This window comes from Theropithecus gelada, chromosome 1 (genome assembly GCF_003255815.1).
Source record: "Theropithecus gelada isolate Dixy chromosome 1, Tgel_1.0, whole genome shotgun sequence".
In the NCBI taxonomy this organism is placed as follows: domain Eukaryota; kingdom Metazoa; phylum Chordata; class Mammalia; order Primates; family Cercopithecidae; genus Theropithecus; species Theropithecus gelada.
Genome location: NC_037668.1, coordinates 26,583,800 through 26,718,910, shown reverse-complemented (window position 1 = coordinate 26,718,910; position 135,111 = coordinate 26,583,800). Strand labels below are relative to the sequence as shown.

The 135,111-nt window shown below is 49.1% G+C and overlaps 12 protein-coding genes across 38 annotated transcripts in view; 6 read left to right on the top strand and 6 right to left on the bottom strand.

Annotated features, from left to right (window-relative positions):
- NDUFS2 (NADH:ubiquinone oxidoreductase core subunit S2) overlaps window positions 1-11,682 on the bottom strand; it is a 19,725-nt gene extending 8,043 nt beyond the window's left edge. The window contains exons 1-5 of one of the 3 annotated variants that reach the window (XM_025392884.1): window positions 11,575-11,682; window positions 10,699-10,849; window positions 4,537-4,870; window positions 3,468-3,574; window positions 406-596 (exon numbers count right to left, since the gene is read on the bottom strand). In XM_025392884.1, the coding sequence (XP_025248669.1) occupies window positions 406-596; window positions 3,468-3,574; window positions 4,537-4,631 (393 nt within the window). In that variant the 5' untranslated portion in view covers window positions 4,632-4,870; window positions 10,699-10,849; window positions 11,575-11,682. Of the gene's footprint in view, window positions 1-405; window positions 597-3,463; window positions 3,575-4,536; window positions 5,338-7,489; window positions 7,699-10,698; window positions 10,850-11,574 lie in introns of those variants that run through there. The other 2 variants (XM_025392878.1, XM_025392892.1) reach the window with 2 other exon arrangements.
- On the top strand, window positions 7,939-17,295 carry ADAMTS4 (ADAM metallopeptidase with thrombospondin type 1 motif 4). Its single transcript, XM_025392870.1, has 9 exons — window positions 7,939-9,016; window positions 10,144-10,467; window positions 10,721-10,853; window positions 11,385-11,555; window positions 12,802-13,088; window positions 13,197-13,383; window positions 13,631-13,806; window positions 14,780-14,955; window positions 15,455-17,295. Exons 1-9 carry the CDS (start codon window positions 8,384-8,386, stop codon window positions 15,879-15,881), a joined length of 2,514 nt encoding a protein of 837 aa, XP_025248655.1. The 5' UTR covers window positions 7,939-8,383; the 3' UTR covers window positions 15,882-17,295.
- Window positions 17,296-29,745: 12,450 nt separating this feature from the next.
- B4GALT3 (beta-1,4-galactosyltransferase 3) lies at window positions 29,746-36,745 on the top strand. 3 transcript variants are annotated; one of them, XM_025381290.1, is made up of 8 exons: window positions 29,746-30,291; window positions 31,202-31,276; window positions 31,622-31,909; window positions 32,488-32,723; window positions 33,650-33,840; window positions 33,972-34,094; window positions 35,725-35,829; window positions 35,967-36,745. In XM_025381290.1, exons 3-8 carry the CDS (start codon window positions 31,657-31,659, stop codon window positions 36,238-36,240), a joined length of 1,182 nt encoding a protein of 393 aa, XP_025237075.1. In that variant the 5' UTR covers window positions 29,746-30,291; window positions 31,202-31,276; window positions 31,622-31,656; the 3' UTR covers window positions 36,241-36,745. The 3 variants fall into 3 exon arrangements, with proteins under 3 accessions (XP_025237075.1, XP_025237073.1, XP_025237074.1); XM_025381288.1 differs by having other exon boundaries at window positions 31,131-31,276; window positions 31,643-31,909; XM_025381289.1 differs by having other exon boundaries at window positions 31,131-31,276.
- A 90-nt stretch (window positions 36,746-36,835) lies between these two features.
- Window positions 36,836-41,659, bottom strand: PPOX (protoporphyrinogen oxidase). 5 transcript variants are annotated; one of them, XM_025381284.1, is made up of 13 exons: window positions 41,428-41,659; window positions 41,117-41,211; window positions 40,815-40,949; window positions 40,561-40,676; window positions 39,926-40,058; window positions 39,474-39,618; window positions 38,865-39,055; window positions 38,328-38,388; window positions 38,024-38,142; window positions 37,535-37,645; window positions 37,286-37,435; window positions 37,106-37,148; window positions 36,836-37,021 (listed from the first exon to the last, which is right to left on the bottom strand). In XM_025381284.1, the coding sequence occupies exons 2-13, from the start codon at window positions 41,201-41,203 to the stop codon at window positions 36,879-36,881; spliced, it is 1,434 nt and encodes a 477-aa protein (XP_025237069.1). In that variant the 5' UTR covers window positions 41,204-41,211; window positions 41,428-41,659; the 3' UTR covers window positions 36,836-36,878. The 5 variants fall into 5 exon arrangements, with proteins under 5 accessions (XP_025237069.1, XP_025237071.1, XP_025237070.1 ...); XM_025381286.1 differs by having other exon boundaries at window positions 36,837-37,021; window positions 40,561-40,708; window positions 41,373-41,659; XM_025381285.1 differs by having other exon boundaries at window positions 36,837-37,021; window positions 39,474-39,637; window positions 41,373-41,659.
- Window positions 41,660-42,303: 644 nt separating this feature from the next.
- Window positions 42,304-48,851, bottom strand: USP21 (ubiquitin specific peptidase 21). The gene is made up of 13 exons (XM_025361642.1): window positions 48,577-48,851; window positions 47,106-47,726; window positions 46,252-46,311; window positions 45,959-46,079; window positions 45,623-45,734; window positions 45,275-45,430; window positions 44,418-44,482; window positions 44,057-44,160; window positions 43,788-43,874; window positions 43,427-43,498; window positions 43,087-43,201; window positions 42,886-43,000; window positions 42,304-42,673 (listed from the first exon to the last, which is right to left on the bottom strand). Exons 1-13 carry the CDS (start codon window positions 48,643-48,645, stop codon window positions 42,583-42,585), a joined length of 1,788 nt encoding a protein of 595 aa, XP_025217427.1. The 5' UTR covers window positions 48,646-48,851; the 3' UTR covers window positions 42,304-42,582.
- A 118-nt stretch (window positions 48,852-48,969) lies between these two features.
- Window positions 48,970-69,600, bottom strand: UFC1 (ubiquitin-fold modifier conjugating enzyme 1). 2 transcript variants are annotated; one of them, XM_025359394.1, is made up of 7 exons: window positions 69,534-69,600; window positions 54,207-54,401; window positions 51,270-51,337; window positions 50,970-51,033; window positions 50,641-50,717; window positions 50,125-50,215; window positions 48,970-49,924 (listed from the first exon to the last, which is right to left on the bottom strand). In XM_025359394.1, exons 2-7 carry the CDS (start codon window positions 54,327-54,329, stop codon window positions 49,844-49,846), a joined length of 504 nt encoding a protein of 167 aa, XP_025215179.1. In that variant the 5' UTR covers window positions 54,330-54,401; window positions 69,534-69,600; the 3' UTR covers window positions 48,970-49,843. The 2 variants fall into 2 exon arrangements, with proteins under 2 accessions (XP_025215179.1, XP_025215092.1); XM_025359307.1 differs by lacking the exon at window positions 69,534-69,600 and having other exon boundaries at window positions 54,207-54,644.
- On the top strand, window positions 69,444-81,072 carry DEDD (death effector domain containing). 7 transcript variants are annotated; one of them, XM_025359083.1, is made up of 7 exons: window positions 69,444-69,772; window positions 71,469-71,501; window positions 78,157-78,343; window positions 78,473-78,545; window positions 78,737-78,844; window positions 79,166-79,312; window positions 79,870-81,072. In XM_025359083.1, the coding sequence occupies exons 3-7, from the start codon at window positions 78,221-78,223 to the stop codon at window positions 80,244-80,246; spliced, it is 828 nt and encodes a 275-aa protein (XP_025214868.1). In that variant the 5' UTR covers window positions 69,444-69,772; window positions 71,469-71,501; window positions 78,157-78,220; the 3' UTR covers window positions 80,247-81,072. The 7 variants fall into 7 exon arrangements, with proteins under 7 accessions (XP_025214868.1, XP_025214612.1, XP_025214778.1 ...); XM_025359173.1 differs by lacking the exon at window positions 69,444-69,772 and adding an exon at window positions 69,873-69,932; XM_025358827.1 differs by having other exon boundaries at window positions 78,157-78,545.
- On the bottom strand, window positions 77,215-84,330 carry NIT1 (nitrilase 1). Of its 5 annotated transcripts, none has more exons than XM_025358606.1 (7): window positions 84,230-84,330; window positions 83,525-83,620; window positions 83,016-83,270; window positions 82,792-82,895; window positions 82,449-82,582; window positions 82,169-82,294; window positions 77,215-78,542 (listed from the first exon to the last, which is right to left on the bottom strand). In XM_025358606.1, coding segments are annotated over exons 1-7 (732 nt in total). In that variant the 5' UTR covers window positions 84,232-84,330; the 3' UTR covers window positions 77,215-78,527. The 5 variants fall into 5 exon arrangements, with proteins under 5 accessions (XP_025214391.1, XP_025214268.1, XP_025214357.1 ...); XM_025358483.1 differs by lacking the exon at window positions 77,215-78,542 and adding an exon at window positions 81,209-81,901; XM_025358572.1 differs by lacking the exon at window positions 77,215-78,542 and adding an exon at window positions 81,209-81,901 and having other exon boundaries at window positions 84,183-84,290.
- A 7-nt stretch (window positions 84,331-84,337) lies between these two features.
- Window positions 84,338-101,696, top strand: PFDN2 (prefoldin subunit 2). The gene is made up of 4 exons (XM_025359527.1): window positions 84,338-84,456; window positions 99,875-99,963; window positions 100,078-100,201; window positions 101,398-101,696. Exons 1-4 carry the CDS (start codon window positions 84,382-84,384, stop codon window positions 101,572-101,574), a joined length of 465 nt encoding a protein of 154 aa, XP_025215312.1. The 5' UTR covers window positions 84,338-84,381; the 3' UTR covers window positions 101,575-101,696.
- Window positions 101,697-101,905: 209 nt separating this feature from the next.
- On the bottom strand, window positions 101,906-103,886 carry KLHDC9 (kelch domain containing 9). 4 transcript variants are annotated; one of them, XR_003120940.1, is made up of 5 exons: window positions 103,843-103,886; window positions 103,185-103,581; window positions 102,751-102,910; window positions 102,460-102,677; window positions 101,906-102,196 (listed from the first exon to the last, which is right to left on the bottom strand). XR_003120940.1 is itself a non-coding variant. In XM_025395397.1 (4 exons), exons 1-3 carry the CDS (start codon window positions 103,709-103,711, stop codon window positions 102,498-102,500), a joined length of 867 nt encoding a protein of 288 aa, XP_025251182.1. In that variant the 5' UTR covers window positions 103,712-103,859; the 3' UTR covers window positions 101,906-102,196; window positions 102,460-102,497. The 4 variants fall into 4 exon arrangements, 2 of the variants coding, with proteins under 2 accessions (XP_025251182.1, XP_025251174.1); XR_003120941.1 differs by having other exon boundaries at window positions 102,460-102,658; XM_025395397.1 differs by having other exon boundaries at window positions 103,185-103,859.
- A 7,682-nt stretch (window positions 103,887-111,568) lies between these two features.
- NECTIN4 (nectin cell adhesion molecule 4) lies at window positions 111,569-131,432 on the top strand. Of its 2 annotated transcripts, XM_025393716.1 has the most exons (10): window positions 111,569-112,169; window positions 112,680-112,836; window positions 122,176-122,535; window positions 124,727-125,017; window positions 125,993-126,113; window positions 127,677-127,825; window positions 128,062-128,218; window positions 128,640-128,715; window positions 129,134-129,208; window positions 129,548-131,432. In XM_025393716.1, exons 2-10 carry the CDS (start codon window positions 112,758-112,760, stop codon window positions 129,770-129,772), a joined length of 1,533 nt encoding a protein of 510 aa, XP_025249501.1. In that variant the 5' UTR covers window positions 111,569-112,169; window positions 112,680-112,757; the 3' UTR covers window positions 129,773-131,432. The 2 variants fall into 2 exon arrangements, with proteins under 2 accessions (XP_025249501.1, XP_025249510.1); XM_025393725.1 differs by lacking the exons at window positions 111,569-112,169; window positions 129,134-129,208 and having other exon boundaries at window positions 112,467-112,836.
- A 1,014-nt stretch (window positions 131,433-132,446) lies between these two features.
- ARHGAP30 (Rho GTPase activating protein 30) overlaps window positions 132,447-135,111 on the top strand; it is a 22,620-nt gene continuing 19,955 nt past the window's right edge. For 2 of the 4 annotated variants that reach the window (XM_025364841.1, XM_025364834.1), the window contains exon 1: window positions 132,447-132,896. In XM_025364841.1, the coding sequence (XP_025220626.1) occupies window positions 132,800-132,896 (97 nt within the window). In that variant the 5' untranslated portion in view covers window positions 132,447-132,799. The remainder of the gene's footprint in view (window positions 132,897-135,111) is intronic. The other 2 variants (XM_025364840.1, XM_025364837.1) reach the window with 2 other exon arrangements.

Genomic DNA, 135,111 nt, shown 5'->3' with positions numbered 1-135,111 from the left:
ACAAACGTAGACAGCTGGAAGATACAAGAATCAGCTGTTAATCTTAGCGAGTTAATGTCTCTCTTCTCTTTCCCTGCCCCTAGGGACACTGGCTTTGACGCACTAGTCTAACGTAAGAGCAGGGAAACTGAGGCACTCAAGTAATGGCAAAGGGGCCAGCCAAAAAGTCAGCCAGAGAAAAGCTGAGTGTAGCTCCAGCTTCAAAGCACTGCTACTGAATAAACCAATTCTGATGACTCAAGCATCCCCTGCCACTTCCCTCCAGCCACCCAACCAAGAGTAACCTGAACGGGTTACTCCTCTCAACACCCTCTTCCCCTCAGGTTTTAAGGGGAGCAAACTGGCAAAGCCCCAGGCTAAAGCAGCCCCAGATCCCACCAAAAGGCCCCTGTTCGCCCCCCACACCTGAAGATAGGTCTTGTATTCAATGAGCTTCTCAGTGCCGCGGTGCAGGAGCCCAATGTGAGGATCACACTTCCGCACCATCTCCCCACTCAATTCCATCACTAGTCGCAGGACACCATGCGCTGCTGGGTGTTGGGGCCCAAAGTTCAGGGTCATGTTCTTCACCATTGTATCTTTTGGAGGGTCCACATCTGAGAAGTAGGAAATAGTTCAGAGCCAAATGGTTATTCCCTTGGGATCCCCCAAAAGACAGCAGGGAGTTAGCCTCTTCCTATAGATCTTCTAACTCACCATTGCATACTTTGTTAATTTCCTAATCTCCACTATAACCAGAAGAAGACCGTTAGATGGGAAAAAGGAAGATCTAAACTTTCTGATGACAGACATCATGAATCTCACTCACTCTGTGTGTCCTAGAATACCTTTTTTTTATGGTTCATAGTTGGTGTGCATAGAATATCTTTTTAATAATAGATAACACTTATATAGCTTTATTATGTGTCAGGCACTACCTTAGACACTTTAATTGATTTAATTCCTACAACAACTGTTATGAGTAATAGGTACTATCATTATCTCCATTTTATTGGATAAACTGAGGCCATGGAGCTTAAATGACTTTTCCAGGATCACAAAACTAGTAAGTGGCAGAACCAGGATTTTAACCCAACCTGTTTAGCTCCAGGATCCAAACATCTTAACGACTATGATATACTGCCCTCCAAACGTATCCAATGAATGGCCAACCAGTCAGGAAATGTATACCTAATGCTTACTCCCACTAAACAAACTTTTACCCTCAAGAAGCTTACTTTTTTTTTTTTTTTTGAGACAGAGTCTCACGCTGCGCCCAGACTGGAGTGCAGTGGCACCATCTTGGCTTACTGCAAACTCCGCCTGCCAGATTCAAGCAATTTTTCTGCTTCAGCCTCCAGAGTAGCTGGGACCACAGGCGCACACCACCATGCCCACCTAATCTGAAGCTTACATTTTAATTTGGGAAAGAAGTACATGTGAAAAACTACGAACAGAGGTCAAATTTATAAGTAACCAAGAAAGTGCCTTAGCCATTAAGGTTTTTAAAAAAGGAAAGAACACTGGGAAGATTTCATGTAGGTAGGATCTGAGCTTAAATATAGGAAATGATTTAGATAGCTAGAAGGGAGAAGAGGCATTCCAGGCTATGAAATCAACATGGGCCAAATCTTAGGAACAAGGAAGTAAACATCCATGGAACCCTTATTGAGACTTTCCAAGAGAGGGATGATAAGTATTGGGACAAATTAGGGGGCAGTGATTCAATTATCTGTACATATCATTAATAACAATGAACACTTATAGGGGACTTACATGTGCCAGGCACATGTTATCTCATTTAATCCTTAAAATAATGCTATAAATAGGTGCTTTATTCACTGGTAAATTGAGAGTTGAGATTTGAAACCAGAGCCCACCTTATCCACCAAAATTCTTCATCATGGGCTTTGGAGTCTGACAGACCCAAAGAGTACAAATCTGCCTGTGTGCCCTTAACTTTTTTTTTTTTTTGCAGACAGTCTTGCTCTGTCACCCAGGCTGGAGTGCAATGGCACGATCTCGGCTCACTGCAACCTCCACCTCCCAGGTTCAAGTGATTCTCCTGCCTCAGCCTCCTGAGTAGCTAGGATTACAGGTGCATGCCACCACGCCCAGCTAATTTCTGTATTTTTAGTAGAGGCATGGTTTCACCATGCTGGCCAGGCTGGTCTTGAACTCCTGACCTCAGGTGATCCGCCCACCTCAGCCTCCCAAAGTGCTAAGATCACAGGTGTGAGCTACCGCGCCCGGCCTTTAATCAAGTTTTAATCTCCCTAGACCATACTTTCCTCACAACTGGGGTAATACTTTCATAGAGCTGTTGTAAAGATTAAACAAAATAATGCATACGAAAATGTTTGGCAAATGGTAAGCACTCAGCTATTGTTACTGTAAGTTTGTAGAAAGTAACTGCAAGTGTCTGAAGGTTTTTGAGCAAGAGTATGAATAACATGGTAAAATAATGTTTGGGGAAGATGAAGGTGATGACATTGTATAGGATATATAGAAAGGGGACAAAATCAGTGCAAAAACTCAGTAAATAGACTCCTAAAATAATCAGGGTCTAATACAAGATAACTCTGAATAAGAATGATGGCAACGAAAATTAAGGAGAGATTAACAGATATGAGACATTATGAAAGAATCTACATGGTTTGGTAACTTACTGGACATAGACATGGAGGGCCAGATAAAACAGCCGAAGATGACTAAAAAGTTTCAATCCTGAGGGATTAGGGGAATGAGGGTCCCAATGATCAAAATCAAAAGTCAAGAGGAAGAGCTAGTTTTGATACAAAAAAAATGGTTTGTATTCACATAGGTTTCATTTGGGTACCAACGGGAAAACCACCACCTTGTCTGGAGAGGGAGATAATGTAGTGAACCTTATGTGTATTGAACATGGGAAAAGCTGGCATTAAGATTTACATTGATAAGGACTTTTGGGTATTTACTGGGACCCATTCTTTATTTTCTTCTGCAACATCCTTCCTTTCCTTCTCTACTTCACAAATACCTGTTATTATCACTATTATGTCTCTTGAATTTCATCGTGAAAGAAACAAACAGGATAGGGGCTAAAACTTGCCTAAGACAGAGAGTTCAAGAGCACTTAGAAATCAGCTGGAGGCCAGGCATGGTGGCTCAAGCCTGTATCTCAGCACTTTGGGAGGCTGAGTTGGGAGGATTACCTGAGGCCAGGAGTTTGAAACCAGCCTGGTCAACACAGCAAGACCCTGTCTCTACAAAAGGAAAACTTTCAAAATTAGCCAGTTGTGGTGGCACAGGCCTGTTGCTGCGGCTTTCTGGGGAGGCTGAGACAGAAGGTTGCCTTGAGCCCAGAAGTTCAAGACTACAGTGAGCCACTTTCCCACCACTGCACTCCAGCCAGGGAGACAGAGGGAGACCCTGTCTCACAAAAAGAAAAGGAAATCAGCTGGGGTCAGGGATGGGTGTGGGTTGGGATAGCAACTCTGATCACTCACCATTCCAAGGTGGAGGCTTCCAGTGGGCTGTTTCTTTGCTTGGGTACATAACAGCTCCCCCAAACTGCTGTGCCCATTCCACATCTGGCTGCCACTGCCGAACACCTCTGGGGAGTTAAAGACAAATCCTAGACAAAGGGCCTGAACAGTGTATGGTTCCTGTGTTCCCATTTACTCTCAAGGGGACCCAGGAAGGATGTCCTGTTTTGTTTTTGTTTTTGTTTTGAGACGGAGTTTCGCTCTTGTTGCCCAGACTGGAGTGCAATGGCGCGATTTCGGCTCACTGAAACCTCCGCCTCCCGAGTTCAAGCGATTCTCCTGCCTCAGGAGGCGATTCTCCTGCCTCAGCCTCCCAAGTAGCTGAGATTACAGGCATGTGCCACCAAGCCGGGCTAATTTTGTATTTTTAGTAGAGGTGGGGTTTCTCCATGTTGGTCAGGATGGTCTCGAACTCCCGACCTCAGATGATCTGCCCGCCTAGGCCTCCCAAAGTGCTGGGATTACTGGCCTGAGCCACCGCGCCCGGCCAGTGTCCTGGATTTTTTTAATGCCAAGTCACTGATCTGAAGTTCATGTAGCTTCGGCAAAATAAGCTGGAACTCTAAAGGTTCAATTCCTACTAACAAATTATTCCTGGAATAACTTCACCCATCACCCCTGGGCATGCAAGGTTGGAATCCTAGCTTCTTTATATTTTCATCGTATTGATATCATCAACCAGGTGAACATGAACGTGAGAAAAGTGTTTATTCAAGGTCAACGACAGAGACAGCGAGCATTCTGGCTCTTTGGTTGAGTTTTACTCAGGTACAGGAGAGGTGCATTCAAATTACGGAAGCTAAAAAGCAGAGTCTCCCACTCCGCTGATTTCACCTCTGGACTGAACGAACTCTAGACCCTCTCCCCTCCCTCGCCAGAGTGGGCGCCACCGCATCTTGTAGCCCAAGAAATCAGAGATGGACAATGGGGTCACAGTCTTGGGTTATTCTTTTCTGGGGGAGTAAAGCGTCCCCAACCTGAGAAACCCTAGCCTTGGAGAACGTGTGTCGAGGGCTGCCCTCGATCTCACCTGCTGGGCTGAATCGGCAGTCGGACTCCAGCCCCAGGCCGCAGGACCTGGGCCGCGACGCCCCGGAGGCCGCACAGAGCCCTCAGCGCCGCCATCTTACTCCGGCTGCAGACTGCGGGAAGGTGAACCGGGCGGAAGTGACTCCAGCGCGCCTCCTTGTTGGCTTCTCACCTATTCGCACAGTGAAGCCGCCCTTTTGGAAGCTGGCAGGGTCGTTTACCGTCGACCTGACAACATCCGGGTCCTGTGACTCGGCTTCACTTGCGTTTAGATAACGGTGACAGCCATCATCTTTACTGAGGGCGGTTCCTCCCACAGCTCCTGGCTGGCTTTTCTAGGAGCGAGCAAGGGAAAATTGCCGTTCCTGCGAGGGGCAAATACTTCGTGCTCTCTCGCCGAACCCGCTTGCGCATCTCGGAAACGTGCGGCGCTTCTTTCCCTACTCCCTTCCGCGTTGGCCGCCCTCCCGCTTTAGTCCTGCTCTCGGATTGTATCTGAGCCCTGCCCTTATAGGGTAGCCCCAGGCTTTGCCAATTACCTTCCCGTCACTGAATCCAAAAGATCGGAGTCGGGAAAGCCAGCTAATTTCCAGATGTCCTAAATTGAGATTGGAGAAAGGAGCCTAAGTGGGGCTGGGCGGGTCTGAGAGCTCCCGCCAAACCAAAACAAAAAAGAATAGGATTGCCAAGGCCACCGGCATTGGTGGTGCGGAGGGGAGTATCGGGGTGTGTAGGAGCCACCTCATCCCACATGGGGGAATGGAGTCCTCTGGGTGACCCTGACATCCGCCAGGCTTCCCGAACCTACAGAATCATAGACCCAGGAAGCGCCCTTAGAGATGCCTCACACCCCACTTCCGTCCTGCGTCAGCCACTTTTCCCTAACGTCTTTCTGACCCTGCAATAGCCCTCCTGGGTAATGGCCAACAGCATGGAAATGTAGTAGCACCAGGAGTGTGATCCCAGTTCTGTATGGACAAAGACTTTTCCAGCCTTAGAGGCTAGTTCCTGTTTTTTCCCTCTGCCTCTAAGCCCAACTCCAGCTGGGCCACCCACCCGTAAAGTCTGTACAACTCTCCAACTCTGAGCCTGGAAAGACGCCTTCCCCAGATATCCCCTAGACAGGATCCCTGGGACACAGCCCACCAGCAGCGCAGCAGGGTGAGGCAGACAGACCAGGAAGCAGAGACGGAGGAATTCTTCACTGCAGAGAAAGAGGGGAAAGCCAGACTTCTGGCCTGGGAATTGACCTAATGGGAACTGTACCAAAGGGTGGGGCCAGATCCTTGGCTGTGGGAACTGACCAGGACCTGGGCTAGACAAGGGAGCTGCCACAGAGCCAGGGCAGAGGTTTGGTCCCTCTGCTCTCCTCATTCCTTGCTCTTTCCCTGGGTCTTCTTTCTGTCTATTGTTGAAACACAGCAAATGTGGCCATGGTGGTGGGGGATGGGAAGGATTGCATTTATTTGCCTTGATCCAGCCTGGGAGAAGTCAGGATAGACTCTGGGTTGCTTGGCCCTGGGGGCAGCTTGAGCTGGGACTGGCGTGGGGGCTCCTGAGGGGCTGCCTAGGACACTGCAGCTTTTGTGCCTTCTCCCGGCTGCCAACACCCCCCCACACACTGCTGCAGCCACTCTAAAGCCCTTTGTCTTTCACTGCTTAGTCACCCCCTTTGTCCTCATCTCAAATAGGGGAGTGGAAAGGGGCAGTAGAGTTCTCTGGTGATAGCTCCTCTTGCCCCTGCCCCTTCTGGTCTCCCATCCCTTGTCTGACTCCTCTAGTCCCAGCCCCCTTGGCTTAGAACCAGGGTCAGGCAAGTGGTGGGTCAAGAGGTGGGTCTGGCAGTCACAAGGGGGTGGGTGATCCAGGAAGTGACAGGCACCAGGGCAGGTATTACCGACCTGAGCAGGAAGGGAGGGGGAAAGGAAGTATTCTGACGGATATGATATGCGGGGGACAGGAGGTGACAAAGCAGAGTTAATAGGGGAATAGAGGCAGTAGGAGGTGGTCCACTTCTGGGAAAGGAAAGGGACTGCTGACTGCACTCTCCTTCCTGGGGATTTCCTGGGGAAACAAGCAGCCAGAGGATGGGGTGAGCAGAAATTGCCCCTACTTCTGAACCCTTCCTTGCCTTGAGAGTTCACACCCAAGACCTCTTTTGCGAGTTCCCTCCTATCCAAAGTCAAAGGAATAATTTGCTTCCTTCCCTAACACCACCTCTTCCTCCCCAGCCACTCTCCCACCCCAGGCAATGGATTTCTCCCAGTACCCTAATTTCCCTATAAGCACAATGCTGCCTCCACCCTCTCCCTGCCACAGGGAGAATTAAAAAGAAAAGATTACTAGATATTCCAGGAACCAATGGGTTCTCAGAGCAAGGTGGGGTGGGTGGTGGGAGCCAGGTGGGGATTCCCCCAGACTGATACTGGATGAATCTGGGTTCCTGAGAGCAAGTCTTGCCTATGCTGGGGGCTGGCTGACTTGAGGCTGGGGGAGGGTTTAGGGCAGTTGGGAGTGGGTAGGAGAAGGGCCAAAAGCCTGGGGGAAGCTACTGGGAGCTGGGCCAGGGAAATGGGGAGTCAGGAAGTGGGGAGGGGGAACCCTGGGGGGAAACGGAGGCGGAATGGATGTTCTGGGCTTTGGAGGGGGTGGGTAGTGGTAACTCAGGAAGGGGGATCCTGAGGGAGAGAAGGGACGTTGGGAAAGAGGAGGTGCCACCCTCGATCAGCCTATAAAAGGAAAAGTCGTTAACCCCTCCTGCCTTGTCATCTGCCGCCTCCAGTACGTTCATTCCAAGCAGGATCATCCTACCTTTGGGCAGTCAACTCCCTGATCACTGTCTCCTTGCCTCCCCCATTGCTCTGCCTCTTTTACTCTTCCCAGTTGCTCAGTTCTATCCTGAGCCATGTCAAGTTACCTCCTTTCTTTGTTCTTCCCTCTTGATGTCTCCTTACCTGTTCCCTACCCTCTTTTCTCAGGCAGTTCACTCAGTCCCCGCAGCCCTGGAAACCCGCCACTAGGGCCAAAGGGCAGCATGAGGGAGCCTTGAGAAAAGAGAGGCCATGCTAGGTTAGACTATAAGAGCAGAAATTCTCCCAGGACCGTGATCCTATCTGTGCATGCTGGCCAGGCCCTTTCCCTCACTCTCTGCCTCTCCTGGGGCTCTGTCCCACCAAAAAGGGAAAGAGACAGCTGAGGGCTGATTGTGGAGTTTGGGAAAAGGCTATGTCATCAGCTGGCCCAGTGCCTATTATCCATTCGACTGCTAGAGATTCCCCTCCCCTGGGCAAGTCCCATTTTTTTGGGAAGCGATGATACACCCATCTGAGTCCCACCGACAGAGCTCAGCTGAGTGGCTTAGAGATCAGCCAATCAATCGCAGAGGCTCACCATGCTTAAAAGAGCTGGCGCGGAGAGAGGCTGGGGAGAACCCACAGGGAGACCCACAGACACATAGGCACGAGAGAGACAGAGGAGGAAAGAGAGACAAAGGCACAGCGGAAGAAGGCAGAGACAGGGCAGGCACAGAAGCGGCCCAGACAGAGTCCTCCTACAGAGGGAGAGGCCAGAGAAGCTGCAGAAGACACAGGCAGGGAAAGACAAAGATTCAGGAAAGGAGGGCTCAGGAGGAGAGTTTGGAGAAGCCAGACCCCTGGGCGCCTCTCCCAAGCCCAAGGACTAAGTTTTCTCCATTTCCTTTAAAGGTCCCCAGCCCTTCTGAAAACTGCCTCTGACCTTGGCAGGAGTCCAAGCCCCCAGGCTAACAGAGAGGAGCTTTCCAAAGCTAGGGTGTGGAGGACTTGGTGCCCCAGACGGCCTCAGTCCTTCCCAGCGCCAGTACCAGTGCCATGTCCCAGACAGGCGCGCATCCCGGGAGGGGCTTGGCAGGGCGCTGGCTGTGGGGAGCCCAACCCTGCCTCCTGCTCCCCATTGTGCCGCTCTCCTGGCTGGTGTGGCTGCTTCTGCTACTGCTGGCCTCTCTCCTGCCCTCGGCCTGGCTGGCCAGCCCCCTCCCCCGGGAGGAGGAGATCGTGTTTCCAGAGAAGCTCAACGGCAGCGTCCTGCCTGGCTCGGGCGCCCCTGCCAGGCTGTTGTGCCGCTTGCAGGCCTTTGGGGAGACGCTGCTACTAGAGCTGGAGCAGGACTCCGGCGTGCAGGTCGAGGGGCTGACAGTGCAGTACGTGGGCCAGGCGCCTGAGCTGCTGGGTGGAGCAGAGCCTGGCACCTACCTGACTGGCACCATCAATGGAGATCCGGAGTCGGTGGCATCTCTGCACTGGGATGGGGGAGCCCTGTTAGGGGTGTTACAGTATCGGGGGGCTGAACTCCACCTCCAGCCCCTGGAGGGAGGCACCCCTAACTCCGCTGGGGGACCTGGGGCTCACATCCTACGCCGGAAGAGTCCTGCCAGCGGCCAAGGTCCCATGTGCAACGTCAAGGCTCCTCCTGGAAGCCCCAGCCCCAGACCCCGAAGAGCCAAGGTAGGCAGCCCTGGAGTCTGTGTCCTGCGGTGTCCTCCCGCCATGTCTGTCCTACTGACCCCTATTCACCCTCTCTCCACCCACTTCCACTTCTGGCCATTCTGCTTCCCTCCCTTCTGCCTGCCTTTCCTCTTTCCATGAGCCTCCTTTCTTGGTAAGGCTCAGGCCTCTCCCCTTCACCCTTCTCCTAGCCAGACCCACTGAGGGTTCTCAGAGGTGGGTCAGAGACTCTGGGCTGGGAATAACTGCTCCCCCTCCCCACCCCACCCCTTCCTGGCCATGGCATCTCCTACTGGCACAGTCCCCAGCAGTAAAGGTCTCCTAACAGCCCCTTGGCCTTGGCTCTTTTCTCTGCCCCAAATTTGATTTTCATCCCTCACCCCCAGCTAAAGGAGTGAGATTTGAGGCCCTAGGGCTTGGTGTCTGGCTTCTGATGCTGCCTTTAAAATCACTGTGGCAAACTGCAAACTAGGGCAGGAGTGGCGAGAGAGGGAGGGTATCCCATACCTCCTTCTGGTCAATCCCCTTCCCACACTGTGGCCGGACTGCGAGGCTGCCTGAAGCTCCATCCTTTCCTCCCTCCCACTCCTGGTCTCCCGCTTCTTCCCTTCCCTCCTCCCTCCTCCCTCTCTAGCTTTAATCCAGACCAGACGCTCCCTCCACACCCGCCACGCTGAGCTCTGGCCCTGGCCCTAGCTGCTGACTGAATCGTTCCTCCAACCACACAGGGCAGACACGTTGCAGCCCAGCCCTCTAGCCCTGGTCCCATAGGTCCCAGCCACACTCAGGCCTGGAGAACCCCAAAGTGCCTCTTGACGGCAGTCCAGGCGGCTCTCACCTCTGGGGCTCCCGCAGCCCTGGGATGTGGCGTCCCCTTCTCCTCCCCTTCTTAGAACCAGCTGCTGACTCCTCAGAGTTACCACAAAAGCCCTGGGATTTGGTGTTGGGGGAAGGGCCCAACCAAGACCCGCCAGGAGTCAGGAATCCCGGGGTGGGGGGCGGGGAGGGGGGGGGCGGGCAGCTGACTATGCTGAGTTCAAGACCCAGGAAGTGAGGGATTGCAGAATCGGCCAACCCATGGGTCTGAGAGGCTATTTCAGGTTCTTCCTCTCCCTTTTTCTCTCCAGCGCTTTGCTTCACTGAGTAGATTCGTGGAGACGCTGGTGGTAGCAGACGACAAGATGGCCGCATTCCACGGTGCGGGGCTAAAGCGCTACCTGCTAACAGTGATGGCAGCAGCGGCCAAGGCCTTCAAGCACCCAAGCATCCGCAATCCTGTCAGCTTGGTGGTGACTCGGCTAGTGATCCTGGGGTCAGGCGAAGAGGGGCCCCAAGTGGGGCCCAGTGCTGCCCAGACCCTGCGCAGCTTCTGTGCCTGGCAGCGGGGCCTCAACACCCCTGAGGACTCGGACCCTGACCACTTTGACACAGCCATTCTGTTTACCCGTCAGGTGAGGCCCCAGTCAGCACCGCAGGCCATGCACTGCACAATATTAAGAAGCACCACTACATAGACTATGATGCAAATGATATTCCTGGAGTTGTGTGACATGGTGCCTTGCCCCAGCCACACTGCCATGTGTGGCTGCCTAGGCCCTGACAGTGCTGGGTCCTCAGTGCCCAGGTCCCTAGGAATCTAGATCTCAACCCAATGGACCCAGGTGTCTTGGCTGTCTATGCACCTTCTATGATCCCTCTCCACAGGACCTGTGTGGAGTCTCCACTTGTGACACACTGGGTATGGCTGATGTGGGCACCGTGTGTGACCCGGCTCGGAGCTGTGCTATCGTGGAGGATGATGGGCTCCAGTCGGCCTTCACTGCAGCTCATGAACTGGGTAAAGTGGGGGTGGATGAGAAAGGTATTAGGGAGGAGAAGGTGGGGGAGGGGGTACTAAGTTCACCACAGTGTTAATGGGGGCCCCAAGGTATTCTTCCCCTAGGCCTAGGTATAGGGCTATTACTGCTCTCTGCTCCAGGTGTAGACATACATTTACATTTTTCTATTAAATTAGTTGGTAGAAACTACTGTGATCTCTCTCTCTCTCTCTCTTTCTCTGTGTGTGTGTGTGTGTGTGTGTATTTGGAGGGGAAGTCAGAGAGGGAATGGGTGGGGTCACAGTTGGGAGTGTTGGCTATAAGGAAAAATGGATAGGGAGGGGCCCGGAGTATATTTTGGGGAAGAGGAGACAGAGAAAGAGATGGGGCTACATACTGGGAGCCCTGAGAGTACCAGAAAGAAAGGGACTGGGGGCAGGGTGAGTGGGGAATGGATCTGATCATCCACAGCTGCAGCCAGATTTATGATGGAGTCCCTCAGGGCATGAGGAAGGGACCCTCAGATCCTATCAGGGCCTCTGCTCCCACAGGTCATGTCTTCAACATGCTCCATGACAATTCCAAGCCATGCATCAGTTTGAATGGGCCTTTGAGCACCTCTCGCCATGTCATGGCCCCTGTGATGGCTCATGTGGATCCTGAGGAGCCCTGGTCCCCCTGCAGTGCCCGCTTCATCACTGACTTCCTGGACAATGGCTATGGTAAGCAGATGGCACTTACCTTTCCCTGGGTAGGACTCAATTCCTGTCCTCCAGGGCACTCTCACTTCTGCTGCATCCTGCATGGGCCAAATTGCCTCCCCCAAGTGTGCTTCCTCTGCAGTGTGGGAAGGGGTGAGAAATGCTGCTGTCTTTGTGTAGTTCTCACTTCCTCCCAGAATAAATAGCATAGCTAGAGGAGGTGAATTTTGGCTCAGTAGAATTAGAACGGACCTTCTGAGGGCCAGAACTGTCCACCACTGGAATGGGCTGGCTGTGAAGGATGTGATTACCTTGTCACGCAGTGAGGTATGCAAGAATAGCAGGATGACTGCCACTAGGCAGAGATGTTGATGAGAAGCAAACTCAAGTATTCTATAGTTGGTTAGAATAGGCAGAACTGAGTTCCTATCATTATTCCATTTTGTTTGTTTGTTTGTTTTTAAAATAGAGATGAGGTCTCACTGTGTTGCCTGGGCTGGTCTCGAACTCTTAGGCTCAAGCAATCCTCCCACCTCAGCCTTCCAAAGTGCTGCGATTACAGGCATTGAGCAACCATGCCTGGCCTCTTATTCTGTTCTTTAAGCAGGTGTAGATGTGTGACTGTAAGTTACTTCACCTCTCTGTGTTTGTAGTTGATATGTCAGATAAGTATAATAGTGGTACCTATCTCATAGGTATTTGCCATGGTTAAATACATGCTGGTCAAGCATTTAGCCAATGTTCATCACATAATAAGCATCCAATAAATTATAGTTGCCCATTAAAGCCTCTTACAGGGCTAGGCACGGTGGCTTACACCTGTAATCCCAATGCTTTGGGAGGCTGAGGTGGGAGGATTGCTTGAGACCAGGAGTTTGAGATTAGCCTAGACAACATAGCAAGACCTTATGGCAACAAAAAATTCCAAAAAATTAGCTGGACATGGCACATGCCTGTAATCCCAGCTACTTAGGAGCCCAAGGCAGGAAGTTTGCTTGAGCCCAGAAGTTTGAGGCTGTAGTGAGCCATGATCATGCCACTGTACTGCAGCCTGAGTGACAGAGCAAGACTCTGTCTCTGAAAAAAAAAAAAAAAAAGTAAGTAATTAAAATATTAATTATAAATTTAAAAAATTTTTAATTCTCTTATAGTCCTAGGATTGTTTTTATAGGCTCCATCAGGCCCCAGGGAACCTAAGCTTTCTGCTGGCAATCCTGAATGCTCCCCTCAGCCCGTTGCTGACTTTGTGCCCCAACCCCCTTCTCAGGGCACTGTCTCTTAGATAAACCAGAGGCTCCATTGCATCTGCCCGTGACTTTCCCTGGCAAGGACTATGATGCTGACCGCCAGTGCCAGCTGACCTTCGGGCCCGACTCACGCCATTGTCCACAGCTGCCACCGCCCTGTGCTGCCCTCTGGTGCTCTGGCCACCTCAATGGCCATGCCATGTGCCAGACCAAACACTCGCCCTGGGCTGATGGCACACCCTGCGGGCCCGCACAAGCCTGCATGGGTGGTCGCTGCCTCCACATGGACCAGCTCCAGGACTTCAATGTGAGATCCTAGGGCAGGGGTGGGGTAAAGGGCCCCGGGGTGTGGGGACCAGCCCTAAGCCTGGGAGAGAGTTCACTTATGCCCCACTTCCATTCTGTGCCTTTGCAGACTCCACAGGCTGGTGGCTGGGGTCCCTGGGGACCATGGGGTGACTGCTCTCGGACCTGTGGGGGTGGTGTCCAGTTCTCCTCCCGAGACTGCACTAGGCCTGTCCCCCGGAATGGTGGCAAGTACTGTGAGGGCCGCCGCACCCGCTTCCGCTCCTGCAACATTGAGGACTGCCCAACTGGCTCAGGTGAGGAGTAGCAGGGATGGGAGCCCTTGGGAGGGGACAGTAGAGCAGGAAGGACTGTCCCTTGAGTGCAAGACAAAGGGAGTGTTGATTCCCCTGCTGTTGTGGGGAGTGCCTTTAACCTCTGGGAATTGTCCTTGGCCGTCTGTGGGGAAGAGCAGAGCTGTGCTGTCTAGAGCTCTCAGGGGCTGGGTGGAGGGGTGTGGGGTGATGTGAGGAAGGAGGGGCTCTGACTGTTTTACCCCTCCAGCCCTGACCTTCCGCGAGGAACAGTGTGCTGCCTACAACCACCGCACCGACCTCTTCAAGAGCTTCCCAGGGCCCATGGACTGGGTTCCTCGCTACACAGGCGTGGCCCCCCAAGACCAGTGCAAACTCACCTGCCAGGCCCGGGCACTGGGCTACTACTACGTGCTGGAGCCACGGGTGAGGGTCAGGACACCCCCAGGCCCTGTCTATGGTCACACCCCCGCCCCGTGCTCCATCTGCTTTCTGATGACAAAGATCCCCCAAAGTAACCCTGTTCCCACAGCCATGCCAGCCCAGTCCAGGATTCCACTCAGACTTATCTGTACATAGGTATCAGGGAAACAAGCCCCAGACTCCAGATACTTGGCCAGTAGGTCCCTCTAGCCTATCCTATTTCCTGTGGTTTCTTTTCCTCTGACTCCCCATCTTCTAGTGCTGCATTTGGTGAGAATGGAATGTGTGGCCTTTGGGGCAAGTCCTTGACCCCTCTTCCATGGGCTTCTCTGTCAAATTATAGTGTTGGCCTCATTCAGCTCCTGGACAGCCAGCCCTCAATGGACAGGCCTTCTGGAGATGACTGAAGTCCCTACACTCCGACTCTGTGATAGGGTGGTGGGTTGAAGGCTGCACAAAGAAAAACAAGCCCTAGGAGCGTTTTGCTCCCTTCGCCCCAACCTGAGAATTTCTACAGGCTGGTTGCCCTCTAGCGTCCATTTAGGGACAGTGCCATGAAGGTTTAGGGCTTGGTGCTAGGACCAGACAGACCTGCACTTCCCATCTTGGCTCCTCTGCTTGCCATTTGTGTGGCCTTTGGACAGGTTCCTTAACCTTTCTAAACCTCAACATTCCATCCCTAAAAACCTCAAATAGTGGTGGTGAGATTTACGTTTGTGTTTGTAAAACACTTAGCATGCTATGTGATTCATACTTAGTGCTCTGAAAATGCTGGCTAGATGTTATATGTGATAATAATTATTATTGTTATGATTATCACCCACATGGTGCCTGGCACTCACCCATCTACATCCCCTACTTCATCCAACTTTTCCGACATCCCTTCCCTGATGGGACATGGGTCTTGTTTGACTTACCAACCAACCCCTCTTGACTTAGGAGGAACCTTCGGCATTGTTCTTTCTCTTCTCCTCAGGTGGTAGATGGGACCCCCTGTTCCCCGGACAGCTCCTCGGTCTGTGTCCAGGGCCGCTGCATCCATGCTGGCTGTGACCGCATCATTGGCTCCAAGAAGAAGTTTGACAAGTGCATGGTGTGCGGAGGGGACGGTTCTGGCTGCAGCAAGCAGTCAGGCTCTTTCAAAAAATTCAGGTTCTTTCACTGTCATTCCTCCCTCTACCTTCCTGGACATTCTGGGTCCTGGGGATGCAGAGGGGAACTCAGCACTGTTTCTACTCTCAAAGAGCTCACAGTCTAGCGGGAGATAGATGAGTAGGCAGCTACAGTGCAGTGTCCCATGTGTTCATCCGAGGTCGGAACAGGGTGTTGTGAGTGCCCTTGTGGACATCAGGGAAGGCTTCCTTGGAGGTGACCTCTGAGCTGAGTCTCAGAAGGAGGGTAGGAATTAGACAGGTACCAAGGAAGTGGGACTTGGAAGGGCACCTCAATAAGGGGGCAGTGGGTGTAAAGGTCCAGAGATAAGAGGCAAAAGGGCACATGTGCATGTAGCTCTGATCCAGACTGAACAGCTCATATAGGATAGGGGTGACAACCATCTACACATGTACACACATGCAGTCACATAAACACAGCTCAGAAAGCTGAGGGGATTCCGGTGATCCTGAGCTCTCCATCTACTCCTTCCACACAGGTACGGATACAACAGTGTGGTCACTATCCCCGCAGGGGCCACCCACATTCTTGTCCGGCAGCAGGGAAACCCTGGCCACCGGAGCATCTACTTGGCCCTGAAGCTGCCAGATGGCTCCTATGCCCTCAATGGTGAATACACACTGATGCCCTCCCCCACAGATGTGGTACTACCTGGGGCAGTCAGCTTGCGCTACAGCGGAGCCACTGCAGCCTCAGAGACACTGTCAGGCCATGGGCCACTGGCCCAGCCTTTGACACTGCAAGTCCTAGTGGCTGGCAACCCCCAGGATGCACGCCTCCGATACAGCTTCTTTGTGCCACGGCCAACCCCTTCAACACCACGCCCCACTCCCCAGGACTGGCTGCACCGAAGAGCACAGATTCTGGAGATCCTTCGGCGGCGCCCCTGGGCGGGCAGGAAATAACCTCACTATCCCGGCTGCCCTTTCTGGGCACCGGGGCCTCGGACTTAGCTGGGAGAAAGAGAGAGCTTCTGTTGCTGCCTCATGCTAAGACTCAGTGGGGAGGGGCTGCGGGTGTGAGACCTGCCCCTCCTCTCACCCTAATGTGCAGGCTGGCCCTGCCCTGGTTTCCTGCCCTGGGAGGCAGTGACGGGTTAGTGGATGGAAGGGGCTGATAGACAGCCCTCCATCTAAACTGCCCCCCCTGCCCTGCGGGTCACAGGAGGGAGGGGGAAGGCAGGGTGGGCCTGGGCCCCAGTTGTATTTATTTAGTATTTATTCACTTTTATTTAGCACCAGGGAAGGGAACAAGGACTAGGGTCCAGGGGAACCTGACCCCTGACCCCTCATAGCCCTCACCCTGGGGCTAGGAAATCCAGGGTGGTGATGATAGGTATAAGTGGCGTGTGTGTGTGTGTGTGTGTGTGTGAAAATGTGTGTGTGCTTATGTATGAGGTACAACCTGTTCTGCTTTCCTCTTCCTGAATTTTATTTTTTGGGAAAAGAAAAGGATAGTAGGGTGGGCCTTCAGGGAGTGAGGGATTATCTTTTTTTTTTTTTTTTTCTTTCTTTCTTTCTTTTTTTTTTTTTGAGACAGAATCTCCCTCTGTTGCCCAGGCTGGAGTGCAATGGCACAGTCTCGGCTCACTGCATCCTCCGCCTCCCAGGTTCAAGTGATTCTCATGCCTCAGCCTCCTGGGATTACAGGCTTCCGCCACTACGCCCTGGCTAATTTTTTTTTTTTTTTTTTAAGACAGAGTCTCGCTGTTGTCACCAGGGCTGGAGTGCAATGGCGTGATTTCAGCCCACTGCAACCTCCGCCACCCAGGTTCCAGCAATTCTCCTGCCTCAGCCTCCCAAGTAGCTGAGATTACAGTCACCCACCACCATGCTCGGCTAATTTTTGTATTTTTAGTAGAGACGGGGTTTCACCATGTTAGCCAGCCTGGTCTCGAACTCCTGACCTCAGTTGATCCACCTGCCTTCGTCTCCCAAAGTGCTGGGATTACAGGTGTGAGCCACTGTGCCCGGCCATGCCCAGCTAATTTTTGTATTTTTAGTAGAGACAGGGTTTCGCCATGTGGCCAGGCTGCTCTTGAACTCCTGACCTCAGCTAATCCACCTGCCTCGGCCTCCCAAAGTGCTGGGATTACAGGCGTGAGTCACCACACCCGGTACATATTTTTAAAATCTAAATTGAATTCTGCTATTTATATGATCCTTTTGGAGTCAGACAGATGTGGTTGCATCCTAACTCCATGTCTCTGAGCATTAGATTTCTCATTTGCCAATAATAAGACCTCCCTTAGAAGTTTGTTGTGAGGATTAAATAATGTAAATAAAGAACTAGCATAATGCTCAGCATCTAGTAAGTGCTTAACAAATGGCAGCGCTGTTACTTACTATTATCAAACATCTGTCCACATCCACTCTCTATATGCACTTGAAGGTGGCAAAGATCCACATCCATGGTGCCTGCCTTTATCCTCAGGGTCTGTTCCTTTGGTTGGCAGACCCCTATCCTGGGTTCTGAGGGACCAACAGAGAAAGGAAAATTTCATCCCTCACCTCTGGAGGTTCCCAATCACAGGAAGGAGACATAGTAAACACATGGCTACGAATACAATTGACAAGAACATGAAGGTGCAGGATAACAAGAACAGATAACAAGAACAACTGCATCAACACAAATGAGTACTTAGTAATAAGGGTGATAGTTGAGGGGTCTGGGTTTCACAACAGTAGAAAGAGCACTGGAGTGGGAGCCAGCGGGTCTGGATTCGATTTGGGGCTCGGCATCTTATTAGCTGAGTGGTGTTGGGTAAGTCACTGCTGCTAAGCCTTAGATTGCTCATATGGGACTAATAGTATCTACTCCCACGGAGTTGTTCTGGGAACAAATGCTAGAATATTTTCAAAATAGTAAAGGTTATAGCCATGGCCACGTGAGAGGTTACCCCTGTGACTACCTGAAGATGGAATGGGGTCTCCAGAATCTGCCAGTATAAACTCAGCAGAATGCCTAGAAGATGTGAGATTATAATAAAATTTCATAAAACAAAAACAGCCGGGCATGGTGGCTCACACGTGTAATCCCAGCACTTGGGGAGGCCGAGGTGGGCAGATCACAAGGTCAGGAGATCGAGACCATCCTGGCTAACGTGGTAAAACCCCGTGTCTACTAAAAATACAAAAAGAATTAGCTGGGCGTGGTGACGAGTGCCTGTAGTCCCAGGTACTCGGGAGACTGAGGCAGGAGAATGGTGTGAACCTGGGAGGCGGAGCTTGCAGTGAGCCGAGATCGCACCACTGCACTCTAGCCTGGGCAACAGAGCGAGACTCCGTCTCAAAACAAAAACAAAAACAAAAAACAGGACGTGGTTTGGCAGGAAATAGGCAAGAAGGCAAGAAGAATAACCTGGAAAAGGATCTGAGGTGAGGGAGCCAGGTGCCCCAAAATGGCAGAATACCTGATGCCCGAGGAGAGGGAGGGACTAAATTTTCCCTCTGGGCAAGGTGCATTTGCTTGAGAATTTGGGGCTGGATGAGATGGCTGACGCCTGTAATCCCAGTACTTTGACAGGAGGATTTCTTGAGGCCAGGAGGTTGGGACCAACCTGGGCAACATAGAAAGATTCCATCTCTACCAAAAAAAAAAAAAAAAAAGATTGAAAAATTAGCTGGGCGTGGTGGCACCTGCAGTCCCAGCTACTTGGAAGGCTAAAATAGGAGGATTGCTTGAGCCCAGGAGTTCGAGGCTATGGTAAGCTATGATCGTGCCACTATACTCCAGCCTGGGTGAGAGACCAAAACACCAACTCAATAAAACAAACAAAAGGGGGCCAGGCATGGTGGCTCACACCTGTAATCTCAGCACTTTGGGAGGCTGAGGTGGGTGGATCACCTGAGGTCAGGGGTTAAAGACCAGCCAGGCCAACATGGTGAAACCCCATCTCTACTAAATAAACTACAAAAAATTAGCCAGGTGTGGTGGCAAGTGCCTGTAGCCCCAGCTACTCGTGAGGCTGAGGCAGGAGGATTGCTTGAACCTGGGAGGTGGAGGTTGCAGTGAGCTGAAATTGCACCACTGCACTCCAGCCTGGGTGGTAGAGTGAGACTCCATCTCAAAAAAAAAAAAAAAAAAAAAAAAACTTGGGCAGTCCTGCGTGTGTCATGGATGGAACAGGGATGGGCAAGGGTGGTAGGTAGACCCTGCAAGAATTTGGAGTTTTGAGAGGCAGAAGCAAGACTGCTAGGGATTGGGGAAGGTACTTGATGTGGGGTTGAGGGAGAAATTATAGGTAAAGAAGACCCTGAGGTGGAGGTGGAGGTGGAAGAAGGAAGAATGGGGGAACCAAAGGCACTTCACTCTGCCACAGCAGCCCCTAGCTGGGATGCCAAACACTGCTTGGAATGTGAAGCTGGGACTATGGGGTTGAGGCAGGCCATGGAGGTTGTAGTGGTTATATGTGCTATGCTCACTGGAGCTGGGCTTTGCTAATCAAGTTCTGTACCAGGCAGTGTCTTACACCGCACCCTGTACTCTACACCAGCCAGCACAGCGCCTGCTTCCTCTGCAGCAATGAGGAAAGACTGCCCACACTCTCTTCTCTCCAGTAAACACGGTTCCCAGTGCTAGGCTTGGCCCCTTGGCCCTCCTGTGGTCCTCCTACCAACCAGGCTGAAAAAGATGGAGACAAGACAAGAGTGATCTTTACTCGTTTCATCTAGTGAGCAAAATGAGACCACAGATAGTATGTTTATGGACCTTGATACTATGAGTTGATGGTACAATGAGCAGAGTTCTGTGATAAGTAGATGTAAGGTACAAATGCAAACAATAGATATGACTGTTTTTTTTTTTTTTTGAGACGGAGTCTCACTGTGTCACCCAGGCTGGAGTGCAGTGGCACGATCTCAGCTCACTGCAAGCTCCGCCCCCCGGGTTCACACCATTCTCCTGCCTCAGCCTCCCGTGTAGCTGGGACTACAGGCGCCCACCACCATAACTGGCTAATTTTTTTTTGTATTTTTAGTAGAGATGGGGTTTCACCATGTTAGCCAGGATGGTCTCGATCTCCTGACCTCGTGATCCGCCCATCTTGGCCTCCCAAAGTGCTGGGATCACAGGCGTGAGCCACCGCGCCTGGCCTATATATGACTGTTCTAAAGGGGTTCACACTGCATTCTGGGCCGGGGAGGTTGTATACTGCTCCCACTCCACCTTCCCCCCAAAGGGAAGCAATGGGACAGTAAAAGGGACTAGAAGATAAGAGCCTAACGAGCCCTGAACTGAATAGACTATGAGGGTTATGGAGGGCTACCTTGGGCTGGGCCCTGGAGAACAGGTCATCATGATAGCCCTTCTCACCTTCCTTTAATGTTCACGGAGATACACTTGTTTTTTTAAACAAGGTCTCCCTTTGTTGATCAGGCGGGAGTACAGTGGTGTGATCTTGGCTCACTGCAGCCTTGAACTCTCAGGCTCAAGCAACCCTCCCACCTCAACCTCCTGAGAACCTAGGACTACAGGCATGAGCTATCACACCCAGCTAATTTACTTTTTTTTCTTTTTTTGGTTGAGACAAGGTCTTATCATGTTGCCCAGGCTGGTCTTGAACTCCTGGCCTCAAGGGATCTTCTCACCTCGATCTCCCAAAGTGTTAGGATGACCAGCATGAGTCACCACACCTGGACTTTTCTTTTGAGACAGTCTCGCTCTGTGGCCCAGGTTGGAGTGCAGTGTCACCATCATAATTCACTACAGCCTTGAAGTCCTGGGCTCAAGTAACCCTCCCACCTCAGCCTCCTGAGGAGCTGGGACTACAGGTGTAGATTCACTTTTAAATCACTTTTCTGCCTGTTATTTTAAGAGAAAGCCCTTCGCTCACCAAGTAAGGTTCTCACTGGCATAAATAAGTTTTTCTGAGAATGAGACTGAGCTTAGGGGCCACCTCTGTGATTGGGTAAGTGAATGGGAGCTAAAGTGACAGAGGGGCAGAGAGAGCTAGCTCATCAAAGAGAAGTAATGGGCATCTCAGCTTTCAATCCCAGGCAAGGCCTGACCCCTTTCTGGAATGGTCTCTGCCTTACCACCCCTCCAAGACCCAGGTTGTAGGTAAGCTTTACCTAATAGGAGTCCAACAAGTTCTTGCTAGGGATGGGGTTGTGGTGGGGCACATATCTCCCTGTAGGAGCCACAATGAGCTCTGTTTCCCATCTGCCTATTTATTGCCTTCATGGGCCTGAGCTGGGGTGTAGATATATAAGGAGGAACAGAAACAGTAATAAGAGGAAGTAAGGAGGCACTGAAACAATTCAAATATCTGGTCCTGGAGGTGAAAAGAGGAAATGGAAAAAGAAAAGGCCTTGAATGACAAGGGACTGAGTGCCCTGTCCCTAGAGAAGTTCAAGAAGAGTTTGGACAACCATTTTATGAGATGGCAAGTGTTGTGCATGAGTATGTGTTTGAGGTGGGGGAGGAAGTTGAAGCAATAGGTTGGGCCAATTTCCTAAAGCCCCTTCTGCCCCTGAGATTCTCTGCTTCTGTGGTTTGAACAGAGGAAATCTGGGCATTTGTCCAGCCACTATTTTTGTAATGGAGGTGGGATAGCCAGGGTTCCTGGAGGGTGCTGTGGAATAGGCGTTTACACTTCTATTCCATCTCTAGTCCCATTTCTGTAATCTTCATACAGTATTACAGTATTTTGTTTTCTAAAATACCAGATTGGTAGTAGGTGACAAAACTAGCATCTCATTGGTCAGGGCTTGTGGGGGAGGAAGGGAGAAGAAAGTGAATTTCAATGTATTAATATTTTATTGGCTGAGAGGATGTTTCTGAACCAATTGAATACCTTCCCTATTGACTGTTGCTGGGGCAAAGCCAAAATCGTTGGCACCAGGAGAAACCAGATGACAGCTGGAGGAAACCACCAGTGCTAAAAATGCTCAGAAAGAGGGGGGTCAGGGAAGGCGGGGGAGCAACAACACTGAACAACTTCCCCAGGCAGGATCTTACATGGGGACAGACCCAGAGTACTTAAGTAGCATTAGGAAGGAAAGGGAGGGGAGGAAGTAGATTTAAGTATCCCTCACAGTCTTGGGACAACAAACAGGCCCCATACACCCACACCAACAGTGACACGTTGACATACACACATCCAAGTTCATAGAGACACACTAGCACTTGCTCTTTTTTTTTTTTTTTTAAGACAAAGTCTCATTCTGTCACCCAGGCTAGTGTGCAATGGTGTGATCTCGGCTCACTGCAACCTCCACCTCCCAGGTTCAAGTGATTCTCCTGCCTCAGCCTGCTGAGTAGCTGGGATTACAGGCATGCACCACCACGCCCAGCTCATTTTTTGTAATTTTAGTAGAGATGGGGTTTTCCATGTTGCCCAGGCTGGTCTTGAACTCCCAGGCTCAACTTACCTGCCTGCCTCGGCCTCCCAAAGTGCTGGGATTACAGGTGTGAGCCAGGGTGCCTGGTCAACATATTCTCTTGATAATCTAGATGCAAATAAACAGTAGGGAGCAGAAAACATAAGAATCGTCACTTGAAAATGGATCTGAAGAGTAAAATATTAATTGACCTAATCTGGCATTGAGAATTGACTGTTTATCCCATTTATTTTTTCAATAAATAAGCCAATGGGTTGTAAACATTGTAAACATTCCACAGCATGTGGAAAGGACATGGATTTTTGGAGTCAAATTGAATCTAAGCCTTGCTACTTACTTACATGTAATGATGCAACCTTAATTACTTGATCTGTGTAAATCTCAGTTTCCTTACCTATAAAACGTGTGTACTATTACCTGCCTTACAGAGAGGTCCAGACTTAAGAATATAATGATGTAAATGTTTGGCACTGTGTCTGGTTTTTAGTAAGTGGTCAATAAAGGCCAATTCTCCTTTTCTTATATCTCTTCCTTTGTCTGCTCCCCAACTTCTAACCCCTGCATTAGCCTGCATTAGAGTGAGAAAACAGTTATACCAAGGAACTGTCTAGGTCAGATATAAGGGCCATTTTGTAAATTTGTGCAAAAACTTCTGGCTTACGTTGAAGGGATGATAAAAGGAAAGACATGGTCCTAATCCTCAGAGAGTTCACAATCTGGTGGCTGAGACAGTCAGGTAGGACAAAAATTTCAGACCTGTGTGATAGGTGCCATGATCAAGGAGGGGCACCTAGCACAGAATATGAGGTCAGAGAAGTGTTTCTGGAGGAGGTGTCTGTCACTCCTAGAAGTAAGCAGTAAGGCTGGGCACAGTGACCCATACCTGTAGTCCCAGCACTTTGGAAGGCGAAGGTGGGAGGATCACTTGAGGCCAGGAGTTCAATACCAGCCTGGGGGACATGATGAAACCTGGTGTCTACAAAAAATACAAAAAAGGCAGGGTGCAGTGGCTCATGCCTGTAATCCCAGCACTTTGGGAGGCCGAGGCGGGTGGATCACGACGTCAGCAGTTCGACACCAGCCTGGTTTGAGAACCCGGTCTCTGGTTCGAGACCAGACCAGGAGTTCGAGACCAGCCTAGTAGATAGATGATGAAACCCCGTATCTACTAAAAATACAAAATTTAGCCGGCGTGGTGGTGGGCGCCTGTAATCCCAGCAACTTGGGAGGTTGAGGCAGAAGAATTGCTTGAACCCGGGAGGCAGAGGTGGCAGTGAGCCACGATTGCGCCACTGCACTCTAGCCTGGGTGACAGAGCAAGACTCCATCTCAAAAAAAAAAAAAAAAATGAGCCAGGTGTGGTTGTGCATGCCTGTAGTCCCAGCTACTCAGGGAACGGGGCGGGGGCGGGTGGGGGCTGAGGTGGGAGGGCCACTTGAACTCAGGAAGTGGAGGCTGCAGTGAGCTGTGATTGTGCCACTGCACTCCAGCCTGGGTGAGAGAATGAGACCTTGTTTCAAAAAAAAAAAAAAGCTGTAAGACCGCAGGGAACCCATGGATGGTGGGAGGCTGTTAGGGGGGCATGATTTCCGTTTGCTAGGTCAGGTTCAGGTTTTTCTATGTTATTCAAAACCAAAGTGAGGTAAACAGGTAAAGAGAACAGACCAGAAAACCAGAAACTGGAGGATAATATGGTAAGAGAAAGAGCTGAGTGGGAGAGAGATCTGGAAAAACAATGTGGGCTGAGGGGAGTCAGAAGGGATAGTTTTGGGGAGAAATACCATCCAAGCAGAAAATGTTGAATGGGAGAGAGAGGATTTTTTTTTTTTTCCAACGGAGTCTCACTGTGTTTTCCAGGCTGGAGTGCAGTGGCGCCATTTCCACCTACCGGGTTTAAGCGATTCTTCTGCCTCAGCCTCCCAAGTACCCGGAATTACAAGCATGTGCCGCCACGCCCGGCTAATTTTTGTATTTTTAGTAGAGACAGGGTTTCACCATGTTGATCAGGCTGGTCTCGAACTCCTGAACTCAGGTGATCCGCCTGCCGTGGGCTCCCAAAGTGCTGGGATTACAGGCGTGAGCCACTGCGCTCAGCCGAGAGAGAGGATTTTAAAGACATTGGGCTGTCCATTAAAATGTGCTCCTAATTCACTGCCCCTTTCCCCTGTCTCTGATATTTCCTTGAAAAATTAAGTAGAGATTTAAATTAGTTTTTGATTACTAAGCTGGGTTTCTTCTATTGTGTTATGTGTCATGACTGGGCCCCAGGATTTATTCAGAATATAGAAAGACTATTGTGGTGGAAACCAGCATATTAAAATTTAAGTTTTCAGAAACGTAACAGTTCTAGGTGATGACTAAGTCCAGGGTGTGGCCAGGGTGACACAGAGCAGAAGTGAAGGTTCTTGAAAACAGGGAGCTTACAAATTAATGTAAGGGAATGGTCAGAAGATAGTAGATAGGCCTTCGTAGTGGCTCACAGGAGACTCACTTGAGGCCAGGAGTTCAAGACCAGCCTGGGCAACAGAGTGAGACTCCATCTCCACAAAAAACTAAATTAGCTGGGTACACATCTGTAGTCCTAGCTACTTGAGAGGCTGAGGCAGGAGGATCACCTTAACCCAGGAGTTCAAGGCTGCAGTGGGCTATAATCATGCCACTGCACTCCAGCCTGGGTGACAGAGTGAGTCTCTGACTCTAAAAAAAGAAGAAAATGGTTAGATAGAGAAGGGGATAGAAAGTGAAGCCTGGGTGTGGTGGCTCACGCCTGTAATCCCAGCACTTTGGGAGGCCGAGGCGGGCAGATCACCTGAGGTTGGGAGTTTGAGACCATTCTGACCAACATGGAGAAACCCTGTCTCTACTAAAAATACAAAATTAGCCGGGCATGGTAGCGCATGCCTGTAATCCCAGCTACTTGGGAGGCTGAGGCGGGAGAATCACTTGAACCCGGGAGGCAGAGGTGCAGTGAGCTGGAGATCACACCATTGCACTCCAGCCTGGGCAACAAGAGAGAAACTCTGTCTCAAAAAAAAAAAAAAGAAAGAAAAAAAAAAAAAAAAAAAGACCGGGCATGGTGGCTCACACCTGTAATCCCAGCACTTTGGGAGGCTGAGGCAGGCGGATCACGAGGTCAGGAGATCGAGACCATCCTGGCGAACACGGTGAAACCCCGTCTCTACTGAAAATACAAAAAAATTGGCCGGGCGTGGTGGCAGGCGCCTGTAGTCCCAGCTTCTAGGGAGGCTGAGGCAGGAGAATGGCGTGAACCTGGGAGGCGGCGGAGCTTGCAGTGAGCAGAGATCGCGCCACTGCACTCCAGCCTGGGCGACAGAGCGAGACTCCGTCTCAAAAAAAAAAAAAAAAAAAGAAAGTGAGGGTCAGTCCTGTAAGACAGGATGCAATGGAGGAGCAGAAGCTCAAAGGAAGGGTCCTCTGGGAGAACCACATTTGCTCTCTTTCTCTCTTTTTTCTTTGATACAGGGTCTTGCTCTATCACTCAGGCTGGAGTAGTGCAGTGGTGCAATCACAGCTCGCTGCAGCCTTGAACTCCTGGGTTCAAGTGATTCTTCCACCTCAGCCCCGTGAGTAGCTAGAACTACAGCTGTGAGCCACCATGCCCAGCTAATTTTTGTATTTTTCATAGAAAGGGAATTTTGCCATATTGCCCAGGCTGGTCTCAAAATCCTGAACTCAACTGATACGCCTAACTCAGCCTCCCAAAGTGTTGGGATTACAGGCGTGAGCCATGATGCCAGGCCAAGAACTACATTTCAATGATCTGTTTAAGTCTATCTTTTCCACTACACAGTGAGATCCTTAAAAAATCAAGGCTTTTTGAGTTATACTATATCAGAAGCTAAAAATAATAATAATAAATAGAAGTAAAACAAACAAACAAAAAATCAAGTTTGGGAGGCCACGGCAGGAGGATCACTTGAACCCAGGAGTTTGAGACCAGCCTGGGCAACATAGTGAGACTGTCTCTTTAAAAAAAAATTTATAATAAAAAAAAATCAAGGCTTTGTCTCGGCTTCTATTTGTGCTCAAAAGTTTTCCATAGTTCTCACTAATGATCACAAAACCCCTTAAGACTAGAGTTCATTTTACAGATGAAATCCAGAGAGTGTATTGCTCCGTACACAGCCAATGGGTTTCAAAGTTGGTATTGTATTTAAACCCAGCATTATCTCATTTTGAGCCTTCACAGGCACCTCAAACTCATTATGTCTAAAGTTTGTCATCTCTACCCCTTCCCCAAAATGTGCTTCTTCCTAAGTTTTGTTTCTCATTAAATGGCACCACCCAGTGGTCCAAATTAGAAATCTGGGTGTCCTCTTGGAGTCCAATTCCCTAACTTGGCACATCCAGTCAATCTTCAAGTCCTGCTTGCCTCCTGAAAGTTCTCAAAGGTACTTTCTTCCCTCCAGTCCCTCGGTTATTACCTATTCTGCATGAGCTTCATCTTATTCCTGGATTTCTGCAGTAACTTTCTAAATAGTCTCCCTGCCTCTGGTCTTGACTACTTCAATTAGCGCTCCACATTTCCTAAAGTTCTGATCATAGCACTCTCTATTTACAGCACTTTAATGCCTTCTTCTTGCCCTGTGGATAAGACCCAAACTCTTTTAATGTGGTTTGTGGAGTCCTTCATTATTTGGTATCTGCTTACCTCTCCAGTCTCACATCTCATTCCCTTCACTCTACTGTCCAGCCTTGCGGGCCCAGTTTTAATTTCCCCAACTCCCTAATATCTTCCTCATTTCCAGACCTTTGCCCTTATGATTTCCTCTGCCTGGAACACTGTCCATCTGTTAAAAGTTAATTTTCTAGCTGGGTGTGGTGGCGCATGCCTGTAATCCCAGCTACTCGGGAGGCTGAGGCAGGAGAATCGGTTGAACCTGGGAAGTGGAAGTTGCGGTGAGCCGAGATGGTGCCATCGCACTCCAGCCTGGGCAACAACAGCAAAACTCTGTCTCAAAAAAAAAAAAAAAAAAAGGCAATTTTCAGAAAAAGGTAAAATTATGACCCTTAAACTGTTAAAGAAAAAATTATTCTGACACTTGATAAAACAGTAAGGAAGACTATTGCAATAGTCAATGAGCAGAATCAGAGTCAGTGGATGGAAGGAAAATTACATTAAGGCTGGGAGGATTCTTGCTAAACTGACCTAACAGGATCTTTCCTGAGGGGAGGTGAGGGTGATCAGATAGATCAGATATAAAGGGTGGAGAAGTGGGCAGGGAATTATCCCTAAACTGACTTGGCAGGATCCTTCCTATAACTGGCTAGCCAGGCCCAAGACAGGGTGAAAGGACAAGACCTAGCCAAAAAGAGGTCTCAGAGGAGCCTGTTGAAAGTTTGGTTAAGGAGAGGGTCTTTGTCAATACCAACATAAAAATGAACACATAGGCCAGGTGCAGTGGCTCATGCCTATAATCCCAGCACTTTGGGAGGCAAGGTGGGTGGATCACGAGGTCAGGAGTTCAAGACCAGCCTGGCCAAGATGGTGAAATCCTGTCTCCACTAAAAATACAAAAATAAGCCGGGCTTGGTGGTGGGCACCTTTAATCCCAACTACTCTGAAGGCTGAGGCAGGAGAATCGCTTGAACCCAGGAGGCGGAGGTTGCAGTGAGCTGAGATCGCACCACTGTACTCCAGCCTGGGCAACAGAGTGAGACTCTGCCTCCAAAAAAAAAAAAATCTCCTTGAAGACTGGGTATTTGGGGAAAAAAAAAAAGGTGGGGGGGAAGGAAAGGAAGAAAGGAAGAAGAGGAAGGAAGGGAAGGGAAGGGAGGAAAGAAGGAAGGAAGGAGGGAAGGAAGGAAAAAGAGAAACAAAATTAAGAGGCCTGATGCTGTGGCTGACGCCTGTAATCCCAGCGCTTTGGGAAGCCAAGGCGCGCAGATAGTTTCAGCCCAGGAGATGGAGACCAACCAGGACAACATGGCAGAACTCTGTGTCTTCAAAAAATACAATTAGCTGGATGTGCTGTTGTCCCAGCTACTCGCTGGGCTAAGGTGGGAGGATCCCTTGAGCCTAGGAGGTTGAGGCTGCAGTGAGCTGTGATCTTGGCACTGCACTCCAGCCTGGGTGACAGAGTGAAACCGTGTCACAATTTTTTTTTGAGACGGAGTCTCGCTCTGTCGCCCAGGCTGGAGTGCAGTGGCTGGATCTCAGCTCACTGCAAGCTCCGCCTCCCGGGTTCACGCCATTCTCCTGCCTCAGCCTCCCGACCAGCTGGGACTACAGGCGCCCGCCGCCTCGCCCGGCTAGCGTTTTTTTTGTATTTTTTAGTAGAGACAGGGTTTCACTGGGTTAGCCAGGATGGTCTCGATCTCCTGACCTCGTGATCCGCCCGCCTCGGCCTCCCAAAGTGCTGGGATTACAGGCTTGAGCCACCGCGCCCGGCCTACAAATTTTTAAATTAAAAAATAACAATAAAGAAAAAGACCAGGCGTGGTGGCTCACGTCTGTAATCCCAGCACTTTTGGAGGCTGAGGCAGGTGGATCACCTGAGGTCGGGAGTTCGAGAGCAGCCTGACTAACATGGAGAAACCCTGTCTCTACTAAACATACAAAATGAGCCGGGCATGGTGGCGCACGCCTGTAATGCCAGCTACTCAGGAAGGCTGAGGCAGAGGTTGCAGTGAGCTGAGATTGCACCATTGCACTCCAGCCTGGGAACCAAGAGCGAAACTCTGTCTCAAAAAAAAAAAAAAAAGAAAAGAAAAGAAAAAAGAAATTAAGAAAAAAATGAACATGTGTTGATTTCACTTAACTCATGAAGAAACTAGCAGATGTTATAATTAATACAAGAGAAAATCTAGACAACGGACATATTTATGGATCAGGAAAACAGAAATGAACATGAAAATGGAGGCCAAAACTGCTTTTTTTCCGCACAGTGTGGGGAATAGCAGGTTAATTGAACCTCTACCAGACAGGACAGAATTTGCATACAGATCAGTTACCTACATGAATTGTAAAATAACTCCCATGAAAACAGAACCTTTAAAGCAGAAGGATATGCTATAGACAAGTCCTTCAGGTTTCCCATTAGCTGTCACTTCCAGGAAGCCTTTCTAGAATCTCCACGTATGAATGAGTTGCCACTTCTAGGCCAGCATATTTATCACCTTATATTGTTTACATCCCTCCTTCCATACAAGATACACAAGACCATGGGCTTTTGGGGCAGATTCTGTGAGTTATTCAAGTCTCTGTTTCTTCAGCGTGAACATCTGCTTCTAAGGAACACAGTATGCTAGGGGTAGTGTCTGTCGTAAACATATTACATGTTAACGGAGCATCCATTTTACTCTAATATCTGAGGAAACACAATTTTACTTTAAAGAAGACGCTGCCTTTCCCTCCACATTCAATGTTTCATTGTTTTATTAACTAATCGTTTTTTATTTCCAGGCCTGCGGGATACCATGGGAATACAAAAATGCTCTAGAGCGGTCCGCGACGCTGTAGCCTGCGTGAGGAACTATTGATACTAAGTGGCAGTAGGCTGCAGGGGGTGTCACTGACACACTGGGAGAGGGCTCAGCCAACCCCCGGGTGATAACGAGGTCAGCGGAGCACCAGAAACCTGCTCACTAGCCTCTTGGTCTGTCTCGGCCCAGAGGAAAATGAATGGCTTGAGCTTCTGCTTTTACAAATCTGAGGGGCAGGAAATGAAATCCCACTAGCAGTCTGCGTAGTGGAGTTGAGCCCTCGCACCCGCTTCCCAAAGCGTCGCCTGCAACGCGTTCGAGGCGGGTAGGCTCGGGCGCAGCTCCCGCACAAGCCCCAGACCACACGGCGTCTCGGACCGGGTGCCTAGTCAGCCCGGGTGGCTCAGCCCCGAGGCCCCGCCCCGTGACGCGAGGCCCCGCCCCCGCAGCGCCCGCTTCCAAGATGGCGACAGCGATGCCTGCCCGGCTGTTGGGGTGGCGGTGACGACAGGCAGCAAAAGACCAGGTATGTTCGCTGGGGACGCGTGGGCGGGGAGGCCTGGGATAAAGGTTTGGGCATTCGAGAGAGTGAGAAGCTTTGGGTAACGCCTGGAGACGAGCCTGAGCAGGGACGGGGTCCTAGGTGGAAGTATGGACGGGGGCCGGGAGGGCTCACGTTGCAAGGTAGGGCAAAAGCAAGAGACTGGGATAGGATGGGCGTGCTCCAAAAGAGCTGGGTTTTAACCCCCTGCACAGCGCGGACCACGCCCCTTCAGGTGAGCCCTTCCAGCCACCCCTGACTGTCTCTGCCCCTGCTCTTCCTCACCCCTTCTCTTCAGCTGTAACCCTCCTCCCCACCCCCGCTAGAACAGGGGAAAGGTAGAAAAGGTGGAGGACGCCACCCCCACCCTACTCTCCGCCGAGCTTCGGGGCTGTTCGCTTACAGCCCCCAGGTGGTCACGGTCCCTGCACCTGAGGAGTTCGCACCTAGGCACATGAAGAACAGAAGGAGCCTGTTTCCTACTTCGCCCTGAGTACTCCTTAGGTCACTCCACGGTCCTGTCATGACTCTGTTGCCACTTGAACAGGTTCTTGGCCTGGGGGAAACAATGTTTCCATTAGCTGCCCTGTCCCCACTCCCCAGTCTGTCCTGTTGGGGTAGGGGTACGGGGGTGGTTAAGTATGAACCTGACACTTATCACTCCAGGGTAGCACGGGAGAGAGGCGAGGGACCTACCATCTCCTGCTCCTCCTCTTCCTTTCCAACCACTTTCCTTCACTTCCCCTGCTGGGAAACCAGTTTCACCCTGATCCTGATCTCTGGTGGTGCAGGTAGCTAGTTATCCTTTACCACTTCTGTTCCAGCTGGTCCCAGATTCGCTGCTGGAGTGCTGGATGGAGCCATTCTCTGCCCTCTGTGACATTTCCAATTTTAGATAATGCCTCACGTCTCTGTCCCCCCGGGACCCCCTGGAGCCCCCATGATCCGTAAGAAGACAGCTTGAACCTACGTGAGTCTATCTCTTCCCCTCTAAAATTGGAAGAGGGGTCTCTAGAGACCCTTCTGGAATGAACATGAGATTTGAATGATGTAAACATTTTTGGGGGTGAGGACTGACAGTAGATGGTGGGAGTGGTTTCGGGGGAGGTAGAGGAGAGTGAAACTTGGGCTGAAGTGACAGGTGGTAGGGTTACTGGTGGTTACATTCTGTTTTGTTTCCTTGCGTGACTGTGCACCTGTGTGCTCCCTTCTGTGACTTTGTTCTCTGCCTCTTTTTCCTCTTTACTCCTGGCACCACCTTCAACCCTACCTACTGACCTCTCTGCTGGCTTGCTCTCTTCCTGCCTAGCCCCAGAATTCCCCTCTCCCTCCCTAGATCTCATCCCCAGGATGTTGCGGAGGCTGCTGGAGCGGCCTTGCACGCTGGCCCTGCTTGTGGGCTCCCAGCTGGCTGTCATGATGTACCTGTCACTGGGGGGCTTCCGAAGTCTCAGTGCCCTATTTGGCCGAGATCAGGGGCCGACATTTGACTATTCTCACCCTCGTGATGTCTACAGTAACCTCAGTCACCTTCCTGGGGCCCCAGGGGGTCCTCCAGCTCCTCAAGGTCTGCCCTACTGTCCAGAACGATCTCCTCTCTTAGGTGAGTGCAGGAGGAAGGGGGTGGTGAAAGGAAGGACAAGGTGCGGGGACAGGGAGGCTTGGGGATAGGGAGGTATGGAGTGGCAGAAGTGGAACTTAGAAGAGGATCATGGACTCTGCAGGTAGGGTGAGGTTGTGATAGAGGGCTGAGGTTGAGATAGAGTGGACTCTGAATTTGGAGTTTAGACTATACTATTGGGTTTTCACTTTCTACTGCTTGCCCCTTTATGGGCTCTTCCTGCCCCAGGCTAGGAATTGTTTTCCTTGTAGATGAGCCCTGGTTTAATTAGTTGCAAGTCCTGTTCTCTCCAGCCTTCAACTATAGCTTCCAACCCTGTGAGACAGGAGAGTTATGCAACCCTAAAATAAGAAGAGAAGGCTAGGTAAGGATCCTGCACCTTCCAGCCTTTGTAGAGCTGTCCCAGTGATGGGGAATCCAAGGCATGTGAGATTTCTGAGTGAGCCCTGAGAACTAAGCCCCAGAACCAGACTGCCAGTGCCAGAGGTATTCCCAGACCCTAGTTTGATTCTTTTCTCTTTGCCTCTCTGATCCCTCTACTTGCCATTCCTTCCCAACAGTGGGTCCTGTGTCGGTGTCCTTTAGCCCAGTGCCATCACTGGCAGAGATTGTGGAGCGGAATCCCCGGGTAGAACCAGGGGGCCGGTACCGCCCTGCAGGTTGTGAGCCCCGCTCCCGAACAGCCATCATTGTGCCTCATCGTGCCCGGGAGCACCACCTGCGCCTGTTGCTCTACCACCTGCACCCCTTCTTGCAGCGCCAGCAGCTTGCTTATGGCATCTATGTCATCCACCAGGTACCCCAATCTCCACCTTTTTGACTTTCTTTCTTCTAAGGAAGCCTCAAGCACATGCCACTCCACTTTCATCTAATGGGTCCCTAGAATAATTTTAAGAGGGCCAGACTGTTAGAGTGTGGAGAAGCACCTGGCACTGTTCTTCCAAATTTGTTAGTCCCATACTTCCCCTTAATCTGCTTAGGTTATTCCCACTGTCCTACACTCTTCTGTGATTTTTCCTTTATTGAATGGCTTGTGCAGAGTTGGAATTGGACATGATAGGGCTAAAATTCTAGTTCCGTCACTTGTTAACATGTATGACTCTGAGCAAGATACTTAAACATCTAACATGAGAAAAGAGCAAAAGATAACTAATATACCACCTGTTCCACACCACACCATTGTTGGTTGCTGATTGTCAGGATTAAATGTTAGACAGCAGCATCTAAGTATCGGGCCCATATCAATACAGAAGCAAGATTTGTCAAATGACTAAGTGGAAAAATGAAAAAGATAGTCTTTCTTTTTCATTCTCCTTGCCCTCCACCCCACTTTGATTTCCCTCTTTTCACTTTTATTCTTTTTTTTTTTTTGAGATCTTACTCTGTTGCGCAGGCTGGAGTGCAGTGGCGCGATCTCGGCTCACTGCAGGCTCTGCCTCCCGGGTTTTACACCATTCTCCTGCCTCAGCCTCCCAGGTAGCTGGGACTACAGCGTGCACCATCATGCCCAGCTAATTTTTTGTATTTTTAGTAGAGATGGGGTTTCACCGTGTTAGCCAGGGTGGTCTCAATCTCCTGACCTTGTGATCCGCCTACCTTGGCCTCCCAAAGTGCTGGGATTACAGGCATGAGCCACTGTGCCTGGCCTTCACTTTTATTCTTTAGCCCCGTCTTCTTTATGCCACTACAGACATAGTCTGGTCCCCCTCCATTATCTTCCAGGCTGGAAATGGAACATTTAACAGGGCAAAACTGCTCAATGTTGGGGTGCGAGAGGCCCTGCGTGATGAAGAGTGGGACTGCCTGTTCTTGCATGATGTGGACCTCTTGCCAGAAAATGACCACAATCTGTATGTGTGTGACCCCCGGGGACCCCGCCATGTTGCTGTTGCTATGAACAAGTTTGGATACAGGTAGAGAGCATGGAAGGGTACTGGGAAACAGGGAAGCCTACCATCCTGTGGAAGGAGGAGAGTCAAGGCGATTGTGGTTGGGGATGTCTCCCCAGAAGACTTGGGGCATGCAAGGATCTTTCTCTCCCTAGCCTCCCATACCCCCAGTACTTCGGAGGAGTCTCGGCGCTTACTCCTGACCAGTACCTGAAGATGAATGGCTTCCCCAATGAATACTGGGGCTGGGGTGGTGAGGATGATGACATTGCTACCAGGTCAGACTTCCTGCCACTTCTTCCCTCCTGACCCCAGTCTGGATCCCTGTCCTCTAAGACCACCTTTGGCCATATCCCTTCAACACTAACCTTTAGCTCCCTGGTCCTGCACTGAGCCCATTCCTTTCCCTTAGTCTTTTTAGGATACCCAGAGCAGGCTTGCATGCTGCTGCCCATTGTATCTTCTGGTTAGTTTGTTCCTTCAGTCTCCTGGTTAGTTTGTTCTTGGGAGAGGACATAAGATCAATAGGAAATAGTATCGCTGGATTCCAGAACTGGAAAGGGGCCCAGAGACAGTTTAGTCTTGCCTTCTGCTAGGGTTCCAGCCAGACCACTTCCTATGGGGTTAAGACAGAGGGGCTCTGCTCTGTGTTCCCAGAATCACTTTGTAAGAGGCCTGTGCCACTGGCACAGAGCCAACTCATTTTTAGCATGTGAAACATTCTGACCTTCAGCCTCAGCTGACCCAATTTCATGTCTGTGGTATGAATATTAGGGCTTGGTATGCAGGACCAATTGCCTCTGTTCCCCCTGTGTCCTCTGTGATGACATCTCTGAATTTTCATCCTCTGTATGTGTGTGAAATACCCAGTGAATTGTAAATATACATAAGTATGCTTCTAGTTCCTTCCCAGGCCATCTGCACTCCATGCTTCTGTGTGTCAGATGTGAAGTTTGTTTCTTTTTTTTTTTTTTTTTTGAGACGGAGTCTCGCTCTGTCGTCCAGGCTGGAGTGCAGTGGCCGGATCTCAGCTCACTGCAAGCCCGGGTTTACGCCATTCTCCTGCCTCAGCTTCCTGAGTAGCTGGGACTACAGGCGCCCGCCACCTCGCCCAGCTAGGTTTTTTTGTATTTTTTTTAGTAGAGATGGGGTTTCACCGTGTTAACCAGGATGGTCTCGATCTCCTGACCTCGTGATCCGCCCGTCTCAGCCTCCCAAAGTGCTGGGATTACAGGCTTGAGCCACCGCTCCCGGCCTTGAAGTTTGTTTCTTTCAAGGTCCTGATTACCTGGCTCTATCCTTTTCTTTTCTTTCTTTCATTGTTTTTTTTTTTTTTCCCCTAGAGACAAGGTCTCGTTATTTTCCCAGGCTGGTCTTGAACTCCTGGCCTAAAGTGATCCTTCTGCCTCAGCATCCAAAAGTGCTAGGATTGCAGGTGTGAGCCACTGCACCTGGCCTACCTTTTTCTTAACATGGGGGATGTGGGAGAGAAGCTGGGGTAGCTCAGTCACTATTCTAAGAATTGCTGAGCTTGGGTCTGCAACTCCCAGGCTTTTCTTATCCTTTTAACAGAATGGCCTCTCTCGGCATCCTTCCTAGACTGCAAGGGCAGCTCCTAGGAGCCCTTTAGGAAGCCAAGGGAGTAGGTACAACCCTACCTTTGCCAACTGTTTGAAGGCCCTAGGGAGACTGGCACTGGGCCCTGAGGATTTGGATACATCCAGCTTTTATATTCTCTTCAGCCATTTTCTTCTTTCTGTTTGACTTCAGGGTTTTTTGTTTGTTTGTTTGTTTGTTTGTTTGTTTGCCTACTGAGTAATAGTAGTTTTTTTGTGTACAGAAACATTTAATCCCTTCCTTGCTTTCCTCTACTCTGGATCCCCCATGATCCCCTCACTTTTCCCATAGGGTGCGCCTGGCTGGGATGAAGATCTCTCGGCCCCCCACATCTGTAGGACACTATAAGATGGTGAAGCACCGAGGAGATAAGGGCAATGAGGAAAATCCCCACAGGTAGGAAGAAGGAAGGACTGCCTGGGAATTGTTACTGAATCCTTAGGGTTCTGTACCCCTAGCCAGGAAACTCCTAAAGGTCCCTAGATTTCTGGCTGTTCTTTTCTGGGTCTTAGTCTCCAACCTCTAACCCTCAGATTTGACCTCCTGGTCCGTACCCAGAATTCCTGGACGCAAGATGGGATGAACTCACTGACATACCAGTTGCTGGCTCGAGAGCTGGGGCCTCTTTATACCAACATCACAGCAGACATTGGGACTGACCCTCGGGGTCCTCGGGCTCCTTCTGGGCCCCGTTACCCACCTGGTTCCTCCCAAGCCTTCCGTCAAGAGATGCTGCAACGCCGGCCCCCATCCAGGCCTGGGCCTCCACCTACTGCCAACCACACAGCCCTCCGAGGTTCACACTGACTCCTCCTTCCTGTCTACCTTAATCATGAAACCGAATTCATGGGGTTGTATTCTCCCCACCCTCAGCTCCTCACTGTTCTCAGAGGGATGCGGGGGAACTGAACTCTGGTGCCGTGCTAGGGGGAAGGGGCCTCTCCTCACTGCTGGACTGGAGCTGGGCTCCCGTAGACCTGAAGGGTCCCTCTCTCTAGGGTCTCCTGTGGGGGTTATGACTGTGAATCCTTGATGTCATGATTTTATGTGACGATTCCTGGGAGTCCCTGCCGTTAGGGTAGGAGCAGGGCTGGACCCCAAGCCCCTTCCTCTTCCATAAAGAGAAGAGTGATCTGGCTTCTCCTGGGACCTCTGTGAATATTTATTCTATTTATGGTTCCCGGGAAGTTGTTTGGTGAAGGAAGCCCCTCCCCGGGCATTTTCTGCCCATGCTGGAATAGCTCCCCCTTCTGGTCCTGGCTCAGAGGGCTGGGATTTTGATATATTTTCTAATAAAGGACTTTGTCTTGCATCTGCTCTTACTTTCTGCATCCCAGGCACAATTTGCCTCTTTGCTCCCCCGCATTCTTATGCTTATAGGTGATAGAACAGCCAGACCAAGCCAAGCTCCAGCAATTTTTATTTTCATGAGTGGCAGTTGGGGATCAGCTGTTAGGTTCTGTGCCCAGGACACTGACTGCTGCCTGGCGCCCACTCTCTATACAGTCATTAACAGCAACCCCCTCATAGGAGGCTCCAGCCAGAGTCAGGGGCAACCTGTGAGCAGCCAGGAATTGCCTAGCTGACTCTAGAAGGAAAGGATGAAAGGAATGTTATAGCTGGGGGTCTGATGCCCTTGACCCTCCTCAGCCCAGCTGTTTTCCCAACTTACCTAGTTTTTGCCAGTGACCTAGTGTATACTGGGGGATGCAGTTCTGAGAAGAGAGGAGAGGATGCAGGGAAAAGTTTATTATTGATGTCCTAGGCCTTGGCTGACATACAGTGACAAATGTTCCAGTCCCTGTCTTCAAGGCCTTCAGTGGAGAGCTGAGGGAAGTTTATCCCAACTTACCTTGTGTAGATGGACCAAGCAGTGACTTGGCAGCTCCTTCAGTCCTAATTGTGTGGCAGCTGCTTCCTGGGCCCGCTGTTGAAACAGCTCCTGAGATAAGACACAGCCACTCGCCTCCAGTGTCTGTAACCAGGAACCTCCCAGCATCACCTAGGGAGGGAATATAGCACTGATCAGTCTGGCCTTGCCTACACTGGAGCACAGAGGAGCCCTCTGGAAATGCCACTAGGCAAAGTTTCCTCCTCTCACAGTCACTCTGAGGCCAGGGGGGCTCCCATCCTGCTCAGGGAAAGCAACTGAGTCATACACGATTCCCAGGACGCCTGGATCTTCTGAAGATGGCACCAAGTGTCCAAATCCCTGGAGAGAAGGACATACATGCGTCAGAAGGAAAGGGCTCTAGTTAAGCCTGTCTCTCCTTCCCATTTTTTTTGACGGGGGACAGAGTCCCGCTCTGTCACCCAGGCTGGAGTGTAATGGCGAGATCTCAGCTCACTGTAACCTCCACCTCCTGGGTTCAAGCGATTCTCCTGCCTCAGCCTCCCAAGTAGCTGGGATTACAGGCATGAGCCACCACACCTGGCTAATTTTTGTATTTTTCATAGAGATGGAGTTTCACCATGTTGGCTAGGCTGGTCTCAAACTCCTGACCTCCTTATCCACCCACCTTGGCCTCCCAAAATGCTGGGATTACAAGTGTGAGCCACCATGCCCGGCCTCTCCATCCCTTTATCATACCTGGACAGGCAGATGGGCTCCTTGGTACTGCAGATTCACCACAGCTACAGACACCGCAGTGATGGCACTCAGGGCACGAGCCAGAGGTGCAGCCTCAGCAGGGAGCAGCTCGCTAAGCACTAGAGATCAGGCAGAGGCCTGACTCAGGAGGCATTCCCATTACAGTTGTCAGTCCTCTTTGGGATTAGACTCCCATAGAGATGACCAGTTCAGGGGCATGGTGTGGTCCTGCTGACCCAGGAAGGTACAGCTTTTGCCTCTCACTGGTAGGGGTTGGGGAAGGGGAAGGTGGCTATCCCATTACCTGAAGCTGGAATGGCACTAATAACGTGGTCAGCCTCCAGACTGCTGTCCCTTAGAGATACCTAAGAGCATGAAAACATTTGAAAGACCCAGAAAATGAGAATCTGATTAGTGAAAAGAGACTTCTGGTGCTTCACTCTCAGTTTCCCAGGCACCCATGTGGCTGGGGAGACTGTACTGACCCAGGATGAAGAGAATGGGTAACTGTGTAGACTTCATAAAAAAAATCATTTCTCTGTGTACTCCAGGAAGTGGACGAGACAGGCCAGTGTGGCTGTTCTGAAATGTTCAGCGAAGCTGGGTTCTTTCCCCTATCTCTAAGCCACTTATAAGTACTACTTCTATCCACAGACTTGCATAGGCTCTTTGAGGAAGGTTCACAAATAGGGCCTAGGATTATGGGGTAGCCCATGTCTAAGTAGCTTCTAAGGCACGAAAACAACGAGGAACTCCAGTTCTATTGGCCCTGGCCTAGTTAAACCACTTGGATAAAGATGGACACACTAACAGGTTCATTACACTCCAGGGGTTCCCCTACCTTCCAGCGCCCTTCTGCCTGGAGGCTGAGCCCACAGACTGGCTGACCTCTGAGAACACTGACCCCCCTACTAGTTAGGTGGGTTTCAAGGGCCTGAGGCAGCATCTCTAGACCTCCACGAAGTGACCACTGGCTCCAGCGCTCAGCCAAGGCCTGGCGAATGAGTGCTGAGTCTGGCTGTGGGGTCCGCCCTGCAGAGGAAGCAAAGAAGAATCATTGTGGCTGGATGCAGTGGCTCACACTTGTAATCCCAGCACTTTAGGAGGCGGAGGCGGGTGGATCACTTGAGGTCAGGAGTTTGAGACCAGCCTGGCCAACATAGTGAAACTTCGTCTCTACCAAAAAAAATACAAAGATTAGCTGGGAGTGGTGGCACATGTTTATAATCCCAGCTACTTAAGAGGCTGAGGCAGGAGAATTGCTTGAGCCTGGGAGACAGAGGTTGCAATGAGCCAATCTGAGATTGCACCACTGCACTCCAGCCTAGGCGGCAGAGCAAGACTCTGTCTCAAAAAAGAAAAAAAGAATCATTGAATAGCACCCTTTGTCCCCACTCCCTCACTTTGGCAGTCCTTAATATCTTCACCCTTTGAATCAATCCCCCCTCACCTGCCCCCAGCAGCAGGCCCAGTAATACGGAACGATGGGTTTGCTCAGCTTGGAAGAGACTGGGAAAACAGGACCTGATGCTGAGCTCACGGCTGTTGCCTGCAAACACTCCACGGCAGAGACTGTCCATGGCTAGAGACGCCACCTTAAGGGTGAGACTGGGACTAAGGAGCCAAAGAATAATCTACACTGACTGATTTCCACAGCCCGTATTTGGTAGGGAATGGGGGTGGGATAGGGTTTGGTTTGGGAGACATTCCCACTATGACAGAAGGATGGAAGTGAAGGCCTTCACTCCCAATAATGAGTTTTGGGAATTATGAGGGGGTGGGATATGAAGAGAAGAGGCATCTCCAAATGATACAGAAGAGCCCCTACATGGTAGATTTGAACAGGGAGCTCTGCAGCTGGTTTAGGAGGGAAGAGGTTTGGGGCCTCTGGGCAAGTGTCACCTCAGGTCCAAGGCGGCGCTGGGCAAAACTGTGCACGGTCTCATCAGGCTCTTTGCCCCGGGGCTTGGTCAGCTCCCTCAGCCCAGCCCAAAACAGAGGTTTGGAGAAGGGGGGTGAAGGGCGGAGTAGCCCCCTGCATGGAGAAAGACTTAGTGAGGGGGAAGCTCCTGACATACCTCCCCAGCTTCAGGCGCTGGGGTCATTTCCACTCATTTGGCTTCCTTTTGCTGGGAAGGCTGACAGGGAGATGAAGAAATGGAAGGCAGGTCAGGCACGGTGGCTCACGTCTGTAATCCCAGCACTTTGGGAGGCCGAGGCAGGCGGATCACAAGGTCAGGAGTTCGAGACCAGCCTGGCCAATATGGTGAAACCCCATCTCTACTAAAAATACAAAAAATAGCCGGACGTGGTGGTGGGCACCTGTAGTTCCAGCTACTCGGGAGGCTGAAGCAGGAGAATCGCTTGAGCCCGAAAGGCGGAGGTTGCAGTGAGCCAAGATCGCACCATTGCACTCCATCCTGGGTGACAGCGATACTCCGTCTCAAAAAAAAAAAAAAAAAAAAAAAAAAAGAGAAAGAAATGGAAGACATATGAGGATGAGGGCACAGTAAAAGCAGCGGAGGTGCTGGTGTTACCTGACGCCAGTGGGCAGGGCATGCAGGGCACCGCCCACGTAGAGGAACCTGTTCTGGGCAGCTGGGTGGTCTCCCCGGACAGGCAGCACTTCTGAATCCAAGCCAAGCTCAGAAACCTGCTCTCCACAGGCCCTCAGAAGAGGAGAAACTAAGGGAAGGTCTGACCCACCAAACATACTTCCCCCTCTAAACTCTATTCCCCAATGGAAGCCCCCTCCACAACCTCTCTCCTAGACATCCCACAAGCCTCTCACCAGGAGCAAGGTCCGGGCCCCTAGGGCTCCCGCTGGCCTAATTCCCCGAGGTCCAAGCTCAAAGATAGCACCATTCGGGCCTCGAACAGAGCGAATCCAGCCTCCCAGACGCTCACTGCCCTCCACCAGGACCACCTGGCGACAAGAGGGAGCGACACTGCAGCACCGCCTGTAGCCGCCGGGGATAGGTCAGGAGGGGAGGGGAAGAGGCACATTCAGAGGGCCAGGATCCATCTAACTTTTAATGGAAATGGGAAAAGAGCATTAAATGAAGCTCCCTCTGGCACAGTTGGAGCACTCACCTTAGGGGGACACGGGGCCCGGCTCAGGTGGTAACTGGCGGCCAAGCCGCTGACGCCTCCGCCCAACACGACCACGGTCCGGCCCATGGGGAAACCTGGGGGAAAGGGGGCGATATGGACAGGCAGACCGGGGACACCCTGCGCTCCAGAAGCCCCGCCGGTTTTGCGTTCTATCTCCGGTCACTCACTGCTTTAAGGGAAACTAAGTGTGCACAGATGGGCTGGTGGAACAGTGAGTCCAGGGGCCAGGACTCACCCACAAGAGAGGAGAAAAAATGAGGCAGAAGGAGGTCGAGGTCCTAAGACCGTACCCCGCCGGCGCTCCGCTGGGTGCAGATAAGGGCCACACCCTCGCTATCGGCCCTCGCAGGGCTCGGGGCGGCGGGCAGTACGCCTGAGTTCTGAGGTGCTCTGTCTGCCACGCCTCGGTAGGCCAAAAAGTGCTTCAAATCCGCTATTCCCACCCCTAGCCTTTTCGGTCTCTCCTACTCTCCGTCCACTCTGTTCGCGCGGCACGCGCCTGACCATATTTCTCCTACATCTGGATTGGCAGGCCCTGGAAGGTCCCGGATCACGTTCACCAATGAAAACATTGAGCTGGCAGAGGCGGAGCGACGGCAGCTGTAAGAGCTTGAGGTTAACCGCGTCAGCTCCGAGCTGGGAGTGAGCGGCTCTACCCGGCACTGCCCTCCTCAGGACCTAGGCGACGAGCGCTTAATGCTGGAGTTAGCGTTCCCCAGCACAAGTTTCCCAGGTCCAGCTAGGGTGACAACCCTAGAGGGAAGGCCCCAGGAGCTTTGGTCGTAGGGAGAACACTGGAAGCCAGTCCACTGGGAGGTGGCTCCATAAACAGCTCCTTGATGTTAGCAACAGACCGGGCCTACGGGAGCTAGGGCCACCCGGCAACGTACCCAGTGTTTGTCAACAGCGGCATCCCCCATCGCCGACCAAACCAGACGCCCCAGAGCCTGCACGTAGCCTCAAGTATGCCTTCCCTCTTTTTCCTCCCAGTGCTTAACGTACACTGCTGGGGGGCACAGGTCCGGTTCCAGCACCATCTCCGAAACCTTCCCCCTTGGATCTGAGAGCGCCCCCACCTATTAGAGAGAGAACTTGGGTCCCAGGAAGGCTCCAATTAGGCCCAGTTTTCTGTCACTCCCTAAGCAAAAATACAAATAAGCACATCATTTTTTCTTAATAAATTTATTCACAAAAAGTGATATTGCAGAGGGTCTGGGGGCTGTACACGGGCAGGGGCTTGGTGAGCTCTGTACATGGGGCTGGGAGACAAGGGAGCCTCCAGGTGGAAGGGTATTTTTTAATAAAAAAAATAATGGAGCTACAACCACCCCCTCCCCCCTCCCCGATTAAAAAGACACAAAAATAGACGTCTCTGAGGTAAACGGGGAGCCTGGGGCTTAAGGGTGTTTAAAGGGCTTCACAGGTGCCAGGGCTTAGAGAGGGTGTCACAGGCACCGGGGTGGCTCCTGCATCAGTTGGTAGAACAGCACGTAGCCCTCGCTGGATGCCACCTGGTTTTCACTGACAGGGGAGACGCTAGGAAAAAGGGAGATCGGGAAAGGGTTGTGGTCATTACTGTTTACTCCCTTCTCCCTCAAGACCGAACCTCAGAGCATCCAGGAAGAGATCAGGCAAGACCTCCGCCTCTCCTTTCACCTGGCACTCTGCTCTCCTGGGACTTCATAGAAGGGGAGGGTGTCAGGGCTGAGTGGGAATGGGGCAAGATGTAAATAGGAGGCTGTTCTCACCGAGAGTCATTGTAGACATGCCAACCAGTCTGGCACCGGCACAGGGCTGTGTAGTGACCATAGTGGACGCTGCCTGAGTGGTTGCAAAGGGCATACAGCTGGTATACAGGACTTCCTGCGGGGTTGGAGATGATCAAGTTCTACAATCAGAGCTGTGCCCCCACTCCTTTGACTCCTTAGGACTTTCCCCACCAGACTCACCGGCTTTGTCACTGGCAAAGTCCCCTAGGCTCAGTCGCTGCAGTGGAAAGTCTACACCTACTGAACTCTTCTTGATGGAGCCTCGGGAGGCAGAAAAGCGATTCAGATCTAAGCCCTGGTTAAGGAGCATTTGGGAGGCAGTGGGCCTCTGAGGGGGACTTCTGTCCTGAAAGCTGTCCTCTCCCCACTCCCAAAACACTGGGAGTAGCTTGTGGAAAAGGGGGTGGCAGGCTTTTCCTAAGGAAAATTCAATTCTCTGGAAACATGGAGGGTGAGGAAAGAGAATGTATGGGAGGTATCCTAAGAGAAGTAAGAATCTGAAGATTAGGATATGGAGCACGAGGATTCGAGGGAATCTTTGTACTGTCAACTTTTTGGTACTTCGAGTTTTCTGCCGACATCGATCACACACCTGAATAAATGGCAAACAGTGTTAGGTTAATGTGCTCCTAACCTCAATTGGCTTTTCTGACACTCCAATCCACATATAAATTTCGTATGCACTTCATTACGGCTGGATCCTCTTGGCTTCTCCCCTTTGCTCTAGGAGTACTAGAACATATCTGAGACTCCAACACAAACCCAGATACATAAATATTATTCCCCATATTAACGCATCATGCAATCCATTTTATCCACATGGAGTCCCCCTCCCCCCAGATCTCCCACCCTTACTATATCCCTTGTGAACCTCCACATACTGGGGCATTCTCCGACTCTAGCTCTTCTTCCTTAGTGAAAAGGTTGAAACAATCCCGCAGAGACACTTTGCCCCCAGCAAATCCTTTCTGGGGGAAAAGGGGAAGAAAGGTCAACATGTTCTGAATTTCCTTTTCCAACTCTTCTCAATCAATCCAGGCTTCAGTTCTGCTCCAGAAACCCACAGGGTTCCCGCCCACACTCTGGGGGTGGGTAGGCTTGGGTCACAGAGCCCCTGTCCTGTCCACCCCGGAATCCTCTGGAATCCCACCTTGGGGATGGGCAGGGACAGGTCACAAAAAACCTCGAAGGTCGTGGAGCGATACCCACAGGCCTGGCACTTGAGACAACTTTTCAACTGGCCCACAAACAGGTCTAGACAGAAGCACAGGGACAGGAGAAAAGGTCATTGTTGGATGTTATGAGATGATTTCTCGGATTTCTATCTCTTTCTGCCCCTTTGCCTGACCCTTCCTTTCCCACTACCAACACTCCTAATCAACTCTTCACACAGCTTCACATTTGCATCATCCAGTCTTCTTCCCATACCCCTCGATAGTATCAATTTTCCCCCCAAGCCTGTACCCCCCTCACACACTAATTTTCCCTCATTGCTTTGCCCCATTCCATACCCACAATCTTGCTGTCCTCTCGCTCCAGGTAACGTTTCCACATTAGGTTGGCTCGGTCATCATCACTACCACAGATCAAAGCAAGTGGGGAGCATCCATGAGACAGCAAGAACACTGGGCACCCCCAACACCCACTGAAACGACCCACAGAGCCCTACACCCCACCCACACCCCTGCTTCTTCCCTATATTTCAAGGAAAAGTCAAAGGAATAATGCCTCAATGAACTTTCTGGGGAAATCTGAGGTGAGAGGAAAAGGAAGGATTGTACACAAGGGAAGAATATGCTGTCTTCCTCAACCTGTAAATTAATTATCCCCTTCTTCAATTTGGTGACATCCCTAGCATGATCTTCTGCCTCCATCTGCTCCCTTAGACTCCCCCTCTTCCTTCCTTCTACTTCTACGCTGCTTCTCACACTATTTTCTTTTTTTTTTTTTTTTTGAGACAGAGTCTCGCTCTGTAGCCCAGGCTGGAGTGCAGTGGCCGGATCTCAGCTCACTGCAAGCTCCGCCTCCCGGGTTTACTCCATTCTCCTGCCTCAGCCTCCCGAGTAGCTGGGACTACAGGCGCCCGCCACCTCACCCGGCTAGTTTTTTATGTATTTTTAGTAGAGACGGGGTTTCACCGTGTTCGCCAGGATGGTCTCGATCTCCTGACCTTGTGATCCGCCCGTCTCAGCCTCCCAAAGTGCTGGGATTACAGGCTTGAGCCACCGCGCCCAGCCTATCACACTATTTTCTATACTAAAGGGTTTTCCTGGACCCTACATCTTCCATCTTGACTAGTTCAGTTCTATGAAGTGTAAATGCTGCTGATAAACTACTGGGGAGAGGAGGTAGAGGGAACGACCCTTACCTTAACTCAGGTTCTTCTAGCAGAGCCCCTCCTCGGCGGGGTGGAGAGGGAACTGGACCATTGGCAAGGATTGGTGGAGCCCGGCGGCCTCGGCGGTTGATTTCAAGGTGTAGCCGCTCCATGAGGAGCTTCAGGAACTCTTGGGCATCCTGCTGGCTACAGCCAGACAAAGAGTATGGGCAACTGACTCCCCTCCTAGTCCACAGACACTATTCCCTGCCCAGATATCGGTCCCCACTTCCTGGATGAAGAACATCTCAAAGCTCAGAACAATGCTGCCAGGGCCCTTGCTTGGCCCTACCCCCAGACATGGCCAGAGAGAAATCCCATAGCCTCCAGCTCTCCCACCTGTATCCAGAGAAGGAGGGAACATATTTCTGGAAGACAGCTCGGAATCGAGTAGGATTCACAGCTTCGCAGGAGTCAGGGTGCCAGAGGGCACCAATCACATCTGCAAAGGCTGTTGGGATGGGAGTAGGGAAGGGAAACAAAGGTTAATGTCTGGAAGAGGCAAGCAAGATGTGGCTCAGAGGGCAGAAAATAACCTTTAGGGAAGTAGGCACTGGGAAAAGTAGATACAACTGCCAGATTTAAGGGCTGGGGGCCACCAGTACTGGCAGATAGACCTGCAAGTGGTTGGGGAAAAAGGGACTTGAACAGAGGGAGCAGGAGTCGTTGCCCCACCTTCAGTGAGCTCTTGGGCTCGGCCTCCTCCAGGCACCTCTTGCCGGAAGTCCCTTCTAAGACAGAAGTCCCGAAGAGGTCGAGTGCTGCTCAGACACTGCAGCACAGCATTCAGGAAGCACTGGAGAGCAGAAGGGACACTGCTGTTATCTCTCCAGACCACTACCCAGGAAACCTTAGAAGAGCCTCAGAGCTCTCCTTCCACATGCCTTCCCCAAGCTCACGGGTTTTCCCCACCCCCAGCACCATTTCACATTCCTTTTAGAGAGGAAAGACAGGAGAATGGCTCTCACCGTGTTTCCCAGGTTTCGAAGGCCAACATGACCAGAGCCCAGAAGCAGTGTGTGATGAGCCTGGAAGGTCAGAATACAATCGGCAAGTTCTTATATATCCTACCAAGCACTTTAACCTTTCGACAGCATGCTGCCCACTGCCTCCCCCATCCCATGCATGTTTAATCCCCAAACTCTACCCTATTCCCCTCACTAGGTATTCTAGTCTCCCTACCTCACTGGTCATGAGCAGTAAGCCCATCACAGCTGAATGTACCACGGACTCAGCCATGGCTGTCCCACCTGTTGCCCACTTACTCCTCTGCTCAGCTAGCCGACGTTGCAGCTCCTGGGGCAACTCCCCCAGCACCGGCATGGTTGCCCAGCTGCTCACCACTCCCACCTTTCTGCCCCCAAAACCCCCTCCTGCCCCCGTGGCCCCTTCTTGCCCTTCTGCTGCTGGCTCCAATTGCAATCAGCCTAGCTTACTTAGCTCAGAAAATGTGCAACCACATTTGCTAAGATGTTCTGAGCTCGCCTCTCTTTAGCTCCAGAGATTAATTAGGCCTAGGCAAAGTCCCAGTAGAGAAAGTGCAACAAGGAAAAGTAAGGGCCTGGGGACCCAAAGAAGAATTCTGAATAGTTGGGCTAATTCCCTGGGAACCCTGGGCACACCATGCTGGGGAGTCACCAACAACCCAAAAAAGGGTCTAGGAGGCTCAAGGGTATTTAAGCAAGGGAGAGGTGTGTCCAAACTGCTGTAATGAAGGGCTGAGAAAGGAACTTCAGGGAAATGGGGGACGGGAAAGGCAGAGGATGGCAGGAAAGCACAGAGGAACATGGGCATGAAGGCCACATGTGTGGCAAGTCCTCACCATCTTGTCATCAGAGTAGAAAGGCTCAGAGGACCGGGCGGATATCATGTGGAAGGAGCCATGGGAAGCAGGGGGCTCTGTCCGTATGCTGAACAGTGTGGGGGGTCCAGGAAAGCCCCCTAGGCGGCGGAGAGAAGTGCTACGTCTCAAAGTGGGTGGCTCAGGCCGGAGGGCCAAGCGGCTCAGTGCAGCCCCAAGCTCTCCGGTGCCACGGTGCCCTCCCAAGGCAATCCCCATTGGACGCAAGTCCCCACTGCTCACAGACTTGGAACGGGCTAAGTTGGTCCGAGATGGGAGAGGCAAAGCCACAGTTGGGGGTGGTGAGCCAGGCAGGGGAACCCCATGATCTGCTCGAAGGGGGCCTCTGGGTCGAGGGCCTGAGGTCCGTCCCCGTCCCAGCTCCAGTTTCTTGAGCCGTTCATCAGGGGGACCTGGCCGGGGAGGCAGAGGTCGTAACATGGGGTTTGGCCCAGAGGCTGGGTTTCTGCGCTCCTTGCTGCGGGCCCTGGGGGCAAATGGTAGCTTGGATCCCACTCGGGGCTGGATATTAACAGGTGGCTCTCGGGTCCGGCCCAGGCGGTGCTCAGAGGCTTGGGGCATTGTGGACACCACAGGCTGGACCTGGGAGGAGAAGAGAGTGTCAGCATTTGAATATGGGGGGAAATGGGAACCCAGGCTGTTGAACCCTGCCACACTAATTTTCCCTTATTGCTTTGCCCCATTCCATACCCACAATCTTGCTGTCCTCTCATTTCCACATTAGGTTGGCTCAGTCATCACCACTACCACATCAACGAAAGTGGGGAGCAGTATATGCACTGAGGGCAGGAACCAGATCTATCGAATCAGCCATCGTATGTATCCCCAGTACCTGGCATCGTGTTTGGTACAAAGTAAATACTTAGTATATATTGAGTAAACAAATGAATGAAAGATAGCAGCCCATGGCTTTGACCCTTTCTATACTCCTGTCCCCTCCCTGCAGAATACAGCTTTACTGAAAAGCCAGTGATAACTCCTATGGCGGCTCTAACGTAACATAGGACCCCATACCCGGCTAGTAAAGTAGAATGTGCCTCGAGTCACTTAAGATCTCTAGCCAAATGGTAGTGTAGATGCAAGAATAACAGCCCAAAAGACAGTCCTCCATCCTCAAATCCCTGTCTCTCTGGGCTGCAAATGAAGCAGACTAAATAGGGGACTTACGATCCATTCCCTCCCCCACCTCCGACCTCCGACATGGTGTCGAGGTTCAGGAGGCAGTGGTCGGGGATGCAGGATGAACAACTCCTTGACCCTTAATCTCTGCACCTCTCCCACCACAGCAGGGCTTTTCGCCGGGTCCGCCCCCCTCGAGGGCAGAAAGGCCGAGGCCGCTGATTGGCTACGGAATCCGGCGGCGTATTCCCCGCCGTCCAGGGATGCTGTCCCTCCAGCCCAGTTCTCCCAGGCCCCGCCGGGCCCCACGCGCCTTTGTGGAGTGTCCTCTCGGGTCTGGAGCAGTCTTCCCTCTGCGCCCCCCCACACCCCGCCATGCCATAACGCCCCGGCCCGTACCTGTCCCCCGATGAGGCGGCGGGAGAGGCCAGCCGGGGCCAGGCCCCAGTTCAGGGCCACCCCCTACTACCCCCGTGCAGCCCCTCAGTGGGCCCGGCTGCAGCTTTAGCCGCAGCCGTTGCCCAGATCGCTCCCGCCGCAGGGGCCGCCGCCATCTTTGTTGGTCCCGCCCGACCACCGGCCACCGGCTTCACCGTCTCTCAAAGCGCCTGCGCATCCACACTCGAACTCCTCCCACCCGGCCCCTTGGCGCTTGCGTGAGCCCGCCCCACGGCTCCGCGATCGACACCATGGAAACGCAGCCAAGTTTAGGGTCGCTAGTTCTCAACGCTGCCCAGAGTGCTCTTTAATCCATGACTCCAAAGCAAGTCCCTGAGGTATAGGGTGTCGTCGCCCCATCCTGTAGCCTATAGGGATGGAGATCTGACAGTCGTAGTATGGCTGCGAGGCTTATAGCACAGATCATTCCCAAACAGCAGGGGTGCAAGTGTGGCAAGCTGCAGGCCTGGGTCCAGCCCGCAGACCAGTGGGGAAGCATCTAGCACTTCACAGAGGAATGGGAAGATCCCTGGAGGGCGGGAAGTGCTGGTCCTGCAAAACCACTTCTTGCAGGCTAACACAGTAGGGCGAAGCATGGCTTACCACTAAAGGACAAAGGCAGATCTGAGCAGCAGGGGGAATAGTCAACATTTCATTCCCACTCCTGACCACAGCATCCCCTATTTCCGACTCCCTCCTAGCCCAACCCGTCGTAGCTGTTCATGTGCCTCAGGTTTTAGCCCATTTGCCCTATGTTAACAGCTCCCAATGAGAACCACAGGCTACCAGAGGAAGCGGCTTTTATTGATGGGTTATCTCCAGAAACCAGAAAGACTTTATGTACTCACTTTCAGTTACCCCCATGCCTCCAGGATCGCATGTTGCTCCACCTAGGGGCGGATATAAATTACCTCTACATTGTCCAAAGCCCAGTCTTTCCCTTCCCTGTGCAGCCTTAGAAACTAAGTAGCAATACTGGTTGGTGTTTGTTTGTTTCTCCCCCAGCAATGACTGCTGCAGCTACTTAGTAACAACTAGAGGTGGAGGGTGTCCGGGGAAGCAGTTAGGTAAATGTGATGCACAGGAAAACAGTATCGTAGCCTATCAAAGGGCCCTCTGCCCTGCCTCGGTGGCTTGATTCTTCATTGGTTGCATTTCTCTTTGTGTTGGATGACGCCCTTCTGAATCAGATCAGGGATTTCTACTGCCAGCCATGGACCCAGCTGCAATACAAGGAAAATCCTGTGAGATTACTACCAGTCAATGCTTCTTATTCCATTAGAAGCTCCCTCCTGGAGACAGATTCTGGGGGGACATGCTTAAGGGACAACACTGTTATTCCTTTTATTCTTAGCTGCTTTTCCTATAATGCTCAGGGCCTAAGCCCCTCTTCCTCCTTTTATGCCAAATACACAAAACTTACCCCCAGAGCCATGAGATGAGCTAGTCCAAATTTGGGCACATTCCTGGCCCACAAAGGTTTGAAATGATCCGTCAGGCATATTTTGCCACCCCTATGAGAGGGACATGAAGAAGGTGTTGACATGCAAAGTTTACCATAAAGCACAGCAGCCTCGGGGGCATAGGAAGACTACTAGTGATCAGAATTGAGAACAATGTCAGCTAAGTACTTTGCCTAGGCTCAGCAGAGGAGGGCCTGGCACCCCACTAGGCCAGCAGACCCTGGAAAAATCTCTGCCTCCAAAGTTCTTCCTTTTTTTTTTTTTCCTTACAACTTTTAAGTTCAGAGGTGCACAAGCAGGATGTATAGGTTTGTTACACAGGTAAACGTGCCATGGTGATTTACGCATAGATCATCCCATCATCCAGACATCAAGCCAAGCATCCATTAGCTATTTTTCCTGATGATCTCCCTCCCGCCACGAAGTTCTTCCTTAAGGCCTTCTTTGACTCTTTGCCATCTCCTATTCAGTCCTACCTGTACATCTTTGCTGTCTTTCCATCCAGCTCAGGAACTGCAATTTCTGGGGCAGTAGTAGGATATGTGATAGGAATCTGGAGAAAGTATAAAACCTTAATAAAACAGAATCAGGATAGAAAGGAACTAATATAATCAGACATACATATTTCTTGGTTAAACTGAAATGTTAAGTAAAACTCCCCAAGCAGTACATCCATACCAGGATTCTGGACGTGGAGATGAGTAACTATAACTTATGCTTATGCTCAAGAAAGGATATCTTGTTACCAATCATCTAATCCCTCCCCTTCTACTAACCTTCATATTTCCCACTCTATCACACTCACGTCAAACTCGATGTCAAACTCATATTTCAGGAGGTCATGGATATACCAGCATTTTCCAAACCACCTGTAACAAAGACCAAACCTCAGTCCAATTTGCCTATTCTTCCAATACTCAAATGACAACTTGGCTTAGGCCACCAGCCTGGGAGACTCATAGGATGGGAACTGGGGAACTCTGGAGCTGTGGGAGTGGAGACAGCTAACATGAGACAGGGCAGCTTTGGTAGTGGGCGCTAGGATACCAAACTGCCTAACTCATATAAGACTCCCACCCCACACCTCCCAGGAGGGTCTACCTACCGAGTCCCTTCCTTGTTGGACTCCAGTCGGAACCAATCATTGTCAGCATTCTTGTTGTTCTCCACATACTGAAAGCAGAGAATGAGGTCTTTGAGAGAGTAGTTAGGGCCAAGGGCGGTCCCCCTCTCCTCAAAAGAAAAGTATGTGGTTACCTTTTTTTTTTTTTTTTTTTTTTTTGAGATGGAGTCTTGCTCCCGTCGCACAGGCTGGAGTGCAGTGGCGCGATCTGGGTTCACTGCAACTTCCACCTCCCAGGTTCAAGCGATTCTCCTTCCTCAGTCTCCTCAGTAGATGGGATTACAGGCATGCACCACCATGCCCGGCTAATTTTTGTATTTTTAGTAGAGACAGGGTTTTGCCATGTTGGCCAGGCTGGTCTCGAACTCCTGACTTCAGGTGATCCATCTGCCTTGTCCTCCCAAAGTGCTAGGATTACAGGCGTGAGCCACTGCACCCGGCCGGTTACTTTTTCTTAATATGTTTACCTAATTTTTCTAACATTAGCAATGCTGAAGACAAGGCTATACTGGTAAGTGGGGTTTTGTCCAGAACAGAGAACAGAATGTTTGGGCTTCACTCAATTTAGCAAGCACAAAAGACCTGAAGATATCATCTGGATTCTTCTCTCACTTCTCTGATAGTGTCTGCCCTCAGCCCACAACTCATTTAATGGTAGATTCCTTCCCTGGGTAACTCCCTTCCTTCTAGCCTCATATAGTCCTGGTTTCAACTAGCACCCACATGCTAATAACTCCCAGATTTTTATCTTTGGTCCAGCTCTTTCCTCAGAACTTTAGCCTTTAGTATCCAACTGTATGTTGACAGTTTGACCTTCATTTCACAGGTACTTCAAACTCAGCATTTCCATCTGGAATTTATAATATTTCTTCAGATACACTTCCAGAATTATCCTCCTGAAGTATGAATTTCAGGTGGCAGTATGAGCATTCACCCAGGGCAAAAACCTGGGAATCATCCTTGACCCTCCCTATCCCTTACTACACTAATCCATGATGTCCTGCTAATTTTACCTTCTGAATATTCTTCAAATCTACCTCTCCTCTCTATCTTCACAACTGCCTAGTTTAGACTGCCTTTTGTTTTGCTGAGATTAATGACAGCCTCCTAACTTGTCTATTACCTTCAGTCTTGTCCCTGTCAATTGTATTTTCCCCTTATTGCCAATGCAACTGATCTAAACCCAAACCTGGCCATGTTGTTTCTCAGCTTAAAATCCTTTAACAGCATCCCAAAGCCTCCAAGAGAAAATTCAAGTGCTCAAACCTGTCTCCTAGCTTTGTCTACCATTCTCTGCCTCACATTTGATGCTCTAACAACTCTGAGCTACTTTGTTTCTTCAAACACATCATGGCGGTGCCTGTGCCGTTTCTAGATTCTATGCCTTTGCTCATGCTGTTCCTTTTGGCTTGAATGTCATTCTACTCTTACGTTTTATCAGGCTAACTTATGTTTACTCTTTAAGTTTCAGCTAAAGCATTACCTCTTCCAGGAAACCTTCCCTGACCAAATGCAAACTGGATATCTGCCGTTATGCTCTCAAAACATCCTACCCATGGCCAGGAACGGTGGCTCATGCCTGTAATCCCAGCACTTTGGGAGGCTGAGGCGGGCGGATCACGAGGTCAGGAGATCGAGACCATCCTGGCTAACAGGGTGAAACCCTGTCTCTACTAAAAATATAAAAAATTAGCCGGCGTGGTGGTGGTCGCCTGTAGTCCCAGCTACTTGGGAGGCTGAGGCAGGAGAATGGCCTGAACCCGGGAGGCGGAGCTTGCAGTGAGCCGAGATAGAGCCACTGCACTCCAGCCTGGGCGACAGAGCAAGACTCCATCTCAAAAACAAAACAAAACAAAACAAAACAAAACAAAACAAACAAAAACCATCCTAGCCATTTCTCGTTTTATATCTATCCATATCTGTCTCATCTGTCTCTTTCTCCACTTAAACACTGTATTATAATGATCTGGTTTTGTCTACCTCAGTAAGTTCCTCCTTATTCGGCTTGGTATCTCCTCCCTAGGTGCACAGTAATTTTTTGGTTTTTTTAGTGAATGAATACATGAGGCAGGAGAACTAGAACTGCTGGTCTTTGAAGCAGACAGAAACTACAAGGAAGACAAACTTTTTTCACCTTCCACAGAAGAGACAGAGCTAAGAGCGTTTCTAACTATGAGCTAAACTCCCCAACTCTCTGTAGTTAACACCTACTTGAATTTTCAGCCCTAACGTGATTTGAAAGAGTGAAGAGTGAGGCCAGGCACGGTGGCTCACGCCTGTAATCCCAGCACTTTGGGAGGCCGAGGCGGGTGGATCAGGATCATGAGGTCAGGAAATCGAGACCATCCTTGCCAACATGGTGAAACCCCATCTCTACTAAAACTACAAAAATTAGCTGGGTGTGGTGGCGCGTGCCTGTAGGCAGGCACTCAGGAGGCTGAGGCAGGAGAATCGCTTGAACCCGGGAGTCGGAGGTTGCAGTGAGCCGAGATCACTCCACTGCACTCCAACCTAGCAACAGAGCGAGACTCCCTAAAAAAAGAGTGAAGAGTTAAAGAGGGCGCAGAGAGATGGGGACTGGGAGTTGGCGCCCTGAGGATTTCTGACCACCTCTCCTACATCCAGTTGAACAAACACCTGGAGCCGGGGAGACACGTCACCTTCCGGGGAAGCGTATCCCTAAAATAACTGCTGCTTTTAGCCGCAAGGTCTGGCCCCACTGTGAAACTCACCTGAGTCTTTTTTGCCCTCTCCCCACCATCCCTCCTAAGTCCCCGAACCCCGCAACAGTCCCATTTCTATGAATTTGGGCGTTAAACTTAAAAACCGGAAGCGGCTTCCACACGGAGCGTATTATTGAGGACACCTGATGTCTCCCAACCCTTCTGCTACGCGTTAGACTGTAGAAACACAACTAACCCGGATAAGGGACTGATATTCCTCCTTCAGTCGCTGCACCCACAACTCCCGATCTCGGGGTCCGGCGTTAGTCTTCAGCACCGGGATCTCAGACACAACACGTCGCGTGGCCTCATCCGCCATCTTGGACCAGGGCGCAAGAGAAACGCGGAAGTGGTGTTGCCTGTAGCTTACCTCAAGGCGCCGCCATCTTTACTATGGGAATATGAGACGTTGGGTTGCCGTAAGACTTGTCTTTTGAATAAGATCTTTGTTTTCTTGTCACCTAGTTACCCGCTTGTGAGTGCATCGAGAAGAACAGAATGTAAACAGATTACTCAGACCTATATATGACACCTATCATTAAAATCACCGCAGAAGGCACAAAGGGTAACTTCCGTTCATGCTCAGAGAAGTAATCGCAGAAAACCCGGACACCTTCCCAAACTTGGAAAGCTCTTAGAACTTTAGGCTGCTCAAGGCACTTTCATTTAGTTAGTTCTTTTTATTATTATTATTATTATACTTTAAGTTCTAGGATACATGTGCACAACGTGCAGGTTTGATACATAGGTATACTTGTGCCATGTTGGTTTGCTGCACCCATCAACTCGTCGTTTACATTAGGTATTTCTCCTAAAGCTATCTCTCCCCCAGCCCCCAACCCCAAGGCACTTTTCAAGGCACTGCCTTCCTAAAACGAGCAGTTCATGTGTTTCCTCTACGAAGAACTTTTCCTCTAGATGCAGTTATCCTGTTAAAGTGTGTTTTTAACTCCTGATAAAGATTAGAAACCATGCAGAATCAAAAGACACATCACTGCAAGATTTGAGCCTTAGTCTAGCCATTCACTGAGTCCTAGACTTTTTTATTTATTTATTTTTTTGAGACAGTGTCTCACTCTGTTGCCCAGGCTGGAGTACATTGGTACGATCATAGCTTACTGCATCCTCCATCTCCCGGGCTCAAGCGATCCTCCTGCCCCAGCCTCCCAAAGTGTTGGGATTACTGGTGTGAGCCACCTGGCCCAGTCCCCTAGACATGTTTTGATCTGGAATTAACTAATCTAGGAAGGAATCCTGTCTCTCTAACCCCAGTGGATGGCACACAGTACTCAGTAATCCTTTTGCAAAATGTTACCTTCCAAGGCCGGGCGTAGTGGCTCACGCCTATAATCCCAGCACTTTGGGAAGCCAAGGCGGGTAGATCACAAGGTCAGGAGTTCAAGAACAGCCTGGCCAACATGGTGAAACCCCGTCTCTACTAAAAATACAAAAATTAGCCAGGTGTGGTGGCACGCGCCGGTAGTCCCAGCTACTCAGGAGGCTGAGGCAGGAGAATTGCTTGAACCTGGGAGGTTGCAGTGAGCCAAGATTGGCCATTGCACTCCAGCCTGGGCAACAGAGTGAGACTCTGTCTCAAAAATAAATAAATAAATTCCAGTTGGTCTTAAAATCTAAACACATTAATTTTTGCTTTTTTTTTTTTTTTGAGACGGAGTTTCACTCTTGTTGCCCAGACTGGAGTTGCAATGGCATAATCTTGGCTCACTGCAACCTCTGCCTCCCAGGTTCAAGTGATTCTTCTGCCTCAGCATCACGAGTAGCTGGTATTACAGGCATGTGCTACCACGCCCAGCCGATTTTGTATTTTTAGTAGAGACCGGGTTTCGCCATGTTAGCCAGGTTGTTCTTGAACTCCTGATCTCAGGTGATCCCCCTGCCTTGACCTCCCAAGGTGCTGGGATTACAGCCGTGAGCCACCGCGCTGGCAATTTTGGCTTTAATTTAAAATCCTGTTTGGCTGGCGCGGTGGCTCAAGGCTGTAATCCCAGCACCTTGGAAGACCAAGGCAGGTGGATCACTTGAGGTCAGGAGCTCCAGACCAGTCTGACTGGTGAAACCCCTCTCTACTATCAATACAAAATTAACTAGGCATGGTGGCGCACGTTTGTAATCCTGGCTACTTGGGAGGCTGGGGCAGGAGAATCGCTTGAACCCTAAACACATTAATTGTGGATTTAAATATCCTGTTTGGCCAGGTGCAGTGACTCACGCAGGTAATCCCAGCACTTTCGGAGGCCGGGGTGGGCAGATGGCTTGAGCCCAGGAGTTTGGAAATAGCCTAGGCAACGTGGTAAAACCCCATCTGTACAAAAAATGCAAAAATTAACCTGGAGTGGTGGCACGCACCTGTAGTCCCAACTATTTTGGGGGCTGAGGCAGGAGGATCGCTTGAACCCCAGAGGTCGAGATTGCAAATGAGCCAAGATTATACCAATTCACTCCAGCCTGGGGGTCAAAGTAAGACCAAATTTTTAAAAAATATATTTATTTTATTTATTTCAGTTTATTCAGTGAATCATTCCAGCCTGTGGCAGTAAGTTGTTTGTTGTTGTTGTTGTTTGTTTTGTTTTGAGACAGTCTCACTCTTGTCACCCAGGCTAGAATGCAGTGGCATGATTTCAGCTCACTGCAACCTCCACCTCCTGGGTTCAAGCGATTCTCCTACCTCAGTCATCTGGGTAGCTGGGATTACAGGTGTGCAGCACCACACTGGGCTAATTTTGTATTTTTAGTAGAGATGGAGTTTCACCATGTTGGCCAAGCTGGCTTTGAACTCCTGACCTCAGGTGATCCACCCCGCTTGGCCTCCCAAAGTGCTAAGATTACAGGCATGAGTCACCGTGCTCAGCCTCCAGTATAATATTGAGTAAGAGTGTTGGCGGGGCGCGGTGGCTCATGCCTGTAATCCCAGTACTTTGGGAGGCCGAGGAAGGCAGATCACAAGGTCAGGAGATCGAGACCATCCTGGCTAACATAGTGAAACCCTGTCTCTACTAAAAATACAAAAAAAATTAGGTGGGTGTGGTGGCGGGCGCCTGTAGTCCCAGCTACTCGGGAGGCTGAGCCAGGAGAATGGTGTGAACCTGGGAGGCGGAGCTTGCAGTGAGCCACCATAGATAGCGAGATTCTGTTTCAAAATAAATAAATAAATAAAAAGAGTTACTTTAACTCTGTTCTTTAACTCTGTTAACTGTATTTTCTCAACTATAAAATGAGGATAATAAGGCTTATAAGGCTGGGCATGGTGGCTCACACCTATAATCCCAGCACTTTGGGAGACTAAGGGAGGAGGATTGCTTGAGCACAGAAGTTCGAGACCAGCCTGGGCAAAATAGAGACACCCCCGTCTTCATGAAAAGTTTAAAAATTAGCTGGATGTGGTGGCGTGCACCTGTGTCCCCATCTACTTGGGGAGTTGAGATGGGAGGATGACTTGAATCTGGGAGGTCAAGGCTGCAATGAGCCGTGATTGAACCACTGCATTCCAGCCTGGGTGACAGAGTGAAACTGTCTCAATTAAAAAAAAAAAAAAAAAAAAAAAAAAAAAGCTTATGTGGTTATAACTATATACACAGTCGCCATTCATTTACATAATAGGCTGTCAGGATAAAATTCAGATAAATAAATGGCAGTATTCAAACTTTTATATGGTAGTAAAGCCAGGTTTACAAACAAAATCTTACCTGGAGTCCCAAACTATAAAAACAATCAATATAGCGCTGCTCTTGTTCAAGTGCAGGCAGAAGACCTCTATCCCTGAGAATACTTCTATGGTAACTACTCATCCTCATCACACTTTATTAATTGTATAATTGTCTTGATAGCCTAGAAGCTCAATCAGGGTAGGGATTGTGTATCTATCTTGTTCAATGCTGTGCTCCTAAAACCTACTATAGCATCTGCCACAGATTAAATGTTCAATCAATATTTTTAACATCAATGAGTATCTCGATACATAAAGTAAGCACCAGAAAAGCTGTCTTTATAAAGCTGCATGTTGTTTTTGTTTCATAGTTTTGGAAAACCACCTTATTTTTTATTTTTTTTCTTGAGACACAGTTTCACTCTTGTTGCCCAGCCTGGAGTGCAGTGGTGCAATCTCAGCTCACTGCAACCTCTGCCTCCTGGGTTCAAGCAATTCTCCTGCCTCAGCCACCCGAGTAGCTGGGACTACAGGTGCCCGCCACCGCACCTGGCTGATTTTTTGTATTTTTAGTAGAGACGGGGTTTCACCGTGTTAGCCAGGATGATCTCGATCTCCTGACCTCGTGATCCGCCCTCTTCGGCCTCCCAAAGTGCTGGGGTTACAGGCATGGGCCACTGCGCCCAGCTCCTCTGTTCTTTAAGGCATTGGTCTGGACTCTAATATGCTGGAAAATAACTCAGAATGGTGAAAGAAATGATGGCTTTGCTATAGGGAGGAAGCCATGTTATAGAAGATTAGTGTAGATGGATAGCCAGTTTTGGAAGTTATTCTCTTTTGTTATTACCTTTAATTATCCTGGAGACTTCAACAAAGAATTATTGTAAATTATAGCTTGGTCTCTTATGCTATGAGAAACTGGGTTCACACTTAGAATCACTTGGTAAAAATAATTATAATATTAAGCTAACATTTATACGGTGCTTATTATGTGTTTGGTACTGTCCTAAACATTTTACAAACATCAGCTCCTTTACTTCTGGCAATAACCCTGGGGTGGGTACTCTCATTATCCTCATTTACATGTGAAGAAATTGAAGCACAAGTTGAATGAAAAAAAGCCCTATCACATAGCAATTAAATGGTAGACCTGAAATTCAATCCAGAGCACAGCCTGGCTCTAGAAGTCACACACTTAACCAATTGATATACTTTTCTACCATCGCTAGACCAATATTAAATTAGCAGCAGGGATCTGAGGGATTGGAAGCAGTAGCAGGCCCTAAATGGCAGACAGTGATCAATACTGAACCTGTTTCTGAAAACACAAGGAAAGCCTGGTGGTTCTGCATTAAGCACAGTAGAGCTTCAGGGACTCTAACCCCCTCCCTTGAATGGGCTGAGGTATGCACAGTACCTTCTGTGGTATTGGTATCACCCTTAGGGATTTTGGAACTACAGACTTTGCATGTAACCATTAATGGGACTTCATCTCTACCTCCTCTTTGGGTAGGAGAAACTAATATGGTGACAATTACTATAAAATAAGAAATCCCTATTCTGGAGATATACAAAGTACTGTCTGAGTAACTATGCCTGAGAGAATCAGATATGGCTGATGGTCTTTGAACTGGAACTCTTAGTATGAATACATTAAACACGCAGGCAAGGAGGGAGCAGGGAAAGCACAAATATGAGAACATGAGAACAAACTTTTATATACATTAGGTTTTAAAATATTTACTTCTGAGTAGGTAATACATGCACCTGCCCCAAATTTAAAAAGGACAAAAGAATATACAGTGAAACCTATGTTTCAGAGTTTTGCTCGTCACCCAGGATGGACTGCAGTGGTGCAATCTCAGCTCACTGAAACCTCTGCCTCCTAGGCTCAAGTGATCCTTTCACCTCGGCCTCCCGAGTAGCTGGTACTACAGCAGGCACATGCCACCATGCTCAGCTAATTTTTGTATATTTTTGTAGAGATGGAGTTTCACGCCGTGTTGCCCAGGCTGGTCTCGAACTCCTGAGCTCAAGCAATCTGCCCACCTCAGCCTCCCAAAGTGCTGAGATTATAGGCATGAGCCACTGCACCTCGCCTACTATCTTTTCATATGTTTAGTATCCATTTGTATTTCCTGTTTTGTACATTCTTTCATTATTATTCATTTATTTTAGAGATGGAATCTCCTTATGTTGCCCAAGCTGGTCTCGAACTCCTTGGCTCAAAGGGATCCAGCCTCTCAAGCAGCTACATACAGGTGCATGCTACACCCAGCTCTTTTCTGTAAAGTCTTACCTCCTTTCCCCCTTTTAAATTATTATTTATTTTACTTACTGATTTGCTTTTTTTTTTGAGACGGAGTTTCGCTCTTGTTGCCCAGGCTGGAGTGCAATGGCGCGATCTCGGCTCACCGCAACCTCTGCCTCCGGGGTTCAAGCGATTCTCTTGCCTCAGCCTCCAGAGTAGCTGGGATTACAGGCATGCACCACCACGCCCAGTTAATTTTGTGTTTTTAGCAGTGACGGGGTTTCTCCATGTTGGTCAGACTGGTCTCGAACTCGCGACCTCAGGTGATCCACCCGCCTTGGCCTCCAAAGTCCTGGGATTTGGGCGTGTTACAGGTGTGAGCCAACATGCCCAATCTTTTTTTCATTTTTCTTTTTTTTGAGATGGAGTCTTGCTCTGTTGCCCAGGCTGGAGTGTAGTGGCACAATCTCAGCTCATTGCAACCTCTGCCTCCTGGGTTCAAGCGATTCTCCTGCCTCAGCCTCCAGAGTAGCTGGGACTACAGGTGCCCGCCACCATGCCCGGCTAATTTTTGTGTTTTCAGTAGAGACAGGGTTTCACTGTGTTGGCCAGGATGGTCTCCATCTCCTGACCTCATGATCCACCTGCCTCAGCCTCCCAAAGTGCTGGGATTACAGGTCTGAGCCACCACACCCAGCTTTTTTTTTTTTTTTTTGAGACAGATTCTTGCTCTGTCGCCTAGGCTGGAGTGCAGTGGTGCGATCTCGGCTCACTGCAACCTCCACCTCCCAGGTTCAAGCGATTTTCCTGCCTCAGGCTCCCAAGTAGCTGGGATTACAGGTGCCTGCACCACATCTGGCCACTTTTTGTATTTTTAATGGAGACAGGTTTTTCCATGTTGGCCAGGCTGGTTTTGAACTCCTGACTCAGGAGATCCTCTCGCCTCGGCCTCCCAAAGTACTGGGATTACAGGAATGAGCCACTGTGCCTGATCTGATTTGTATTTTTTAAAAAATATTAATATTAAAGATATTAGCCATTTGTGATGAGTAGTAAATATTTTTCCCAGTTTGTTATTTGTCTTTGCTTTTGTTCATAGTATTTTAAACAATGCGAAAAATTTTCACATATGAGGTTGAGTTTATCAGTATTTTGCTTGTAGCTTCTGGTGGTGGTGTCACCATAACAGTCCCAATTATTTTTAAAAAATTTTCCTCAGGCCTGGCGCGGTGGCTCATGCCTGTAATCCCAGCACATTGGGAGGCCAAGGCGGACAGATCAATTGAGGTCTGGAGTTCGAGACCAGCCTGGCCAACATGGTAAAACCCCATCTCTACTGAAAATACAAAAATTAGCTGGGTGTGGTGGCAGGCGCCAGTAGTCCCAGCTACTCGGGAGGCTGAGGCAGGAGAATCGTTTGAATCTGGGAGGCAGAGGTTGCAGTGAGCTGAGATTGTGCCACTGCACTCCAGCCTGGGCAACAGAGTGAGACTCAGTCTCAAACTAAACTAAACTAAACTAAAAATAAATGACTCAATGAGTTTCCTTTCTTGTCAGTGTTACTAGATTAACAGATTAGGAGAACATCATAGATGCAGTGCATCTTTTTTTTTTTTCTGAGATGGTGTCTTACTCTGTTGCTCAGGCTGGAGTGCAGTGGCATGATCTCAGCTCATTGCAACCTCTGCCTCCAGGGTTCAAGTGATTCTCCCACCTCAGCCTCTGGAGTAGCTGGGATTACAGGCGACTGCCACCATGCCCAGCTAATTTTTGTGTTTTTAGTAGAGACGGGGTTTCTCCATGTTGGCCAGGCTGGTCTCAAACTGCTGACCTCAAGAGATCCACCTGCCTTGGCCTCCCAAAGTGCTGGGATTATAGGCATGAACCACCACACCCGGCCTGTTATGTTATTTGAAAAAATTAGGCTGGGCGCAGTGGATCATGCCTGTAATCCCAGCACTTTGGGAGGCAGAGGCGGGCGGATCATGAAGTCAGGAGATTGAGACCATCCTGGCTAACACGGTGAAACCCTGTCTCTACTAAAAATACAAAAAATTAGCCGAGCATTGTGGCGGGCGCCTGTAGTCCCAGCTACTTGGGAGGCTGAGGCAGGAGAATGGCATGAACTCAGAAGATGGAGCTTGCAGTGAGCCGAGATTGCGCCACTGCACTCCAGCCTGGGCGACAGAGCGAGACTCTGTCTCAAAAAAAATAAATAAATAAAAAATAAAAAGTTAGAGAATGGTCTAGAATATAAGAGCATTTTTATTTAATTGAACAACCGCCCAAAGAAAAATTGGTTAATCTCTAATTAACTGGTGGGATTGGTGAGACAGGGTTGTTTTATGTTACCGTCTTTGGAATAACCAATGACTTGGAAAAAGTCATCCCCATGGGGGCAGCAGAGAGTCACTGATAAAGAGCCTGCTGAATTTCTGAAACCTGGTGAAATTTGTTATATATAATACAATAATAAATATTAGGTAACATTTATGGAGCACTAGGACCTGTGCAACACTTTCTATACATCATTTAATATAATCATTAGAACAATGATCTGTGAGGTGGATGTTATATTTCTTTCACAGATAAGAAAACAAGTTTAGAGAAGTTAAGGAACTTGCCTGTCATATTAGTGAGGGTCAGAGCTGGGGAATGAAGAAAAGGGAATAGGTTGAGGAGACTTGAACAGCAGATCATTAGGATTCAGCAACTGACTGTGGTCCCTACTCTTTTTCTTTTTCCTTTTTTTTGAGGCAGCAGGGTCCGGCTCTGTCACCCAGGCTGGAGTGCAGTGGTGTGATCTTGGCTCACTGCAACCTCGGCTTTCCAGGCTCAAGTGATCCTTCCACCTCAGCCTCCTGAGTAGCTGGAACTACAAGCACATGCTACCATGACTGACTAATTTTTGTATTTTTTTCTGTAGAGACAGGGTTTGGCCATGTTACCCAGGCTGCTCTTGAACTCCTGGGCTCAAGCAATCCACCCGCCTCAGCCTCTCAAAGTGCTGGGATTGCAGGCGTGAGCCACCGTGCATGGCTGAGGTCCCTACTCTTTTATTTAGGAGCCATAGAAGCCAGAATTCTAGCTAAGGACTTACAGCTAGGTTCGAATCTGAACTGAAATTAGGAGGAGTCAGTAGTATAATGCCTGGATGAAAATGAGTAACTGCCGCAGCTTAGAGTTAATAGGAAACCAAGAAGTAGATCAGATCATCAGGTCAGCAAGTCCCTGCAGGGTAAAGCCGAAGAGTAAAGCTCTGGTAGGGACACAGGGATCCGAGTGGCCCTGGAAGAGTCAAGAGGATACTTGTGACAAGGGGCTAGTGCTAGTAAGATATAGACTTCCTTAAGGGAATATCTGGTTTGAAAAGATTAATCTCGTAGAGCTGGGAAGGAACATGGACTAGGACAAGCAGCCTTAATAGAGTATTCAGATCAAGAAAGAGAACAGATCTGCTTTACTCTAAACTTTACTCTACCACTGACTTGCAAAAAAAATATTTAGTAGGGACATGTGGCTATGATGTGTTGACCCAGAGAGAAAAAACAGAACCAATAAGTGGAAGTTACAAAGAGATTTATCTAAGGATAGTAAAAAGGCCTTTCTAATTACTGAGAACTACAGGGAGTTGAAAACTACAGTTAAGGATACAGTGGAAATGTGAGCTTGTGGAGAGACAGCTTAAGGGTTCCAGGTTACAGATTCCAGTGAAGGAAGAGGTAACTGTGGGAGTAGCGTTTTGATAAGTAGAAAAGGATGGGCATCAGGGTAGAACTGAAGGGGCCAGTCTTTGAAAGCTGGAGGGATGTTTTCTCAGCTGAGGAAGAGATACGAACTAATGTAAAGGAAGAAACATAACAAGCAGAGGACTTCCACAAGATAATTCTACACAGCGTTCTCAATCTTCTCAGAGGAAGTTCTCCCAAGTTTTTAGTTGAATCAAGGAGAGGGTGGTTCATAAGGCAAGAGATGAAGTTTTTGTTTTAACTGTACAGATGATGTATAGTTTAAGCTAAGGAGGAACAGCAATCTAGGTATAGCTAACGAAAAACCCTAAACTGTTTGAAATATTTTTTTCTCAGTGATGGACATGAGGGTGCCCATCTCTACACAGGAGGTCCCTTTGGCTTAGCTCAGGGAATCTGCACAGCTCTCTTTGTTGGCATCATGATCTTATGGCTTCATGTTGAAAGAGTGAACTTCCAGGCCTCCCCAAGCAGAAAACATCCCTCCAAATAAACTGACTAGTTTAGGAACAGCTGGCCAGGCAACTGTCCCAATGTTTGGAATTTGGAAAATTTGGTCATTGAAGTCTGGCCCCAGGGGAAAAGAACTGCGTTCTGTGAGTCCTGTAAGGGAAGAGAGATTACTTTGGAAGGCCTAATGAAGGCAAATCTCAGCCCTTCCTTCAGCTTTCCTTTTTTTTTTTTTTTTTTTTTTTTCCCGAGACAGAGCTCAATTCTGTTGCCCAGGCTGGAGTACAGTGACATGATCTTGGCTTACTGCAACCTCCGCCTCTCAGGTTCAAGCAATTCTCCTGCCTCAGTCTCCCGAGTAGCTGGGATTACAAGCACATGCCACCACCACACCCAGCTAATTTTTGTATTTTTTTAGTAGAGACGGGGTTTCACCATGTTGGCCAGGCTAGTCTTGAACTCCTGACCTCAAGTGATCCTCCTGCCTCGGCCTCCCAAAGTGCTGGAATTATAGGTGTGAGCCACCATGCCCAGCTAAGCTTTCCATTCTCAATGAAGAAAGCGATCTGTTCTTTTCCCCATTGGCTGCAATAAGCAGACTGGACATCATACTATGACTAGAAAAGGCAATCCTCAGCTTTCTGTAATCCTCTGAATGGAACTGGGTTAGGTTTGGAGAGGAAAGGTGGGTTCATGGAAAAGAATTACCATCACAGTGCCAAGACTACTAGGTGTCAAACCATTTCAGAATATGCATATGGAGAGAGAATATTATTCTACTTTAAGAAGTAGTGCCTGTGTCTGCCTTTTTTGCGGGCTTATATGGATTACATCTGCATTTCACACATCAGAGCTACCTCTGTCCTGATGGCTATTCCTCTAGAAAAAGTTTAGGAAAAGCTAAGGAGCAATCTGCGAAGACAATGAATATATAAGGGAGGCTGTTTACAAAAGAAAAGCATTCCAGTGGGTATAGAGGAAAACATGGTCAGAGGTGAGGTAGAAATTTTTGACTTTTCCCAATTAATGAACACCTTTTCCCTTCAACGTTCTAGAGGCTGTTTATTCTTGCTCCTGTAGGAAGGGGTGGCAAGGTATCAGCTTTCTCTTCGCTACCCACTGCTACTTTCAGACCACTGTGCTTCCATCCTCTTGCAAAAATTCTTCTCCCTTTGAAGCTTCTGCCATCTGGCTTTACTGCCCCTTAGCACCCTTTTTTTTTCTTTTTCTTTTTGGAGTTCAGTGGCATAATCACAGCTCACTGCAGACTCAGACTCCTGGGCTCAAGTGATCCTCCAAACCCAGCCTTCAGCACCTATTAAATAACCTCTCTTTGTGCCAGCTCTTACTATCACCCTGGGAGGTTTTAGAAAAATCCATGAAAACTACAGTTAGTTCCTGACCTCCAACTCAAACTAATACTCCCACTTTCAATTCCTTAATTTCACCTTTTCTAGGAAAACAGGTTTTTGTTGATGGCAGCTTCAGGGCCATAGTAAGGACTGGAAGAAGGTAGCATTCTTCTTTTTTTTTTTTTTGAAACAGAGTCTCACTATGTCACTCAGGTTGGAGTGCAATGGTGCCATCAGGGCTCACTGCAACCTCAAACTCCTCAGTCTCAGGTGATCCTCCCACCTCAGCCTCCCAAATAGCTGGGACTACAGGGAAGTGCACACCCAGCTAATTAAAAAAAAAAAAAAATCTGTAGAGATGGGGTCTCTCACTATGTTGCCCAGGCTGATCTTGAACTCCTGGCCAAAGCATTGGGATTACAGGTGTAAGCCACCACACCCAGCCAGGGTAGCATTCTTGCGTGTACTAAGATTGATGGTGCCAGCACTGGCTGATGTTGACTTGAAGACTCACTGAAAGACTGGGACTGGCAGCCGTGATGCATAAGGGCAGAATAGCCTGGGGGTTGTACTGCCCAGTGATACTTGGGGAAAGGTTCAAGATCTGGATTTGACTCTTGTGCTAAGCTTCCAAGAAACCTAGGTTCAGAGGTAAAAGCACCTTTCCTATTAGCTGCCTCCTGGGGACATCTGACACTTTCAACATCCACCCCCCTGAAACACTCTTCCCTTTGATTCTGTGATAATTATCGCCCAGGTTTTCTTCTTCTTCACTCACTGTTCCTTTTCAAAGATTCTCCAAGGGCTCTTTTTCTACTTGTGCCTTAAATGTTGGAATTTCCCAGAGCACTCTTCTTAGCCCTCAGCTCTTTTCTGGCGCGCTTATCCAAATCTATGGCTTCAATTATCACTGAAAGGTTGATGTTTCAGAATTTCTGGCCTATAGATCATAGGACTTTCTAAAAAGTAGCCTTCTGGCCAGGCACCATGGCTCATGCCTGTAATCCCAGCACTTTAGGAGGCCGAGGCGGGTGAATCATGAGGTCAGGAGTTTGAGACAAGCCGGACCAACATAATGAAACCCCGTCTCTACTAAACATACAAAAATTAGCCAGGCATGGTGGCATGCGCCTGTAGTCTCAGCTACTCGAGAGGCTGAGGCAGCAGAATTGCTTGAACCTGGGAGTCAGAAGTTGCAGTGAGCCGAGATCGTGCCACTGTCACTCTGGGTGACAGAATAAGACTTTGTCTCAAAAAAAAAAAAAAAGTAGCTTTCTATAAGATGTGCATAGAAAAATAATTTCAAGCAATAAAGATAGATGTACAATGAAAAGTATGTCTCATTCCTCCTAGGCCCACTCTTCATAATTTTTTAATGCATGTGTAAATGTGTCATATGTATTGTGTGCTTGCTTTTTTCCTCCACTTATATGTTCCTCTTAAGTTTTAGATCTGTATATTAAACATGCCACTAGGACATATCTATCTAGCTATCTCACAGATACCTAAAACTTCTTCCCTTTCTTTGGAATTCTCCCTCCTGCAATACCCTACCATTAGTCTCCTTTTTACATCAACACCATGAAAAAACTGTCTTTATATGTTGTGCTTTCTCAATTCAATCTGGTTTCTATCCACCATAACTACAAAACAGCTTTCTCCAAATTTCCTAAATGACCTCCTTGTTGCAATATCTTTTTTGGGGGGACAGAGTCTCGCTGGAGTGCAATGGTGCAATTTCGGCTAACTGTACCTCTGCCTCCTGGGTTCAAGCGATTCTCCCACCTCAGCCTCCCAAGTAGCTGGGATTACAAGTGCCCGACACCATGTCTGGCTAATTTGTGTATTTTTAGTAGAGGTGGGAGTTCCACCATGTTGTCCAGGCTGGTCGCGAACTCCTGACCTCAGGTGATCGGCCCACCTCGGCCCCCAAAGTGCTGGAATTACAGGTGTGAGCTACCACACCCAGCCTTTTTATTTATTTATTTATTTATTTATTTACAAGAAAACCAAAGTCTTGTTCTGTTGCCAGGAGTGCAGTGGTGCAATCTCCGCTCACTGCAACCTCCGCCTCCTGGGTTGAAATGATTCTTGTGTTTCAGCCTCCAGAGTACCTGGGATCACAGGTGTGTACCACCATGCCCAGCTAATGTTTGTATTTTTTGTAAAGATGGTGTCTTGCCACATTGGCCAAACTGGTCTCCAACTCCTGGTCTCAAGTGATTCACCCGCCTAGGCCTCCCAAAGTGCTGGGATTACAGGTGTGAGCCACTGTGCCTGGCCCTTGTTGCAATATCTGATAGATACATTTTATTTATTTTATTTTAGTTTTTTGGAGACAGAGTCTCATTCTGTCACCCAGACTGGAATGCAGTGGCCCGATCTCAGCTCACTGCAACCTTCGCCTCCTAGGTTCAAGCAATTCTTGTGCCTCAGCCTCCCCAGTAGCTGGGACTACAGGCACGCACTGCCATACCTGGCTGATTTTTGTATTTTTAGTAGAGACGGGGTTTCAACGTGTTGGCCAGGCTGGTCTCCAGCTCCTAACCTCAAGTGATCTGCCCACCATGGCCTCCCAAAGTGCTAGGCCTATTTTATTTTTTTTGAGACAGGGTCTTGCTCTGGTGCCCAGGCTGGAGTGCAGTGGTGCGATCTCAGCTCACTGCAACCTCTGCCTCCTGGGTTCAAGCAATTCTTATGCTTCAGCCTCCCAAGTAGCTGGCATTACAGGCATGTGCAACCACACCCATCTAATTTTTGTATTTTTAGTAGAGACAGGGTTTCACCATGTTGGTCAGGCTGGTCTCGAACTCCTGGCCTCAAGTGATCCACCCACCTCGGCCTCTCAAAGTGCTGGGATTACAGGTGTGAGCCACCACGCCCGGCCCTGATGGATATATTTTAGTTCACATTTTACTTTCTCTCTGTTACACTAAACGCTTTAACCAGTTTCCTTGATAGTTCTCTATGGTTTTCTTTCCTTTCGGTTTGCCCCTTCTCAGTGTTCTGTTTTCGGCTTCCCTCAACCTATTCTGCAAATGCAGGTATCTTTCTCTCCAGCCCATTTCATGGCTTCAACAGCCATCTATATGCACATGCACACAGACCTCAAACCTTTCTTTTGGGTTCCCAACCCACATTAGCTAATATCCCAGGGGCACCTAAAACTCATTATCTCCCCCTAAACGAGAAAGAAAATGGTATCATTATTCCCCAGTTGTCCAAGTCACAACATTGGTACCTCTTAATCCAATCTGTATCTCCCCATCCGCACTCTCCCTTTCACAGGCAGACGCCTGGAAAAGAGCCTCACAACTGCTCTCCTTGATTCTCATTTTGTCCCCTCAATTCATCCTTCACACTGCACGCAGCGATCTAAAATGCCATAAAATTGTTCACACCTCTGTTGAGATTCTTCAAAGACAATGAAAAGTCTTAAGAATAAAAATCAATTAATTTACAAGGCTTCGCATAATCTGGTCTTCCCCTATCTATTACCTCTTTCTTAAGCCACACCAGGCTGTTGGCAGCTCCAGAACGTACCCGCACCATCCTCCCCACCCCCAATTCCCAACAGCCCTACACGGATCAGCTAGGCGACACTTGCTACAGGAAGCCGGCGTTCAAAAGGTAAATGCTGAACGAATGAATTCCGAGACGGGATCTGAGCAGCGCTTTCGGCTCCGGATCCGGGTTTACGGAACGTCCGGGTTATCAGGAAGCTCAGAGGAAAGGTGAAATCCAGAACTTGACCCTTCACTCAAGTTCTCCAGACAAACCGATCCCCGTGCTATTCCGCCCTTATGAGTCATGGCTGCCAATCCCAGCCTTTCAGTGGGTCTTGAAGTGGCCACCAGCCAGCTGTGGCGCCACCAATGTTTCCACATTCAAGAACGCTATCCTCTCCCATTGCTTATTACCGCCCTAAGCAGCCGTCAAGAAAAACCGGCGTTGCCAGCTTGCCCCAAAGCAAGATGGCTGCCAATCCCTATCTCTCCTCCCGAAGTGAAGCTATCCACTCCCCGCTTAATGCCGTTGCCAGGCTGCCCTCACTTACTATGGCTACTGCGGCTCATGTCTCACTATGGCCTCGAAGCCGCCACTAACCGGCCGGGTTCCGGGAGGCGCCGTTCAGGATGCAGCCACCTCCGCCCGCCTCTCCCCTCCCCCACGCCCGCGGCGGCGGCGGCGGCGGCGGCTGCGGCGGCGGCTGGAGCCCGGATGCGGCGCCGTGAGACAGGCCCGGGAGAGCGGCGCGGATGGATCCAATATGGCGGCGCCGAGCCTGAGCCGAGAGTGAGGCGGAGGGGCGGCCGGAATGGGGAGAGGGAGTCGAGCGGGACGGGGCGGGGCCGGGCGGGGCCGCAAAGGGCTTGGGGAAGGAAAGTGGAGGGGGAGGCGGTGGCGACGTCCAGCCTGAGAACCTCAGGAGAGGGAGGTGACGGGACGCTGAGAGGTGGGGGAGGGGAGCTGCCGAGGGGGGCGTGCAGGGGAGATGGCAACTGCGGGAGAGGGCAGGGGTCGAGACCGAGGAGTGAGGGCATGGGGAGGGGCGTAAACAAGGGCTGAGTCTGGGCCCAGCCAGGGGTATTAGAGAGGCCGAGGTGGGGAGTGGGGCTGCGATCCGCTCGTATTGAAGTGGGTAGGAGCAGGAGGGAGAGGCTGAGGGTGTGAAGGGGAAGGGGGCTGTGGCATGTGGTTGGAGGGAGGACTGGACTCTGATGAGGGGTGTTGCGAGGAGGTGGGGAAAGCTCAGAATTGGAGTTTAGACGATTCTGAGGGGCTTCGAAAGTGTTAAATTGGATGTGGGAGGGGGAAGGGCCTAGGGGAGAATTTGGGTGGAAAAGGAGAGAACGGAGGTTTGGGGAATGGAGAGAGTGTCGGTGGGAGGAGGTAATGGAGAAAGTGAGAGACTGGGAGGAAGAAAGTTTGGGAAGAAGGAGTGGAATGGGAGATAGGACAGTGGAGCTGCACGGGTGATAGAGGTTCGGGGGTTTCCCTTTCCCCGGTGGAGAGGAGGAGAGAACAGAGTTAAGCAGCATCAGTTGCAGCCAATTCTAATTGCCAGGTCCTTAGCTTTTAAGAGGGTGGGAAGGGCAGAAGGGAATGGTCATGTGGGTTTGCAGAATTGGGGTTGGATGAGAATTCAACTGGGTTTGTTTTCCAAAAGACTCCCTAGCTTACTGTTCCCTTGTTTTTCCTGCTTGGGAAAATGGGGAAGCCGGTGTCGTCCAAGTGTGGAGGAGCAAAGGACTTTTCTAGTTTTTAGCATTAGCAATAAAAGAGTGGGGGAGCAGACATGGCTATATTGGAACCCTATATGCTAAGGTGGAGGCTCTGGAAGTCTGAGGAGGGAAAGACAAAAGATAGAGTGGCATCTAGACAGGCTAATTAAATGAGTGCTGTAGTTTCCAGACCCTTTTGCTGTTTAAGTCTAGAAGGGAGGGGGTAACATGGATACTGTATGTAGAAAAACTTTCCCTGGTGAAACATAGATGTATGAGTGGATGCTGCGCCATTAGATATTTTGTTCTCATTGTGTGCTAGTTAAGGGAAAGGGCCAAAGGTAGAATTTGGAGGATAGTGCTGGTCTGTTGTAACCACTTGCCTCCCAGTTTTTTCTGAAGATGAAAGTTAACATTAATATTGTAACAAAATAGGAATAAGGAATTGTGGAGGAAGATGAGAAGGTGCCAGAGGGTAATTGATTTTCCCAGAAGTTCTTAAATTTGGGAGCTTTCTTACCGCAAGCCATTGAGACTAGAAATTCTTGGAGTTGGTATTTTTGTAAATTGACTAATAGAGAGTTAGGGAAGCCTGGAGACTTGTTGGGGGTGAGTTCTCTAAATGTCTTTAGGCTTGTCTGTGTACTTTTGCAACGAGATTGTCTAATTCTATGGGCCTTCGAGGTTTCAAAGTAAAACTTGAAAATTAATTATTTTCCTCTCCTTATTTGTTTTTGTTTTGCTGCTGGCTGTGAAACTTGTGCTAGGAAGAGACCTGGGAAATTAAGTTTCTTGCGGAGGTAAGTCTGGAACTTTTTTATTGTTTTCAAACAATGGAAGGGAATGGAAATAGCATGAGAGTTATTTTGAGGTTGGGTCCCTTAATGAGGAGGAGAATGCCAGGGAAAATGAGTTTTCATTCACCCATCTGAGTGCATGAGATCTGTTGTAATCACTGTTACTTCAGTTAATTGGAGATAGGAGGGAAAAGAGAAGGAGATTTAGATGTCTTGGGACAATCCCCCAGCTTTGGTTTGTTATTGTCTAGTCTTCTTGGTCAGCTCTGAAACTTTTTTTTTTCCCAAACATATGGAAGGCTGTATTCTAGTACATTGTCTACTAAATTTTGCCCTTGGAGGGTTGCTGGGACACCTTCCTTCCATGGGAAACTTTTCCTCTCACTTTCTCTTCTAGCTGTTGGGGGGTTCCTGGCATCTTTATTTTGAAAACATACTGTGTAATTTTGACTTCCAGATATTTGATTACATTTCCTAGTTCCACGAGCAAGAATGTACTCTTAACCATCTTTAAGATTTTCTGTGTAGTTTTCATTTCAAGTTTCAAGACACCACTTTTTTTGTAGTTCTTCTACAAAAAAGAACTACAAATGACTTTTCTTCTGAGGACTTCTGAGTCAGATATCTCTAATTCTCCTATGAAATTACAAATATCATCCCTGTTCAGAAAAGATGACTGTCGTTTTCATTTCAAGACAGCACTCTTTTTTATTTCTTTCACGTGGCTTTCCCCTAAGGGCTTCTGAGAGAGCCAAGTACCTCAAAAACTACAGCTATTCCTGGTTGGGATGAGACCAGACTTTGCTTGGAAGTAGAAACATAGTAGAGAAGGACCAATCCGGAGAAAATCCTGAAGATACCTATAGACTGTCTGTTGGCCCTTGGCTGACTTGGACTTCTCTAAAGAAAAAAGTAAAACTCCAGGAAATACAGCAATTCCTCAGAATCAATTATTCTTGGGAAACTGTAGGGGAGAATTCATGTGTTACTGTCTCACATAGAGCCAGACCAGTCAGTGGGATCAGGACTTTCTGTGTGCTGTAGTTTTGTCTCTTGGTATTTGGCAGTGTTTCAGATACCAAGACTTGAGTTAGTTCTAATCTTCTGTTCAGAGGGCTACATTCTCCTCACCATTCTGATACCTGTTATCTAGGATCTCTGTATGTTTTAAGTTGAGCTCCCTTGCTTCACTGCCACAGAAATCTGAGTATATTTTGGTTTTAGAAGAAATTGGTCATGTTTTCTTTTCTAATTTTACTAATCAGCTGAACTTTCATCACATTTTTTTTCCTTTTTCCTTTTTTTTTTTTTGAGGCAAGGTCTCACTGTGTACCCCAGGCTGGAGTGCAGTGGTGCGTTAGAGTAGCTGGGACCACAGGTATGTCCCACCATGCCCAGGAAATTTTTGTTTATTGTTTGTAGAGATGGGATTGTGCCATGTTGCTCAGGCTGGTCTCGAACTCCTGGGCTCAAGCAGTCCTGCCTTGGTCTCCCGAAGTGTTGGGATTACAAGTGTGAGCCACCGTGCCAGGCCTCATCACATTCTTTTAATGTTAAAGTTAGATAGATTCTTGGAACCCTTATCTGGGTTGCATTAAGTGAAGAGGGCTGCCCCTTAACCTGCATGACAGCATCCTCATATTTCTCCCAAGGACATGGCCTTGAGGAACTTACATATTTCTATGTTTTGCTTCACTGAATAAGCAATATAAGTCTGATAGTGACCTAACAAGGAGTCTGCTACTCATCCAGTTTCAAGACTTTAAAGATGGCCCTGAGGCTTACGAGCAGGATCCTTTGTATCTGTCTTGCAGAGGATTACATTTCTAATATCCCCACAGAACTCCAGATTGAACTAGGTCAAAGTAGACCTCCTGGGATGGGGCAGAAGTGGGTGTAGAACTACCACCTGTTCTTCAGCTGAATGGCAACAGCAGGTGACAGAGGACCCAAGGTTGGAATGGCATGAAACACCTTAGTGCAGTTAGACTTGGGAGTTAAATGAATGTGTATGTCCGATAGGCTTTTCTTTTCTTCTGGAATGTTGTTTGATGGGTTTGGATTGGGGGGACCAAATGGCTTCTTCTAGATCTAGTGTGGAAAGTGACATGCATTCTTTTGACCCTTCATCATGCTCCACCTAGAATAGGGTTTCTCATCCTCGGCATTATTGACATTTTATGCTGGATGATTCTTTGTTGTGGCAGACTGTTCTGTGCATTATAGGATGTTTCTTTTTTCTTTTGAGACAGGGTCTGTCTCTGTCACCTGGGCTGGAGTGTAGTGGCGCTATCACATCCCACTGCACCTTCGACCTCCCAGGCTCAAGCGATTCTCCTACCTTAGCCTCCCAAGTAGCTGGGATCACAGGTGCATGCCACCACGCCTGGCTAATTTTTTATTTTTTGTAGAGATGGGGTTTCACCATGTTGTCCAAGCTGATCTCAAACTCCTGGGCTCAAGCGTTCCTCCCCCCTTGGCCTCTTAAAGTGCAGGGATTACAGACGTGAGTCACTGCACCTGTCTTATAGGATGTTTCTAAATATCCCTGGCTTCTACTCATTATGTGCTGATTGCAGTCCCCTTCCCCACCAGGCATGATAATCAGAAATGTCTCCAGACATTGCGACATATTCCCCAGGGGTCAAATTTGCCCCTGGTTGAGAACCACTGACCTAAAAGCTCTTATAATTCCTAGTACATTGATGATCTAGCCTGGGATCTGGGACTTAAAGGTGGCTAGTGTGTCTGTTTCCTCTCAAATGTAGGGAGTTAACTTCAAGGGATTGAAGCTTATAGAATTACATCCATAGATGCGTAATTAGGACCACAGTGCTTTCCTGTATTTTGCCTCATTTTCCATTGTGAGGGTATGTGGGGACAGTGTTTCTTCATTTCCTCGGGTTTAAGCACACTTTAAATTTGGGAACTGGGGAGCAACCGGCTCTTCTGGTTGGTTTAATGTGAAACCTACCCATCTGCTTTATCTGAGATCCTCATAATCAACAGCTGGCCCAAGGGAACAGGTGGGATAGGGAACAAGGAGAAGTTACAGGGGCTCTGAGGAGGCTCAGTTTTCTCATGTTGCCTGCTATGAGCAAGAACTTATTTTCCTTTAGCACCTTCATTTGTACCCAGTGACAGCAACAGGTGAATCGAGAGGAAGAGACAAGGAATACCAGTCTACAGTTGAATAGCTATTTTCCATGCTTTGGGTGGGGCATCTGGGCTCTCAAAATTATATATGGATTACATGTCCTTTCTACATGTCAGAACCCATGGTATAGGGTTAAGTGATCCCAGAGTGTACCTCCCCTTTTTTTAAGGGAATGAGTTTCTCTGTGCTTTCATTTTAGTTTCTCATCTGAGGAAGAGAGGACTAGTTCCTACTTACTCTTCAGCTTTCCAAGTCTCTATCAGCTTTGTTTTTCCAAAGCAGCTTATTATTTTATTGTTTCTTAGTCTAGCCTCAGTTCCTTTTTGTATAAATGGACAGAACAACCTGTCTTATTGTTGAGTAGGGTAGTGTGGTGTGGTATGGTGTGGGTAGTTCTGGACATTGCAGAGGAGGCTATGGCTAGTTAGAATATATGCATGGTAACTGAGTTACCTGTATCTCTGTTTTTAATGGGGTCCTCTCAGAATTTTGTGAGTTTGTTTCTTAATTGGAATTGCTGGAGGTGATCTCTTGGAGATTAAGTTCAGTTCAACAGTGGGTTGCTCCTACTATATTTGAGCCTCTGTCCATTACTAGTCACTAGGGATATAAAGATGAATATGACATAGCCCCTCTATGAGTTGAGTAGGATCTAATGGGATAATAAATACACAAATAATTTTAGTACATGGTGATAAATGGTGTAAAAGAGATATGCATGGTGTTCAATAAGAGCACGGAAGAGGACTACTTATCTCAGCATGGGGGTGTAGAGAATGCATTTTGAAGATGGCATCTGAGCTGACTCTTAAAGAATGAGTAGGAGTTAGCCATCTGAAAAAGAGTGATGGGGGTGTGGAATAGAGAAGGGAGAGGGGCATTCAAGCAAAGAGAAAAAGGTATAGAGAAACAAATTGCATGATGTATGTGAGCTATAAACAAATTGATAACGTTAGAGAATAAAAAGTGGATGTGGTGGGAGATGAGGTTGGGAAGGTAGGCCTGATCTTAGAAGGCTTGATGTGTGTGTAAAGAATTTGGAATGTTCGGCCAGGCGTGGTGGCTCATGCCTGTAATCCCAGCACTTTGGGAGGCCGAGGCAGGCAGATCACAAGGTCAGGAGTTCGAGACCAGCCTGGCCAATATGGTGAAACCCCGTCTCTACTAAAAATACAAAAATTAGCTGGGCGTGGTGGCGTGCGCCTGTAGTCCCAGCTACTCGGGAAGCTGAGGCAGGAGAATCACTTGAACCGGGGAGGCGGAGGTTGCAGTGAGCCAAGATTGTGCCGCTGCACTCCAGCCTGGGCAACAAAGCGACTGTGTCTCAAAAAAAAGAGAGAGTTTGCAGTGTTCTTATAGATAAGGAAGGGGCTATCAACAATGGGTCTGAAGCAGGAAAGTGACTTGGTCAGTTGTGGACTTTAGACAGCTTACTGAACTGGATGCGGCAGTGGATGGATTTAGGTAGGTTAAAATTGGTGTTGCAGCCGGGCGCGGTGGCTCAAGCCTGTAATCCCAGCACTTTGGGAGGCCGAGGCGGGCGGATCACGAGGTCAGGAGATCGAGACCATCCTGGCTAACACAGTGAAACCCCGTCTCTACTAAAAATACAAAAAAAAATTAGCCGGGCGTGGTGGCGGCGCCTGTAGTCCCAGCTACTCGGGAGGCTGAGGCAGGAGAATGGCGTAAACCCGGGAGGCGGAGCTTGCAGTGAGCCGAGATCGCGCCACTGTACTCCAGCCTGGGCGACAGAGCAAGACTCTGCCTCAAAAAAAAAAAAAAAAATTGGTGTTGCAGAGAACTTTTAAAGTAACAGTAGTCCAGGTGAAAGATTATTGTAATCTGAACCATGGCAGTGGAGGTGGAAAGGTAGGACAGATTTATGAAATATCTAGAAGTAGCATTAACAGGAATTTAGAATTGATTGTGTGATTGGAGATTGTGACCAGAGAGTGGACAGTATTGGATGGTGCTGTCTGGTGGAGCAGTAAGTATGAGTGACTTGAGTGGAGTGAAAGTTGTTGAATTTGAGAATTGATTAATGACTGTGTCATTATTATTAACCATAGCCCATAATGATGGAGGAACTTTGTGAATCAAGTGCCAAACTATATAATGAATGTGGGGCTGTGATTGGTCATTGATAGGGGATTGGTAAATGACATCCATGAGGAAAGCTTAGAAGTTGGTATTGCCAAAGGCCAGGTACAGTGGCTCACGCCTGTAATCCCAGCACTTTGGGAGGCCAAGGCGGGCGGATGACCTGAGGTCAGGAGTTCAAGACCAGCCTGGCCATCATGGTAAAACCCCGTGTCTACTAAAAATACAAAAATTCGCAAGACATGGTGGCGCTTGCCTGTAATCCCAGCTATTTGGGAGGCTGAGGCACGAGAATCGCTTGAACCCGGGAGGCAGAGGTTGCAGTGCGCCGAGATTGTGCCACTGCACTCCAGCCTGGGTGACACAGTGAGACTGCATCTCAAAAAAAAAAAAAAAGTTGGTATTGCCAAATAGTATGACGATCAAGGGAGTACAAATGGCACAGAATTACAAGAATGCTTATTGTAGAAACGTAATAAATGTTATTTTAAATCCATGAGTTTTGGTAAATATTGATAAACTTTCTGAGCAGTTATCGTTTCTGGATGTGGTTGGACTGTAGGAAAAATGTGGAGGGATGATTCTGGGCTGCAAAGGCCAAGGATGCTTGTATCTTTGAAATCTGTTTCACAACCATTTATGTAAGGGTTACCAAGTGATTCTGCATGTATTTTCTCATTGGATTCTTAACAACTCTGAGGTATAGATTCATTCATCCCTGATTACAGATGACAGCACTGAGAATTTGGAGTTAAGTGACTTGCTTACGGTCACACAGCTACACAGCTTTTCAGTGAGAACAGTCAGAATTTAAACTAGTTCTTTTTTTTTTTTTTTCAAGATGGGGGTCTCACTCTGTCACCCAGGCTACAGTGCAGGATTATAGCTCACTGCAGCCTTGAACTCCTGGCCTCAAGTGATCCTCCTGCCTCAGCCTCCTGAGTAGCTGGGACTATAGGCGTGTACCACCAAGCCCAGCTAATTTTTTATTTTTTGTAGGAACTGGGGTCTCCATATGTTGCCCAGGCTGATCTTGAACTCCTGGCCTCAAGCCTTCCTCCCACTTCAGCCTCCTGTGCAGCTGGGACTACAGGCGTGTACCACCAAGCCCAGCTAATTTTTTCTTTGTAGAAACAGGGGTCTCCATATGTTGCCCAGGCTGGTCTTGAATGTTAGGGCTCAAGTGATCCTCCTGCCTTGGCCTCCCAAAATGCTGGGATTACAGGTGTGAGCCCCTGTGCCCAGCCAGTGTTTATTTGTAAACAAACACTTTAAAAAATGTAATAAACATGTATAAAGCACTATACTGTGCCAGGCATTATTAGCGACTGGGAATATGGGAATGCCTAAGACTAGTTCCTGCCCTTGAGTATCTCATTGGTTCTTTCCCTGCCCTTTCAGTACAGTGTGGATTGCAGCTGCTGAGCAGGGATTCTGGAAAGCATTGCGTACCTGAGCCCCCAGCATGGCGGGCCTAAAGCGGCGGGCAAGCCAGGTGTGGCCAGAAGAGCATGGTGAGCAGGAACATGGGCTGTACAGCCTGCACCGCATGTTTGACATCGTGGGCACTCATCTGACACACAGAGATGTTCGCGTGCTTTCTTTCCTCTTTGTTGATGTCATTGATGACCACGAGCGTGGACTCATCCGAAATGGACGTGACTTCTTATTGGCACTGGAGCGCCAGGGCCGCTGTGATGAAAGTAACTTTCGCCAGGTGCTGCAGCTGCTGCGCATCATCACTCGCCACGACCTGCTGCCCTATGTCACCCTCAAGAGAAGACGGGCTGGTGAGGATGTATTAGGGGCTAGAATCAGGGAAGAGTTGTGGGAGGCCAGGAAGGAGCAGCATAGGCATCCAAAGGGGAAGACACATTGACCCTGGGGAGTACTTAGAGTAAGTTGTGAGGCCCATTGGGGGTTTGGACTGACAGAAGGGAAGGGTATATATTTTCCTGAATGATTACTTCTCCTCCTACAGTGTGCCCTGATCTTGTAGACAAATATCTGGAGGAGACATCAATTCGCTATGTGACCCCCAGAGCCCTCAGTGATCCAGAACCAAGGCCTCCCCAGCCCCCTAAAACAGGTGAGAAGACATTAACTCCCCCTACTTTCCATCATCAAGTAAAAGGACACTGATCCCATCACATTCTGGGCTTTGCCAGCTTAAATGAAAGGATGCTGTGCCCCACATCTTGCCCCATTAAAAAAAAAAAAAAAAAAATCAGGTGAGGTGTTGACGTTTCTCCTAGGTCCTGTATTTGCTCTCACATTATGTCTTTTCAAGTCACATTATTTCCACTGCTTTTAGTGCTAAGTCTAAATGATTCCTTCCTCATTCCAAGAGAAGTGTTTGAATTTCTGCCTTTACCCTACTGTGTTTTCTTCCCTTTTACTTTCTGGTCAGTGCCTCCCCACTATCCTGTGGTGTGCTGCCCCACTTCGGGTCCTCAGATGTGTAGCAAGCGGCCAGCCCGAGGGAGAGCCACACTTGGGAGCCAGCGAAAACGCCGGAAGTCAGTGACACCAGATCCCAAGGAAAAGCAGACATGTGGTGAGGAAGTTCAAGGGTTCCAGAGGTGGAGCAGACGTGAAGCAGAATATAAAGAACTGCTGGGACACTAGCCAGTTTATGCTATTCAGTGTGAGATTCACTTTGATTGCCATTGCAAAGTGAGGCTGAATGGTTTGGTGTCTGGTGGAAGAACTGCTCTTTGTGACTGTGGCAGGGTACATTTCAACTCTTCTTAGTTAATACTACATCACAGGGATGTTGTTATGACATCCTTATTGTAGGATGAACCAAGTCAAGATAGAGTATTAAAATGAACTTCTGTGCCTGGTAATTAGGAAACTATCTCCTATAAGCAAGTTGCTACCTGTGGGTAATGGGAACAGTGCTGACCTGGGCATGTCCAGTTTAAGGGAACCTCCTGCATTCAGGCAAGCGTTTCAGAGATACATAGAAATAGTCCTGGGGAAGAGGTAGAGAAGCTGTCAGGTGATATTCCCTACTTTTTTATTCTGCTGTGCTTTTCAGTTTTCAAGCTTGGGTTGTAAACTCATCCCTCACTGTAACCTCTTCTGCTCTCTATCTTCTGTTTCCAACAGACATCAGACTGCGGGTTCGGGCTGAGTACTGCCAGCATGAGACTGCTCTGCAGGGCAACGTCTTCTCTAACAAGCAGGACCCACTTGAGCGCCAGTTTGAGCGCTTTAACCAGGCTAACACCATCCTCAAGTCCCGGGACCTGGGCTCCATCATCTGTGACATCAAGTTCTCTGAGCTCACCTACCTCGACGCATTCTGGCGCGACTACATCAATGGCTCTTTATTAGAGGCACTTAAAGGTGTCTTCATCACAGACTCCCTCAAGCAAGCTGTGGGCCATGAAGCCATCAAGCTGCTGGTAAATGTAGACGAGGAGGACTATGAGCTGGGCCGACAGAAACTCCTGAGGAACTTGATGCTGCAAGCATTACCCTGACCTTTTCCCTCTTCTCACTTTGGGGACTGTTCCCATCACCCATCTCTGGAGCTTACACTGTTCTGGGGTTTGTTCTCTACCCTTCCAACCAATCACACCCCTGCCTTTTTTTTTTTTTTTTTTTTTTAAAGAAAAAGACGAAAGTGGAAGTGGTGTTCCCCTCCCCTCCCTGCACCCATGTGCCTGGGCTTCCCCTTTGTTTCCCTTTTCCATTTACCCCCTAATGTGTGTCTCTACAGCTACCTTACCACTGAGCCGTAAGACAAATGTATAGGGAGAAGCGAAGTCTACAGCACATAGTCTTTGTAAGGGATTGATGTGAACACTGCTTTTGGGTGCACTAAGGAGTTATCAATACTTCTGGCTTTATGAGAGCTCTTAAATGTTGTCTAAAAAAACCAAAGGGCTGTGAGTAAGGGAGCTGTGTGGAAGGTGGGACTCTGAAGTGTATTTTGAAAATTAATCGCCACCCTCTTCCAAATTATAGAATTTTTTAAAAACAAAGAAGCTGTGACCCTTTCCACTCTCTCCTGGCCTCTGGTGCTGCTCCTCTCTGCCGCCTTTCCTCCATTCCGTGGCTTGAAACCTCTGCCTGATGTGGCTCCTTCCTTTTACCCATTTGTCAAACCCTCTTCAACGGAGGAACAGATAAGAAGACTGGGTCAGCTGAGTCACGCCTCCCAATTGTGGTGGTATATGTGTACACACATAGACAGGGTGGATGGAGAAGAGGTTGCTGATTAAAATACACTCCCCCTATAAAGGGGAAGGGGGAGTGTGACACTTTCTTTCCATGTTCAAGTGAAAATAAATAATGTACCCTGCAGCCCTTTTCCCCTTTGCTTTCTTCTGGCTTGGGCAAAGGGCATCATAGGTGAAAGTGAAGTAATTCCTTTTTCCTTCCCCCTCCTCCACTCCTACGCCCACTCCCATGCTTGGGAGAATGGGGCTGGGACATGCACTGAGTGTTGCACTTTTATTTATGTAGGGACGCATGTTGAATGAGCCAGGTCTAGAACTGGAGCTTAGTCCAGCTGCTACAATACCAACTCCCCTTCTAGTTCCCAAAGGCGATGTCCAGACATAGACTTTATGATTATTATATTTTTCAATGCCAGTGCTGCTCAGCCCTCAGCAGAACTTCAGTTTTCATGAAATAAACAATGACTATATAAAATGCCACCTTTCTGAAACTGCAATCTGACCTCAGGTGAAGCTCAGGTGAAAGTTTCTTTCCTAAGAAGCCAAGCCTGTGTTCCATCAAGAGAGTCAAGGTTCTCCAAGTGAGGGGAGCTGTGCCTGGGTCCTGCCTCCAAGTCACATGAGCACCAGCTCACAATGGCGGGGTGGGGGCTGGTGGGGGCGGGTCTGAATTCACAGAAGTCCTCTTAAGACAGTGGGTGACCCAGATTGCCATAGAGGTCAGGCCTGCGGTGCTGGAACACAGGCAGGTGTTGACGCAACTGTCGCAGATAGCTGAGGTCTATTCGGGCAAGGCAGAGGCCTGGCCCCTCAGAGCAGCGGGCCACCACTGTTCCCCAGGGGTCTACCACCATGCTGTGGCCATAACTTGCTCTCTTCTCGTGGTGGCGTCCACACTGTGCCGCTGCCACGACATAGCACTGGGTTTCGATAGCACGGGCCCGCAGCAACACCTGGGGATGAAATGTGTGTTCACATAAGTACATGTAGCAAATAGTGGGGAAGTGACAGTTGAGGGACATTACAGACCAATCTACCCATTGTGACTATTCTGATAATTGCCTGGGAATGATTTACTATTTTAACTATTCTGTAACATGAGAATTATCTGGGGAATGAGTTTCCCCACTAGGTGGAAAGGGGAAGGAATTTAACTGGTAGGGCCAAGCAGGGAGGATAAGGTTAAAAGGCCCTTATGTTTCAAAAACATGTTGTCTTACCTCCCAGTGGGCTGGGCCTGTAACCGATCCAAAAGCTGAAGGATAGGTAAGTATCTCTGCTCCAGCTTGAGCCAATGCCAGAGAGAGTTCAGGGAACCGCATGTCATAGCAGACAGCTAGACCAACCTGGAATGAAAAACAGCCTACTTAGTAGTCTTCCTGCTCTGTTTGTCACAGCAACTAGTCATACTTCCATTACCCCCTTTCTTAGGGCTTTCTATCCTCTACCGCTAGTTCAGAGTATTCCTGTTCCCCTCCCTCATTCTTTCACAACTCCCACCTTGCCTGCTGGTGTGCTGACAGGTGACTCAAGACTGGGCCCAGGCATGGTGGAATTGCTTTCACACATAGGCCCCTGCCCTGGAATCTCTACGTCACACAGATGTGTCTTCCTGTAAGTGGCCACTACTGCCCCTACAGTAAGAAAGAAGGAATATTTAGTGCTGGTGTTCTAGAAGCTTGCTTACTCCTCCCGAGGAGATAGTTTATAGGCTAGGAACTGAAGTAGGAACACCCCTAAATCCTTGGGTCAAGGAAATAAGAGTTGAGAAACAATTCTGGAGAATCTAAGTTTAGGTAGAAGAGCATGGGAAGAGGCAGGCTAAAGGGTTATAAAGTCTCACCTTTGCTGTTCAGCAGCACGTGACAATTGTAGATTTTCTGAGTCTGCTCCCAGTCTTGGCCACGCTCATGGAAACCACCCAAGGACAGCCAGAGTCCACATTCCCTGGGTGGAAGGGACACTGACAACTCTTTACTGACTTCTCAAGGCTCTACCCTCATATCTGGCAATCCAGGGACACTGTCCAACTAAGATTCTACCTCTCCCTCGCTCTTTCCCTGATACCTGGCAAGCCGGGTGTATTCTTCCAAAAGTCTCCCACCCAGTGGTTCAGACAGGCGTAGCGTCTCTGCAGGGTCGCGTGCAATGAAGTCAAATGCCTCAGGCAGGAAAACCAGGCAGGCACCCAGTCTGGCAGCCTCTCGAACCAGCTCAGCACATGTTTTAAAGTTCTGTTGCTTGTCTGGCGTCGATGTTACCTGGCACACAGCCACCAAGGGCAGTTTGCAGGAGGAAGAGGAGATAGCCATGGCTCTGGGCCTGTAAATAGCATAGGCAGGATTCTCAGATTTCATAACACGGGGAAACATGAATTTAATGCTAAGGGGTTCAAGTGGAGAGGTAGGAAAGCTGGACTTCCTTTTGATTATCCTCTTACAGGGCACGTTGACCCAGGGCTAGTAGGGCTCACCAATCAAATGTGTGGATAGTTGACACTCCTGTGTCTCCCACTATCCATTTAACAAACTGAGCATCTAAGTGCCAGGCACTGAGGACACAACAAAACGTGTTACCTGGGCTGAGCACAAGGTACTGAAAGTCGAGGTATCCGGAGTCCGGGACACAGAAGGGACAGGAATCTGTGAGGAGGCCTGGTGATGAAGCCCAGCCTGAAGAAGGTGAGAAATGAGAACACCAACCCCTTCCTCAAGCAATAAATTTCTAGGATTCTCTGACTTCTCTCTTTATACTGTGAGCCTGAATCAGGGCCCTGCCAGTAAAACCCTTCTAATCTTCAAAACGCTCTTTACTGTATAAGAAATTATGTACTAAGGGACAAGATCATACAGTGGGAAGATGGAGGAAGGGGCTCTGCTCGCCGCCTGACTAGTTCAACTTCCAATGATCTCACATTAAACTGAAGCCCCTTTCCTTTGACAAACGTTTCCGCAGTCCAAAAGTCATTTCCGGGAACTATCCTTGGTTTTCCCAAGACTCTCTTCTTGACTGTGCACTTGCGCAGTTTTACTGACTCGAAGCTTATTTCCCCTTTCCCCAGAATCTCTCAGGGGAAAGTTCGCCCTCCCTCGTGTCCAACCCCTCCATGGTGGGCAAGGGGCAAAGGAACCCAAGCCCCAAGCCGCGACCCGCCCTCCACCCTCCCGCCGCCCGCTCCAGTTGGCCCATCCCTCCCCGCCATGGGCAGCATCTCTGTTGCACAAGTTAAAGCACCGCAGGTGGGATTCACTGCGGTCGACGGGACAGAGAGTAGGTCCTACATGAAGTTATGGCCAAAACCATTAGCAGGATCCGATCCGGAGGCCGGCCTGGAGCCAGAAGCGCCGCGGCGAGTGGGCGGTAACTCGCAGGCCGGACGTGACGCAAGGCGGGGGCTGAGCTGCGCCGGCCGGAAACCCAGCGGGCGGCGAAGATGGCGGAGAACAGCGGTCGCGCCGGCAAGAGCAGCGGGAGCGGCGCGGGCAAGGGGGCGGTGTCCGCAGAGCAGGTGAGGAGTGGCTAACGCGAAGGAGGGTGCCCACTTGCGTCTGGAATACTGGCGAGAAGGGGGCGCCTGTGGCTTGTGCAGCCCTTTACTCCAGTAGCACATGTGCGTGGCACCTAGAGAGGGAAGGGTCCCCGGAAAAGATCGCCGAGCCCCTTCGGAGAGGTAGACGGGTGGGTGGGTGAGAGCCACGCCTCCCTGGGGTGTTGGGTGAGCCTCAGCAAGGGGAAAGCCCTGACATGCAGGGTCTGGGAAGATGCACAAGTCTGAGGGAAGATGGTTTGCTGCTTTCTCTCTCTCTCTTCAGCCCCTCCAAACAGGTTATGGCTGGGCAAGACAGCTCGAAACTAACCCCAGAGGATTAGTTAACAGGCTGGCTGTGTAGTCTGTTACGTGATCCTGAACCCACGTTGACAATCGCCGTCACGCTGCAGAGCCACGTGACTCTCATACTCGAACAGCCTAGTGTTCTATATACTATTTTGATTCGAGAGTTCATTACTAGATTGAATTTCTTTAGAGACCAGAAATCCCTTTCTAATCCGAGTTTGCATTTTCCCCAGTGGCTAGCATCGAGAAGCGTTTGATAAGTTAATCAGAAAACCCTTTGTTCCTTGGGAACCGTGTTTTGCTAAGTGGAAAAATAGGATTGGGAGGAAATCTACACAATAGAAATGAAAACAGGTAACAGCTGTTTTTTTATTATTATTATTTTTCGAGACGGAGTCTCGCTCTGTCGCCCAGGCTGGAGTGCATGCAGTGGCACGATCTCGCCTTGCTGCAAACTACGCCTCCCGGTTCAATCTATTCTTCTGCCTCAGCCTCCCGAGTAGCTGGGACTACAGGCGCGCGCCACCACACCCGGCGAATTTTTGTATTTTTAGTAGAGACGGGGTTTCACCATATTGGCCAGGCTGGTCTCGAACTCTTGACCTAGTGATCCGCCCACCTCGGCCTCCCAAAATACTGGGATTACAGACGTAAGCCACCGCTCCCGGCCTACAGCTGTCTTGATTATAGGTTAAGTTTTTGTTGAACAATTAATACAGGCAGATGTATCAGCATAAAGATTTTTATTTATTTTTTGTTTTCTGAGACAGAGTCTCGCTCTGTCATCCAGGCTGGAGTACAGTTGCGGAATGTCGGCTCACCACAGCCTCCACCTCCTGGGTTGAAGCAATTCTGCCTTAGCGTCCCGAGTATCTGGGATTACAGGCCTGCACCACCACGCCCAGTTAATTTTTGTAGAGGCAGGATATCACCATGTTGCCCATGCTGGTCTCGAAGAGCATAGTCTGGTGGGATAAATAAGGAAGCAAAATGCTCATATGAGGCGGAAGATAAGTGTCCTAAGAGAAGCATAAAGTGCTATGGAATATAGTTTCTGACTTGAGGTGGGGGAAGGGAAAAGGAACCTAATACTTTTTAATACTTTTTTTTTGTTGTTGAGATGGAGTCTCTGTTGCCCAGGCTGGAGTGCAGTGGCGTGATCTCGACACACTGCAGCCTTTGCCTCCCAGGTTCAAGCGATTCTCATGCCTCAGCCTCCCGAGTAGCTGGGATTACAGGTGCACCACCACACCTGGCTAATCATTGTATTTTTAGTAGAGACGGGGTTTCACCATGTTGGACAGACTGATCTCAAACTCCTGACCTCAAGTGATCCGCCTGCCTTGGCCTCCCAGAGTGGTGGGATTACAGGCATGAGTCACAATACTTTTTTTTTTTTTTTTTTCTTGAGACGGAGTCTCGCTGTGTCGCCCAGGCTGGAGTGCAGTGGCACGGTCTCGGCTCACTGCAAGCTCCACCTCCCGGGTTCATGCCATTCTCCCGCCTCAGCCTCCGAGTAGCTGGGACTACAGGCGCCCGCCACCACACCCGGCTAGTTTTTTGTATTTTTAGTAGAGACGGGGTTTCACCATGTTAGCCAGGATGGTCTCGATCTCCTGACCTCGTGATCCACCCGCCTCGGCCTCCCAAAGTGCTGGGATTACAGGCTTGAGCCACCACTCCCGGCCAATACTTTTTTTTTTTTTTTAGAGACAGAGTTTCACTTCGTTGCTCAGGCTGAGTGCAGTGGTGTGATGATAGCCTGCTGCAGCCTCAAAATCCCTGGGTGATCAAGCCATCCTCCTGACTCAGCCTTCTGAGAAACTGGGACTATAGGAATAAGCCATTTTGAATGGCTAATTAAAAAAATTTTTTTTTGATAGAGATGGGGTGGGGGGCGGGTCTCACTTTGTTGGTCGGGCTGGTCTCGAACTCCTGGCCTCAGGTGATCCACCTACCTTGGTCTCCTAAAGTGTTGGGATTGCAGGTATGAGCCACCTTGTGTGGCTCCCCGTAATACTTTTTAAGGCTACCATGGGCCAAGCAGTCTGCTGGGTACAGCGATACAGATATAGTAGTTCCCCCTTATCTGAGGGGGACATATTCCAGGACCCCAGTAGATGCTTGAAACCTGGAATAGTATTGAACTCTGTTTTTTCTCATACCTATGATAAAGTCTAATTTATATAATAGGTACAGTAACTAATAAAATAGAACAATTATAACAATATAATAAAGGTTACATGAATGTGGTCTCTCTTTTTCAAAATATTTTATTATACTGTAGTCACCCTTCTTGTGATGATGTGAGATGATAAACTGCCTTCCTGATGAGGTAAGGTGAATGACAGCATGGTGATATAGCCTTAGGCCACTATTGATAAGTCAGAAGGAGAATCATCTGCTGTAGATGATCTTGGATCATTGAGCCATGATAATGTTGAGCAGGAGATGTTGATGATTAAAGGGCAGGTAGCATATACAGCATGGATAGGCTGGGCAACAGGATGATTCACATCCTGAGTGGGATGGCTCGAGATTTCATCACGCAATTGACAACAGTGTGCAACTTAAAACTTATGAATTGTTGGCCAGGTGCCGTGGCTCACGCCTGTAATCCTAGCACTTTGGGATACCGAGGTGGGTGGATCATCTGAGGTCAGGAGTTCGAGACCAGCTTGGCCAACATGGCGAAACCCCATCGCTACTAAAAATACAAAAATTAGCCAGGTGTGGTGGCGGGCACCTGTAATCCTAGCTACCCAAGAGGCTGAGGCAGGGAGAATCGCTTGAATCCGGGAGGCGGAGGTTACAGTGAGCGAAGATTGCGCCATTGCATTCCAGCCTGGGCAACAGAGTGAGACTCTGTCTCAAAAAACAAACAAACAAAAAGTATGAATTGTTTATTTCTGGAATTTTCCATTTATTTTCAGACATTGGATAACTCTGGATAATGAGAGACTATTGTAAATGAAATAGACTTTGTCTTCAAACTGCTTTACTCACAGACTTATTTGAGAAAAGACAAACCAAACATTAAAGATTTATAGTGTGCTGCACAATCCGTTCATTATGGCAGCTAAAGGAGAGACCCCTAACTAATCACGAGGTTGTAGGATTGTGGGGGTAGGGGCTGGAAAAGGGAAGCTGTGGTATAGTAGGGTGGCTAAGAGCATTCTTAATGCACTAGGGTCAGACCTAAGTTTGAATTTCATTTCTACTATTTACTATTTATATATGACCTCCCATGAGTTACATTTTGGCCTCCCCCATCTGTAGAAACATAACAGTACCTACCTTGTCACTGAATTTAGAGTATTAGGCAAGACAATGCAAAGTGTTTTGCACAGTGATTAGAATATAGTATGTGTTTAGTAAATGCTAGTTGGCTTTTGTTTTCTAGAGGAGAAAATCCTTCAGCTCAATTCTGAAGGATGAGAGAAGTTAGTCAAGCAAAGAAGGAAGTGGAAGATTTTCTAGGTAGAGGGAATAATGTGTTCCAAAACACTAAGGCATGAGACTGCCTGGCATGTTTGGGATGCAGGTGGGACTTAATGTTTGAGATGGATTACAGAACTTGAATATGGAGAAAAGGGGATAAAAGAGGAATATAAGATGTCTCTCAGGTTTCTGTCTTTGGTGGATAATGGTGCCATAGGGAATGTAGGAAGACAGACAATTTGGAGGGAAATAAAAGTTTATTTTAGGATTTTGAGTTTAGTTTTCTTGTGGGACAACCAGGTTAAACATTCAGTAGACACTTTGATTTTTAAATCTTGAGATACAGAAAGAAATCTGAGTTGGAGATACAGATTTGAGAATTGAGTTTATGGATGATAAAGCCATGGTTATGTATGAAAATGATCACTTTCCATAGTTTGTACAGAAAGTGAAAAAATAAGTAGAACAAGAGTGGAACCACTGTTTGGGGAGCTAAAGAGAAGCTCTTAGACTTCCCTCAGGAAACTGAGGAAGTGTAATAATTGAGTTTTGAGGCTGTTCCTTGATTAACATTCTCTTGCCTTTGTTTATTCTGGAGAGAACACTGGGTAAAACATTGCAAGATTTATCACTGCTGCAAATTTGAGCCACGTATGTCCCTTACAAACAAGATGGAAGAAAATAACACATTGTGTTAGACACTTAACTTGTTTTACCTTCTGTTGCTGATTGAGACAGAGTCTCATTCTGTTGCCCAGGCTGGAGTACAGTGGTGTGATCACAGCTCACTGCAGCCTCAACCTCCCAAGGCTCAGGTGATTCTTGTACCTCAGCCTCCCAAGTTACTGGGACTACAAGCATGTGCTACCCTGCCCAGCTTATTTTTGTATTTCTTGTAGAGATGGAGTTTTGCCATGTTGCCCAGGCTGGTCTTGAACTCCTGGGCTCAAGCAGTCCACCTGCCTTGGCCTCCCAAAGTGCTAGGACTATAGGCATGAGCTGAGCCACCGCTCAGGCTTACCTTATATTATTTAATTACTGCCATTTGAAGTAGGTTGTATTGTCCTCCATTTATAGGTGAGGACATTTTAATTTCAGAGGTTTTAGTTAACTTGCCCGAGGTCAGTAACTGGAAGAGCAGGATTTTTAAATGAGGGACTTAAGAATCAGGTAGACCTATTTTTTCCACTTATGCCATGATTGTATTAGAGATATTTAAGCAGAACCCTGAAGGAGTGGATGGATTTGAACAGATAGCAGTGGGAATAGAAAGTAGGGAATATAAGAGGAGAGTAGTTGAGTAAGGCCATAGAGGTCTTTGAGTGCAGGGCAAAGAATTTGTGACCTTTTAACATAAGCAGTGAGGAAGCCACAGAAGGATATATGTTATATTATTAATTGTTTAACTGTTACATAAAATAATACATTTATTGTTGGAACTGTAGAAAATACAGGAAAAAAGTTCAAACCAGGAAATAAATTGCCCGTAATCCAACTATCCAGAGATAACTTTTCTTGCCATTTTGGAGTATATCCTTTGAGAGATTTTTTCCCCCTCTTTTATCTTTTTATGTATATATGTGTGGATGGAAGGAGGGCTTTTTTTTTTTTTTTTTTTACATATTTTATAAAATTAGGATTATACTACAGTATGTACTGGTTTGTAATCTGTTTTTTAAGCCTAATAGTATATGTTGAACATTTTTCTATGTCATCTAAGTGTTAGGAAGATTAAATTAGTGTGTACAGTAGATATGGGGAGTCTAAAAATAGGATCATTTAGAAGACTATTGCAATGTTCAGACAAGAAAGTAATGAACATCTGAACTAAGGTGATGTCAGTGAGCCTAAGAGAAATTGCTGAAGTAAGTGCAATACATTTGGCAGTTGATGGGATTATGGTATGTTAAAAAATGAACCTGGGTATGGTGGCAAGTGCCTGTAGTCCCAGCTACTCAGGAAGCTGAGACAGGAGGATCACTTGAGTCTGGGAGTTTGAAGCTATAGTGTGCTATAATCATGCCTGTGAATAACCACATTTCACCAGTCTGAGCAGCATAGGGAGACCCCATCTTTAAAAACAAAACAAAAGATGAAACTAGGGTTTCCTACCAGGAGGGCTAGAGTGATGTCAGTAGCAGAAATAGAAGAGATAAGAAGATCACTTCAGCTTTGAACAACATGAGTTTAAGATATCCATGGGACATTTAGGTGGAGATGATCTGTAATAGCAGCTACTATTTATTGAAAACTTGTTATATGATAGATATTGTCCTAAGTTCTTGATGTAATTACTTAATCCTTAAACGACATTCTGTGAGGCAGGTATTATCTGTATTTCATTGGTGAAGAAACATTCAGAAAAGAAGGAACTTGTCATGGTCTGATGTTAAGCCATTTCTGTCAGGCACAGAAAAGCTCCTTCTTCTAACTTGTAAATGTGGGACTAAAATTTCTGAAAAGGCCTGGTTTTGCAGGCAATTAGAATAAAGGCAATTGCTGGAACTATAGAAGTAGCTAAGAATGCCACTTGAAATAGTATAGATTACCCTGATTTGATTATATGAATGTATCAAATTATCACATATACCATGAAAATATGAATGAGTATGAATCAATAAAAAATACTTTCAAAAATAATATAAGGTAATGAAGAAGTGCTGTGAATGGAATCTTAGATCCTGTGGCCATTGTAGGAGTGAAAGAGGAAGAACTTTCAGAAAGGAGAAAGAAGGAGGCTTGAGATAGGAAGGAGAACTGAAGGGACCTGGAAACCAAAGGGGAGTTGAAGATCTACATTGTATCGGGCACTTGACCTATTATCTCAGTTAGTTCTCATTGTTACCCTATAGCAGTGGTTCTCAACTGGCATGATCTTTTCCTAGGAGACATTTGGCAATGTTTGGAGACATCTTTGGTTGTCACAAGTTAAAGGGGTTGCTACTGGCTTTTAGAGGGTATAGTCCAGGGATTAAACATCCTATAGTGCCTGAGACAGCCCTTATAGCAAAGAATAATTTGGCCTAACATGTCAGTAGTGACAATGTTGAGAAATCCTGCCCTGTGGTATATTAGGTCCATTTTATAAATGTGGAAACAAGGAAAGTAACTCAGTCATATAGCAAGTAAATGGCAAAACTGGGATTTCAACCCAGGTCAGAATAGGAAGTTTGGGTTCTTTCCACTTTACTCTGTTGCTCCTTGGATCCCAGTACTTGGGGAGGCTGAAGCAGGAGGATCTCTTGAAGCCATGAGTTTGAAACCAGCTTGGGCAACATAGTGAGACCCCCATCTCGGACCGGGCACAGTGGCTCACACCTGTAATCCCAGCACTTTGGGAGACTGAGGCAGGTGGATCACGAGGTCAGGAGATCAAGACCATCCTGGCTAACATAGTGAAACCCTGTCTCTACTGGAAAAAAAAAAAAAAAAATTAGCCGGGTGTGTTCGTGTTGGCAAGCACCTGTAGTCCCAGCTACTCAGGAGGCTGAGGCAGGAGAATTGCTTGAACCCGGGAGGTGGAGGTTGCGGTGAACCAATATCGTGCCACTGCACTCCAGCTTGGGCGACAGAGCGAGACTCCGTCTCAAAAACAACAAAACAAAACAAAAAAAACACATCTCTACAAAAATTAATAAATAAAAATTTCATGAAGAGAAGGGATGAGTACTATTATTTGATGGAGTAATAAGGTCAAAAAGTTTTCTTTGACAGAGAGTTGAGCATGTTCTCCAGAAAAGGGGGCACTGAACTGAAAAGAAGGTTATTAGTGGAGCAGTATCCCAGATCATGCTTTTCCAGGTTCATCCAATGGTAATTCTCTACCTCTTCTATTCCACTGAAACCAGTAAGAGTAAATGTCATGTAAGAAGACCCAAGGACATTTTGGAGAGAAAGGTAATGATTATAGATTTTTCCCTAAAATTATTAAAACTATATGGTAAACAAAAAAGAAAACAGGAATATAAATTTGCTAAGAAATTAATATTTGATAAGCCAGGAATAATATATTAACAGAGATAGATTTTTAGAATTAGACAAACCTGGATACAGGTATGATTTCTGCAGTTCACTAGGTTATTTTATTTTTTATTTTTTGAGATGGAGCCTTGCTCTTTCACCCAGGCTGGAGTGCAGTGGTGTGATGTAGGCTCACTGCAACCCCCGCCTCCCAGGTTCAAGCAGTTATTTTGCCTCAGTCTCCCGAGTAGCTGGGACTACAGGCATAAGCTACCACACCCGACAATTTTTTGTATTTTTAGTAAAGATGGGGTTTCACCATGTTGGCCAGGCTGGTCTCGAACTCCTGAGCTTAAGTGATCTGCCTGCCTCAACCTCCCAAGGTGATGAGATTATAGGTGTGAGCTACTGCGCCCGTCCCACACTGTTTTGCTTTGTTTTGTGTTTGTGAGACACAGTCTTGTTCTGTCACCCAGGCTGGAGTGTAATGGCACAATTTGGGTTCACTACAACTTCCACCTCCCAGGTTCAAGCGATTCTCCTGCCTCAGCCTCCCGAGTAACTGGGATTACAGGCACCCCCCACCATGCCCAGCCAATTTTTGTATTTTTGTTAGGGACAGGGTTTCACCACGTTGGCCAGGCTGGTCTGGAACTCCTGGCCTTAAGTGATCTGCAGGGTTTCACCATGTTGGCCAGGCTGGTCTCAAACCCCTGGCCTGAAGTGATCAGGCCACCTCTGCCTCCCAAAGTGCTGGGATTACAGGCATGAGCCACTGTGCCTGGACCCACACTAGGTTATTTTGACCACCACACAACACTCCACCAGCCTTGGTCTCCTCCTTTACAAATTGAAGCTACAGGTCTTACAGTCTTTTTTGTTTTTTAGAATTAAGTGAGATAGTCTAGCACAGTGCCTGGCATATAATGGGTGTTCCTTTACTGTTGAGACTGTGGAAGGCAGATTATAGTAGGACTATGAAAGAAATAGATATTTTAAAATAGGTTGCATTTGTATATTTAAAATTTTAAAAGAAGATAATAGAAGGCAGTCTGCATGGTGGAAAATAACACAATATACATAGAAAATATTTTGTCAAATTATTTAAGTAACTAATATGCATTTACATGTGAGCACATAGAAAGGGTTAACATATGGGAGTGGAAGATGGCCAGATTCTTCTGCTTCCCAGAAGAATCTAAGTTGAAACCTGAAGAAAGAATTAGACTTAGGCAGAGAAAAACTGAATGAGAGAGGTTTGGGAAAGTACACCAAAGGTAGGGTGAAGATTCTATGCAGATGCCTGAAGACAGCTGTTAAGAGAAACTACCAGTGACTTAGAACACTGAGTGCTGAGTTAAGATGTGGAGGGAATGACTGATTGGGAGAGGTAAGCTGGAACCTGGTCTTTATAGGACTTTTTGAGGAGTTTAGATTTTATCCTGTGAGCATTGGGAAGGTTTTAGGCATAGGAATAATTGGTTAGATTTATATTTTTGGTCACTGATGCTGCAGTGTGGGGAGTGGATTAAAGGGGGCAAATCAGGAGACAGTATAGAAATAAGGAGGGTATAGTAGTACAGATGTAATTAATTTGATATAGATAGTGAATCAAGGATGATTCCAAGGTTTCTGGAGTTACATTCCAACTCTAAAAAGTATTAAATTAACAAAAATAATAAAAGCTACCATTAGGGCTCTAGGGTAAGAGATATAATCATGATATTGCTGGTAGCAATATAAATTAATCTGGTCATCTTGGAGAGCTTTCAAGCGACATGCAATGGAAGCTGTAATAATACTAATGCCCCTTTTACTTATTGACCTTACTTTTGAATACCATTCAAGAAATTCAAGAAAAGTGGCTATAAATCGTGCACTATTTGTCCAAAGTGGTTTTGTTTTGTTTGTTTGGTTTTTTTTTTTTTTTTTTTTTTTGAGATGGAGTCTCACTCTGTTGCCCAGGCTGGAGTGCAGTGGCATGATCTCAGCTCACTGCAACCTCTATGTCCTGGGTTCAAGTGATTCTCCTTTCTTTTTCTTTTTTTTTGAGACGGAGTTTTGGTTTTGCGCCCAGGCTAGAGTGCAATGGCACGATCTCAGCTCACTGCAACCTCCGCCTCCCAGGTTCAAGTGATTTTCCTGCCTCAGCCTTCTGAGTAACTGGGATTACAGGCATGTGCCACCACACCCAGCTAATTTTTTTGGTATTATTTTTAGTAGAGACAGAGTTTCACCATGTTGGCCAGGCTGGTCTTGAACTTCTGACCTCAAATGATCCACTGGCTTTGGCCTCCCAAAGTGGTGGGATTATAGGGGTGAGCCATTACACCCAGCCTTGTTTTTTTTTTTAATTTTTAATTCTTATTTAATTTTTTTTGAGACAGACTGGCTCTGTTGCCCAGGCTGGAGTGCAATGGTGTGATGTCAGCTCACTGCAACGTCCCACCTCAGCCTCCCAAGTAGCTGGGACTACAGGTGCACGCCACCATGCCCAGCTAATTTTTTTGTATTTTTAGTAGAGATGGGGTTTCACCATGTTGACCAGGCTGGTCTCGAACTCTTGACCTCAGGTGATCCGCCTGCTTCGGCCTCCCAAAGTGCGGGGATTACAGGCATGAGCCACCACACCTAGCCTTTGTTTTTTTTTGTTTTTTTTTTTTTGAGGCAGAATCTCAGTCTGTAACCCAGATTGGAGTGCAGTGGTGCGATCTTAGGCTCACTGCTACCGCCACCTCCCGGGTTCAAGCGATTCTCCTGCCTCACCCTCCCGAGTTGCTGGGACTACAGGTGTGCACTACTACGCCTGGCTAATTTTTGTATTTTTAGTAGAGATGGGGTTTCACCACGTTGGCCAGGCTGGTCATGAACTCCTGACCTCAAGTGATCTGCCCACCTTGGCCTCCCAAACTGCTGGGATTACAGGCATGAGCCACTGTGCCAGGCCTGTCCAAAGAGATTTTATATTAGTACTGTTTATTACAGAAAAATTGGAAACAACCTAAATGTTCCAACAGCAGAGGATTAAACTTTTTTTTTTTTTTTTTGAAACAGAGTCTCGCTCTGTCACCCAGGATGGAGTGCAGTAGCACGATCTCGGCTCCCTGCAACCTCTGCCTCCCAGGTTCAAGCAATTCTCCTGCCTCAGCCTCCCAAGTAGCTGGGACTACAGGCACGTGCCACTACACCCGGCTAGTTTTTTGTATTAGTAGTAAAGACCGGGTTTCACCGTATTAGCCAGGATGGTCTGGATCTCCTGACCTCGTGATCCACCTACCTCACCCTCCCAAAGTGCTGGGATTACAGGCATGAGCCATCACGCCCAGCCTCAGTTAAGCAGTTTTTAAAAATATATCAATAGGGTATGGGCTTGGTGGCTCATACCTGTAATCCCAGCACTTTGGGAGGTTAGGATGGGAGGATCGCTTGAGCCCAGGAGTTCAAGACCAACCTAGGCAATATGGCAAAACCCTGTCTCTACAGAAAAAATACAAAAATTAGCTGGGCATAGTGGCACATGCCAATGGTCCCATCATTCAAGAGGCTGAGGTGGGAGGATCGCTTCAGCTCAAGAATTCAAGGCTGCATTGAGCCATGATTATGCCACTGCACTCCAGCCTAGGGAACAGAGTGAGACCCCATCACTACAAAAAGTTAAAAAAAACTAGCCAGGAGTAGTGATGGGTGCCTGTCATGCCAACTACTAGTATAAGTGGAGGCAGGAGGATCACTTGAACCCAGGAGTTCAAGGCTGCAATGAGTCATGATTGCACCACTGCACTCCATCTGGGCAACAGAATAAGACCCTGTCTCAAGAAGAAAAGAAAAAAATTGTTTGTACATAGATGATGATTTAATAGGGTTGGGAGATGCAACACTGACGTGTCAATCTGTGCTTACACCAGACAACTTAAAGAGAATAAGGAATAAGGAAAGGGAAGGATAATTAGGTCCTAGCCATAGGGGACAAGACCATTAGAAAAGTTGTGTTTTAAAAGGAAAAATGTGGGAATAGAGGATAACTTCTCTGTTTCCATTACCTGGCAGCCCCCAGAAATGGCTTAATATTGGCTTATTTTGCATATAGTCTACAGTTAAGTTGCAGTTAGCTGCTGTATTAGGCTGTTCTTGTGTTGCTGTAATTACCTGAGACTGGATACTTTGTAAGAAAAGTGGTTTAATTGGCTCATGGTTCTGTAGGCTGTACAGGAAATGTGGCATCTGCTTCTGGGGTGGCCTCAGGAAGCTTCCAATCATAATGAAAAGCAAAGGGAGGGGACAGGTGTCTCATGCATGGTGGGAGCAGGAGGAATAAAGAGGAGTAAGTGTCATACTTTTAAAGAACCAGATCTTATGTGAACTCAGATCAATAACTGACTTATCATCAAGGGGATGGCAACCAGGTCATTCATGAGAGATCTACCCCCATGATCCAAACACCTCCCACCAGGCCCCACCTCCAACATTGGGGATTATATTTCAATATGAAACTTAGAGGGGACACATAAACTATATCAGCTGCTAAGAGATTTCATTTCCTTTACGTGCACTTATGGCTGAAATTTTCCATAATAACTGTGGATAATTCACATGTTTAAGTAGATTTTAGTTTGGTATTTGATTAAAAGTTCATAAAATGGAACAAGAGGAAATTAGTTATTAGCAAGAATGTTGAAGAAAAGTCAGAATTAAAAAAAAAATCTCAGCTGGGTGCAGTGGCTTATGCCTGTAATCCCAACACTTTGGGAGGTTGAGGTGGGTGAATCACCTGAGGTCAGGAGTTTGAGACCAGCCTGCTGCCTGTAATCCCAGCTCTTTGGGAGGCTGAGGTGGGAGGATTGCTTGAGGCCAGGAGTTCAAGATCAGCCTGGGCAACATGGCGAGACCATCTCTACAAAATAAATAAATAAATAAATAACTGCTGTGGTGGCACATGTCTGTCTGTAGTCCCAGCTACTTGGGAGGCTGAGGCAGAAGGATCACTTGAGCCCAGGAGTTAAAAGTTGGGGCATCAGAAATTGTAGACACTTAAGCTGATTTCTTTGATGTATTTAACAACATACATCCAGAAAAGTGGATCATTTGGGTGCTAAGGGAACATCTAGAATCTGCTTTAGTCATAATTTTTTTTTTAGATGGAATTATTTTGATCTGGAATTAGCTTTTTCTAGAGAAAAAGCTAATATAAATGGGATGGTTTTGAGATAAGCAATGAAGGTTAAGGAAAAACAGCCTGTAGATCAGTTAGATTTCCAAGGCATTTGTTGAAATGAATGGATAAAGTAGATTGAGATGAAGGGGTGATAGATGGGAGAAAGGAGGAAGTTGCTGGAATGGCAAGTTTTTGGTGAAGTATTATTCCTTGGTTTATTGGCAGTAGAAGGGATATAAGGGTGGTGCAGTTCAGCCATTTGGATAATATTTGCTGTATATGATCCTTGCAGAGGGCGATCTAGAGCTAAGGGGCCAGGCCAGGCATGTTGGCTCATGCCTGTAATCCCAGCACTTTGGGAGGCTGAGGCAGGCAGAGCGCTTGAACCCAGGAGTTTGAGACCAGCCTAAGCAACATAAGAAGACCCTGTCTCTACAAAAATATTAGATGGTGTGCACCTGTAGTCCCAGCTGCGTGGGAGGCTGAGGCAGAAAGATCACCAGACCCCAGCGAGATTGAGGCTGCAGTGGGCTGTGATTGCGCCACTGCACTCCAGCCTGGGTGACACAGTGCGACCTTTCTTAAAAAAAAAAAAAAAGAAAGAGATGGGACCCTAGTAAAGATGAAGTGGTTAATCATCTTTATTAGGGCAAAGTTTCTGGCTGTGTGACTGGAGATGATATTTACAAATAGGAGTGAGAGATTTGGTAATGGTTGGAATGGATTGAGTCCACTGTTGTCAGATGGCCAGGAGAGTCTAAAGGGGCAGTTCTGGACTTGGAGAGAAGTCCATGACAGTATTAATATACTTCACTGTTCACAAAGACGTTTCACACTCATTGGCTCACATGATACAACAACCTTATGAAGTAGGAATCATTATCTGCATTTTGCAGGTAAGAAAACTTAAGTCTCAAAGGGGTTGATCCAGTGGTTCTCAGTTCACACTACACAATAGAATTGTGTGGGAGATCTTTTTAAAAATACTGAGGCCTGGGCCTTACCCCCAGTAGTTGTGTAGTTGTTCTGAGGCTTCACTATTCATGTTTTTAAAATGATTCAGGTGATTCTAACATATAGCCGTGGTTAAGAACTACAGGGTTAAATGTCTGTCCCAGCCATAGAGCCAATAAAGTAGCAGAGGCAGAACCTGAAACCTGGTCTTTTGTCTCTTAAGCCTCATATTTTCCATTTGTTTTCCCCACACTCTGATTTTTCAGGTTTCATTTAAGACCATTACATTATCCCTTAGGAAGTGTGTATCAGTTAGGGTTTATAGGATACAGAAACCAACTCTGACCAGCTTTCTTTTTTTTTTTTTTTTTTGAGATGGAGTCTTGTTCTGTCGCCAGGCTGGAGTGCGGTAGCGCAATCTCGGCTCACTGCAACCTCCGCCTCCTGGGTTCAAGCAATTCCCCTGCCTCAGCCTCCTGAGTAGCTGGGACTACAGGCACGCCACCATGCCCGGCTAATTTTTTGTATTTTACTAGAGATGGGGTTTCACCATGTTGGCCAGGATGATCTTGATCTCCTGACCTCGTGATCCGCCCACCTCGGCCTTCCAAAGTGCTGGGATTACAGGCGTGAGCCACCGCGCCTGGGTCTTTTTTTTTTTTTTTTAAGGGCTATTTTTGAATAATAGTGGGCATTTCACAGAATTGAACAGGAAAAAAAAAAGGCTAAATAGACTGAACAAAGTTCAAGAACTGGGGCAGCTTTAGGGAATCTAGGAATAGGAATGGAAGGTCATCTCTATAGAACCAATAGGAATCTTAACTCCAGCTGTCTTCTGTACCCATTTGTCTGCAAAATTCCAATTCCTGTAGAGAGACTCTGTAGGTCACTGCCCCTGGGTCAGGGGTCGTGTGGTTAATAACCCCAAAAGAACCACACCAAGTTAAGGAGGGGCAGTTCCCCAATGGATGGAATACTGAGCAGACCCAAACAAGAGTTTCTTATTACAAAGCCCTTCCTGACAGCCCTCACTGCAAGTCTAGGCTCCCCTGTAGGTACTCCAGTAGCTCTCCACCCCCATTCTTTTGGCTCACTGCAACTTCTGCCTCCTGGGTTCAAACGATTTTCCTGCCTCACCCTCCCAAGTAACTGGGACTACAGGTGCACACCACCACATCCAACTAATTTTTCTATTTTTAGTAGAGATGGAGTTTCGCCATGTTGGCCAGGATTGTCTCGATCTCTTGACCTCGTGATCCACCTGCCTTGGCCTCCCAAAGTGCTGGGATTACGGGCGTGAGCCACCGCAGCTGGCCCCCATTATATTAAATGCCTGTTTCCCAACAAACTATAAGCCATGAGAAGCCAGAGGCCAAATCTATTCTATGATATCCCTCAGTAGGCCCTCCGTGTTTGGTGAATGGAATTCCAGAAAAATTTTAGGTCGAAATCGCAAACTTGTGGTTCTACTCCTTTTCCAAGGTAGGTGCCCACTACAGCTTTAAAGCCTGCCACCCTATGTGCTATCTGGACCCTCTGCCATTTCCACTATCCCCTCTTTCATCTCTTCTCTCACCTTGTTAGGTAATTGCTGGCTTCAACCGCCTTCGGCAGGAACAGCGAGGCCTGGCATCCAAAGCAGCTGAGTTGGAGATGGAGTTGAATGAGCACAGGTGAGAAGTCAGGGAGCAGCAAACAGTAGGACAGTTCTATGGGCTACTCCGTGAGGGGGATTTGTAGTAGAGTGGGGCTGAATCCTCAGGTCCTGCCTTGTTCTCCTATCCCAGCCTAGTGATCGATACACTGAAGGAGGTAGATGAAACTCGTAAGTGCTACCGCATGGTTGGAGGAGTGCTGGTGGAGCGAACTGTCAAAGAGGTGCTGCCTGCTTTGGAGAACAACAAGGAGCAGGTAAGCAAGAATCATTGAATAGGATCGGGTACAGTGGCTATAAACCCAGCACTTTGGGAGGCCAAGGTGGGTGGACTCCTTGAGTCCAGGAGTTCGAGACCAGCCTGGGCAACATGGTGAAACCATATCACTACAAAAAATTAGCTGAGTATGGTGGCATGTGCCTGTAGTCCCAGCTACTCACCTGAGCCTAAAATGTCGAGGCTTTAGTGAGCTGTGATCACCTCACTGCACTCCAGCCTGGGTGACAGAGTAAGACCCTATCTCAAAAAAAAAAAAAAAAAAGGACAACAGCATAAAATAGCCTATGCTCATTATGCTATGCTAAGGCCAACTCTTAGACAAGAGTTGACTGCTGTGGGCTCTGTGACCTGGCTGAATTGGGGTGGGAGGATTGGGGTTAGATTAGTGTTTCTCATAGAGTGTGTTTCACTGGTATGTGAATCAAAATCACCTGAAGGACTAATTTATAAATGCCGCTTCCCGAACCCACTGGATCAGAACCTTTGGGAGTGCCATGAAGTGACATTTTAAAAATAAGCTAGGCTGGGCGCGGTGGCTCACACCTGTAATCCCAGCACTTTGGGAGGCCAAGGCAGGCAGATCATGAGGTCAGGAGGTCGAGACCATCCTGGCTAGAATGGTGAAACCCCGTCTCCACTAAATACAAAAAATTGGGCATGGTGGTGGGCATCTGTGGTTCCAGCTACTTGGGAGGCTGAGGCCGGAGAATGGCGTGAACCCGGGAGGCGGAGCTTGCAGTGAGCCGAGATTGCGCCACTGCACTCCAGCCTGGGCGACAGAGCGAGACTGCATCTCAAAAAAAAATAAAAATAAAAAATGAAAAAATAAAAATAAGCTCATGCCTGTATTCCCAGTGCTTTGGGAGACTGAGGCAGGAGGATTGCTTGAGGCAGGAGTTTGAGACCAGCCTGGGCAACATAGTGGGAACTTGTCTCTGTAAAACATAAAAATAAACAGCCCAGGTGCATTAAAGTGTATAAAAGTGTATAATTAAAGTACATTAAAGTGTATAAACCACTGCTTTCAAGAAAGGAATAATTTTAATATCTGGACTCCTCTACTTGGTTAAAGGTAAGGTTAAACGTGTTAACACTTCCTCCAGCCATAGTCCATTCCAGGTGGGGGAAAGGAGTCCTGAATTCCTTATATAATCCCTGTCACTTGTCCTCTAGATACAGAAGATCATTGAGACATTGACACAGCAGCTTCAGGCAAAAGGAAAAGAACTAAATGAATTCCGGGAAAAGCACAACATTCGTCTCATGGGAGAAGATGAGAAGCCAGCAGCCAAGGAAAACTCAGAAGGGGCTGGGGCTAAGGCCAGCTCAGCTGGAGTGTTGGTCTCCTAGGGACCAAGGCCTTTGCATTTTTTTCTACCCTGACTCCCACTTCTGATTTCTCTTTATTGTTATTATTATTATTTTCTCTGCTATTGTAATATTTTTTGTTAATTAAATGTTTTGGTCAGAATGCTTAGCTGTAGCCTGAAGTTTTCTCCCACTTGGTGGAAATTGTTTTGAGACATGGAACAGCATATGATTTGTGGTTTTTGTTTCCATCAGGTTAATGACTCATAATATGAGAATAGGACCCATATTTATTTTATCCTTTCCTTGCAAATAAAGGTATGTCCACTTATTTACTGCCTTTCCCCCTCCCCCAAAAAATTTCAGAGACAAATCTTGAGTCTCAGATTGAAATTTAATAAGCATTTGAAGTGAAGCAGATAGCTCTGGTGATAATGCTTTATAGATCTGCAACAAAGCAAAACAAAACGAGGCTTAGTGGTGTGTCTCGGCACTATTTAGATAAGGAAGTCCAGAATGCACACCTGTGGACTGGCTGTCCTGCCATCCTCACCAAAACCCCCAACCAGGTAAAGCTGATCATTCCAAAGGCAGGTGCGATGGCCCACGCGTTTCATCCCGCGATCTGCACAGGGGAAGTGGAACCACAGAGGAGGAGATGTGCCTGTTGGATGGGGCAGAGGGTGGTTATTGAGGCAGTAGCACTTTGTCATTCACAGAACACAACACGACCAAGGGCTTGCCCACTGTTTTTCTGCTCACTTCATTTGTAGGCCTCTTCAAATGCTTAATATTCTGTGTACTCCTTTAACTCCTGTCAACTAATTTTTCATCCTCCCTACCCCATCACTCCATCCTCTTTCTATAGTCTTCAGCTTCCCCCATCTTCCCACCTTTCCCCCCTTCAGCCATTAGTCTGGCTCTCACGGGTATCATAGATGTAGAGATCATTGCAGATGGTGTCTCTAGCTCTGGTCAGAGTTTCTCCACCAAACAGCACAGCAAAGGGCCCAACCACAGAACATGAGTGATGCCGTAGTCCATGGGGCCCCTTCTGGGACCCCTGCCCACTGCTCACAAGCCTTGCAAGCTGTTCCATCAAATGAGGAGCAACAGGTGGTTCCTCCTTGGGGAGAAAGAAAGCACTGTCTGAAGAGACCTGGGCATCACAATTTCAGCCTCTTCCCATCCTAAACAAGATGTGTGGGGAGCTAATACCTTTATTTTCCCATGACTCCAATGCCTAGCTACTTCTGGTTCAGCTAAGTTGCAACCTCCGAAGAGCAATAGCTGATGACCTGGATGGGGTCCAGGAGTTTGGAGCAGGGCCGCACAGTGACCTGAGCGTGAGGCTATGTGGCAGCCTTCTTGCTTGTAGCTGTGGACATGCAGAAATTCAGGCCTGAGTGGGTTTTCTGGAAAATGTAAGTGCCACCGCCCTTGCCAAGGATGGATGGAGAAGAGGCATAGGGCAGTGCGGTAGGTGGGATGAGAGGAAGGGTTAATACTGTAGAGAGCTCAGCTAGCTTAAACATGGTAGGTTCGGAGGGTGCGAGGGTGAGGACGTGGATAAATTGCCTGAGAAATGTTTAGGCTTTTGTTTTTCCAGAGTGTAGATGAGAGTGAAAGGTTTTGGGCAGGGGGTGTCATACCAATAGGTGCGGGCGCTGGGGTCCAGCCTTAATGTGTAGATGCTTCCATAGCGTCGCTGAGTGTGGATACCGCCCTCCCGGCCAGCCACCTGCAGCTCTCGGTCAGAGATGCGGGTGCAGGTGTGACTACTGAGGCCGGTGGGGGGGCAGTCACCAGGGGTCGCTGTCCACGCCTCCCACACACCGCGCTCTGTGTCCAGCGCGGTCACTGTGGCCAGGCGGCGAGACCCGTCCCAGCCGCCCACCACGCAGAGCCAACGCCCGCCCACGGGTGCCGCGTCGTGGTGACTGCGCGGGGGGCTGCCCTGGGATCCCAATCGTACGGCCTGGCCCCTCGCCGGGTCGAAGACCACCGTATCGCTGCTGGGCTCTCTCGTTCCTCCTGCTAGGAGACCACCTACGAGATAGAACCGTCCCCGCAGTTCGGTGCATGAATGGAAGGCCCTAGCCAAAAGCGCGTCCCGCGCCACTGGCTTCCAGGCCCAGCCTGAGTCTGCGGCCCGACCCGGGGGCACGGCCACCGCCATGGGCCCCGGGGAGAGGAAGGGCGGTGGGGTCTGCGGCTTGGAACGAGCCCCTACATGGCAGGCCAGGCACCTCGCCTTCCGCGGGCTTCCCCGGGAACCTCCCCCTACCAGACGCCAGCCGGGGTTCCCACCTCAAGCCCCGGCTTTCTCTCCGCCGTCGCCCAGCAACCACTGCAGCGGCTGCAGTGCGACCGCTGCAAACCGAAGGTCGCAAAGCAGCAGTCACCGTGGAGACAGGACACCTGGGTTGCTATCGAGAACCGTAGCTGTACCAGGTCAATAAAAATCCTGCAAGATTGTTAACTTCAGAAAGTCGGAGGACAGTCGGCTCCTCAGAATAAACCCTTGTGATCTCAGCTGTGAACTGATTTGCGATTATGACATTTGAGGCGCAGGTGCTGCTCCACTAGGGCCGGAAGGGATCATTTGGCTTCAGGGTTTCTTACTCCGGCTAACCACCCCAGGGATGAGCAAGGAAGGAGAAGCAAAAGTCAGAGGGTGGGGGAGGTGAAAGTGGACTGAGCACTGGCCCGAGAGACGGGAGACCTGGGTTCTAGTCCCGACTATGCCCCGACCCTCAAAGGCATTGTTTCTCTTTAGGCCTTCTCAGTTTGTCATTCATCAAATAGGCTGTTGGTTTATTCCCAAAGAAGGTCCCGATTGATTGGGTGGGAGAGCCCTTTCAGCTCTGGCCACTAGAGGGTAGCAGAACCCAGTCTCTCAGGGGACACACACACACACACACACACACACACACACACACAGAGAGAGAGAGAGAGAGAGAGAGAGAGAGAACCCACGCAGCCTTAGAAGGGTGAAGTGGGGGAAAAGTGAGAAAATGAGAAAAACAGACCCCTACCCTTCCTTCCCTGATATGTTTTATTTAAGCCAGGTTCCAGATACTAACTCTGTCCCCAAGGACCAAGTGATAACTGAAGAGGCTCAGATACAAGCTTACTGGTTTCAGCTGAAGGAGGAAATACAGACAGAATTTTCCTCCCAACACAGCTGGGGTGGGGCAAAAACAGGATCTGTGTCCTCTGGGACTGGGCTGTAAGTGGGAATGATGACTGCTACTTGTGGCCTTTGGTTTCTACACATCACCTTGCTCCCCATCATCCCTGAGATACTGAGACCATAGAGAGTGGCCAGGCAGGAGGATCACTTGAGGCCGGGAGTTCAGGAGTTCAAGACCAGCCTGGGTAACATAGCGATACCCTGTCGAAAGAAAGAAAGAAAGAAAAAAGGAAGAAAGGAGAGAGTGGCCAGGGCTGCAGTGAGGATGGGCATGTAATGCAGGGTCTGATAGCACAACAGGGCTTTCCCCTCCTCTTCCCAACTCTTGGTCCTCAGAGAACACAGCATGGGGATGGCATGGGCAGGAAAGGCACAGTTATAGAGACTGGAAGATTACCAGGACCTGTTCCCCACCTGTGCCTTAAAGCCAAGATTCAACAATAGCTTTGAAAGTCTCTGCCCTCCCAACTATAGCTTTCCCTGAGTATGACAGGCAGTATTCTCAGTTTTCCAAAAATCATGGTAAGAATCCCTAAAAAATCACTGACTTTTACTGTCCTTGGCTGAAATTTAAAAGTCAGTCTTTTCCCTCAGGCTTCTCACTGGCTAACCTCCCAACAGCTGGATTCAGATCTGTCATACTCCTAGGATTAGGCAAGGGCTTGCCTTAGGGGTGGGGCAATTTTGCTTAAACCTTATTGGCCTATATGTCCATTTTAGTCTCTTGCTTTTGCCTAAGTCTTGGCTGTTCTGTCAGACTTACTTTCTGTCTCTCCTGGATAGAAATGGGAACTCCCCACCCCAGGGGCCTTTCCAGCTCCTCTCTCCCAGCTTCCTCTCTGACTCTGAGTCCTTAGCAGTAGGCATCTTAGTTAGACATAGAGCTTGAACCTCACATACTCCTTGGCTGTACCCTCTCCAATTCTGACCTAGATGCTTCCAGTTCCTCCTAATAGCTGGAAGCATCTGTCCATTACTTTGCCATCCCAAGACCCTGGGAGAGGAACTGCCTAGAACTCCTACTTTCTTAGGTTAGTTTGAACCAAATCTATATTTTGAAGGAGAGAGAAGAGAAGCCAGAAAGAGAGAAACAGAGAGAGGAAGAAAGCAAGCCAGCCAACCTGGACTTGCATGACACATGCTTCACACTGCAGGACAGCATCTGCAGTGGTCTATAATGACCTTGTCAGTGATACAAACTGAAAGGGCATTAAGATAAGTGAAAGGGAGAACTGAGAGAAAATTGTGAGACAGGGAAAAAGGCAGCCAGGGCTGTAAACCTGCTTTCACCTGCTGATAATATCCAGGGACAACCTCTGTCCAGAAATGAGAGCAGGGACTGGATATCCTGAAAGTCTTACAATCCTGATGTGATCCTCTGATGTTGGCTTTGTCTCAGTTGGCCAAGAGTCTATGTGATCTCTAGCAAGCAAGCACCCAGCTTCCTACCTAGCCTTAGATGTCTGTCCTAGCCCCAAATCTATGGCCCCTTGCCTCAAACCTTCACAAAGCTCTTACTCTATCTTCTCCCTCCCTTAGCCCCATTTTCTGACCCTGGAACCATCTCTGCTTCTTAGCATTATTCAGTACATACAGAAAACCAACAATTGGGCTGGGTGTGGTGGCTCACCCATGTAATCCCAACACTTTGGGAAGCCAAGGTGGGTGGGTCACTTGAGGCCAGGAGTTCGAGACCAGCCTGGCCAACATGGTGAAACCCCATCTCTACTAAAAATAAAAATAAAAATAAATATATTAGCCAGCCGTGGTGGTGCATGCCTGTAGTCCCAGGTACTCTGGAGGCTGAGGCAAGCTAATCGCTTGAACCTGGGAGGCTGAGGTTGCAGCGAGCTGCGATTGTGCCATTGCACTCCAACCTGGGTGACTGAGTGAGAGAGAAAGAGAGACAGAGAGAGAGAAAGAAAAGAGAGAGAAAGTAAGAGAAAGAAAGAAAGGAAAGAGAAAGAAAGAAAGAAAGAAAGAAAGAAAGAAAGAAAGAAAGAAAGAAAGAAAGAAAGCAAGCCAACAATTGCACCAAAGGGTCTTAGTTGCACTCTCAAGACTCCCACAGTTCCCTCTGCCTGTGTCTCCCAGGCTGTCCCCATCCTTCAGGCCCTTTCTTTGACTCTTCTTCTGCTGTCCCCTGACCCTTCTCTATTTCTCACACAGCTTGATTTCCTGGCCCTATGCCATCCTGGCCCCAATTCTGACTCTTTGCTCTCAACTCAGCCAGAATAAAGACATAGACAAAAGGACAGAGCAATGATCAGGCAAAGAGACTGCATGAGGTCAGATCTTGAGAGCTCCTTTGACTGGATGTAAGCTAGGAGATTGAGAGAAAGGTGAAATTGTAAGCAGGCTTTAGGGTGGAGGGGAGTGGTAATCAGCCAAGTTAGAGAATGATGGAGAGGTGGGATAAGGATGGGGAGGAGTTTATGTTGTTGAGGGAGTAGGCAATGTTGAATAGGAAAGTATCATTGGGTCATTGCTGAGTGGTGGGAATTGACGCGGAAGAGAGAAGGACTTGAGTAATCATGGCAACCAGAAATTTCTCTTCGGGTCCTTCTGTCTCTGTTTCAGATTTTGTCTTGGCCACTTCAGCCACTTTGTCTCTTTGAATTCTCCCCCTTCAATAACTCGTGTGTGTGTGTGTGTGTGTGTGTGTGTGTGTGTGTATGTATGTGTCCAATACAATCCCTGACTTATGATGGTTCAACTTACAATTTTTCTTTTTCTTTTTTTTTCTTTTTTTTTTTTTTTTGAGACGGAGTCTTGCTCTGTCACCAGGCTGGAGTGCAGTGGCACAATCTCGGCTCACTGCAACCTCCGCCTCCTGGGTTCAAGTGATTCTCCTGCCTCAGCCTCCTGAGTAGCTGGGACTACAGGCACGCACCACCAAGCCCAGCTAATTTTTTGTATTTTTAGTAGAGATGAGGTTTCACCATGTTGGCCAGGACGGTCTCAATCTCTTGACCTCATGATCTGCCCGCCTCAGCCTCCCAAAGTGCTGGGATTACAGATGTGAGCCACCGTGCCCAACCCAACTTACAATTTTTTAACTACAGTGATGCAAAAATGATAATGTATTCGGTAGGACCCATACTTGAATTTTGAATTTTGATATTTTCTAGGGCTAGCGACTGGTATATTAAACACATTTTCAAGTTATATGTTCAGTTTGCAATGGGCTTATCAGGACATAACCCCATCATAAATGTCAAGGAGCATTTGTGTATTTTTTCTGTCTCTAAGTTTCCATTTTTCTCACTGTGTCTTGAGATCTGTCTATCACTGTTCCGACTTTTGCGTTTTTCTCTCTCTGGGTTACTGCCCTTTTTTTCCTGCTGGACAGAGCCAGCCATCTGAGTTTCCTTCAAGGAGCTTTAGAACTTTCCAGAAGTGGCCATTCTTCTTCCCTTTGGCTGCTTTCTAGAACTGTAGCACCAGTTTGGGGTCCTCAGGCACAGTCATAAGGTCTCAATTTTTGATGAGGACCTGAGTGAGCTTCAATACATAGGGCCTTTTCAGGGAGTAGAATTTCCCTACAGTGGGGTCTTAGTGTCAAAACAAAGACATTTGTGCCTTAACCCATACTCTGGTCCTGGATTTCATGGTAGTGTGTTCATGGAAACTTGGGAAGTTCATGGGGTGAGTTTCAAGGAGGACGGGGCTCTGCACACAACTGGATCTACTGAGAAACAGGACCTGAATATGCCTTGCATTCAACTGCCTCCTCCCCTGGATGGCACACTCCAGCTTTAGGGCCCTCGAGGAACAAGCAAATTCAGTCCCCTGAGCTCCAAGGATTGTTAGGCAACCAAGAAATGTGGTTATCATTAAAGAATGGGGCTGGGTATTGGGGAATCGGTGGGCCTGCAGGATAGGCAAAGAACAACATAGCACATGGCAATGTTTTGATGTAATTTCCTAGAAAACAGAAGGCCACCATCCTAATATTGAGCATAGTGAAGCTCCATCTGGAGGGGAGCAAAGGTGTTTTCTAGGGGTGGAAAAACTGCTGGAGCCCCTGTGTTCTGTATAGGGGTATGCCCATACCTCCATGGATGGGGGGAGTGATCCTAGGGAAGAGCAGGAGGAGTGACTTTGAAGCCTCGGTCCTGGCGGGCGAGATCAAGGCCCATATTGGTAATCTTTCACTGTGTCATCAGCTCCCCAACACCTTTCTGTACAAACTGCAGAAAGTTTGCAATGAGCAGATCAGGAATAGCTTATCACAGAGACAAAGCTGTACAGAAATGGATCATAAATATTTTATCCACACTCATGCTTCCAACTAGTTACACTCTGATTTATTTTTCACCCTCCTCTCTCCCTAAGCACAAGGGACTCTCCCCCAGCCTCTGACTCTTCTCTGACCTGGGACCTCACTACAGACAGACAGGATATTACTCACCAAGGAGCTCTCTCATCTACTCCTACCCCCAACTCATCCTCCTGCACCCCACCCTCACTCCCACCCCTTCCCACCTGGGCCCACTCCCTCCCTCCCCCACTCAATCTGACCCTCACTCTCACTATTCTTCTCCCCCACACCACCCCACCCATCCTTGTCCCTCCCTGACTCACCTCAAGTCCCATTGACACAAACAAAAATTTCAGCACAACCCACTCCAACCGGTTTGGCTGAGGCGTGCAGCCTGTCATGGGGACAGAGACAGGTATAAGTGGACGCTTGGATGCATGCAGATCATGAAGAACATCCACTGCTGTGCACACAGAGACTGTTCCACATATGTGCATAGCATGTACACGTACAGAGATACGTAGGGAGCACACGATGGTGGGATATAGCATATTACAGTTGTTTCTGTGTCTGACTCTCCCGATTGAGGGCTCCTTGAGGGCAGGGACTATGTGTTATGTGTCTTGGTCTCCTCCCTTGAGCCTGACACATAGTGGTACTCACTTAATGTCTGTTGAAGGAATGCATGGGTGCAGGCGTGTACATGATAAAGACACTATCACGGCTTGAATTGTTCTCATTCTTAGGGTCCACAATATGGGTAGGAAGAGGGTAGGAGTGAGGCATGTGGGGAATGAGAATTCAATATGGAAGGGAGAACCGAACCAGGATACCAGGCATTGGTCTTGAAAATCTTCCTCATCCAATATTTCCTTCCAGCCTCAATCCTAGAATATGCCTTCCCCAGCCTTCATGCTAGGAGAGGGTAAGAGAGACCTAAGTTTGAGGGCATATTCTCTGAGAGCATGGCCCTTGTGAGACATACAGGGCTGAGGGGAGGGAGGAGACAGTGGGACTTGAGATAGATATTTGTGAAATGAGGAGAGAGAGAGATCCCTACCTCCGTCAAAGGCCTGGAGTGGGCTGCTAGACTCTAGTACTCCCTCTTAGGCCCTGTGGTACCCTTAGCCTACTTCAAGGCTGCATCTGGTGTTTACTGGGACCCAAACATACCCATGAAAAAATGAATATAGCCATACCCTAACTCCACCTCTGGACAGTTCTGCCTCCCTTCCATGCTCTGTATAGCTAGAGTTCAGGGTGAGTGATTAAGGGGCCTAACCAGGGGTTCAGAGACATCCTGACTGGTAGCACTTTCACAGGGGTATACTGTAAATGGACAGGCTGAAGGAGATTGGATACCCATCTTGTGAACTAACTGCTTTTCCACTCCTGTGCCTCAGTTTCTCCTGTGGCTTCCTGTACCTGGAGGGGTGAATCCGTGGGAAGGAAAGCAGCTCCTCCGAAAGCATGCGATAGCATCCAAGGTGTGATAATTATAATTATAACACAGGATGCTCCCCCTCCCATTCCCGCTGGCCCTACTCCACCCCTGCCACAGTGGATCTCAAAGCAGCATCTGGGTGGGGCTGTTCCCCTGGCACAGGTGGGGACCTGAAGAGGGGAAGGGGTTGGAGGCAGAGAGAAACTGGGGAATTCTGGCATCTGGCCTGGCCTGTAAGAGCCTCTGACCTGCAGGAAATAGCCCCTGAAGAAGAGGTCACTGCCGTGGTCATTGCTGACAGTTGGGATCTAGAGCCAGAGTTGGGGTCATAGTCCAGTGACAGGAGTAAAGTACAGGTCACAACCCCAGTTCAGGACAGTAACTCACAGCTAGTCGGGATCTCTGCTTTACTGATCCTACTTCACCACCCTTTCCATCTGGACAACTCATTTATTCAGAAATTCATGCCTCCACCAAAATGTAGTCAGTTCCCATGAAATGCTGTGGCCTGTCCTAGCATGGAAGACTCAGACAAGATTATAAAATAAGCCCAACTTTCAAGGAGTTCACAGGCTACAACTCTTGCCCTGTCCCACAATTTAATACCTTGACTGAATCCCTGGCACACAGCAGGCCTCAATCAATGTTTTTTTGACTTGAAGCTTACAATTTAGTTAAGGAGATAAGATGTGCACAAATTATGAGCACATAAGCTATAATAAAAGGACTAGTAAAGGCTGAGGAAGAATAGAAGAAAGATTAATTTGGGGTGGGAGGAGCAGAGAAGGCTTCACGAAGATGTGGCATTTGAGGTCAGCTTTGAAAGATGAATAAGAGTTTGACAGGTAGAGTTGGTGGGGATGGTGTGGTAGAAAATCTACATAGAAAAACTCTTCCTTACGGCTTCGTTATTCCTCCTCTCTGCCTCCTCCAGATGGAAGGGTCCTATTGCAAAACTTTAACCTATTTTTTTTTCTTCTCCCACATCTATCTCTATATTTACCTGGTTTTTGTTTTAGCCCTAGTCTGCAAGTGATCTTGCCTCTCCCCTTCACTAAATTTTCAGTGAGCGCAGAATACGCCCTCTTCCTCTGGCTATCCCAGGGAGGCCAGTAAGGTTTTGTGTAACTTGGCGGTCACTTTTTATGCATTCAGAATGGAAACATGTGGTCTGACAAGGATGAGTGTACTTATAGGAATACAGGGCTCGTTGAAATTAAGATTGTCCTTGCAAAGTCCAGACATGTGGTCTTGTCTAATGACGTAGGAATACACTGGGTAAAATGACCATGGAGAGCCTAGAGAGGAACCTATCTCCATTCAAGTTGTGCTGCTGCGCTTTTGGGACTCCTGGCCAGGTAACAAGATGTTGAAGCTGAGAGAGGGCCCTGATAGGGAAGCCAGGAACCCCTAGGGCTAATTCCTTGGCCACTTCCTTGGCTTCTCCCATATGGAGTTGGGATTAGAGGAGTTACGTAAGTTATTTATCAGGGGTCTTTGAACTACTTCCCTACCTCAGGGATAGAGGTGTCTGAGCAAACCATGAGACTAAGTTGTGTGTCCTCTGGCAAGTCCCTCCCCTTCTCTGGGCCTTGGTTTTCTCATCTGAAGAATGAAGTATACAGCCCAGCACTGACAGACTCCTTCCTCCTCAGTTCTGGCCTTCTCTGATTCTGTGACTCCAAAGCTGAGACCCTCCAGGAGATCCGGGAACTTGTCAAGGCCCCCAGGAGGTAGCAAGGCTAGCTGGGGTGTGGGACGCTTGGGTTCCTTTCTACCCACAAGGGCCTTGCCCCTGTTCATCACGGCCTGCCCTGGTACCCTGGGCCTCCCTTAGCCCCTGCCCTTGCCTCTCCCTTCACAGCCCCTTCCACATACTCGCAGGTAAAGCCTGGAGCTGAGGATGGGACCCCACTGCCCCCACCCAGGTCCTTTCCTTCTTCCCTCCCTCCCTGGCGCCCATTAGCTAGCCCAGGCCGTGGGGGCGGTGGCTGCTGAGTCTCCGTGCCAGGCCCAGCCCCCAGAGACGCACCTGTTCTGACCTGCTGAGCAGGTTCCCAGGTTTCTGCCGTCGTTGTTGGCCACAGCGTGGGAAGCAGCTCTGGGGGAGCTCGGAGCTCCGGATCACGGCTTCTTGGGGGTAGCTACGGCTGGGTGGGTAGAACGGGGCCGGGGCTGGGTCCCCCAGTACAGACCCAAGTACGAGAGGCAAGAACTCTGCAGCTTCCTGCCTTCTGGGTCAGTTCCTTATTCGTCTGCAGCTGGCTCCCAGGGAGATCTCAGTGGAACTTCAGAAACGCTGGGCAGTCTGCCTTTCAACCATGCCCCTGTCCCTGGGAGCCGAGATGTGGGGGCCTGAGGCCTGGCTGCTGCTGCTGCTACTGCTGGCATCGTTTACAGGTAGGACTTGCCTGAACCATCAGGACACTTGCTTCTGAGCCCAACCCGGCACTGACACACATGCACAAACACATAGACACATGCATGCACACACACATTCTCCTTCCTTTGACTCTGAACTGAGGAGCCAGTCTCTCTGTCCCACCCCCAGCTTCCAGCAGTGCCCCCAGAAAAGCCAGTATAGCCCTTCCCCTTCGTGTTTCCTCCCAGCCCCCAGGCCAGGTCACTATGTCTGGGATCCCTGACACCTCTGCCAAAGCCTTGCCTAGGCCTGAGCTGTCTTGGGGAATAGAGACCCAGTGCAGGTGGGCAGGGAGATGGGACTTGTGAGGATTCTTTTCACCCCAGGGTTTCCTGGAGGTGCCTTGGCCTACCCCCTGGGCTCTAGAACAGCTGCCTGGAACTGGGGCTGACTCAGGGCTCAGCTGGTTTCGGCAGTCATCAGGGTGCTGGAAGCCTGATGCCCACAGAGTGGATGGGGGATTTCTGTTTCCTTCTCTTCTCTCCATGATGTTCTAGAGCACCAGGACTGGGGCACCTGTTGGGGACTATAGGAGAACTGAGAATGCCTGTCACTCTTACCCCTCCCTTTCCCTGGACACAGTATTAGGTGCCAGGGTGGTAATAAGGGGGTTTAGATGGGTGGGGGGTCTAAGATAGGGAACCATCTAGATAGGATGTGGTCCCCTTTTGTTCATCTCCTGTTCCCCCATTTTCTTAACTAGATGCCTTGTATTACTCCTCACCTCCTGTCTGTCTAATGTATATACAACAAATATGAATTATAGGAATGTATAATCTTCAGAGTAGAGGAGAGTGTGTGTGCGTGTGTGTGCACAGTGAGACTCAGTGGGATTCCATAGGCTGTTCCTAGGGTAATGAGTAACAGAAATCTTTCTCCTTCAAAAGATGGGGGCTGATCTGGATAGGACAGTTTGATTCTCGGGCCCAGGAGCAGTAGCAAGGGAGCCTCTGTTGCCCAGCAAGATCCGGCAGTGATTCCCCCACCTCCATCTCCAGCCGAAGCTTTGAGGAGGGGAATAAGGCCTAGATGTGTGGATTGGTGGAGGTATGGGCTGCTCCCACTCTGATTTTATAATAGGTCATGGCTCAGCCTCCAGTGGTAGGATACTCAGCTCCTACCCCTGCCATCTCCTCACAGTCCCCTACCACCTGTGTTTTAATTCCCATTTTCCAGATAATCCTTCTCAACTTGTTTAGGCCAAAAAGGTGGAGCCTAGTTGCTGGAGTCGGGGAACCAGCAGTCACTTTCCTGTGGGATCTACCCACACCTAAAGAGTGGAGTCATGCCATCTCAGGACTTGGAAGAGATCAAAGAGATTACCACTCCAACTCTCTCATTTTACAGATGAAAAAACTGAGAGAGATAGGCAAGTGAGATCTTCAAGATAACTCAATGTTAGGAGTTAACACACACACACACACACACACACACACACACACAATCTCTTTCCTTTGACTCTGAACTGAGGAGCCAATCCCTCTCTCCCAACCCCAGCTTCCAGCAGTGCCCCCAGAAGAGCCAGTGTAGTCCTTCCCTTTCATGCTCCCTCCCAGCCCCCCAGGCCAGGTCACTATGTCTGCAATCCCTGATTATCTCTGCTCAGTGTTAGGAGTATGACAAGGGTTAGTGTCTTGGTGTTCTGATTCTAAGTTCATTGAAGAATAGTACATTTGAATGCACACTGGATACAGCCTGGATACTAGATGCTGGAGATGCAATGGTGACTGCATCACATGGTTTTTGTCTTCCTTTTCCATGATGGCAAAACTGTTCTTACTAAGAGAAGCCCAGGGAAGGGGAAAGGAGACCCCCTTCTAGTTAGACCTCATGCAATCCCTGACAGTAAGGGAGGAAGCTTGGCTCCAGATTGCCCCAGGAAGCTGGTAGCTGGTAGGAGGCCACTCCGCTGCACTCCGCTGCACAGAGCTGAGGTTGCTCTGGGGGCTGGAGACTACTAGCCTGAGGATCAGATGGTCCTACCTCCACTACCACCCCCATTCTGGCTCTTCTGTATATAGACTCTCTTAAATGGCCCCCAGGAATCTGGAATGTTTCATGTCTCTGAAAAGAATCCTTGGACTGGGAAGTCAGGAGTCTTGGGTCCAGATCCCGTTTCCGCTATTAATCTATTTGGTAACCTTGGGCAGCGATGAAACCAGACTTCAGTAGACCAAGAGCTAGGACCAGATCATCTCTACTGACCTTCCAGCTCAAATACGATGACTCTGTGATGTTCCAGCCCTGGTTGAAGTGGGGTGCTGCGGTGTTGGAAAGGTCACTGGATCTAGTTGTGGAGATAGGAGGAGGAAAGGGGTTCTGGTCCCATCTCTCAGAGGGTACCAGCGTACCTTTCCCCAGAATACTGCCTTCCTGGCCCTACTGCAAATTCACCCCCCACCCAAATCCTGGGCCATTAGAGCTCTGAGCCCCAGGGCCCTGCCCCACCCCTGACAGGGAAAGGAGCCCAGGCTTGGGAGGCGCCTCAGCACCACAGCTCTTTGTCTCTCCTTAATGGGTTGAGTTTCCGGGTGAGGTCTCCTCCCTTCTCCCTCCCCCATCTCTTGCCCTGGGGCTGAGGGACCCAAATCCATGAGACACCCCTTCCCCCATTAGGATCCTAGTCCCTAGCTCTTTGTCTGGGTTCAGGAGCCCTGCAGGACCAGAGGGTGAGTGGTGGTGCTCTGCATTCTGAGGTCTGCCTTCTGGGGGTTAGGATCAGCTTTCTGTCTCAGGTTAGTTTCCTCAAAAGGGAGGGGCCCATCCTTACTTTTCTACTCCTGTTTACAGAGGGGGGCAGGCCCTTTCCTGTAGGACCTACCCAAACCTGGGAAAGCCAGCAAGGGAGGTGGTGAGAACTGGGAGAATCCCAGGGAAGCCCTGTGACCTCAGTGACCTTGTTCCCACCCTAGTGTTTAAGGAGGCCGGGCCAAGGAGACCCTAGCTACAGAGATGGTGATGAGGACCAAGGAGACCCTAGCTACAGAGATGGTGATGAGGACGTTAGAGTTCATGATTCCATCAGGTGGACCAGAGCCTCAGGATCTGGGGGTTCTCTAGGCAAAGTGAATGGGGATTCGCTACTTTGGGGCACAAACCCAGTGAGAAGAGAATGATTGGATGTTCTGGCCTCCAAAAATTTGCCCTTGCTCTGACCGAAGTCTAGGCAGAGAGAAGTGATGGAGGTGATATGTGGAATGAAGTCAGAAGGGAAGGGAGTAGAGGAGTCTAGGGTCTAAATTTGGGAAGAGAATCTAAAATGAGGAGGGGGCCAGGCGTGGTGGCTCACGCCTGTAATCCCAGCACTTTGGGAGGCCAAAAACAGGTGAATCCCTTGAGCCCAGCAGTTTGAGACCAGCCTGGGCAACTGGCGAAACTCCGTCTCTACAAAAAATACAAAAGTTAGCCAGGCATGGTGGTGTACCTGTGGTCCCAGCTACTTGGGAGGATTGCCAGAATCCAAGGAGACTGACGTTGCAGTGAGCCGTGATCACACCACTACACTCACACCACTACACTCCAGCCTGGGTGACAGAGTGAGACTTTGTGTCAAAAAAACAAAAAAACAAAAAAAAAAAAAGAAGAGGTGAAGTTCAGAACTGAGGAGGCATCTGCCATGCCTCCTGAACGAAGGCTGTGGAGAAGGTGGCTGAGGTCACTCTTTCACTGGAACAGGCAGCCTCTGGCCTCGGGAAATTTTCTCATAGTTTTCTGGCCACCCCTACCCTCTTCCCTCTAAATCTGGTGTGTCCTGAGAGCTGGAGTTGAGGCTGTGATTTGGGACGGGGCAGAGCAAGCCATGGTGGGTGGAGGGGCAGTGTGGAGCAGGGGTTAGGATCTCAGGAGTTTGGGAGAAGCTGAATCCTGGGTCTCCCACCCACAGTGTGGCTGTTGTGGTGACTCAGCCAGGCTCAGACTCTGGCTCCGGGGGGTTTAGGGGACTTATCTGTGCTGGGAGCTGTGTCTGGGCCAGAGCCGGGGCTGCCTCAAGGCCTGTCCTCCCCATTGTTCTCATCTCCCTTTGTGATTGTGTGGCCCCCCTCCCCAGACACTAATCTGTGGGTGGGCGTTCTGCCCAGGCTGGGAAGCTCTCACTAAGCTGGGGGGCTTAGAACAATGGGGGGTAAGTGAGGGAGGCGAATGAAGGTGGAGAGGGAATCTTCTGGCTTTTAAAGTTCCTTAGCACTCCAAAGCCAAGGTTATGGGGAAAAGAGTGGATGGAAAGGGGTTTGCTGGGTTGTTTATGTCACCTGTCCTGGATGGGGAGTTTCGGTGCATCCCTCCCAGGTCCTTTCTCACCCCAAACTCACCCACATACTCCAGCTCTCGGGTGGAGGTTGTTGCTGTAAGGGGAGGCAGGAGTTAACAAAGGAGCATGAGACCCTAGACAGCCTGGACCCCTCCCCCTAGCCCCAGGCAGGATTCCCCTCACTCCCTACAAACCCACACCAGACAACCCTTACCCAGGTCTGGAACCAGAGCTGGTTTTTCTGGTAGTGGCAGCAGCAGAACCCTGACAGAGATTTCCAGGGAGAGGCCTCCTTCGGGGGCCAGAGCTGCTGAGGGACCCAGGGGAGTGGCTGGGGGTAGTGGTGAGAAATGTGGGAGTCCTTTTAGTAGGAACCTGAGGAGCAAGGGGAAAGGGAACGTTTGTTTTGTTCTGCTGGGGAGTCCTTAATGGCAAGTTCCCATCACCTGGAGGGACAGTGACCTCATCTCTAGGTACTTCCACCTTGAGCCTGAGATGAATCTGTCCTCAAGTCTTGGGGTGAGATGGGGAGGGATGCTGGGGGTGACATTCCAGGCAGGATGCAGAGGCAAAGGCTCAGAGCCACATACCACTGACCAAGGGCAGCTGAGACAGAGAGACATGCGGAAGCCAAGATAAACCGACAGCAAAATATTTACTATGTGTGCAGAGTTCCGCAGACAAGAATGCACTCCATGCATACAGAGGGTGTGACATGCACACGGAATCGTGTGTGCACACACGTTCACACATACCGGTACATAGCTCTTCCCTCTGGACACAGACAAGTAAGTACATATATGCCCCTAAGATAAGACATGAACACATATATGTGCCAAACACCCACCAGTTTATGCAAGGAGATAGCCTCACATGCTTTTGAACCAGCACTAAGACAGGCCAGGCCCTCAGCCACAGCTCCCATATACAAAAAACTCATACCTACTCCCTCCTTCTCAGACACCCATCTCTAGTACTCCTACATTCACACCTGTAAGTCCCAGCAGGGGATCCTGATGGAGAAAGGCCCCTCATAAAGAAAACCTACTTCCTTAAAGATGCTCTTGATGGCTGGGTATCAGCAAGTGCCAGCCTCAGTTTCCCTTCCTGAGATCAGAGGCCAGGCTCACATAGAAAGGAAAGTTGAGACCCAGGCATAGGGTGGGGAACAGCCAGCCCAAACCTGGAACGGAGGGCCTGTCTGGGAGCGGGCGGGGTACACAAAGGGCTGGGCTCCAAAGAGGCCCTTGGGGGCCTGGCCAGGGTGGGGGAGGCCAAGGGCAGGGATCCCGTCTGGCCAGTTGGGCCTGTTCTCTCCCTTGCGCAAGGTGGTGGTGGCTGTGGCTAGGCTTGCTGCTGTGCAGCAGCTTCTGAGTCACCAAGGCTCCTGACCAGCGTCCTGGTGCTCCAGGGAGGAGGGGTGGGAGGGTCAGAGGGAGGAGTGTCCAACCAGCCCAAGTCCACCAGCCTCAGCAAACAATTTGCAACAGAAGGGTCCGTGGGCTTGGCCTGGCCTGGCCATCACATGCCCGCAAGGTGACCTCACCAGGCAGGCAATGTGTCTCCTTTGGTCTGATGACATCATCATGCTGACGCCAGGCTGACATTGGGTGGAGGAGAGAAGGAGGAGGCAGTCCTGGCCTGCCCTGGCCTGGAAGCCTGGACTCCTGGGTCTGTTTAGCCAAGGACAGGGATTCTAGGGCTCAAATTCTATTTTCTCTTCTCTTGTACCCTAGGGTGGTAGAGGGGTATGCAACTGGAGGAGGGTGTTGCCTCAGGCTGAGATGTTCCTACTAAATAGTGGATTTAGAACAATGAGGATCTGTGGGAGATACCCAGAAAGGAATTTCCTGTTTTACTGGGTTCCTCGGTCTGAGAAGCTTCAGTTTGTCCCCTAGGGGCGGGGATCATCGACTCACAGGTGAGAACATGGAAGATTGAGATTCAGGCATGCGCTGGATATCTAATGCCTGCTGTACCCTAAGAAGGTATTGTATTTTCCTAGGGAAATATAGGTGATTAGTGGTGGGGAGGCAGCAGGTGGTTGACTAGTATAGGAATAGGGTTGGAAAATATGCCATCTGATGTTGTTTCAGAAATAGTCTTTAGAAAGGTTTGAGTATCCCAGGGGGGCAGGTCTTGGGATCCCTGTGACCTTCACAGACAACAGCGTTTGAAGCAGAGGATATGTGGTGCTGGAGATCCCTACCCAAGCTCACTCGCAGCCCTTCCTTGGCAGCCCTGTTCTTTCCAGTGCCAGGAGGAGAAGAAGCCTGAGATGGGTGCGGGTGGTTAGCTGGACTCCCAGGCTGGGCTGGGTGGGACCAACATTAGCTTAGGCAGGTCAGGGCCCTGGTATCTGGCCCTGCAGGTCTATCCTGTCCCATCTGGGACCTCTTAGCACCCAACAGCATCCTTCTTCCCTCTCCTGGTAGCAGCGCCACAGGAACCCCTTCCTGTGCTCTATGTGCTGCCTCACTAAAACCCTCTGATCCATTCTACTGGAGCTTCATTTCCTCCCTTCATGCCTGCCTCCTTCCATTCCTATTTTTTTCCTCTGTCCAGTCTGGAGGTGCTCCCTTTGCCAGTGAACCCAATTAGCTAGCTAGCCCAGCCTATCCTGCCTCCGCCCCAGGGTTACCATGTAGTGTGCTCCTCCCTGGCCAGCCCAATGCTTGTTCCTCCTCATTCTTGTTTTTTATCTTTTTCTTTTTTTTTGGTACAGCATCTCACTTTGTTGCCCAAGCTGGAGTGCAGTGGAATGATTAGCTCACTGCAACTTCCACCTGCTGGGTTCACCAATTCTCCTGCCTCAGCCTCCCGAGTAGCAGGGACTACAGGCGCCCACCACCACGCCTGGCTAATTTTTGTATTTTTAGTAGAGACAGGGTTTCACCATGTTGGCCAGGCTGGTCTCAAACTCCTGAGCTTGGGTGATCTGCCTGCCTCAGCTTCCCAAAGTGCTGGGATTAAAGGTGTGAGCCACTCTGCCCAGCCTCTTCCTCCTCATTCTACACTTTTCTTCTGTCTCTCTCATTTATTAATTCACCTGTTCATTCATTCAGTCGGTCAATAAATGTTGATGGAACCCACATACCACTGAGCACTAAATCAGAAACAATGGTTCCATATGTGACGTGAGGCCCAGAAAACAGGGATAAAGTGCTGTGACAGGAGTGAAAGCAGGGTGATGAGGAGAACAGAGGAAGGGCACCTAATGCTGCCTGAGGTGGGGGTGGGAGGAGGGAGGACTCCTGGAGGAAATGATGCCTAAGCAGAGTCTTAAATGATGAGTAGGTGCTACCAGACATAGGGAGGAGGGCATTCCAGGCAGGGGGTATTGTGTGAGCAGAGGTGAGGAACAACAAGGTGTGTGGCTTGCTGGGCAGAGGCAGGGACAACACACTGTTGGGGATTGCTGGGGCACGCATTCCAAAGCAAGGAGCTCTTGCCATCCCAGCATGTTCCTTTGCTCTGCTCCCAGGCCCCAATCCCCATATTTCACTTTTGATTCCATGACTCCAAATTTATTTCTTCCCAACAATGAACATCCTCAGGCCCTGTCTCCCTCATAAGTTACTCATCCTAGAAATTTAGGAGCTGTCTTTGAGTCTTTCCTCTCCTTCATCTTTCTTTCTGGTCAGTGACCAAATCCCTGTCAAATCTCCCCCTGGAACTGTCTCCTCCTATCCCCTCCTAGCACTACTGTGCCCAGGCTGCAGTGACTGCCCCTCACCACTTGCTCATGGCACTCCCTTGCTAAGGAACCTTCAGTGACTCCCCATTTCCTCTTGACCAAGTCTGAATTCCTTTGCTCGTATGGAAGTTCCCCGGTGATTTGGCCCCACCCTGCCCCAACCATATTTTCCACTCCTGCTCAACACACACACCCTGTATTAGGCTGAGTCCTCTCCTCTTTGCTTCCTGAACAAGCCACCTTCTCCATCTCCTTGGTGTTTGCTCACCGTGGTCCCTGACTTTGTATGCCTTTCTAGGCCTCTCTGCCTCCTAATCCTACCCAACTCATGCATGGGGCCCTCCCAAATGATTCAGTCCCATAGTGATTGCCCCATCCCACAGTTGGCCTATAACACACTCCTGAGCACTAAATCAGAAACCATCATCACATGTTTCCATATGTGTCTCCACATGTATCTCTTGCTCCTGAGCAGACCTCAAGTCCCATGAGAGCAAGGAGTGGATCCTTACTTTGCAGATAAGGTAACATGATGGATAGTTCTGATTCAGAATTCCTGAGGGTTTCATTAATATGCAGAATACTAGCCCTTTGTCCCTTGTCCTCTGATTCTGGCTTACAATTCTGACCCCGTTGCTGTGTGCCTGCTCTGATCTCATCTCTCTGGGCCTCTGACCTGGGCCCTTTCTGTCTTTAGTGGCTTGCTCATTCCTGCCTCTGAGCCTTGGTTCATGCCTTTCCTCCCACATGGAACACTTCCTGAGCTATGGGAATCCAGGTCTCTCATCTTCAAGCCATGAAAAGAATGTTCCAAAGGGCCTACTGAATAGACCCTTCCTACCCTATGTGACCCATTCCAGACACCAGCAGTTTTGGATTCTTGCCGTGGCTCCCGGCCACACTTTCTGAAACTATCCACTTTTTCCTGGTTGGTGGGTTGAACCTCCTCTGAAAGTTTGTTCATGGCTTTCCCTGTTTCTTTGTGCATAAATTCCATCTCCCTGATGACTGTGAGCTCCCTGAGGGCAGAGGCTGGGTCTCCTGTTCTGTTACAACCTCCCACCTTGCAACTGCTCAGGATACAATCCTAGGCTGCAAGAGGGTGTGAGTCTTCCATAAATCGTCCGTGTGGCCTTAGGCAAGCCACTTCCTCTCTCTGGGTCTCAGTTTCCTCATCTGTTAAATGGTGATAATAACACCTACCTCTTGGGAATGTTTTGTAGATTTAATAAGGTAATGAACTGAATGTGCTTTGCAAGCACAAAATGCTTCAGGAGTTCCGGCCACCTTTGCTGTCATTATCATTATGAATGCGCTCCCCCAGCTCTGGCAGCACCCTTAATCGTGGTTGTCCCTGTCTGCCCCCTGCAGGCCGGTGCCCCGCGGGTGAGCTGGAGACCTCAGACGTGGTAACTGTGGTGCTGGGCCAGGACGCAAAATTGCCCTGCTTCTACAGAGGGGACTCCGGCGAGCAAGTGGGGCAAGTGGCATGGGCTCGGGTGGACGCGGGCGAAGGCGCCCAGGAACTAGCGCTACTGCACTCCAAATACGGGCTTCATGTGAGCCCGGCTTACGAGGGCCGCGTGGAGCAGCCGCCGCCTCCACGCAATCCCCTGGACGGCTCGGTGCTCCTGCGCAACGCAGTGCAGGCGGACGAGGGCGAGTACGAGTGCCGGGTTAGCACCTTCCCCGCCGGCAGCTTCCAGGCGCGGCTGCGGCTGCGAGTGCTGGGTAAGTGGGGCTCTCTGGGGATGGTCTGAGCTGCTGTGGATGCAGGGGGAAGCAGAGATTGGAATTGCAGAGATGAATGGGGCAGAAGTAGAACAGGAATAAAATGTAGGGTCCTGTTCAGGTGAGGGAGCTTCATCCAGCTAGCTATCCTTGTACCCAATCCAGAAATTCTCTCCAAGTAACCCCAAAAGCTGGGGAAGATTCCATTTATTAGGAAGTTCTTCCTTCCGACGACATGAAACTCCCTCTGTTACTTTTGCCCTGTGGCAATATGGCACGGTTTATTCTCTTTTCTGCACAACAACCTTTCCAAAAGCAGAGGCCCTTTGTCATGCCCCACCCAAATCTACTCTTCTCCAAGCTAAACTTACTGGTTCCTGACACAGTTCCACCAAAGACAGTTTCAAAGCCTCTCTCACCATCCTGTGCTCCATGTTTTTTTTTTTTTTTTACAATGTGGGTCCTGAGTGTGGACGCAGGCCCAGCTATGGTGTGGCCATACGCGGCCAGTGGGGCTAATACCTTCCTTGATATGGACCTTCAGTGAATGTGGTCTGAGATCACAATCACTTTACAAATTTTTAAATTTAATTTAATTTAATTTTTTTCGGACGAAGTCTCGCTCTGCCGCCCAGGCTGGAGTGCAGTGGCGCGATCTCGGCTCACTGCAAGCTCCGCCTCCCGGGTTCACGCCATTCTGCTGCCTCAGCCTCCCAAGTAGCTGGGACTACAGGCGCCGCCACCACGACCAGCTAATTTTTTTTGTATTTTTAGTAGAGACGAGGTTTCATCGTGTAAACCAGGATGGTCTCGATATCCTTACCTCGTGATTCGCTTGTCTTGGCCTCCCAAAGTGCTGGGATTACAGGCGTGAGCCACCGCACCCGGCCACAATCACTTTTTAAACCATCACTTTATATTGCGGGCACTTGTGGTCAACTCTGGACTTATGGTCAAGTCTTTTCCATTCTGTGTTAATATTTTGAAGATAAAAATAAAGGTTTTTTTGCTGGGTGAGGTGACTCACACACTGTAATCCCAGCACTTTGGGAGGCTGAGGTGGGCAGATCACCTGAGGTCAGGAGTTCGAGACCAGCCTGGCCAACATGATGAAACCCCATCTCTACTAAAAATACAAAAACTAGCCAGGCGTGGTGGCTCGTGCCTGTAATCCCAGCTACTCAGGAGGCTGAGGCGGAGAATCACTTGAACCCAGGAGGCGGAGATTGCAGTGAGCTGAGATTGTGGAACTGCACTCCAGCCTGGGCGGTAGAGGGAGACTCAGTCTCAAAAGTAAATAAATAAATATAAATAAATAAATACAATAAAGGTTTTTATAGTTCCCCTTTATTCACATATAAGTTAATAACATCAGCCTTGGAGTAAAAAAAAAAACCCAAGTGTAAATCTAGGCTTTGTCACCTATTAGCTGATGACTTGGGACAGTCACTTAACTTCCTTGTGCTTTGGTTTCCTCATCTGGAAAATAGAGATAATAATACCTAACTCACTGTTTGTTGACAGAATTTGAGATAACATTTATAAAATATTTAGCATAATAGTTGACACATAGTAAGTGCTTACTAGGAGGTGGTTATTATTATTATGTAGATGATATCTGGTTAGTTTTTTAATTACTTCATTATTTTTATTTTTTAAAATGACCTATGTTCATTGTAAAAAATTCACACAGTAGGGAAGGATACAAAGTCACCTCAATTTCTACCATTCATCTGTGTCTCCATGAAGTAAGAGAAGGAAAGGGGACGTGAAACTTGTTTTGTGGTATTTTTTGTTGTTTTTTTGAGGCAGAGTCTCACTCTGTCGCCCAAGCTGGAGTGCAGTGGCATGATCTCGGCTCACTGCAACCTCCACCTCCCGTGTTCAAGCGATTCTCCTGCCTCAGCCTCTCGAGTAGCTGGGATAACAGGCACCCGCCACAACGCCCGGCCACTTTTTTATATTTTTGGTAGAGACAGGGTTTCACCATATTGGCCAGGCTGGTCTCGAACTCCTGACCTCGTGATCTGCCTGCCTCGGCCTCCCAAAGTGCTGGGATTACAGGTGTGAGCCACCATGCCCGGCCCGGGGGCCTGAAAGTTTGTACTTGCACAAGACTGAAATGCGATGAGTGGGGGCCTCCTAACGGGGGTTGTGCAGACCTGTGACCCCTGCCTTTCCCCATTTTCAGTGCCTCCCCTGCCCTCACTGAATCCTGGGCCAGCACTAGAAGAGGGCCAGGGCCTGACCCTGGCAGCCTCCTGCACAGCTGAGGGCAGCCCAGCCCCCAGCGTGACCTGGGACACAGAGGTCAAAGGCACAACGTCCAGCCGTTCCTTCAAGCACTCCCGCTCTGCCGCTGTCACCTCAGAGTTCCACCTGGTGCCTAGCCGCAGCATGAATGGGCAGCCACTGACTTGTGTGGTGTCCCATCCTGGCTTGCTACAGGACCAAAGGATCACCCACATCCTCCACGTGTCCTGTAAGTACTTGGATGCTTGGATAGGGAGGCCCAAGGGGTTCTGAGCAGATTGGTGGGACGCCATAGGTCCCTGAGCCAGGCCGGGCTGGTCAACCTGGGTCCTGGAGGCTACAGTGTGTAAGAGAGCACTAGTCCAAATGTGGAAGACCTGGAGCCCGATCCCAGAGGATAGACCTCTCTGAGCTTCTGTGTCCTTATCTTTAGAAAGGAGATTGTCCTGCTTCACGGGGTTGTTGGGAGAATCAACTATAAATATGGAATTGAAAACACTTTCTAAAATATTAGTTTAGGATTTGGAAACAGATAAACTTAGACAAGCCCTAGTTCTACTTACCAGCTGTTATTCAGTTGTGTTAGGCTTCATTTTCTTTATCAGCAAAATGAGTATAATTATTTATAACTCATACCAACTTTAGACGGTTTTGACGGGAATTAGAAATTATGAACGCAGAGCAACTCACACAGTGCTTAGCGCATTGAAGGCGCTTGGTAAATGGTAGATACTATTTTCCCAGTGTTAGATTTCAAGCTTCTGGAGGGGATAAGACTGTTTTCAGCATTTGGCTCAAAGTAGGTCCTCAACAAATGTTTGTTGAAGAAATGAACGAACTAGTAGGATTGTTACACTTTTGAAGAATCAGGCAACATTTATTCAGCACCTGTTCTGTGACTAGCACTATGCTAGGCAACACAGGACATGCAGAAAATGTGTGATGGATTACTACCTTGAGGGACTTATGGCCTCATTGTACAGGTAAACCAATATAGACTCTCTGAGCTTAGAGAGGGGAGGGAACAGTGTGGCCAGGAGCTGTCAGCAGGGTGGGGCTGAGCTAGGTTTGGCAGCAGATGAGTAGGATGGCGAAGGGCAAGGGAGGGTATTTCAGGCAGGGTGGGGTGGGGGCAGAGCCCTTTGAGGTACCACATGATCAAAGGCATCATTTCCATTCTTTCTCCTCCCACCTCCCATTCCAGTCCTTGCTGAGGCCTCTGTGAGGGGCCTTGAAGACCAAAATCTGTGGCACGTTGGCAGAGAAGGAGCTATGCTCAAGTGCTTGAGTGAAGGGCAGCCCCCTCCCTCATACAACTGGACACGGTAAGGGCCCGAGCCTGGGGAAGGCCTAACTTGAGACTAGGTTCCTGCCCTCTCAGGGCCAGGGTATACTCGCTATGGGATGGGACAATATATTCTGAGCCCCCAAATAAGTTGGGGTATGTGTTCACATCTTTTGTATTATTATACTCATTGTGCAAGAATATGCATGGTCACCATATATTATTGGCTTGCCCAGGGAATCTAAGATACATGGTCATTAGTAGGGAATAAATGGATAAGCCCTTAAATTTTTTGTCTTTTATTTTATTTTTGTTTTGAGAGAGTCTCGCTCCATTGCCAGGCTGGAGTGCAGTGGCGCGATCTCGGCTCACTGCAACCTCCACCTCCTGGGTTCACGTGGTTCTCCTACCTCAGCCTCCTGAGTAGCTGGGACTACAGGCGCCCGCCACCACCCCCAGCTAATTTTTGTATTTCTAGTAGAGACAGTGTTTCACCATGTTGGCCAGGCTGGTCTCGATCTCAAGACCTCGTGATCTGCCCACCTTGGCCTCTGAAAGTTCTGGGAATACAGGCGTGAACCACCATGCCTGGCCCTTGTCTTTTATTTTTGTTTTTTTTGAGATGGAGTTTCACTCTGTTGCCCAGGCTGGAGTGCAGTGGTGCGATCTTGGCTCACTGCAACCTCCGCCTGCCAGGTTCAAGAGATTCTCCTGCCTCAGCTTCCCAAGTAGCTGGGATTACAGGTGTGCGTCAGCATGCCCAGCTAGTTTTTTGTATTTCTAGTAGAGTCGGGGTTTCACCATGTTGACCACACTGGTCTTGAACTCCTGACCTCAGGTAATCCGCCCGCCTCAGCGTGAGCCACCATGCCTGGCCTTGTCTAACTTTTAAATTGTGAAATATAACACAATATTTCGATATTAATATTTTGCATATTTATGTGAATGCATAAAGTGCACAAGACAGCTGTGTCTTTTTGCAGTTGTTAAGCCAACACTCCTATAACCACCACAATATTGCCAGCACCTCGAAAACACCCACTACCTCCAGTTCCCTCAAGGCATCCTTGGCCTTTTTCCAAGGTCTGAAATATCTAGAGAGTCAGGGAGAGGTTGGGTACACATGTGTGTGAGCCCATGACGGGCATGTTCTCACATGTAAGCATATGAGCGATGCATGTGGCCTTGTGCCTGGGGCTATGTTCATGTATCCTGCCATGCAACATCACGGGTTTTGGAGCAGGCAGTCACATTTTCCAATTACCTCTACACCCAGCTAGGAGTGGAGTGTCCTGTTGGGTGGACTTTATAACATGTGTACCTGGTACCCAGTGTTGGATGACGTGATGCCTGTGGAAGCATGTGGGATGGCACACGTGTGGATCTTCCCCGGGTGTGTGTAGGGGGTGCCCAGGTCAGGCTGGGCAGCAGGGAGAAAGGACTTCTGCCTAGACCTGCCTGGTGGAGGGAGGGACACCGTGGGAACAGCCGGCGGCTCTGGGTGACGTCATGGGGGTGGAGGGTGGAGAGCTGTCTGGACACGTTGGGTGATGGTGGCTTCAGCCCTTCCGGGCTGGCACCCTTCAGCTTCCCTGTCTTCCAGGCTGGATGGGCCTCTGCCCAGTGGGGTACGAGTGGATGGGGACACTTTGGGCTTTCCCCCACTGACCACTGAGCACAGTGGCATCTACGTCTGCCATGTCAGCAATGAGTTCTCCTCGAGGGATTCTCAGGTCACTGTGGATGTTCTTGGTAAGCACCGGGGCAGAAGAAACAAGGGACCTGGGCCAAGGGCTTGGTGGGGGCAGCGGGAAGCAAGACAGAGACAGTGAATTGGGCAAGTGTTTATTCAGTGGGGGCTGGACTGTGTGTCTTTTGCAGAGAGTCAAACTGAGGTGTGGTTTTAGATGTTTTGTAGGGGAGCTGTGAGGTCTGGGGTGGGTTGTGGCTGCAGGCTTCCACCTCAGACAGTGGCCTGTCTCCAGCAGACCCCCAGGAAGACTCTGGGAAGCAGGTGGACCTAGTGTCAGCCTCGGTGGTGGTGGTGGGTGTGATCGCCGCACTCTTGTTCTGCCTTCTGGTGGTGGTCGTGGTGCTCATGTCCCGATACCATCGGCGCAAGGCCCAGCAGATGACCCAGAAATAGTGAGTACTGAGCACCCCTGGGTGGGTAGAACTAAGCTGAGAACAAAGAAGAGGATAGCAGGAGGTGGGCCAGGACCGAGGAGACTGGGTGGCCTGAACACTGAGGAGTTTCAGACTAGAGGTGGGCAGGGTCTTTCTAGGGCTGAGGAGGAGCTAAGGGTCTGGAGCACAGATGGAGCACTCAATCCTTCCACCTTAGTGAGGGTCAGATCCATGTGCCTGGGTGTCGCCAAGTATGCACACGCACACAGCACACACATGCTCTTCAGCTGCACTGCCATCTGCAGCCACACACTCACACTTGCAGGGCCAGCACGGCACCCACACCCTCCAGGCCTATCTCACTAGGCTCAGCCAGGATAGGCTCACCTTGGAAGGCTGCCGCTACCCTCAGCTCCTGACAAGGGTGTGTCTTTCCCAGTGAGGAGGAGCTGACCCTGACCAGGGAGAACTCCATCCGGAGGCTGCATTCCCATCACACGGACCCCAGGAGCCAGGTGTGTGCCAAGGCTGGGTGCATGCATGCAGGAGTGTGGTCACATTGGGGTCTGCTTGTGCCTGGGCCTCTCTGCAGACCAGGCGCACAGCTCTCTGCTGGGTCAGCCACTGACTCACAGCTGGGGCTGGCTAGGGTAGAGTTGACAGGGTGTAGTTGCTTTGGGTCTGCTAGGGCTGCTCCAGAAGGCTCCCTTCAGCATCGGCCTAGGGCCTTCTGTGGGAAGCCACCATCAGTTCTGCTTCCAGGGTGGGTTTGGGGTGGCAGTGGGGAAATGAGGATGTTTGTTTCCAAGAGAATGGACCTGTTGGGTTGGGGGACAGGTGAGTAGGGAGGAGGCTGGTGGAGGACAAGAGGGGAAGAGGCTGAGGGGAGGAGGCTGAGCCCTGTTCTAACTCCCCCATGTCTGGGCCCTGCAGCCGGAGGAGAGTGTAGGGCTGAGAGCCGAGGGCCACCCTGATAGTCTCAAGGACAACAGTAGCTGCTCTGTGATGGTGAGGCCCCCGGCCCCACCGGTGTCCCCACCACTCTCCTCGGGCCCCTGTCCTGGTCCCAGATATGGTGCGTCAGCAGCCCACTTACCAGTCCCTCTCGCCTTAGCCCTGGCTCATGCAGCCCAGCACCGCATCTCTGCTACATCTTTGTTCTCCCGTCTCCCCCTCCCCATGCCTAACACTTGTTCCTGGTCCCCGATCTCTGGGCCCCTATGCTTCTGAGGCAACCGTTACCCCTGCTTGTGCCTGGCCTCTGATCCCACCATGACCCAGCTGTGCCCCAGCATGTCCAGCCACCCTGCTTTGGTTCCTGACTTGCCCTCTGCCCTTGGTCTCCAGAGTGAAGAGCCTGAGGGCCGCAGTTACTCCACGCTGACCACGGTGAGGGAGATCGAAACACAGACTGAACTGCTGTCTCCAGGCTCTGGGCGGACCGAGGAGGAGGAAGATCAGGATGAAGGCATCAAACAGGCCATGAACCATTTTGTTCAGGAGAATGGGACCCTACGGGCCAAGCCCACAGGCAATGGCATCTACATCAATGGGCGGGGACACCTGGTCTGACCCAGGCCTGCCTCCCTTCCCTAGGCCTGGCTCCTTCTGTTGACATGGGAGATTTTAGCTCATCTTGGGGGCTTCCTTAAACACCCCCATTTCTTGCAGAAGATGCTCCCCATCCCACTGACTGCTCGACCTTTACCTCCAACCCTTCTGTTCATCGGGAGGGCTCCACTGATTGAATCTCTCCCAAAATGCATGCAGGTCACTGTGTGTGTGCATGTGTGCCTGTGTGAGTGTTCACTGACTGTGTGTGTGTGGAGGGGTGACTGTGTCCGTGGTGTATATTGTGCTATCATATCAGAGTCAAGTGAACTATGGTGTATGTGCCACAGGATTTGAGTGGCTGCGTGGGCAACACTGTCAGGGTTTGGCATGTGTGTCGTGTGGCTGTGTGTGACCTCTGCCTGAAAAAGCAGGTATTTTCTCAGACCCCAGAGCAGTATTAATGATGCAGAGGTTGGAGGTGAGAGGTGGAGACTGTGGATCAGACCCAGGTGTGCGGGCATAGCTGGACCTGAAATCTGCCTCCGGTGTGAGGGAACCTGTCTCCTACCACTTGGGAGCCATGGGGGCAAGTGTGAAGCAGCCAGTCCCGGGGTCAGCCAGAGGCTTGAACTGTTACAGAAGCCCTCTGCCCTCTGGTGGCCTCTGGGCCTGCTGCATGTACATATTTTCTGTAAATAAACATGCGCCGGGAGCTTCTTGCAGGAATACTGCTCCGAATCATTTTTAATTTTTTTTCTTTTTTTTTTCTTGCCCTTTCCATTAGTTGTATTTTTTATTTATTTTTATTTTTATTTTTATTTTTATTTTTTAGAGATGGGGTATCACTATGTTGCTCAGGCTGGCCTTGAACTCCTGGGCTCAAGCAATCCTCCTGCCTCAGCCTCCCTAGTAGCTGGGACTTTAGGTGTATACCACTGTGCCTGCTTTGAATCCTTTACTAAGAGAAGAAAAATTAAAGAAAGGCTTTAGATTTATCCAATGTTTACTACTGGGATTGCTTAAAGTGAGGCCCCCCCAACACCAGGGGGTTAATTCCTGTGATTGTGAAAGGGGCTCCTTCCAAGGCATCTTCATGCAGACAACCCCTTGGGAGGGCGCCTGAGAGCTGGTGGAGTCTGGAATTAGGGATGTGAGCCTAGTGGTTACTGGGTAAGGTAAAGTTGCATCCACAGTTGTTTGTGATACCTTGGGGAGTTGCTTGGACTTGGTGACAAGGGCTCCTGTTCAATGGTGGTGTTGGGGAGAGAGAGAGCAGTGATTACAGACTGAGAGAGTAGGAGTTCAGGTGAGGTGAAGGAGGTGCTAGGGGTGAGAATGTCGCCTTTCCCTCTGGGTATTGGATCACTAATTCAAGGCTCTTCTGGATGTTTCTCTGGGTGGGGGCTGGAGTTCAATGAGGTTTATTTTTAGCTGGCACACCCAGATACACTCAGCCAGAATACCTAGATTTAGTACCCAAACTCTTCTTAGTCTGAAATCTGCTGGATTTCTGGCATAAAGGAAAGGCTCCCATCCGTCATTCCCCAGCCAGCCTAGGACTCTGAATGTGGAGCCTGAAGATCTAAGATCCTAATATGTACATTTTATGTAAATATGTGCATATTTGTACATAAAATGATATTCTGTTTTTAAATAAACAGACAAAACTTGTTCTGTCTGGTTCCTGTCTTGCCCCTTGAACTGTGTAAGCTCTGAGTCACATACTCTCTGTCTTGGTACCATCCTTCTGGTAGTCCCAAGTAGGGGAGGACTTAGGATGCCTGTAACTGGGAGGGATAGGGAAAGAATTGGCTTCCACAAGGCCTTTGGCCATCTCTGAGAGTCCCCAGGTAGGAGAGTGGAGCTAAGAACCCTTTCGAGGATGGCCAGTGCCTTAGTTTGCAAAGTGTTTTAAATTCCATTTTTTTTTTTTTTTTTTTTTTTGAGATGAAGTCTTACTTTGTTGCCCAGGCTGGAGTGCAGTGGCACGATCTTGGCTCACTGCAACCTCCGACTCCCAGGTTCAAGCAATTCTCTCACCTCAGCCTCCCGAGTAGCTGGGATTACAGGCGCCTGCCACCACGCTCAGTTAATTTTTGTATTTTTAGTAGAGACGGGGTTTCACCTGTTGGCCAAGCTGATCTCAAACTCCTGACCTCAGGTGATTCACCCGCCTCAGCCTCCCAAAGTGCTAGGATTACAGCGTGAGCCACTGAGCCCAGCCTGAATTCCTTATTGTACTGGAGACTCAAAAACAGCTATGTGAAATAGGCAGCAGTGTACCCTTTTTACAGGTAAAGAAACTGAAACCCAAGTTAAATAAGTTGTACAGACTCTTAGAGGTGGGAGCATTTAAAGGTCCTCTAGTCTTCTCCCTTCGTTTTCCTAGGTGTGGAAACTGAGGCTCAGTGAAGTAATGTGATTTGACTGAGGTGCTAGACCCATCAGAGGCAGAACCCAGGCATCCTCCCTTGTGCGTGTGCTTTTTACAGCCCTGTGTCACCTTGCTCCAAGGCAAGCCCCAGGTCTTGGACCCAAGAATTCTGGTCTCTAAGGGAGTCAGTCACCTGCTTACACCCCAGACGCCATCACCCCACCCCAGGGCTCTGACATCACCTTCCCTGACCAATGAACGAAGTCCAAGCAATGGGTGAGGATGTGAATGTCAGCTACCTCCCCCACCCTAGGCCCTGTGGTTGCAAAGATGCTCTAACAGGAAGTGGGTTAAGGAGCTGCACTGCTTCCTGCCCCCTAAAGCTGAGCGGGGCCAGGAGGGCGAGTGCCAGGCTGGGCCACGAGACACAGGACACTGTTTCTTGCCAGGGTCCTGGTAGCTTCCTCTTCAACAGCCACTTCCGTGTGGCCGGGGCCCCAGGGGCAGGAGCTGCTGCCCGTTGCCCAGGCCACCCTCCACCCCCTAGTTGGGAGCCCTGCCTCCCTGGGGCCGGGCCAAGCCCAGCAGCTGGCTGGGATCCCATGGGGGACTGGTAGGGTACAGGTCTTGGGGGACAGAGGTGACCGGGCCAGTGCCCTGGGGCTCTGGCCATGAAGTCTCGGCAGAAAGGAAAGAAGAAAGGCAGCTCGAAGGAGCGGGTTTTTGGGTGTGACTTGCAGGAGCACCTGCAGCACTCAGGCCAGGAGGGTAAGGAGGCCGGCTCAGCTTCTGCGGGGTGGGTGGGGAGGCACTGGGTGTCTGCAGCCCGATGCAACCTGAAGGGCAGAAACAGTTTCCGGTTCTCCTGGGGAAGGGGCAGTGGCCTGGGGTCACCATTCAAGAGACCTGTAAGTGGGCAAGACAGGAAATGTGTCTCAGTGAAGAAGGCAGGGCGGCTCCCTTGTGTAACTCTCTGGGGATGGGGTGGCTGAGGGGATAAGAATTTGAGCACCCAGGGAGCAGTGAGGTGGAGGATGGAGAGACTGGAAACCGAGGAGGAGTGGATGAAACAGTGGGCAGGTGCCTGGGAACAGGAGAGGGAGGGTGAGGTGAGAGGGTCAGGAGAGGAGTGACTGAAGGGGAAATGATTATCCTTAGGTCTGAATGAAAGGAGACAGGAGAATGGCCCCAGAAGGGTCTCAAGATGGCCCTTGAGGCCGGTGGTTTCCTGGCTGGAGAACACCCAAGGACAAGGTCATGGGCTCTGTTCCCACTGCAGCCTTGCTGGGCTGCAGGGGAGGATGTGGGGCTGGAAATAGCCTCTGCCTCCAGTCTCTGTGATTCTCATGTTCTCCCTATGCAAAAGAGAAACAGATTCAAAGTGGGGGGCAAGGGGAGAAGCTGCTGAAATGGGGAAGAATGAGAGAGGGCATGAGGCCTGGCTTGAAGCTGGAGATGGAGGGTGCAAAGGAGGGTGGGTGTGGAGCTGTCTGTGGAGCTCACCCATCTCCCTCCTTGGGTTAGCTTAGAGTGGGCTTTGAAGCCAGAAGGACCGGGGACAATATCAAGTTCACCACGGGGTCTGGCATGGAACAGTCACTCAAAATCATTTCTTGATTCAATTTGAAATTGAACCCAGGTATCCTCGCTGCCCAGCCCAGCTTGTTTTTGGCACTTCAAGCTCCTCCTAGAGAAGGGCATAATTCTTTCCCCACTCCACCCCATCCCACCCCACCCCAATCTGTCATTTCCTCTTTGTCCCCTCCTCTGCTCTGGGCTGTGGTGCTTGCAGCAGAGGGAGGGTGATGGTGGTTCCCAGATCATTTCCTGCTCTTAGCCCCACCCCTGCGTCCCCAGACACCTCCTTCCCCTTTTCTCCTCCCTCGAGACGACCCCTATCCCCACTGCCCTTGGTTAAGGGAAAGCCCACACCCCAAGGAAGAGTGTTAAACAGCTGAAGCGAGCTTATTTGGCCTTCCTCTTCTCACTGGGCAGAGTGGAGGTGGCACAGCTATCAGTGCAGGACTTACTCCTTTCTAAGGGACTCCTCTCAAGAGCTGTGATTCTTAGCCAAGGACCACGAGATTTAATTGGGGATGATGTTCTCCTCCCTGCTCAATGCAAACCCTCAGTTCAGCCTTTCCTGGTACTGCCCTTTCCTGTGGCCCACCAACCAACCCTGTCTTGAAACACTGAACCCATAGCCAGCCCAGACCCTGCTCCTATAACCCTCCTGGCCTCTTCCTGCATTCCTAGCAGGGAAGGGGCATGCTCTCTAGAGGGGACAGACATCTGACTGCTGAGTCCTGATCCTAGGTGAATCCCAGAGCAGGAGACCAGAACCTCACCTGAACCCAAGGGTGGGTTTATCTTGGGCACCAGAGTAGCAGTGGTGGCCCCTTCTATCCCCCAGGTCTTCCCGGTACAGAGAGGTGGAAAGTGGAAGGAAGGACAGAGAGAGGCTGGTGTGGTTCCTCTCTTTAACCTAACATCCACAAAAAAATGAAAGCAGACAGATCTGTGTTTTTGGTTAATTTATCCTCCCTGATCATGTTGGTCTCCCCCATCCTTACAACCTTGCTCCATCTCAGCCCTCTCTCCAGCTCTTTGCCCCAACATGGGTCTCTTCCTTCCCTAAGCCCTATATGTACTCAGTTCTTTCTTTTCCTAATCTTTGATAGATTGTTCAGTTTTTTTTTTTTTTTTTTTGAGACGGAGTCTTGCTCTGTCCCAGGCTGGAGTGCAGTGGCATGATCTCGGCTCACTGCACCTTCCGCCTCCCGGTGCCAAGTAATTCTCCTGCCTCAGCCTCCAGAGTAGCTGGGATTACAGGCGGGTGCCACCACGCCTGGCTATTTTTGTATTTTTAGTAGAGAAAGGGTTTCACCATGTTGACCAGGTTGGTCTCGAACTCCTGACCTCATTATCCACCTGCCTCGGCCTCCCAAAGTGCTGGGATTACAGGAGTGAGCCACTGTGCCCA

Coding starts and splice junctions, on each gene's coding strand:
- ADAMTS4 (XM_025392870.1), top strand. CDS start 8,384: ATGTCCCAGACAGGCGCGCATCCCGGGAGGGGCTTGGCAGGGCGCTGG. Junction 10,854..11,384: donor CACTGCAGCTCATGAACTGG/GTAAAGTGGGGG, acceptor CTGCTCCCACAG/GTCATGTCTTCAACATGCTC. Junction 11,556..12,801: donor CTTCCTGGACAATGGCTATG/GTAAGCAGATGG, acceptor CCCCCTTCTCAG/GGCACTGTCTCTTAGATAAA.
- B4GALT3 (XM_025381290.1), top strand. CDS start 31,657: ATGTTGCGGAGGCTGCTGGAGCGGCCTTGCACGCTGGCCCTGCTTGTG. Junction 34,095..35,724: donor GATGATGACATTGCTACCAG/GTCAGACTTCCT, acceptor CTTTTCCCATAG/GGTGCGCCTGGCTGGGATGA. Junction 35,830..35,966: donor AATGAGGAAAATCCCCACAG/GTAGGAAGAAGG, acceptor TCTAACCCTCAG/ATTTGACCTCCTGGTCCGTA.
- PPOX (XM_025381284.1), bottom strand. CDS start 41,203: ATGGGCCGGACCGTGGTCGTGTTGGGCGGAGGCGTCAGCGGCTTGGCC. Junction 37,646..38,023: donor GAGCCCATCTGCCTGTCCAG/GTATGATAAAGG, acceptor CCTTCTCTCCAG/GGATTTGGACACTTGGTGCC. Junction 37,022..37,105: donor AGGTCACTGGCAAAAACTAG/GTAAGTTGGGAA, acceptor CTTTCCTTCTAG/AGTCAGCTAGGCAATTCCTG.
- USP21 (XM_025361642.1), bottom strand. CDS start 48,645: ATGGCATGGCGGGGTGTGGGGGGGCGCAGAGGGAAGACTGCTCCAGAC. Junction 44,483..45,274: donor CTAGAAGAACCTGAGTTAAG/GTAAGGGTCGTT, acceptor GATCTGTGGTAG/TGATGATGACCGAGCCAACC. Junction 44,161..44,417: donor AGAGGACAGCAAGATTGTGG/GTATGGAATGGG, acceptor GCTTCTGTCTAG/ACCTGTTTGTGGGCCAGTTG.
- UFC1 (XM_025359394.1), bottom strand. CDS start 54,329: ATGGCGGATGAGGCCACGCGACGTGTTGTGTCTGAGATCCCGGTGCTG. Junction 51,034..51,269: donor TCCAACAAGGAAGGGACTCG/GTAGGTAGACCC, acceptor TCTTTGTTACAG/GTGGTTTGGAAAATGCTGGT. Junction 49,925..50,124: donor CTCATCTCATGGCTCTGGGG/GTAAGTTTTGTG, acceptor CTTGTATTGCAG/CTGGGTCCATGGCTGGCAGT.
- DEDD (XM_025358742.1), top strand. CDS start 69,551: ATGTCTCACTATGGCCTCGAAGCCGCCACTAACCGGCCGGGTTCCGGG. Junction 71,502..78,472: donor AAATTAAGTTTCTTGCGGAG/GTAAGTCTGGAA, acceptor AACTTTCGCCAG/GTGCTGCAGCTGCTGCGCAT. Junction 78,546..78,736: donor CCTCAAGAGAAGACGGGCTG/GTGAGGATGTAT, acceptor CTCCTCCTACAG/TGTGCCCTGATCTTGTAGAC.
- NIT1 (XM_025358415.1), bottom strand. CDS start 83,915: ATGACTTTTGGACTGCGGAAACGTTTGTCAAAGGAAAGGGGCTTCAGT. Junction 83,621..83,862: donor GAAAGGGGCTTCAGTTTAAT/GTGAGATCATTG, acceptor CACCTTCTTCAG/GCTGGGCTTCATCACCAGGC. Junction 82,295..82,448: donor TCAGCACACCAGCAGGCAAG/GTGGGAGTTGTG, acceptor TTTTCATTCCAG/GTTGGTCTAGCTGTCTGCTA.
- PFDN2 (XM_025359527.1), top strand. CDS start 84,382: ATGGCGGAGAACAGCGGTCGCGCCGGCAAGAGCAGCGGGAGCGGCGCG. Junction 99,964..100,077: donor ATGGAGTTGAATGAGCACAG/GTGAGAAGTCAG, acceptor CTCCTATCCCAG/CCTAGTGATCGATACACTGA. Junction 100,202..101,397: donor TGGAGAACAACAAGGAGCAG/GTAAGCAAGAAT, acceptor CTTGTCCTCTAG/ATACAGAAGATCATTGAGAC.
- KLHDC9 (XM_025395389.1), bottom strand. CDS start 103,711: ATGGCGGTGGCCGTGCCCCCGGGTCGGGCCGCAGACTCAGGCTGGGCC. Junction 102,659..102,750: donor GGAGTCATGGGAAAATAAAG/GTATTAGCTCCC, acceptor TTTCTCCCCAAG/GAGGAACCACCTGTTGCTCC. Junction 102,197..102,459: donor TCTCTACATCTATGATACCC/GTGAGAGCCAGA, acceptor CCCATCCAACAG/GCACATCTCCTCCTCTGTGG.
- NECTIN4 (XM_025393716.1), top strand. CDS start 112,758: ATGCCCCTGTCCCTGGGAGCCGAGATGTGGGGGCCTGAGGCCTGGCTG. Junction 112,837..122,175: donor ACTGCTGGCATCGTTTACAG/GTAGGACTTGCC, acceptor TGCCCCCTGCAG/GCCGGTGCCCCGCGGGTGAG. Junction 129,209..129,547: donor ACAGTAGCTGCTCTGTGATG/GTGAGGCCCCCG, acceptor CTTGGTCTCCAG/AGTGAAGAGCCTGAGGGCCG.